Source organism: Entelurus aequoreus, linkage group LG14 (genome assembly GCF_033978785.1).
Source record: "Entelurus aequoreus isolate RoL-2023_Sb linkage group LG14, RoL_Eaeq_v1.1, whole genome shotgun sequence".
Lineage (NCBI taxonomy): Eukaryota > Metazoa > Chordata > Actinopteri > Syngnathiformes > Syngnathidae > Entelurus > Entelurus aequoreus.
Genome location: NC_084744.1, coordinates 13,188,356 through 13,332,534, shown reverse-complemented (window position 1 = coordinate 13,332,534; position 144,179 = coordinate 13,188,356). Strand labels below are relative to the sequence as shown.

Sequence of the window (144,179 nt, the reverse complement as noted above, 5' to 3'; positions counted from 1 at the left end):
CGTTTTAGTGGAATATACTACTTGTTGTTATAACCTATTATAATAGCATTGTAAATAATGTAAATAATTAAATGTATATACTCTGATGATTATCTTGTGTGATGACTGTATTATGATGTTAGTATATATTTGATAGTATATATCTGTATCATGAATCAATTTAAGTGGACAAGTTGAAAAACTTATTCAGGTGTTACCATTTAGTGGTCAATTGTACGGAATATGTACTTCACTGTGCAATCTACTAATAAAAGTTTCAATCAATCAATCAAAGCAATATAAATAAATACTTATATAAGTGTAAAAGTGTCTCCTCTGGGGGGCGCCAGAGAACCTCTGGGTTGTTTTTTTTACTCTAAAATGTATAAAATTGCTAAACTAATTTATGTTCACATAAAAAATAATACATTTTTAGTTACTGCGTTTAAAAAAACTAATTCTAAAAACAATTATACATTTAGATAGTATCGTTTATGTTCTTTAACAATATAATTCAAATAATTGAGTATGAAAAATAAACAAAAAGTAATTGTAAATGTACAAAATGAATGCAAGTACTGTACATAGGAACTTAAGTGAACTGTAGTGCTGACCCTCACCGGTTGCTTCCTCTCTCTGGCGCTCAAACATCACGTGGTGACACATCTCCACCACTGACGTCACCCCGCTCATCTCCCGGCAACCCGTTCACCAGCACTGACGTCACCGGGAGCCCGAGCCTCGCTGTTGCCCCGGCAACCCGCGCCTTGCGCTCGTGCCCGGCCTTGCCTGCACTGAGCTGGGGGCTCTGACGCTAGTGTGACGTTAATATGGTGGCTATCAATTTGTCATGGCGGAGGGCCGGGGAGGAGGGCTAGGAGGCGGAATAGAAGGAGGAGTTCCCCCGAGCCAGAGCTTTCTCACAGCCGCATTCCGGCGGATAGCACCGGCACACAGTGGCAGCACAGCCCCGGGTCGAGTCACAGTATAGCCAGGCGAGGAGGATAAACTTTCTCCCGCTTGTATTTTCATGTTTTTTTAACAACACGACGGTGTAATGGTTCCTTTGTCTGGCTCTTCTTCTCAGAAGCATCACAGAAGGACGTTTATGTCCACTAATTTGTAAGGTAAGACTCCTATTTTTATTTAATTTTCACTTTCTGTCACTATACGGGCGTCAAGTGTATTTAGCCTGAACCATGCTAGCTCAACTTTATTGTACAGTATAAATGTTCAATCATGCTAGCTAACTTTCACCACATTATACTAATACACATTTATCTACAGTACTGTGCTAAAGTCTCACCTTGGTTGTATGAGCAGCTATTCTCATGCCTCTTTATTGGAACAAAACAGCCTCTACTATCTAATAAGTGTATTCAGGTATTTATTGTAGTTACTCAAGCAATAACATGTTTCCAATTCAATTTAAATTGCTTAACAATGTAATGCTGCTATTTACTGTGTCATATATGTAATAATGTGAACACAAGGTCATTTACGGTTGCATTGTATCATACATGTAATGATGACATTACATTAGCTAGTTCCACTCTCTCATTATTTATTCATGTAAATTGCTTCTATAAAGTGTTTCTATGCATATTTTAGTGTCATACTTCCTTGAAAGTGTGCTATTTTCTCAACTTGTGCCTTCTTTTCAATAAATAAATATACAGTATGTAATGTGATGCAATTTTATTATGTCAGATATGTACCGATTATGAGAATTAAAGAACAAATCTCATATATCCACACTTTCATCTTCTACTCATGTCAATTATTGCCTGCATATTTTAGTGTCATACTTGCTTGAAAGTGTGCTATTTTCTCAACTTGTGCCTTCTTTTTAATAGATAAATATACAGAATGTAATGTGATGCAATTTTACTTTGTCAAATATGTACCGATTATGAGAATTTAACAACAAATCTCATATATCCACACTTTCAACTTCTACTTATGTCAATTATTGCCTGTATATTTAAGTTATACATAATACATTTGAATAATTTTATGTCTAATTTTCTTTTAGTGACAGCTTTTGCTTGTGGTTAAAATCAATTAACTAATTAATTTTTCATCCTAAATCATAATAAGTTGCATCTGTGCTGGTATTTACTGTTATTCTATGTCAATGTGAATATAACAAGTCTTTAAAACCACAAAAAATCTAGTGGTGGTTCAAGACTTTTGCAAAGCACTGGACAGTTAATCTTGCTCGTATAATGTTATTGTCCCCAAAAGGGTGCTATTTTCCCAGCTTTTGTCCTCTGTTAAATAGCTTGATATGCTGCAGGGAAACTAAGATGTCACAGCAGCATCCTCACCAAATCTTTTCATACATGTATATACCTTTAAATACAATACAAGCTACGTGAGCAAAAAAAAAATGCAAGAAAGAAAAGATGCTTACATATCCTTATCGGAATTAGGCTGCAAAGCTTTTGGTGGCTTAGCACTGTGTTGTTTATTTGTATATTTAAGTGCCCTATTTGCTAAAATATATGCTATTTTCTTAGTTATATATTGTATGTTTTCTGACTAATGTCTTTTCAACTTACACTTGTATCTGTGCTATTTTCTATGTCACGCATCTAACAATGCGATTTAAACAGCGAAGCAGTGTGCAGTATAAATATCCACAAGTTCATCTTCTGTTGATATGAATTATTACGTTTATTGTTTGTTACTTCAAAAATTGCTTGTCCGTGTGCCCAATGTTGGATCAAAAACTTATTATCTTGTAAAAAGCATGCAAAAATCATTGTACCTTTTATCTCATGTTTACTTTAGTCCAATCGCCCCATCCTCCTGCCTTTGGTGCACCATGGTGATCATGTCAGAGATCAGCCAGGGGCCCCAGCCCAGCTTCGGCCTCCAGGCAAGGCCCCTGCAGGTGGGCTTCTACGAAATCATCCGCACACTAGGCAAAGGAAACTTTGCGGTGGTGAAACTGGCCAAACACAAAGTCACAAAAACACAGGTAAGTGCCTACCTTCTCCTTCTAATACATGCATTTGAATAAGTTTTTAAACTAAATGGTATTGTTTCTCCTCAGGTGGCTATAAAGATTATCGACAAAACGCGACTAAACCCGTCTAATTTAGAGAAAATCTACAGGGAAGTGCAGATTATGAAGCTGCTCAACCATCCTCACATCATCAAACTCTATCAGGTGTGTGTTTATGTGTACATACTTATTATTATTGCAGCTTCACTAGAAAGTCTGTCTGAACAACGTGAGAAAGTGTTGTATTTCTTCACAACCTTGTCATTAATTGTCCAGTGTGTTGTATCTTAAGTCACTCGACCCGTGCGGTCATTTGCTGATTCAGAGACCACATTAGCTTAGTGCAATCCCCTTTGACCTCTAATGTGTGTGTATGTGTTTTTAAAGATTCAGTGTAACACCCAATGTTGTGTCAATAAATGCATTGAACAGTGCATCCATAAGATGCTATTTTTTTTGTCAAACAATGGTTATATAAGTTGTGGAGTTTGCAAGAAAGGGGTTGCGGGGATCACGTTGGTTGACAGTGCTTAGCGTTAAGTCCGATTAGCGTCCGTTGCATGTGCAATGTGTCTGCCCGTCACGTGAAGGCCTCCCCCTCTAAGATAATCATATTGGTGAATTAAGAGAGGATCGGCTCAGCTGGCTCTGCGTGACACGCGTCTGGCAACCAAACCACACAACATACGGCAACAGTAAACAACTGCTCATTTTCTTTCTCTTATTCTTATGGCCTTTGGTTTACGCTCTGATGTGTTTTTCTTTGCCCTGCTTTGTAATATGTGATATTATTAATTACATTTCCAGGTCTAAGATGGCTCAGTTTGTGAATCTTAAAACAGATTGATGATATGTTGTTTGTGTTTTGTTGTAGGCCTTTATATGGCAATTTGAATAAGTCTTGTTAACAGGAAAAAGTGTCATTCACTGATGTGAAAGTGTCTGTGCTCACACCAAACAAGCAGTTATTAACCTAAAAATGAAAATACTGTATATGATAAACCAAGATTCATTGGCATCGGGGCTATTAGAAAGTTTTTTTTTGGTCCAAATGTTTCAATTACTATAATGTAAGTAATAAGATAATCGGAAGGAAAATTACCATAAGGGTAGGAAAAAAAGAAATATGAATACATTTTCAATCTCACATTACTATTGTATTTCCATAACATTAACACTTTTTTTGCAATAAAATTACAGTTTTTTTCCGGGTAGAATTATTCTTGTAATATTTTGACTTAGTTCTTGTTGTAGACTTTTTTTAATATGTATTTTTTTGTACTTTTACACATTTTTTACCGTAGTATTACAACTTTACTCTTCTCATAGTAACTAGATTCGTGTAACATTTTAAGGTTTTCTTTTTCATTGTAAAATTAAAAACATTTTGTCTCGCAAGTTTTCTACTTTAATTTAGTAATATTAAATAAAGTTAATTCTTGTGACATAACTTATTTTTTTTAGCGTCACAAATATATACCCTTAAGTTTTCCTAAGCATTGCAACTTTTGGCATACTGTACGATTACAATGTTATCCTTGTATAATACAGGATTACTTTTTTTCTCTTGACACGATGTCTTTTTTGTGCTTTCTCACTGTTCCATGAAACCTGATTAGCGAGATCGAAATCCTCCGTCTATGGCTCTAACAATTACATAAACTGCATATTTGTATAAGTCATTAGTTTCACACATTGTTTCATGGCCTCGTCTAGAATGTGAATGACAAACAAAATGAGTGAGTCAGCCTTTTTAGCCCTACCTTGTCAAATCTGTCACATACGCATCATGTTATTTTCTCGCCGGGTCGCACGTCAGTGAAGCTACCGTAGCCTCCATTGCTCTCTGACCCTGTGTTAGCCTTTAAATTTGCACCACAAGACGCCTTCTTTGCTTTACCGCCGCAGCACTTGATGTGCTCTGCGAGATCTCCATTGCTGTGACGTCAGCTGCACCTTGAGGTGACATGTCGTCGTCTCCCCCGCCTCGAGTGCTGCTCCTTCTCGCATATAAATGTGTCTACTCTTTCGACTCAAATGATTGGGAATGATCTAATATTCTTCCGGTTGGACACAAGCCAAACATTACAGTTACAAATGATAATGCTGTAGTTGCGCAACTTTCACTCTCAGCTGATTTGATTTGGTAGATGAATAGATTCCCAAAATGAGATGGAAAGGTTGAGAATGTTGTCAGCTGCCCGACAAGCAGATTGTTGGGCCATGTGAGCAGTGCCTGCAAACTTCTGTTTCTTAGAAAATAAATTCAGGAAATCCAACACGGCCCTCCTTTTTGGAACTGGGCCGACAGGCTTCCTTAATGACAGGCAGAGAGGCTCAGTCCCTTGGAAAAGACACTTTTTGCCCGTTCTGTTTTTTCAAGCAATGTCTGAACTTTGGAGTTAGTCACAAGCTGTTCAATATTGTGATTGAATTGCACACAGTTGCTGGTTAAAACAAAACTCACTTGTACTGCTGTGATGTACCAATTTTGCGGGTTTTCTGTGTGAAACTGGCTGACTTTATTTCCCCACATGATCCCAATAATAGTGGGTTTCTTTCTGTTTTCTCTCTACGTTTTAGGTCATGGAGACCAAAGACATGCTGTACATTGTGACAGAATATGCAAAGAATGGGGAGATGTTCGGTGAGTACGACTGCACTGTGACAAATAGCACGTTAACAAACACAATACTTTATTTTCTTCTACGCAAGGTGTTAAACTTCATAGCATCCACAGACTAGTTAAGATTGAATCAACAGTGCCTCTGCTGGTTGCAGCCATGTAGTGCACTCAATTCTGTCTCCATTGCTTCAAGACCGGATTAATCAATTATTATGATCATTTTACTACTCGTATAAATGCTGAGATATTACGGCTGTTGGGCTGTTAATTTTGCATGTTTGTAACCTATACCTGAGACCTCAACATGTTAGTTCATTTTGACAAAAGCTGGAATCATTTTTCATTGAAATATGATTATGCAAGAATGCTCAAGTATTGGTTCCATTCACCCAGATTGCAAAGATACAGTCTCTTATGCCACTTTGTTTTTGCTTTGTTTGTTTTCAAAGGGATTTCTAACAATCTCACCATCATTTCTTAACTTCAGATCACTTGACCTCGAACGGCCGCATGAGTGAAGACGAAGCGCGGAAGAAGTTCTGGCAGATTCTCACGGCGGTCGACTACTGCCACCAGCACCACATTGTCCACCGTGACCTCAAAACCGAGAACCTGCTGCTCGATGCCAACATGAACATCAAGCTAGCCGGTACGTTCGGTTATATGAGTCAATAAGCATTTACTGCAGTTTCATTCCCATAAAAGGAATGTGCAAAGCCTCAAGATTGCCGCCTCTGTCTGATTGCTGCGCTGTCTATGCGCTAATTAAGTGTGATAATTGGCCGTGTAAGCATGTGGCATGCAAGGAAGTTACGCCGGCACGCAAGAGAACAAGCAAGCTAGTCACTGCCGAGCTATGATGTAACGCGGGGCCGTGAATATTGAACTGGGAAAAGTTGTACAGGACGAAAAAGTAGAGCTTTAGTGAGGTCATGACGAAAGGTGTTCTTCCACACCCAACTCACCTTAAAATATACGGTCCTCAAATATTGCGGCTTCACCAATTTGCAGATTTTTTTGGAAATATTTTTTTAAAGCATATCCTACAAATTATTGGTCCTAAAGTAAGCATTTTCAAGCATAAACATGGCTAAATAAACTACAAATATCAATAGTATTGTCGTATTGGCAATTGGCCACTAGAGAAGACCTCACCAATCAGTATTGTGGCCACTGTTTGACTCAGCCTCAAGCAACATCTATATTGGTTTAAAAGAGTGTAAAGGTAAACAGGTTGTTATGCTTTAGCTATGAAAATACACGATTTATAATTAATGAGTCCTACTTTGTGGAAACTAATTTATTCATGTCCACACCAATTAACAACAATAAACGAGGGACGACTGTATATTGCACAGCAGCAGCAAAACCAATGTTGCAATTAAGTTTAAGAGCTTTTTTATTCTTAAAGCTAGGAAATAAATTTTAATATTTGTTGTCGTCTTAATTGCATAATCATTTGTTCTGTGGTTATTTTGTAGATTTTGGATTTGGCAACTTCTACAATGCAGGGGAGCCTCTGTCGACATGGTGCGGCAGCCCCCCTTATGCGGCCCCCGAGGTTTTTGAGGGCAAGGAGTATGAAGGCCCTCAACTTGACATTTGGGTAAGCTCTTATAAAAAAAATGAAGCAAGACATGTGTTATATGTAATATTTACGCCATGTGTATTCCTCCCCCGCCCCCACAGAGCCTCGGAGTGGTGCTTTACGTGCTGGTGTGTGGCTCGCTTCCATTCGACGGGCCCAGCCTTCCTACACTCAAGCAGAGAGTCACTGAGGGACGCTTCAGAATCCCCTTCTTCATGTCCCAAGGTAGCTAGCAATTAACACTACAGATAGCACTGATTATTTCTCGTGAAAGAAAAAGAAAACTAACTGGCTCACAAACAATCCCCTCCAGAGTGTGAAAACCTCATCCGAAAGATGTTGGTTGTGGACCCGGCTAAGAGGATCACCGTGGCCCAGATCAAGCAGCACCGCTGGATGCTGGCAGACCCCTCAGCCGCCCATCAGTTTTTGAGCCACTCCTTGACAGAGTACAACTCCAACTTGGGGGACTACAGTGAACCCGTGCTGGGCATCATGAACACTCTGGGGATTGATCGCCAGAGGACCATCGAGGTGAGCCAGACTTACAAAACTAGAAAAAGAGCTTTAGCAGTGGCGACAAAGCTAACCTTATTGTTTGGCCTCCAGTCTTTGCAGAGCAGCAGCTACAATCACTTCTCAGCCATCTACTACCTGCTGCTGGAGAGGGTCAAAGAGCATCGCAACCAGCAGCTCAGCAGGCAATGTGGAAGCTGGATCCAAAGACCCAGGAGCATCTCCGACACCACCGGAGCGGATGTAAGTTTCATCGATAAACAAACCAGCTGACTTTTTTTAGCCAAATAAAAAAATCGGTTCTAAAAGTCTTTATGATTTGCAGCAAATCGTCATGAAATCTGGTGACGGCTTTAGAACAGCGGCGTTCTCGATTCCACCCAAAAAGTCTCAAGCTGCTCCCGTCTACTTTGAGATGGAATGTGATCAAGGTGGAATGATCCAAGTAAGTACAGAACAACAGATTACAAAGGCTACCGGTATTATTATTATTATTATTATTTTGCATGCCTTGGCCTAATTTGATAAATATTTAAAGCTACAGATAAAAAAATATAAATCTAAGATTTCCCTTCACTAATTTGGCTAACTCTTGTATTTTTATAGTTGAAAATTTGGATCTAAAAAACTATAAATATCCACATTTACCCAGGAAACAGCTGGTACATTGATCAATTCCAAAACATTGAAGACCAATCTCTTTTTTTACAGACTTGAGGAAATTATTTTTATATTATTTTAAAATACCTTTAAAATACTTTGCCCCCCAAATGTATATAATTTAAACTGATTATTACATTGTATATATATATATATATATATATATATATATGTATATATATATATATAACATAATGAAAACATTTATTATATAAAAAAAATATATATAAATTTTTTTTTTTTTAAATATATATGATATTAATATAAAGCGCTATTACGTTCATGAAAGAGTAATTGTTAAGATAAATGTTGAGTAATAATTACACACTGAAAGAGGTAGGTTGTTCAATGCAGGAAGGCGGGACTTAAACAGAATCCTAAGCCACAATGCAGTAGGACAATACATGCCAACTGAGGTAGTAAAACCCCTGTTTAATGCGGTTACTCACCTCCTCTCTTCCTACAGCGCGTGGTCTCTCCGGTGGAGGCCAGCCTCAACCGCCTGCTGTGGAACCGCTCGATTTCGCCCAACAGCCTGCTGGAGACCAGCATAAGCGAGGAGGTGCGACCTCGAGACCTGGAAGAGGAGGAGGCGGTAGAAAGTCTCAGCCCTCTGATGCCCCCCGTCGCCACCACCTCCCGCCGGCACACTCTGGCCGAGGTCCACTCCGCCCGCTTTCACCAGGGCAACCCTCCATGTAAGTAGTCGTCACCTCCATTCTGCCATCTAGGATAAGAACATAATATTGATTGTGGTCATGTTTATTTTCAACATAAAGTTACATTGAAGAAAATCCTATTTACACCCGCACAACTCAATGTGTTTGAAAAGGAGTAGGAAGAAGTATCTTATATAATCTCATCCCTTACCTATCAATATTTCAACGATTAAAAAATATGATAAGTAGTAATTAGTTTTTATAATATTTTATTTAATAGATTATATAGTACTTTGAAAAATGCTGGGCTTGGTGACATTTAATTATTTTTATTTTTCTGCCTGTTCTATGGTTACCGTCATATTTTTCCTAAAGCAAAAGAAAGGCAATGATGTTATGACATAGCTGAAAAATCATTGCACTTAAAGTATTAACACCAATCAAATTTTTCTATCATCCGCTAAATAAATATTTGCGAATTGATATATGCCGCACCAGGCCTCAAATTGTGTGTGCATTTATTTAAAAAATTCCAAGTTAATTTTAATTTCTATGTCTACTTTCAGGTATCATGGTCAGTCCATCTGAGGGCGCCTCGTCCGACGGCTGTCTAAAGTCGTCATCTAGTCCCGCCCGCGCTCTGCAGGCTCATACGCGGGACATGTCAACACCTACGGCCTGCGGGGCCAAAGAGGGGGCCCTCCTGCCTGCAGGCGCCCCCCTGACCCTCTCCTCTCACCTCCTGCCCCAAGTCCAGGGCAGCCTTCCTTCCGCAAGCTTCCAGGAGGGTCGAAGAGCCTCTGACACCTCCCTAACACAAGGTACCACCAGAGCAGCGCGGTGAATTCCGGCCTAATTTTCATCCTCTGTCTCATGTCTGACCTCAGATCACAAGGTGGTATTGTGTAACATTCCCATGTCTCTGTCGGCAGGCCTCAAAGCATTCCGCCAGCAACTGAGGAAAAATACTCGCACCAAAGGGCTCCTGGGATTGAACAAGATCAAGGGTTTGACCAGGCAGCTGGCTCCGCCCCCGTCGTGTAACCGGGGCAGCCGCGGTTCCCTGGGCCCCGCCCTATCCGAACATCGCAGCATGCTGGAGGAAGTGCTGCATCAGCAACGGTGAGTCACATAAAAGCCTGATCCGCCTAACAGTCATACTAGTGTAAAAAGAAGCTGACCACTGTTACGATAAAAATTAAAAACAAGATCGGTCAATAAACATTAAGGAGTCTTTTAAAAAATGTATGAGATTGTTTTTTTAATCAATTTTTGCAAATTATTGTGATTCCGCTGTGAATCTATTTTTGTTCAGCACCCTTATTGGAGATTGTAAATTGTAATACAAGCGTAAAAAGAAGCTAAGTGCTGTTTAGGTGAAGATGAGACTTGCAGTTCACCTTTAAACACTGTTAGACACACGTCAAAAGAAGCTAACCATTAATCAGATCAAAGGTTTCAAGTAGGGCTGCAACTAACAACTAATTTGATGATTGATTAATCTGTCGATTATTAATTCGATTAATCGATTAATGATCGAATAAAAGAGACAAACTACATTTCTATCCTTTCCAGTATTTTATTGAAAAAAACCAGCATACTAGCACCATACTGATTTTGATTATTGTTTTTCAGCTGTTTGTAAATGTTGCAGTTTATAAATAAAATTGTATTTATAAAAAAAAAAAAAGTTTAAAAAAATATATATAAATAAAAAAAGGAGCCTCTCCGCATACCATAGATACAACGAATCGATGACTAAATTAATCGGCAACTAATTTTATAATCGATTTTAATCGATTAGTTGTTGCAGCCCTAGTTTCAAGTTGCTTCGCATAAAGACTTTGCGCGTTGCACTTTTTAGCATTCTCATTTGTTATAAAAGTGTAAAAAGAAGCAACCCACTATTCAACGCTGAAACAATCAAACGCGTGCTACCCAACACGAATGAGTCTTTTCATGTAAACTTGACGCCATATTGTACTGAACAACCACGAACACAGGCGTGTGTAGGGTGTACAATGTTCCATTTCCTGTTCTATGGTTATCATCACGTTTTCTCTTTTCCATCACTCACAAAAAAGCGTAAAGTGGAGCTAATTCTTTAGTTTTCCAACAATGTTGGTTGTATTCCGAATTCTGCTAAAAGTACATAGAGTGATAATTTGTTTCTTTTTTTTTTCCAGAATGCTGCAGATCCAGCACCAGCCGCACCAACCTCAGGTCCAGGCTGCTCAGGCAGGACCTACCCAGAATCCCCTGCTGTTCCTGTCCCAACAGCAGCCGTCCTCTCCTCCGCCTACTTCAGTATTTGCTCCCTCCTCCCTAATGGAGGCCCCCTGCCTCCTCCAGAGCGAGCCTCAGCACACTCTGCCTGCTCCGCCAGTGGTCCTGCAGCACGGCCTTTGGAAACAATGCCTGGAGACCACCACCACCACCTCCTCCATGTCACCCGTGGCCTCCGCCGCTTACCTCCTGGAGGCCCGTCTGCACATCAGCCCTCATGTCCACCATCACCACCATCATCATCATCATCATCACCACCACGTGGGCTTACAACAGCCGGGGGTTGCACACTTGGACAACAACCACCCCGCCGTGTGGGGAATGGGCTCCAGAGTGGAACCTGACATGCAGAAGCCACTGAGCAGCTGCGTGATGGTCAAATAAGAAGAGCACTCATTAAAAAAATAAAGAACAAGAAGACAAGGACAGCGTTAAGCTTTTGATATCATATAAGCTAAAAGAGCAATAACCAAACTCTGCACAGAGAAGCAATAATAAGACTTGAATGAAGAAAGGAGGCACCATCTTTTTTCCTTCTCCTTCTTTGTCCTGGAGTGAGGACCAAAACAAATCTTTATGTGTCTTCTGGCCTCTCCTGACTGGCGCCGTGCAATTTTAACACTATTCATAAAATGAAACTGTGAGCTCTCTTTTTCATTTTTCTTTTCTTTTAATTAATGTGCAAGCTGTGCAAATGCTGCTTTTTTTTGTACCTCATAAGACGACAGTAAAGGAACTAGGCTTTTTTTTTTTGTCAGCAAAGCACAACAACTACCGGTACCTTGCATCCAGCACATTGTCAGCACCCTCTGGTTTTAGTCTACTACCACGTAGTATTAGGACGCACCTACTCAGACCTTGTCTGTCCAACAGTGGACAAAGAAATGGAAACGGATCCACAGGCTCATAGAAAGAACTTTTATTTGGTTGGTGCTCAGACTGCTATGAGTCCCGCTGGTGGTACACAAGGTTTTTTCTCCTCATTAGAACAATGGCTTGGAAACAGGAGTTGGCAGACAAATTCTCCCAGACCTTAAAAAAACACTATCAACGACGAATAATCCCATTTTTGCGACTGCCATTTGCCGTCACGGTTTAGCGTTGAACATGTGGCTACTAATTTTGCAAATTCCGTTTTTCCGCAGTACTGGATCATGGTTGTGTACCACAAGCGGCGCTTGTACCACAGTTACAGAATATCGGATCTATGGAAATGTAGAGCAATAAGCATAATCAGGAGCCAAGAGTGCAATAGGTTGACATAGGAGGCTGACAGGTACGAGATGTTTATTGTAGTTTTTATTTCAACCAAAGAGCCGAAGAAGAGCGCCATGGAAACATGAGCGAGTTTTCACAGTGTAGCACAGCCCAGGCTGTCACATTATAAACCTACAGTAGCAATATATTAGTGCAAAGATCCACGTAGGAAACGTTGCAGTGTCGATACATTTGCACTCATTACCAACCCTTGTGCCTTTTTATATGAACAAAAAATGTGCAAGCTCCCACTCTCACACACACACAATGCTCCTTGCTCTGTGTGAAAAGAAGAAGCAGGATTGCACTTTATTCCTATTGCTAGCGTTTGTTTGTCGTCGCGACTGAAACACTAAAAAAGAAAAAACTACGTGACGCAGAAACTTTTTTTGATAAATGTTTTTTGGATAAGACGGAGTATTTCATGTTTGTTTTTCCTGATTTGTTACTTGACTGACTGTGTGTGTGTTTGTGGAAGAATGTCCTTTGAAGAATTGTTTATTTATGTGGCTATTTATTTGAATAAAATTCACTTCCTAAACGACTCAGTCGTTTGTATCGCTTTGTTATCCAAGGTATATTCACTGATAACATATCAGTGGTTCATTTTAACACACTTTTAGCCTCAAGACTTTGACAGTATTCCAATATTGGGGTTTTATCATTTTTAGTTTTAGAGTAATAAATTACTGTGTGGCAATTAATTGTTACACTGTTCATTATTTTAAATTGCCAAGAAAATGGCAGATAATTCTAGGATTTAAATTTTCTTAACTGTTAATGCTGCATTATCAATCAAGATCATTCATGGTATTACATCATGTATCGTCAAAAATAAAAACACTAGTCAAAGATCCTCTATGACAGGAGCTTGTTGCTGTTTTGAAAAGGACCTACTGCAAAACAGCCCTAGTCAAAGATCCTCTATGCTGTCTTGAAGGACCTGCAAAAAATAATTGTCTTATCTACAGCAAAAACCTTAGTCAAAGATTGTTTGTATATAAAAAAAAAAGGAGCACCCTGCTGTTTTTAGGTACCTAATACAAAAACACGACTCAAAGATCCTTTAAATGACAGAAGCCCTTTGTTGTTTGTAACACCCATCGCAAAAACTCTTGTCAAAGATCCTTAATATAGATGGAGTTGGGGCGGTATAGCTCGGTTGGTAGAGTGGCCGTGCCAGCAACTTGAGGGTTGCAGGTTCAATTCCCGCTTCCGCCATCCTAGTCACTGCCGTTGTGTCCTTGGGCAAGACACTTTACCCACCTGCTCCCAGTGCCACCCACACTGGTTTAAATGTAACTTAGATATTGGGTTTCACAATGTAAAGCGCTTTGAGTCACTTGAGAAAAAGCGCTATATAAATGTAATTCACACTTCACAATATGACAGGAATGTTCTGCTGTCTTTAAGTGCCCACAATTTAAGCATATTTTGTGTTTTTGCCATAAAAAATTGATTTTCTTAAAGGGGAACTGCACTTTTTTAGAATGTTGCCAATCGTTCAAAATCATTACGAAAAACATGACCACGGATGTTTTTTTTTTTATGCATTCTAAATATTAAATAAATGCGATCAAAAGTCAGTTTACAACGGAGCCTATATGGGAGCTGCCTATTAAGCCCTTAAAAAAACATCCAAACACCTCCATTGAGGTTTTATACACATGATGTAAGTATATATGTAATGTAGTAACAAGCACAGTTATAATACTTAATATTTACGCATTTTGATCATTTTAAGCATACGCGCCACAATTTTAAAAACGCATCACGTTTGCTTCTCTTTTTTTTTTTAACATCACAGACTATTACTCACTGCAGACTTCATGAGAGCCAAAAACATAATAAAATATCACTTACAGTGCAATGTCTGCTGTCATTAGCATGCCGACTGCTAGGATGTTCATATAGTCCCATTTAGATGAATGACTCGCAAAGAAAAGGGGAGTGGAACCAAGCGTCTTTTGTCGCTCTCGCCATTCCCAGGTCTAAATTGGCTGTCAAAGTGAACCAACTTGTCAGAATACATCCTCATTTTTCTACTATCCAGGTGAGAGGCTTAATTTATGATCTAAAATAAAATTTGACGAGCAAGGGAGCAGCTGATCAGTCGATGATGTCAACATTGTTGAGTTTGTGTTTATTTGGAACATGCATGCATACAACATGATACATCACAATTTCCATTTTATCTATTCAACATGTTCGAAAATGAGTAGGAAGAAGCAGAGCTTATTTAATCCTACCCCTTTTCCTTTACATAGCAGTTGTTAGAACTTTTGTTCACTTCCTGTTCGCAATTTATTCAAATGTTTTAAACTCAATTTTTCTCTTAAGATTATTTTGGCACGAATGCTTGTGATCACAGCGCCGCTATAAATAGTTTGTCTGCGATTTTATTTTTATTTTTTTCATAAAGAAATACAATTATGTGTGCTTACGGACTGTATACCTGCAGACTGTATTGATCTATATTGATATATAATGTATATATTGTGTTTTTTAAGTTGATTTAATTAAAAAATTTTTAAAAAAAATTAAAAAAAAAAATTTATTTCTTGTGCGGCCCGGTACCAATCGGCCCGGTGGTTGGGGACCACTGATCTAAAGTGTACAAGCTTTAGTATAGCCTGTAGAGGCCCGATGATCTGGAATGAGATTGATAGCTCTATAAAAGAATCACATTCTTTAAACATTTTTAAAAAGCTGTTTAAGCTAAATTTATTGCGACGTTATGCTTAGTACATTTAGCACACCCCTTACGGTTGAAGAATTCACATTAGTCGCATGATTTTGGTCTTGACCTCTGTATGTATGATGAGATTATGGCAGATCTTCAAGATGCAATCTTTTAATCAAATTTGAATAATAGGATAGTGAGATTGATTTGGTGGATTTAAAGATTCTTTTTTTATTTATAAATGAAATTGTAAATGGGTATTTGGTGGGTAGATTTTGAAATGTATCGGATTGTACTGTATTTTGTATATTATATGATGATGTATATTTTAACTGTGGCTCCCTGTCCATAAGATGTGTGCTTCTAGGGATGACCTTTTTGCAGAACGGATCTGATATTAACAAAAGAAACAATATTGAAATACAAAACTATGTCTGTCTGTAAATACTGTAAATACAAAAATAAAACTGGTCCCCAGGACCAAACTTGAGGGGAGCCCTAAACATTAAAAAAAAAAACATTTATATTGTATTAGTTTCAATAATGGAAAATATCAAAATGGCCCCCGCATGCTTCGATTTTTCAGTGTGCGGCCCTCAGTGGAAAATGACCTATTGCAGCAAGTGTAGGTAAAAATCCTATAAGACAGGCCCCCTGTGCGTGTTTAAGAACACAGCAAAACATGCTTGTCAGAGATCCTTTATACCAGGGTTTTTCAACCTTTTTGGAGCCAAGGCACATTTTTTTTTCATTTAAAAAATCCGGAGGCCCTGCACCAGCAGAAATCATTAAAAAATGAAACTCAGACAATAAAAAGTTGTCGCAATTGTTGGATATGAATTTAAACCATAACCAACCATGCATCAATATAGCTCTTGTCTCAAAGTAGGTGTACTGTCACGACCTGTCACATCACACACCCTGACTTATTTTGAGTTAATTGCTGTTTTCCTGTGTGTAGTGTTTTAGTTCTTGTCTTGCGCTCCTATTTTGGTGGCTTTTTCTTTCTTATTTTCCTGTAGCAGTTTCATGTCTTCCTTTGAGCGATATTTCCCTCATCTACTTTGTTTTAGCAATCAAGAATAATTCAGTTGTTTTTAATCCTTCTTTGTGGGGACATTGTTGATTGTCATGTCATGGTCGGATGTTCATTGTGGACGCCGTCTTTGCTCCACAGTAAGTCTTTGCTGTCGTCCAGCATTCTGTTTTTGTTTACTTTGTAGCCAGTTCAGTTTTAGTTTCGTTCTGCATTGCCTTCCCTAAGCTTCAATGCCTTTTCTTAGGGGCACTCACCTTTTGTTTACTTTTGGTTTAAGCATTAGACACCTTTTTACCTGCACGCTGCCTCCCGCTGTTTCCAACATCTACAAAGCAATTAGCTACCGGTTGCCACCTACTGATATGGAAGAGTATTACATGGTTACCCTGCCGAGCTCTAGACAGCACCGACACTCAACAACAACACATCATTTGTAGACTAAAATTACTGGTTTGGAAATAATATTTTTAACCCAAATAGGTGAAATTAGATAATCTCCCATGGCACACCAGACTGTATCTCACGGCACAGTGGTTGAAAAACACTGCTGTAGAGTAGGCGTGTGACCTTTAGGGAGGTATGTAGCGAAAAGCAATTAGCAGCCCACATGTCAGTGCTGTAGCTAACGTGCACATTCCAACACAACAACAAGTGCGAAAGACTTACAAGTGAAAGAAGTATCGCACTCGGGGTGTCGGTCACGTGACAGAATGCAGGGACCCCTCTGGTAAACGGCAACACCATAGGAGACCAAGATAAGTTAAGATAAGGTTGCTGCGACGTGAAGGTACGTGAGGGCAGAGCGGGAGTGTGCGTCACAGCTCCTAATGGGGCAGGGAGAGAGTGAATGTTTTGTGCGCTCAGAAGTCAACAAACACGTTTTCAAAGAACTCACAGGGATTTTCAGCGGAGTAACAGCACGTCCAAGCGAAGTGTGGCAGCGGCGCAGGAATGTACGAGCGTCACATGAACATAGCGCGTCTGTCAACGCAATTAAAAGAACAACATTCCTTCAACAGGACGGGATGATGCATTCCAGGAAACTGGGGCATTTCACACTTCCAGCTAGAGCATGTGCAAGTGAATGTTATCTCTGCATTCGACTCATCACAATTTAAGTCATATTTTCTTAGAAGTATGTCTATTTAATTCATTTACTTGTTTAATATTTTAATGGTTTTCATCCCTATGCAGATATACTTATTGTGTTTTTTTCAAGTAAAATGTGTAGTTTTTAATTTACATTAAAGACAAATATTTACTTTCATATAAATTATCAATTGACCATTATACCCAGAAACCTAGCAGTATTTTAAACGGAAGAAATCCTAAAAATTTCAATTTCAACGTATTTACTTTTTAATCCATCCATCCATTTTTTGTCGCTTGTCCCTTTTGGGGTCGCGGGGGGTGCTGGAGCCTATCTCAGCTGCATTCGGGCGGAAGGCAGGGTACACCCTGGACTAGTCGCCACCTCATCACAGGGCCAACACAGATAGACTGACAACATTCACACACTAGGGCCAATTTAGTGTTGTCAATCAACCTATCCCCAGGTGCATGTCTTTGGAGGTGGGAGGAAGCCGGAGTACTCGGAGGGAACTCACGCAGTCACGGGGAGAACATGCAAACACCACACAGAAAGACCCCGAGCCCGGGATTGAACTCAGGACTGCGCAAGACCTTTGTATTGTGAGGCACATAGACTAACCCCTTTTCCACCGTGCTGCCCTTCACTTTTTAATATACTTTTTCAACCGATCCATCCAGCCATCCATTTTCTACCGCTTGTCCCTTATAGGGTCGCGGGGGTGGCTGGTTTGGCGTGATCACAATATGCAGGCGACAGCGAGACGCATCGTGCAGGTAAAAAGGTATCTAATGCTCAAACCAAAAATAAACAAAAGGCGAGTGCCGCTAAGAAAAGGCACTGAAACTTAGGGATGGCTATGCAAAACAAAGCTAAAACTGAACTGGCTGCAAAGTAAACAAAAACAGAATGTTGGACGACAGTAAAGACTTACAGCGTGTGGAGCAGCAGACGGCGTCCACAAAGTACATCCGTACATGACATGACAATCAACAACAAAATAGGAGCGCAAGACAATAATTAAAATAAAACACAGGAAAACACCAAAAAACTCAAAATAAGTCACGGTGTGATGTGACAGGTTGTGACAGTACACCGCTGCTGCCCTCTGCTCCCACTGTTTAGACTCTTACCCTCAGGATGCAGGTACGCCCCTACTAATAGAAAGGCCAAAAACAACAGATATATAAGATCCTTTGTTCCCTCAGCTGTTTCCTTTATAAATGAGCTTCTTAAACAAGCTTAGCTGCTATGCAGTCACTTTAGTGGGAAGCGACGTGTGATGATTAGTTTTTATTGTGTTACATAAGATTTTTGTTTTTAGCTCAATGCTTTCATGATGTATGTATGTATGTTGTATGTATTTTATGTATTTGTACCTTGTTTTACTGTTGTACCTTGATTTTACTGTTGTACTTCGTTTTTACTGTTGCACCTTGTATTTTACTGTTGAACCTTGTTTTTTAATGACTACTGCTGCAAACCAAATTGCCCCTCGGGGACAATAAAGATTGTCTAAGTCTAAGTCCCCTCACCTCCCATGGGGTGGAATAAGGGTGATGGGTCAAATGCAGAGAATAATTTCGCCACACCTAGTGTGTGTGTGACAATCATTGGCACTTTAACTTAACTTAACTTAACAGGAGCTATAGTGATGCATGGATGATTATGGTTTGAATTCATATCCAAGAATTGCGAGAACGACTTTTTACTGTCAATATCGGCTGCTGAGTTTCATTTTTTAACGTTCTCTGCTGGTGGTGTGCCTCGAGATTTTTTCAATGAAAAAAATGTGCCTTGGCTCAGAAAAGGTTGAAAAACACTGCCTTAGTTTACCCTTTTTATTCCTATTTCAATGACTATATTCCTATTACTGTATCATCAAATGTATTGCCTATATGCATCCATCCATTTCCTACCGCATATCCTTCGGATTATATTTAAATATGCAGTTTTTGAGTTGGTATTGCTTATCTGAATAAAAATTATTGAGATTGCCAGTTGCTGCTCCAATGTTTGGTTTGTGTAAGTGGCAAGTTATGTCTTTCAAACATCCCAGGAGTCTTGAACGCAGCATTAATCACCATATGCAAGACCCCTATTGGTTTAATAGGTAGTTGGCAAACCAACTACACACGATGCTAATGTGTGAAAGCACCGCCTACAGGCCCGGCATGTATATTACAGCCATTTTGGGCGTTGTAACTTGATTTATGTGACGTAAACATGAGTCCATTTGTATACAAATCAAAGCCTTTTAACGCTTCATCTGTCACTAAGTGGTCGGCGTACAGCAGACTACACACAGTTAGCGAGAGAGGCTGTCAGCTGTGAGGGTTATGACGCACGTTGGGCCTCTGTTAATATTCTACAGCAGGCTTTGGCGGCGCTGTGAGTGTTCCATTGCAGAAATGCCTTTCCATTATGGCTGCACTGAGCAGCTGTGTGCCGTTATAGCTCCTTTTGCGGATTGTCTTTCTTTCTGCGCTAGTTTGTCGCCGCTCCTCGCCTTTCAGCCGTGTAACGCAAGCCGCCAGGCAGCCGGGTTTCTAAACACGCCGCTGACTGACCGATGATGATGATGGAGATGGCAACTAGGATGCCGAGGGCATCACCATGGCAACGTGACAGACAGTAGTAACTGTGAGCAACTGTAAGCGTGACTGTCTGCTCAGTCTAGCTTAAAATGGATGTGGTAGCATATGAATGTATGCATATTGATCAACATACTAATATATTATACTATATATGACTTTATATAGTAAGCTCCCTGTTGTATTAGTATTATGTAGTAATAGGACACTTGCAAAGATGGCAACTTCCTACTGTTTTATTGACAAATCTAGCAGTCCATTTAGACTTGATTAACTTTTTATTACATTTGTATAAGTATTTTGACACATATTTAATGTTCTTCAAGTTTAAATATGTATTTTCTTACACTTGTTTCCTATTACATGTTTAATAATAGTTTTAAGACATTGTATTTGCTTAATTCAAATTACTTACAGAAACTGAATGCAAAATGCTAAGTATATTTTTCTGCTTTATTCATTTTATTTCAAGACTTTTTTGTATAATTTTGAAACGTGCTTGTGTATAATATCGTTTAAACTATAAAAGTATATGCAGAACAATATTGCAGTACAGTAACACATGCTGTACCTTGGTCCCCTTAGTTTTTACACATAACTGTGTTTATTTGTTCATTGTCAGTTATTTTTAAATAAAATTCCCAAAAATATTGTTTATACTTTTGTAAATTTTTTAAAATATTTATTTTCCAATACAGAATACTCATTTAGAATCATGTAAAGAATATGAATACAGTATATCAAGGATAACTATTATTTTCAACATAATGTTTAAATGTGTTTTTATACATTATCCTTTTGTTTAGTCATGTATTGTTTAGTTTATTGATATGTGTAACATATACAATATTATTGCAGGACATTGGGATGCTTACTTACTTATGACTTTTATACATATTTTTATTTAAAAAAATGATTATAATTTTGTTTGTCAATTATTATTAGATTTGGGAAAAAATATTGCAGTATTTTAAATTTCAATTCAGCACGGTGCCCGAGAGGGATAAGTGGTAGAAAATGGATGGATGTGTTTATATAATATTATTGCAGTATATTACGGGACTCGCCCACATTAGTTAAATGTACTGTATTTAGTGTATAATTTTAAAAAATTGCATTATTATATTGCTAATTTTACATTATTTGAGAAGCCATACTGTATAGGTGAATCTCTAGGAACTATTCCGTTTGAGAAGAAAGTACCCTAATAACCAACTACGGCTTTTTATTTTAAAAACAAAAAAACACATTGTAATATTTTTTTTATCATATCCAATTCAATTCATCATACATATTTCCCCGCCTTTGTGTCGTTCTACTGCCTTGTAGGGGAGGCTATCGCATCACATTTTGGACAACGTCCACTCTTACAGGAAGTTACCAAATATGGTTCCTTGCTGGATAAAGAGCTAATAGAATCAAGCTTGAAAAAGCGCTGAGATCCTGCAGGCTGCAAACATGAGCTTGTAAAAGCAAGCATGCATGGCTGCCTGACCGGCTGCACCTCTCATGGGGCTCAGAGCAGGAAAACCCGGTGACCCAGCTGTCAGTAGGCATTGACGTAGGAGATGGAGGAGGAAAATGATAGGTGGCCGTCAAAATGGAAAAGCCTGAGTCGCAGTAAAAATGACTCACAAATATAATTTATAATTTATATTCCAAAGTCCCTGGGCTGCCTTAATTAATATGCAACACAAGCACTTATTGTATTTGCATGCTAATAACGTGCAGCATAAAATAAGTGTGTTTAAGTAGCACTGACCTCACTCGCTCACACTAACACTTCTAGGTCATTCGGCTCTGTGAATGTTGCGTAAGCCAGAGCTGTGCAAGGTCACGGGTGGGGGGGGGGGGGACAAAAAGAAGGGAAAATATAAGTGAATTCATATTCAACGTTGTATTTGTTTATTCATCAAGCATTTTCTGCTTTTGTAACAGACACAAGAGGTCCACTGGGAGCACCTGGCAGGACTACTCTGACCACAGAATGCAACATTCAAACCTTACAATGGCTACCAGTGATTGTTTATTCAAGTATTTCTGATTCTGATTCCGTTTCCTTGATAAAACAAAAGTTGAAAAAAAGCACTATAACAACAAGTCAGTCTTTTGAACGGCTCTTTGAAAGGAATGTCTCCCTTTTAAGAGGACCGCTAATCTATCTTGAAACAACCAGAAATAAATGTTGAAGACATTAAAGCAGAAAATAAGCAGATATTAACAAGTACTGTAAATTCTGGACTGTAAGCCGCAACGTTTTCCTATGCTTTGAAACCTGTGGCTTATAAAACAGTGCAGCTACTTTATGGGTTTTTCTTCGCCGACAGCCATTCAACACATGCAAAGACACTTAAATAGTGTGTTATTGTTTGTGCTGTGGCGTCTGCTTTTGGACGAGTTTGCTCACTACAGGTGCAGCTGGCTGAATGCCTGCAAGGTGGAACCAGAAGTAGAAGTGCCGTTCAGTCTTCTAATTATTCATAGCGTTTCTACTCGTATGGATTCTTCATTCGTCGCTCCAAGCACAATTGTAAGTTTTACAATATAACAAACAATTCTTACTTTAAACCGTCCCAGTTGTGATGTTTGTTGGGGTGTTTTTATGCATATTTGTAAGTGCTATCGTAGTGTAACAAAGTTAGCGCCATTAGCTAATATGCTAACAGATGTCCGTGTTAGTATTATTAACTTACAACGGCAGTCTGTTTGTATTGTTTCCGTTTTACAAAATACTCAGTAAATTCATCAAAACGTCACTGTGGACTGTCTAGCTGATTGGAAAGAGAGTTTCCGCAGCGTGGGTCAATGACGATGACTTCTGTTTTGTTTAATGAACCGTTTTACTGCTGTGTTACAGACACGGTTTGGAAACAATAAAGGTATGTAAATAAACATATAAAATCTTCCTGTGGAAATAACTAATTTCACAATGGATATACAGTATCTGCGGCTTGCAGTCTGTAGCGGGTAATATAAATATTTTTGTTTTCTTCTAAAATTTACCGGGAGCGGCTTATTTACCGGTGCACTCTATAGTCCGGAAAATACAGGATTAATGAGACTTTTAAAAAAGACTAATACAACAACAACTGTTGGCGTTTCAATATTGCCACAGTCAGTACACAACATGTAAGGCGATCCATAAATTGGGGGTGTCGATACCAGAGTATGATCGATAGTAAGAGTGATTAGGTCTAGGGATGCAAAATTCCGGGAATATTCAAAAGTTGAAAACTTTCCATGGGAATTAACGGGAATATATGGGAAATTAATGGGGATAAACATTGAATGCTTTGAGACACTTGTGATTTAGGGCTATATAAATAAACATTGATTGATTGATTGATTGAATGCAACATGCTAGATCTTGCAGCATGATTATTAGCTAAAACAACCTGATTTAATGCAAATTCAGTAGAATTTCAACCCTGCACTGCCACGTGGCACCCCACTTCAGAGGCGAACGACTTGAAGCAGTTTTATTCAAATGTGTTACGCGTACCACTTGGACTCAATCTAGCGGTACCCCAAATAATTGCTTAATTCAGTGGTGCCCAAACTACAGTCCACGGATTAGTTATTGAAATTAGATACGCTGCCTAGCGGGTGCGAGCCACAGTGATTACTGTTAACCACGTACCAGGAGTAAATAATGCACAGACTAATTTGAACAACCTTTCCAGCTCATGGTCTAATTAGTCAAAAACCAACACAGAACGTTAAGACGTGATACAAAAACACACAACTTACCCATCGATATATGTGGACATTAAAAAAATCTCTAATAGTTCCATACATAAATTAAAAAATACAGTCATTTAACCCATTTAGTAGACCTGATGGGTTTTATGCAAAACACTCTCCACATTGACATGTTTGATGCATTTTTGTTGCTTGAGGGACATCGATAGTAAATGGATGGATGGCTTGATATTTCTGATGGATTACAAAACCTTTTACGAGGTCGTCAGGAAAATAAACAAGGTAAGAATGGTTCACATACTCTTAGTATATAATGTTTTATCGTTTATACTTCATATTGTAGTGACAGGCAATCTTAATCAACGCCCACATATCGGGGTGGCGGGCATTGTTTTTTGATTGATGATGACAGATGATGAGCAGCCAGGTTCCAGACGTACCTGGTCCTTCACCCAACGCTAGGCATTTTAATTACAATATATTTTTTACACAAACGTGTTTGCCAGCATAAGAACAGGCATTTTCATCTGTTTTGAACGTTATCTCAGTCCCACCATCTTTTGTTATTCCACCGTGATTCTAGTTCTACTCAGTCCAGGTCATTTATTTGCTGTGCAAACACTTTTAAAGGCACACTGTGTAAATTGTAAAATTATTATTTTGCCAGCAATGTAAAGAGTGGATTTGAATGAGGACATAATCGGTTTAAATATAAACAAATGTTTATGGATGTTACAATTTTACTTTATTAAAAGAGGAAATTTGACACACTTTATTTGTATTTTGCGCCAACTGCGGCAAGTTGTTTGACATACTATAATAGTTCAAAGCTTTGCAATATTGTTTAATGTCAGCAATTACCTTACAAAAAAATTCACTCCATACTTGGTGGTGGTAACCATGGTAAACTACTATAGTAGCTACAGCTGCTCCTGGGGTAGACTGACTGTAATATGCGTGCCACCTCTGCAGAACTAGGTGCCACCCTTGTGCCACCCCTGAAAAAAATAGTCTGGCATGCCACTGACTACGAAGACCTGCTTGTGCAAATAAACTAACGTCATATAATGTCTTGGTAATACCTATTGTGAAAGTTGGTCCAATCCACGGTATTTTCGTTGCCGATTTTCAGAACAGAAACTAAAAGCTTTGTTGTTGTGTAGGAAAAGTGCTTTATTCGAGACGGATGACCACATTATCGCGCCTTTGGAGATATTTGTTAGCGTCAAGAAAATATCCTAATAGTATTAATAAACTAGATGAATACATCTCTCGTAGGCTCAACAGCATATACTGAATGTTGATATCGCTAGCAAACATTGCTGAACAATAGAGACATACACAGCTAAATAATGACCCATAAAAACAACTGTAGACATGAATTGGAAATGAGACTAATATTTGGAGCAGGAAATTAACTGCAAAAACTAAACTTAACCTTTTTCTCTTAAGCGTCACAATCACAGCAGCACGGCACTCGTTATATAAACCAAGTATGATATTTAGCGATGCACGAATAAGTCCAACATTGTCTTTCACAGATTAATGTTTCATTTGTGAACCCCTCTGAAGTAAAGACATGATGTGCTTCTAATCTTTTCTTCTCTAAATCCATGTGAATGTCAAGGAAGTGAGGTCAAAGTGAGCAGTAGTGTATACTTTAGTGATGATGAATGGTTTTAATCTTGCAAAAAATATTTTTCTTAAGACTGTATAAATCATCCATTCCACTTTAAATATTTTTTAATGATCACTTATATATTTGCCTCTACACCTTTCAAAATATGCCCAAATCTGCACTGATGCAGGCAAATAAACGGACCCTCGCCTGAAACTCGGAAGTGCCTGTAGGTCATAGTTTCACTAAATCTGGATCTGTTTAGCACCCAGCTTCTAAAATGTGCAGATCATTCTCCTTATTTATATTGACGCTCAAAAATATAAGGTTCTGGATCATCACTTGTCCCAAAGCAATAGTTGTTGGCCCTATGAAGTCTGCGTGATTAGTAGTAATGTTGTTGAAGGAAATAGTGACCGTTGGGATGAGTCTGTGAAATTTATGCTGGCAGTTACGTAAATATTACATGGTATTATGAAAGTGCCTGTTACTACATTACATATATTACCGCATATACATATAAAGTTAATGGAGATGTTTGGAAGTTTTTTTAGACCACTTTATTGACGGAATAGAAAAAATCCATTAGCTCCATTGTAAAATGACTTTTGCTAAAGTTTATTTACTAGTTAGAATGCATTTAAAAATAAAAACATATGTGGTCTTGTCTTAAAAAAAAGATTGTGAATGATAGGAAACATTTCAAGAGTAAAATTCCCCTTTTAAAAAAACATGTAGGTTACAGTTCTTTTTACAATTGTATGAAATTACGTTATGTGACAAACATTGCCTATGGAATTAAAAAAGTTTTACGATGGATGAAAATGTATTTCCATTTCCAGGATTTCTAATGAGCAAATGATCAGCTACTGTCTGAGTGTTTTATGTACGAGGTGACAACACCCAGATTTGCCAGATGAGGTTGAGTCTCAGCCCGGTGATGCTGGGAACCCAAGAGGTCATATGATGTGCTGAAAAGTAAGGAGTCTGTTTCAGAATAACTGTTTTTGTTTTTTTTTACATCAGGTGGTCATGTTGTCATCACATCTATGTGGATGGTGCACGATTATGCAAAAACATAACCTACAAACCTCTAAATTATGTCAACCTGTGGAGGCATGTGTGACACAGGACAAAGAAGAAATCATGATATTTTAGTGTAACATTATAGCTGAAATACTTTTTCATTTATACAAGTTAGCATGTGGGAATCAATTCATTTAATCAGTAAGGGGTTAATACATATTAACACGTATATTACATATACGCATACATTTAATGGCACCTTACAGTTTACGTACCATGGGATATCTTCCATAAAGAAGTATTCAGTGACCCAGTATTGACCACAGTGTTGATCCAGACTTCAGGACTTCTTTTTGAAAGTCTGCTCCATGGCATTCTTTCCCCAACATGGCCTTCATCCCAATTCTGAAAGAGCAATGTGAGAAGAGTAATAAACAATAAACACCCTTAGGCAACCAATAGGAAAAGTGCAAGAGTTGGTTTGAGCTGGCCACCATCCCCTCCAGTTGCCAAGTGGTCCGTCATGTGACGTGGGAAGAGAGAATTTAGAATTTTGAGATTCTGAGAAAACAGTCGCATTGCTTTGCATTTGTCATCGCCTCCCTTTGCTTCAAGTGTAATCTCATCTCATTCTCCTCCAGGGCGTCTATTTGTGGTGGCATCGTAAAATAAAATAATACATGCTTGTCTCCATCTGCTTCTTAGAGGACAAACTCAAGATTTATTCCTTTTTTTTTTTACCGTACCAGTGCAGTGCAATGAGATACAAAAGTAAATCCTCACAATTTTCTCCATTATTCTGCCTTCCTCTCAGCTCAAGAATAATTCCTCATTTGGAAGACTTTGGAAAGAACAAGAAGTCCAAGGTAATATTCTACAAGAGTCTGAGTTTATCAGAAATGTGTACAATGTAGTAATGGGAGTAAGGAGGTATGCTGCTCACATTGTGAATAAAAGTATCACCACGATTGATCACACTTTTTAATTGTGATTAGTTATGATTAATACAATCAACCACCCTGTTTATTGTGATTAAACATGATTAATCACACTTAGTGTGATTAATCTGACAAAAAAAATAAATCACAATTAAGCACACTTTTCACAGTAAATTACTTGCTTGCAAAATTGTTATTTAAAAAAATACCCTCGTATTGTGACACCAGTGCAATTTTATTGTCAAAATTTCATACACAATTTCTCATTTAAAATGTTTTCCTAATACGTAATTTATTTGCTCAAAATTTCCTAACAGGTTATTTTTCAGCGCAATTTGCCACTGAGTCTCCTGACTTGTCTTTGTACTGATATGAACTGCATAACCGTATAACGACCTGCACCCCCTTTCGTGTAACCATTCACGCTATGTGCGCTCAAAATAAATAGGTGATTAATTTGCATTTAAACATGATTGATGCAATTAATGTTTGTGATTAATCAAATGTGTTAACTGATTAAATTTGACAGCCCTTTTTGTTTTATTGTATGGTACACAAAATCATGCAAGTCAGCTGGACAGAGTGCGCTAGAAAAGCAGTAGTACTACATAAATACCTCAATCACGCAGTATAGCTAAAACGTCCACAGAGCAGAGCTATTTCCATCGCTATTGACCCACCCCCACCACTAATGATAATCAAGCGCACTATCAGAGCTGCCTCTGGTGACGCAAACTCCCCAACAAGAGGTCGTGACTGCAGGTGTCATGGACGTATGACGCCACCCCCCTCGCCTCTCTGGTTTAGATAATGCTGGCCTGAGGGTGTGGGCTGGAGTGGCGGGGATGAGGTACGTGATAGGACAGTGGGACAAGAGGTGACATAACCACAGGCGACAGAACAGTGACGAGCTTCCTGCCTGCCTGTCTCAGGCTGGAGCTGTGTGCTATGTGAAGGATAAGGCGACGTTTGTGTAACTGACGGGGACGTGTCGCTCGCACCAAAATGCGTGTGTGTGTGCTATCACCAACCCAAGTTTCCTTGATATGATTTGGATCGCTCCCGCCTTCCCTCAATCGTGACCAACATTCCGAGATACTTGAACTCCTGCGCCTAGGCAAGACGTCACTCCCAACCCAAAGGGTGCATTCCCGTCCTTATCCGGAGAGAACTAAGGCCTCAGAGTTGGAGGTGCTGAGTCTCGGAAGCTTCACACTCAGCTGCCAACGGCCACAGTAAACACTGAAGGTCAAAGTTTAATGAGGCCTTCAGGAGAACCTCATCCAAAAATACAGATTTGAGCCGAAGCCTCCCAAACTGGACACCCTCAAAACGATCCACCCTGTGGACATTTGGCAGAATCTTCCCCCATACGCAATCTGGCTTAATGCAATGCTACACTGTACTTTTACAGCTAATCACATTTTTTAATTTGAATTACCGTATTTTTCGCAGTATAAGTCGCTCCGGAGTATAAGTCGCTCCGGAGTATAAGTCGCACCGGCCGAAAATGCATAATAAAGAAGGAAAAAAACATATAAATTGCACTGGAGTATAAGTCGAATTTTTGGGGGAAATTTATTTGATAAAACCCAACACCAAGAATAAACATTTGAAAGGCAATTTAAAATAAATAAAGAATAGTGAACAACAGGCTGAATAAGTGTACGTTATATGACGCATAAATAACCAACTGAGAACATGCCCGGTATGTTAACGTAACCTATTATGGTAAGAGTCATTCAAATAACTATAACATATAGAACATGCTAAACGTTTACCAAACAATCTGTCACTCCTTATCGCTAAATCCGATGAAATCTTATACGTCTAGTTTCTTAGTGAATGAGCTAAATAATATTATTTGATATTTTACGGCAATGTGTTAATAATTTCACACATAAATTGCTCCCGAGTATAAATCGCACCCCCGGCCAAACTATGAAAAAAACTGCGATTTATAGTCCGAAAAATACGGTATACATAATTCATCACGTTTGAATTAGATTAATCATCAATCAATCCAAACTTTTGAATTTGGATTATACATGATTATTCACACTTCCAATTTGGATTATTCATGGTTAAACACACATTTGAATTGTATTATCACAATTATTCCCACGTTTGAATTGGATTAATCAGGATTAAATCCAACATTGGAATATGATTAATCCCACGTTAGAATTGGATTAATCATGATTATCCACAGAATTAATCATGATTATATACACATCTGAATTTGTATTAATCATTGTTATTCACACATTTGAATTTGGATTATCATGGTTGTCCACACTTTTGAATTAGGACTAATGATTATCCACACATCTGAATTAGGATGAATCATGATTATCCACACATCTGAATTAGGATTAATCATGATTCTCCACACTTTTGAAATTGGCTCAATCATGATTATACACACTTTTAAATATGAATTAATCATAATTATTCATATTTTTGAGTTTGGATTAATCATGATGATCCATACCTTTGAATTTGGATTAATCATGATGATCCACATTTTTTAATTTGGATTGATTATGATTATTCACACTTTTGAATTCAGAGTAATCATGATTATCTAATTACTTGCTAGCATACATTAAATCACCTTAAAGAGCCCAATATTTGGACACAAGCAATTGTATTGTCAGAATGTCATCCAGGATTGTTTTCCAAATGCTTTACTTGAATGCATGTCATTTATTAGCAAAACACTTGATAACTGTTTGATCTAAAATCCAACTCCTCACTTATCCTTGCACTTGGCGTATGCATTGACCTGATAACTGACCGTATATCAACCCTCGACACCTTCCAGGTAACTATCCGCCTGTCAAGGCAAAAGTCAAAATAAATTGCATGATTAATCTTTGTACTGTATATACATGGTGAATGTGATATTTTTGTGATTAATCACGTGTTGCCTCTGTATTTCTGACAGCCCTATCATAATTTTAATGTTAAATAAAGATATCATGAATATGTTGTACTTTCTATTTTAATAGATGTATTTTGGTATTTATAATAAAAATACGAATTGATGATTGTAATGTTGCTAATAAATCAGAGCATACCATTTTAATTATTTTTGTTTCATATTCATTATTTTCTTTTACTCTGTTCTTATTTCATATTGTACTCAATTAGCATGAGACTTAAAATGTATAATGAATCACAGGATGTCAGCAATTATTTTATTATTAGTAGTAGTATATTTCCTCATTATTTGATGTGTATTAGTATTAGTTATGTATTAACATATAACCCCATTATTTATTATTTACTTTTTAAATTATATCTCAATTCTGTACTCTGCTGCTGGAATTTTAATTTTCCTAAGGGAACTCTCCTGAAGGAATCAATAAAGTACTATCTATCTATCTATCTATCTATCTATCGATCTATCATACTGTACTAGTAAAAAAGACAGAATACCTGATAATCAGCATTTTATAGCAGTTGTTTATTTTGATTCTAGAGTCATATTTCAGAACCGGTTTTATTTTAAGGTCTATTAGCTTTTATTGTTGTTACAGTTTAGTCATAATTAATTATATTAGAAAACTCACTTATTTTTGGATTAAAACTTGACATTACAATAAAAAATTAATTAGATTTCAGTGATCATTTACTTGTACTTTATTTTATTTTTTATGATTAGACAAGCAGTAGAAAAATGGATGGATGATTTTAACCCTCTCCAGATACCGTACAAATACGCCCCCTGGTGGCCCTGAACGCCCTAAACTCAATCTCATCCAGTCAAATCTGGTGCTGCCATGACATCATTGCTTTTTCCCTTGAGAGGAAAAAGTCCAATATTCCAGACAAAACAAAATGTCTTGTTCCTCTACAAGTCACACATTGTGTTCTTAGTGTAATTTGACGCACTGCTTCAATTGTGTAAGTATTTCCCATTTCCTTTGCAGAAGGGTTGATTTCTGACAATAAGGAGGAAAGGAAAGAAATGAGTGCGTTGCTCCTATAATGTCATGACCACGAGACAACAGGGTTGTGTTGTTTGACACAGCAGTTATGTAACAATTTCAAGGCCAAGTTTAACTTTACCGTACTTACAGTAAGCCAGTGAGGAACTAAGCTAGAATGCCTGATGATTTCACAATTATTTCTGAAAACACAAAATTATCGGTAAATCATACAGCTTGTCATTGTGGTTGTAGTTTGCAATGTTGTGCATCACACAGAGGTGTTTCTTATATTATATGTACAGTGATTACCTTACTTAGTTACATAAAAAGGGGTTTGTGATATGAGAAAACTACAATTTCTTAATGTTAGTGTAGCTACAGGGGGCGGGGGGTTCACCCACATATGCGGTCCTCTCCAAGGTTTCTCATAGCCATTCACATCGACGTCCCATTGGGGTTGTGAGTTTTTCCTTGCCCTTATGTGGGCTCTGTACCGCGGATGTCGTTGTGGCTTGTGCATCCCTTTGAGACACTTGTGATTTAGGGCTATTAAATTAAACATTGATTGATTGATTGTTGTTAAAACAGGCATTTATTAATAATTGAATACTGAAATAATATACTGTATTTGTAATTAATTAATGCTCTCAAATTTTTGCACACTCTTGGCATTCTCTCGAAGAGCTTCAAGCACACCTGAAACCCATTTCAGGTGACTGCCTCTTGGTTTCAGGTGTGCTTGAAGCTCTTCGAGAGAATGCCAAGACTGCAAAGCAGTAATCAGAGCAAAGGCTGGCTATTTTGAAGAAACTAAAATATAAAACATGTTTTCAGTTATTTCACTTTTTTTGTTAAGTACATAACATCACATGTGTTCATTTATAGTTTTGAAGCCTTCAGTGACAATCTACAATGTAAATAATCATGAAAAATTAGAAAATGCATTGAATGAGGTGTGTCCAAAATTTTGGCCTATACTGTATATATTATTAAATGAATACTTCAGACCACGTCAATATGTAAAATAATGGAATCATTTAATAATGAAAAAAATAAATGTATTTAACCACATACCTCCATGAGTGTCAAAATACTTTAAGAATATTTCAATTTTAGTTGAAAATATGTAAAAGCTAATATTTTTATACAGTTTTTGAATAAATATGATTGTGACTTTTTTTGTTTTGTTTTTTTATACAAGTTTTCCTCCTTTTGAGCCATATCAGGTGAGTCTGCAGAAATTTAAAAAGGAGGATTCCCTAAAAGGAGGGAAAAATTAAGAGGAATTTGATCACATTACATGAGAAGAATGTGGATTTATATAGGGGTTGGCTGATGCCTGGCTGCTGCGTGCATTTTACAAGTTTGTTTTGTTTCAAAGCTTTATGCTCACATCTAAAACGCTCGCAGTCTATCAAAAAGGCCATGGCTGTGTTGTTACTGTATTTTATGCATAAATGCAAAACTTATTCAAGGGGAAAAGTCAATTTGAACAGCAGCAGTTTTGTGTTTTAACACATTTACATCACATATTTTACACATTATGTAAACATGTGATGTATCATATTGAAACTGTATACATGTGAGAAATAAGCTTTAATCAACTTTTAAATCAAATGTTTAGTGAGCCCAACAGCTCCTAACATGACCATAAGTTACTTTTTTCTTCCTCTTTGCTCATAATTGGTCCTCAAAACACTTTTGGGCCCCTGAAGGCAGAAACTTGATTTTGCAATTGTTCCCGGCATGCAAAAAAGTCGCCAAAAGGCCAACAGAAGAACGGATGTGCGTCATACACAAAACACGCACATGCTGTTCCTCAACAGGCACACACACAAGCTGAGTATCAAATGATGGCACGTGCTAAGCCACTTCTCATGTTCTCTTTTTTCCCCCGAAACAAAGTAAACAAGAGCGCGTGAGTGTACCCAAGTCATTAACACATTGAGGAGTGGAACTTCCTCAAGTAGGGTCTATTCTTTCCACGTATCTGTATGCACTCCCTACTGCGTCTGGGCATGCTTCTGATGAGACCACAGTTTGTCCTGGGATGTATAATAAAATATACTCAAAACATATATCGAATGAAATTGAAAATATATTATACATTAAATAAGAGTCATACAATACAAAGACTCTTAATTATTAATTGTATAGGATTAAAGTAAAAATGTAGACATTCAGGCTTTAATTTGACCACTATACTAAAAAACTAGAACATTTTGATGGGCCTGCTATCTGTGCCCTGGACCTCTGGCCGGGGGTTGCCGGAAGCCGACATACTTATTAGATGGTGCCAACAGAGTGTCTGAATCCGTGAGTTTTAGGTGTAACTGTACAAAATGAGCCACAGAGCTAGCCTAAAACAGTAGCATGTTTAAATAAAAATGGTAACACTTAGCATGTGTGCTAACGATAGCATGATAACAGTCAGCATGTTTCATATACCAAGTTATACGACTCAAAGGTCTACGGCTGCAGAAATGCGTGTAAAATTAAATAGAAAAGTGGAGAAATGGCCGAGTTAGAGCGAGTAGGAAAATAAGATTTTTTGTGTTTTTGAGCTTCTGTGTGGAGTTTGCATGTTCTCCCCGTGACTGCGTGGGTTCCCTTCGGGTACTCCGGCTTCATCCCACATCCAAAGACATGCACCTGGGGATAGGTTGATTGGCAACACTAAATTGGCCCTAGTTCGTGAATGGGAGTGTGAATGTTGTCTGTGTATCTGTGTTGGCCCTGCGATGAGGTGGCGACTTGTACAGGGTGTACCCCGCCTTCCGCCCGAATGCAGCTGAGATAGGCTCCAGCACCCCCTGCTACCCCAAAAGGGACAAGCGGTAAAAAATGGATGGGCGCTGACATCTAACTTTGGAGTCCATGAGAGATTTAGCTGATTTTCTTGGCTTTGAGGGACACCAGAAGCCAAATGGGACACATGACCTCCATAAAAGTGACATTTTCTGAGAGAGCACATGTGTGTCAACGTTTTCACTGAAACACATGACAGTGGGATAAAAGATGTGGCTGTGAGGAAAGGTTGTTCACCAAATGAAAAGCAAATTTTCAGGGCTTCTACGGTCTAATAAATTAGAGTGTACGCCAGACCGGAGCATTCTGCGGCCCGCGGGCCACATCCGGCCCTTTGTACATCCCTGTCCGGCCCGCGTGAGGCCAATCATAAATTACAAAATACATTTTAAAAAGTATCTATCTCGGGTGTGCAATACAACGGTGCTGCTTTTGTTTTGAAAAGCGTTATTTGTATTACTTCCGTGTGGATGTATGCTCGTGCGCGCAGCGGCAATCACAAATTACAAAATAAATTTTAAAAAACATCTATGTCGTGCGTGCAATACAACTGTGCTGCTTTTATTTTGAAAAGTGTTATTAATGTGCATATGTCCGTGTGTAACCTGTGAGTGAAGGTGCACAGCGACAAGTGATGCCCGGTTATCCCAGAGATGCTAAAAAGAGAAAAGTTGATGACGAATGGCGTGTTTTCAACAAGACATGGACTGCCAAGTATTTCTTTACAGAAATTAAAGGTAAAGCTGTGTGCTTAATTTGTGGTACACATGTTGCTGTGTTTAAAGAATATAGTGTAACGACCTGCTGAAGTTGATGTGTTCTTGAGTTGCGGAAATGACGAGTGAGGATAGACGTGCGTGTGGAAGGAACGAGATAAGTTGAGCTGTGTTAGTATAGGTTGCTCAATAAAAGTTTAAAAAGAGCGTCAGACTTGGTGTGCACTTCTTTTGGACGCTACAATTGGTGTCAGAAGTAAAACTTTGCGCATACTGCCGCTGCTTGTGTGCGCATACTGCGCTGCTTGTGTGCTCAGCCTCCTCCGTCATCGGGAGGGACGTGCCACGATGTTTCCTGGCGACTTTGTCAAGATGGAACGGGCGACTTTGTCAAGATGGAACGGGAGGGAAAAGACATTGAGTGGGGACTTAAGGTGCCGGCAGCACTGCAGATGTCTGTGTGAATCCCGGACGTGAAGAGCTCGCCGCAAAGAGAGAGAGAGAGGGAGGAAGGAGAGAGGCAGCGTCTACAGGTGCAGCCCACGCTCCTTGGCATGGGGGAATTCCGCCCTCAATGAAGACTCCCAGGTTTGATGGCAAGGCAAACTGGGAGGCATTTCATCCCACTTCTGACACCAATTGTAGCGTCCAGAAGAAGTGCACACCAAGTCTGATGCTCTTTTTAAACATTTATTGAGCAACCTATACTAACACAGCTCAACTTATCTCGTTCTTTCCACACGCACGTCTATCCTCACTCCTCATTTCCGCAACAGCAATGCTTCCTCCTTCTTCGCCAATCACCTTACAGGCGTGCTACGTTCACAACAAAGAGGATGCAGAATAAAGTGACAGAAATTGAAATTTTTGCATTGTATTATACATCAGGAAGTGTTGTGTAAGAAAGTGTTAAAAATAAAACCATCAAAAGCCATCTGCTTTTGTATAAAGATAAGTTAGGTTAAATGAAAATATTATTAAATGAAAATATTATTATTATTATTATTTATCTTACGGTATATCAAAAATCATTTTAGCAAAATTTTATTGAAATATTGTCGGTGTGGCCCTCCAGCAGTGCTCGGGTTGCTCATGCGGCCCCCGCATTCCCCCACGCTCCTTGGCATGGGGGAATTCCGCCCTCAATGAAGTCTCCCAGGTTTGATGGCAAGGCAAACTGGGAGGCATTTCATCCCACTTCTGACACCAATTGTAGCGTCCAGAAGAAGTGCACACCAAGTCTGATGCTCTTTTTAAACATTTATTGAGCAACCTATACTAACACAGCTCAACTTATCTCGTTCTTTCCACACGCACGTCTAGCCTCACTCCTCATTTCCGCAACAGCAATGCTTCCTCCTTCTTCGCCAATCACCTTACAGGCGTGCTACGTTCACAACAAAGAGGATGCAGGATAAAGTGACAGAAATTGAAATTTTTGCATAGTATTATACATCAGGAAGTGTTGTGTAAGAAAGTGTTAAAAATAAAACCATCAAAAGCCATCTGCTTTTGTATAAAGATAAGTAAGGTTAAATGAAAATATTATTAAATGAAAATATTATTATTATTATTTATCTCACGGTATATCAAAAATAATTTTAGCAAAATTTAATTGAAATAGTCGGTGTGGCCCTCCAGCAGTGCTCGGGTTGCTCATGCGGCCCCCGGTAAAAATGAATTGCCCACCCCTGGTGTACGCCATCCGCTTTAATGGCGGAAGTCCGATGGTGCTCGCCTCCTTCCGATGGCTATCGTTTTCGATTGATGGCCATCGGAAGGCCCATAATTATACTTTATACTTGTCAATTTTCCTTTTGGGTGCGGCACTCAGACCCAAAGGAAGAGTGTTATTGTGCATCTACTTGGCAGAAGTGCAATAATTATGAGGTTCCAATGTAAATAAATTTAAGGGCAATAATCTGTCAGTATGACACAGTGGAGTTCTACACCTGATGGGAAGAAATCCAATCTAGGCGTGTACCTCTACATACCTGTATGCACTTCATACTTCTCTGGGTATGCTGCTCCTCCTGATCAGACGTCAGATAGTCACTTGGGGAAAAAGAAAGAAGTCATACAATTATGAGAGTCAATTTGTATTTAAAATACATAGGTCAAAATGTAGAGAATAAATTAATTTTATGTAAGTAAAAGAATTTCCTACTTTGTTCTTGTCAATTACAAGTACAGATTTGTTTTTCTTCCTGTGAGGCATTTATACCACGGAAGAGTCCATAAATGTATTATTGTGCAACAAGTTTGTAGAAGTGCAATCATTTTGTGGTTCTAATGTAAGTAAAAAGGATGGCACTACATGGCTGTTCTACACCTTATCAATGCAAACCTAGTTCATTAAAGTGCATTTTTACAGTAGAGTATGACCTCCGCGTACCTTTATGCACACATGCACATGATGGTCTCCAGTCCTCCAAGACTTGAATTAGTTTCAGGCATGTGTTGGACAATCTGGTGAATGTGTCAGATCTCCACCCCTTCCAGCAAATTTATTAGCCTTTGTCCTAGTGTCTCATCTACGAGTCCTGACCCTGCACTGGGAGACATTATTGAGCAAATAGTGGTCCTGCTGCTGGATATTTGTCCTCCTAAAAGTCCACCTCCACCGGTGCGTGTCCTGGTATTTAATCCACACTTGTGACACAGCTAAACTTAAGTGACATTACAAATTGTACCTGGAATGTGAAGCCATGGCTTTGATTCTCGTCTCCCTTGTGCTCAATCTGGGCTGTCCACTGCACTGCACCAGCATGTCTCTAATGGTTAGTTACTACTGAGATAAGACAAACATCACAAACTGCATGCCAAGTATGAGAACGACGTACACAGAATCGCCATCACATTACGTAAAAATTTTAATGGGGTGAAAGTCATTTCAGTACATAACACAAGTTACTTAAAGCTGTCGCAGCTTCAAAAATCTGACACCATTCTTCCTACAATAAACGCGGGAACAGGAGGGTACAAACTTAAAAAAAAAAAAATGGTGCGGATGGTACAAGGAAGCAAGAAGTAGTTCTGGCTTTGGGGCTCAGAAGCGTCCCGAGCGCTCTCTGTCTCTGGAGCGGCGTCTATCGTGGTCACGGCCGCCCCCCCGGCCTCTATCTCTATCCCTGTCCCTGTCCCTCGAGCGGGATCGTCGCTCCCTGGAGCGTGAGCGGGACCTGTGACGGCTGCAGGTGTAAAAAGGAGAGGGACAGATAAGGAATATTAGCTTTAACAGTTGTTTGAATCAGATGGACGTGTTTCAACATGTACCCCTTCCTACGACGTCCATACAGCTCTCTCCTCAACTCGCGTGAGATAGGCTTCAGATGCATGAAGTTGCAGAAACCACCCCGAGTGCATTCCCTGTGGAAAGATTACATTTTCGTTTTAGAGTGGAGGAAAGACAAGAAAAAGATGCCAAACTGACCCAATGACACGACTATAAGATGGTAATTTTTACCACGGCCTTCCTATTTTTCAAGGTCGATAGTTATACATTCCATACTGGTGGCGCCAAAAAATTTAGTAGCTAGTCAGAGCTTTCCCCCACCCCCGTCACTCACACACCAGTGACCTGCAGAGATGCAACTGTTACCATTTCCATAAAACGGGTCAGATGATCTTACATTCAGGGGAACTGAGTTGATAAAACTTGCATAGTCTGGGGCGACTTAAACAAGATTTGAACTGAAAGCTAACACAAAAGGTGTAGCTGTCTATTGAGTTTTAAAGACATGTCTTATTTATGGTCAGTTTAAATAAAATGGGCACACAACAAAATTACACATGATTTACTGATTTTTGAGGATTAAAAATGCAGATGTTGCCTGTTTTTGTGTCAAGATTAGAAGCTGCTGTTTCTTAATGTATGATGGGCTTGACCGCTTGGGAGCAACTGGCAAATGGCACAATTCAGGCACTACAAATCCAAGTTTTGTATGGGTTGTAACACTTTTTAATGATTAGCAAGTGCTGTCAAAATAATAGTTTTTCTTTCAGATCACATTAATGAATTGTGATTTATCATAAATATTCACAGTAAATTACTTGCAAAATTTGAATTGACTTTAAAAAAATACCTGAATATTTTGGCACAAAATGCAATTTTATTGTCAGAATGTCATTCACAAACATTTTTTGTTTTGTTTTACTAAATATTTTCTCAAAACTTGGTAAAAAGTAATATCTAAAGTCCCATTGGGTTGTATTTTGAAGCAAAAATTGTCACAGAGCCACACCCTCCAGGATAATAGCTGTGAACAAGAAAACTGAAATGAAGGCGATTTGCAGAGAAGGGGGTAAAATGTTAGATGTAAAATGGTGAATGCTAGAGGAAATATCTTAGCTGGAGTAAGCTGGGGATGTGCCCAAGTCACTTACATGTGAAAGTCTAAAAGGTTGCAGTTCATTTTGTTACAAGTAGAATATGTACATGTGACAATATTTAGCTCAAAAGGTCAGTCCTTTCAACCCATGGTTTCATTAAATAATTAAGTATATCACATCAACTATGATCCTTGAAGGGAAATTCAAATACCGTAATTTCCGGACTATAAGCCGCACCTGACTATAAGCCGCACCAGCTAAATTTAGGGGAAAATACAGATTGCTCCATATATAAGCCGCACCCGACTATAAGCCGCAGGGTTTTGATGTGTAATTACCGTAGTATGTAGGGGTTCCTGCTACCACGGAGGGGATTGTCGGGACAGAGATGACTGTTTGGGAACGCAAAGCGTCCCATTTATTAACAATAAATCTTTCAATCATTCAATCAAACTTTCACATCTTTGACATGGCGAAAAGCATTCGTGCAGAGTACAAATAATACAACGGTGCAAAGTAATACAAAGTGCTCGCCTGTACGTTATCAAAATAACCAGCCTACCGGTATATGAAAAGTCAGTCTTTAATCATTGTGTCATCGTCTTCCTCCTGCGTACTAAAACCACCGAAATCCTCTTCGTCGGTGTCGGAGAAGAACAGGCCGTAAATAAGCCGCACCGTTGTATAAGCCGCAGGGACCAGAACGAGGGGGGAAAGTAGCGGCTTATAGTCCGGAAATTACGGTACTAGGTTTTCCTTAGTATTTTTAAACATTTAAAATGTATGTAAAAGGTTTTTGTAAAAGAAAAAAAAACATTACTCATTGATTCAGTATTTGTTGTACCCAGGCCCATCTATCTTCTCAATCTAATTCATCTCTTCTTCCCTAAGGCTGTAAATCACAGTTCTCTGTCCCAACCTCTAGCCTACTCTGGTTGTCCGTCGAGTAGTCAGCTCGCACTCACCCCATTTCATACTGGCGACAGCAGGCTTCTCTGAAGTCCGTTACAGGGGAGAGCTCCGCATGGATGGGCTGCCCGTTAAACCACCGGTTGTTCAAGTCGATCACTGCCTTCTCGGCATCCTCTTCACAGCGGAACTAAGGAGAGGTGATCACAGGGCTCTTGAGGGTTTATTTTCTTTCCTTTTTCTCAGCAATTTAAAGTTCTGACACTCACCTTCACGTACACATTCCCCACCAGGTGGTCCCCGAGGTTGTCGCACACGTTCATCTCCTCCACCTCACCATACTTTTCTTCCATCTCTGTGAAGACCTCCTAAGAAGACCAGAGAGAAAGCTTTGTGAAAACTCAAATCATATCAAGGAAGTAAACAGAACTACTACACGTATTAATGGTGTTTTTATTAGGGTTGTGAGGATACATATAGTGTTAATTAGATTTTTTGATTTGTAATGTTCAGACTGATCGCTGCACTTTCCTAAAAAGAAACACTGCAAAATATGTAATTGCATATTATAATTGGATTTTATTATTATTATAAATTAGATTTATGGAAGAATTACCTGCTGGCAGTTTGAAGTTTTTTCATATCATTTGAGCAGTTTACAACAAGGTAAGGATTTTTTATTTGTATTTTGTTCGCTTACTGTACTCAAATTTACCGGTAACCAAATTTTGATCTTACAACCCGGGTAAAATGTAGGGGTGTGAATCTTTGGTCACCTAACAATTCAATCCCATTCTTGGGTTGACAATTTGATTTAACACGGTTCTCGTTTAAAAACAGATTCACGAAATGTATTATTTGGTATTATAATTAAAATGAAACCTTTTCAAAACATTTTATAGGTTAGAAAAGCTCCTTATTGCTGAATTGAAATAGACTAAAAACAAATTTTAAAAAAATGCATTCTTCCAAAAAAAATTTTTTTTTTTTTTAACAAGCAATCCATTTTGCGTCTGTTTTCATTAAAATGCAAAATATATACTGATCATCAAAACACTCACAATACTGGGAGGAGAAGATGCAAGTAAAATTATACAGCACATGCAATGCGATTTGTCAACACTCATCACCGTTTCGAGAGTACTACTTTGCGCTTTATTTTGCACATTTGAAAAGGAAGCGCAAACTGATAGTTACACACACCTCTGTGAGAGTGTTTGCGATGCCAAGACAAATGATGGACAGAGAATCCTCAGTCCTACGTGTACGTTATAACATATTTGGATGGTCATAAAAAAAAAAAAATGGACACATGATCCATTATTTCATGGCTGCTGCATGATTTAAGGGGCTGATTAAAACTAATTCAATTGATGAGTAGTTTTGGTGTCATTTAATTTTTTTGAAATGACATTTGTTTTTTCACAAACAATATATATTAGTAATATATATTATATATGATATATGAATTTTTTTTGCATCTTGAGCACAGTAGTGCAGCTTCCCTCTCATGCACCTTCAGCGGTAAAGAAAATATAAAAAAGTGTTGTCAATGTAGATGCAATGCAAGACTGCTTCTAAAATGCCCATACAAAGTGGCGGATGTGTCTTGCTTGTTTGAAAACAGCAAAACGCCACAGGTAGGAGCATGATAACATGGATGTGCAGTAAATAGTGTCTCTGTGGTGATCCCCCGTACGGTACATGCAAAATCCTCTTTTAAAGGCCTACTGAAACCCACTACGACCACGCAGTCTGATAGTTTATATATCAATGATGAAATTTTAACATTGCAACACATGGCAATACGGCCGGGTTAACTTATAAAGTGCAATTTTAAATTTCCTGCTAAACTTCTGGTTGAAAACGTCTATGTATGATGACGTATGCGCGTGACGTCAATCGTTGAAACGGAAGTATTCGGACACATTGTATCCAATACAAAAAGCTCTGTTTTCATCGCAAAATTCCACAGTATTCTGGACATCTGTGTTGTTGAATCTTTTGCAATTTGTTTAATGAACACTGAAGACTGCAAAGAAGAAAGTTGTAGGTGGGATCGGTGTATTAGCGGCTGGCTGCAGCAACACAACCAGGAGGACTTTGACTTGGATAGCAGACGCGCTATCCGACGCTAGCCGCCGACCGCACGGATGATCGGGTGAAGTCCTTCGTCGCGCCATCGATCGCTGGAACGCAGATGAGCATGGGTGTTGATGAGCAGATGAGGGCCGGCTGGCGTAGGTGGATAGCTAAATGTTTTTAGCATAGCTCTGTGAGGTTCCGTTGCTAAGTTAGCTTCAATGGCGTCGTTAGCAACAGCATTGTTAAGCTTCGCCAGGCTGGAAAGCATTAACCGTGTATTTACAGGTCCATGGTTTAATAGTATTGTTGATTTTCTGTCTATCCTTCCAGTCAGGGGTTTATTTATTTTGTTTCTATCTGCAGTTAAGCCCGATGCTATCACGTTAGCTCCGTAGCTAAAGTGCTTCGCCGATGTATTGTCGCGGAGATAAAAGTCACTGTGAATGTCCATTTCGCGTTCTTGACTCTCATTTTCAAGAGGATATAGTGTCCGAGGTGGTTTAAAATACAAATCCGTGATCCACAATAGAAAAAGGAGAGAGTGTGGAATCCAATGAGCCAGCTTGTACCTAAGTTACGGTCAGAGCGAAAAAAGATGCGTCCTGCACTGCACTCTAGTCCTTCACTCTCACGTACCTCATCCACGAATCTTTCATCCTGGCTCAAATTAATGGGGTAATCGTCGCTTTCTCGGTCCGAATCGCTCGCGCTGCTGGTGTAAACAATGGGGAAATGTGAGGAGCCTTTCAACCTGTGACGTCACGCTACTTCCGGTACAGGCAAGGCTTTTTTTTATCAGCGACCAAAAGTTGCGAACTTTATTGTCGATGTTCTCTATCCTTTCAGCAAAAATATGGCAATATCGCGAAATGATCAAGTATGACACACAGAATGGATCTGCTATCCCCGTTTAAATTTTAAAAAATAATTTCAGTAGGCCTTTAAATAAGGCGGTCTGCACCATTTTTCAATTGCAAACGCAGTATTAGTACCGTATTTTTTAGACTATAAGTCGCAGTTTTTTTCATAGTTTGGCCGGGGGTGCGACTTATACTCAGGAGCGACTTATGTGTGAAATTATTAACACATTACCGTAAAATATCAAATAATATTGTTTAGCTCATTCACGTAAGAGACTAGACGTATAAGATTTCATCGGATTTAGCGATTAGGAGTGACAGATTGTTTGGTAAACGTATAGCATTTTCTATATGTTATAGTTATTTGAATGACTCTTACCATAATATGTTACGTTAACATACCAGGCACGTTCTCAGTTGGTTATTTATGCGTCATATAACGTACACTTATTCAGCCTGTTGTTCACTATTCTTTATTTATTTTAAATTGCCTTTCAAAAGTCTATTCTAGGTGTTGGGTTTTATCAAATGAATTTCCCCAAAAAATGCGACTTATACTCCAGTGCGACTTATATATGTTTTTTTCCTTCTTTGTTATGCATTTTCGGCCGGTGCGACTTATACTCCGGAAAATATGGTAGATGAAACACGCCCACTAATACCGTATTTTTCGGAGTATAAGTCGCACCGGCCGAAAATGCTTAATAAAGAAGGAAAAAAACATATATAAGTCGCACTGGAGTATAAGTCGCATTTTTGGGGGAAATTTATATGATAAAACCCAACACCAAGAATAGACATTTAGACATTTGAAAGGCAATTTAAAATAAATAAAGAATAGTGAACAACAGGCTGAATAAGTGTACGTTATATGACGCATAAATAACCAACCGAGAATGTGCCTGGTATGTTAACGTAACATATTATGGTAAGAGTCATTCAAATAACTATAACATATAGAACATGCTATACGTTTACCAAACAATCTGTCACTCCTAATCGCTAAATCTTATACGTCTAGTCTCTTACATGAATGAGCTAAATAATATTATTTGATATTTTACGGTAATGTATTAATAATTTCACACATAAGTCGCTCCTGAGTATAAGTCGCACCCCCGGCCAAACTATGAAAAAACTGCGACTTATAGTCTGAAAAATACGGTAGCACACTATTTTATAGATTGCACATGCTGTTTAGCAGAATGTATTAGGATCTTAGTCCACAGCTGTGCAGAAATGGTTGCAAGCAAGAATAAGAAGCATCTATAATCTTCAAGGTACCTCAAAAAACTCATCATAGTGCTCCTGCATCTCCATGTCGCTGATGGCACCTAGCGGTAATAACGGAGAACAACAAACAGTTAAGCAAGACTTTCTTTTGATTTAATATGTGTGGATTGGAGACTTACAGGTGAGGCCATCAGCAGACTGAGCGCTGTTTTGAGGGTTGCGGTAAATGTTCAGGAGAGCAATTGTCTGCATCACAAGGACGATTAAAGGTCAGTCATTTTGCAAAGTTGCATATAACATGTATGAATGAATGTGCATTTCATGTTGTGGCTGTGGTACATTTGTGAGAACAAACAATTTTATAAATTGACAAGAGTAAAACCTAAATCAAAGCTCATAATATTGTAGTTATAGTAAACTAAATGATGATCTTACCTGGCTGAACGTTGGCTTATTGTGTAATCGAGAACAGCGGTCTCCATGTCGACAGGCACCGATTTTGAAGTAAAAAGAGCAGTTTACTCTGGGGAGAGAAAAACACGAGACAATTTAAAATGACTGAAAATGAGAAATGTTATACTGCATATAACTTAATTATAATCCAAATAGAGCCATAAACCGATTTGTCAAACAATGGTAATGACTCCAATTATTACCATATTTATTCATTAATAATTCAATATTTGTATTATAAGATGTAACACTCATTTATGAAAGTCAATTAACTACTAATGAACGAATGAATGAAAAAACATAATACGGTGCTTATGGAAACAGTTAATCTATAAAACGCGTATATTATTAATCTACCATGTGATGTAGAGGAATATTTAGGGAGCATAAACAGCAATCGTATTTTGAGAATCGTGCGGAGATGCTACATGGTTTTTCATTGAAACAAAGACTCCAATAGATAGCAGCCGATTACGCGCCTGTTCTGGCAAAATTGACCACTTCCGGTGTATAGGAATTTAAGCTATATTATTGATTTACCTAACCAATTATCTTAAGATAGAATTCTAGTACTATTATCCACATTGATGCCACAGGCCATAAAACACTAGCGGCGTGGCATTAAGCTAACTAGCCACCAAGTGTTAGCTAGCCTAGCAGCTATAGCTCGCATTAGCCGCTGCAGAAACGTGAGCTATTCCAAAATTAATCAATATATTAACAAGCAGGAGTGTGTTATTTAACTTCGAATATGCAGAGAAGGGTGCACATAACAATATAATCTTTTAAAAAAACTACATACTTGTCTTTTTCTGTCCCAAAAATCGACGCCAGGTACTCCGCCATCTTGGCTCGCCTGTGTCCAACCAGCAACAACACGCTTTCCTGTCCGACTCCTTTCAGAATAAAAGAATCCCAATGTCAACGTTATTGGAATGGTTTACATTTAAGACAAACAGTATGGCACTAAGCGTTAATCAATGAAAGCATTGTTTCACTCCTAACCATTTGTCTCAGTAAGATAATATAATTATCGTGTATTTACATACACATTTAAAAGTGAAGCAACATTTACGCACGTACTTTTGTTTCGAAGAAGTCCGTACCGGAAATGTACATCAACATTCTGTGTGGCGGGTGAATTTCAAAATAAAAGTCGTTGTGAACTGGTGAAAAATCGAGTATAACGACGAAAATAACCCCACATAATGTAACCTAGATCTTGTAACAGTAAGGTCTAAACCCAAGATTTGCAAACTAATCTGTGGAATTGTATTTATGCTGATGAACAGATTAATCGTGTTATTAGCAATGGTTATAATTACAGCAGTACATAATCGGGAGTGTGTGGAAATACATGGACCCTGTGTTTTGGTAATACATTATTGTACATACAGGAGAGCACAAATAATATATGCCACATACTTATGTTTATTGAGTTGGCATCTTTAAAAACTCAAGACAACACAAGAGAAGAAAACAGATTCACAAACCTGCAGATTTTGCTGTCAGGAGGGTACACAAAATTGGTTCTTCATTTAAAACGTACATGCGTGTATTGTGCAACATTTGTTTTTTTAATCATGATCAATAATCATTTAAAAACGTACATGCTTGTTTTGTGCAACATTTTCTTTTTTTATATATATATCATGACTTCTTTTTGTGGGTGGACTGTGCGGACTATCTTGTTTTCGACTTCCTCATTTTGTCAAAACACGTTATTTGTTGATAATAATTGAGGCACAAAATGCTGCTTGGATTTGTTAGTGTGTTTGATTCGGGAACACAAACAAGTTCAGACGGTCGTGTTTGCTTTCCAGGCAACTTTTTGAGGCTAACTTCAGTCATGCCAGTTAGTCTCCGCCCTCCTCGGTGTTGTTGAGTGTGTAGTTGTGACCAAAAAGTTCGCCTTGACTGAGGGAATATACTCTGCCTATCACCCACTATTGGTTCAATTCCATCATTGTTTCCAAAGACCTTGTTTCCAGGTATGGTTTGGTCTACTTTCCTAAACGAAGTGGAATAACAAAGTGCGTCCATTTTGTTAGCCACACTTCTGCTCTATTCCCGCTATTTTGCTGCTAGCATCGCAGAGCTAGCCATCGTTAGCCTCGCGTGGAAGGCCGCCTATATTTAAAGAGGAAAAACGGCACAAAATGTGATGTTTATAACACCGCTATGATCGCCGTTTAACCACCGAGAAGATATACATAGCTGTACATTTGACTTTGAAAGTCGGAAGTTACCCGCGGTGAGAATTAGCTTAGCCGCCCGCTAACCACTCCGTGCATTAACACACGTAGTCAAAAGATAAATGGCGCCGCTCAGCTTTGTCCGCAATAAAAAAAATGCATTAATTTAAGATAAAATATACGTTTAGTCGCTATGTTCACTTCTACTTTACCCTCTTAACAACGCGTGTCTTGCTGAGCCGTGCTGCTCTCGGAAGTATCAACGCAGTTAAACCTTTGCCAGGATTTCCGGCTCCTTTCCATTTGCCCTATGCTGTTTTGTTTCCGTTTATTCTATTTCCGTTTCTAAAACTTTGCCCCATTCACAGTCCCAACATGTTACCGAACGCATGTATTTAGTTTAAAAAACAGTCAAAAACACTGGGTGTTTTTGTTTAAACGATTAAGTGTTTCTTCTGCTTGCCTCGCCCCACGCCTTCGACGGCTTTCGGGAATGTTGCTAACTTTTTTTTTTTTTGGCTATTTCCGCCAGCGTCACCGACTAACTTGCTCGGCATTGACGTTGAATTCGTGGCTAATGTGATTCCCACAACGTGTTTACTAAACGTAAACGGACATTTTAAGTGTGTATTTCTTAAGGCCTAGCGTTTGGCCTCTAAAAGCCAAAGCCTCGCCCTCGAGTGTTGCTAAACGCTAGCAGCTGTAGCAGACAGGAGGTCAACTGCCCCAGTGGAGGCTGACAGGCCCTCAGACAACATGCACACTCTGATAGATATTCTACTGGCAGGCCGGGGGCCACATGAGGTCTCTGAATTACATCAGATCAGGCCTGCGTGTTAAAGAGGAACTTAATTTTGGGGGAACTTTGCCTATCATTCACAATCCTTATGTAAAATAAGCACAAATGTAAAAAAAAATTTGATGAACTGTTAGCAAAAAGTACAACCGTTTTTATTAGAGATGTCCGATAATTGGCTTTTTTGACGATATTCCGATATTCTCCAACTCTTAATTACCGATGCCGATATCAACCGACACCGATATATACAGTTGTGGAATTAACACATTATTATGCCTAATTTTGTTGTGATGCCCGCTGGACGCATTAAACAATGTAACAAAGTTTTCCAAAATAAGAACAACTTCAACTCAAGTCACAAAGTGTATTATTTTTTTTGAACATGCCTCAAAACAGCAGCTTGGAATTTGGGACAAGCTCTCCCTGAGAGAGCATTAGGAGGTTGAGGTGAGGGGGGTTGCGGGGGGGTGTATATTGTAGCGTCCTGGAAGAGTTCGTGCTGCAAGGGGTTCTGGGTATTTGTTCTGTTGTGTTTATGTTGTGTTACGGTGCGGATGTTTTCTCTCCCGAAATGTGTTTGTCATTCTTGTTTGGTGTGGGTTCACAGTGTGGCGCATATTTGTAACAGTGTTAAAGTTGTTTATACGGTCACCCTCAGTGTGACCTGTATGCCTTGCATTTAATTGTGAGTGTGTCAAAAGACGTAGATATTGTGTGACTGGGCCGGCACGCAAAGGCAGTGCCTTTTAAGGTTTATTGGCGCTCTGTATTTCTTCCTACGTCTGTGTACACAGCGGCGTTTTAAAAAGTGTAACAGAATCGTGCATCCATCCATCCATCCATTTTCTACCACTTGAAAATAGTGCAAAGTGTGAAAATGTAAACTTAAAGAAACCTGAGAATAATTTTTTTTGCAGATTTACTGACAGGAAGTTACGTTGTCTGTGTAACATTAAATTTGGTCAGTTATTGTAATTTAAGTATAAAAATTAATTTATGTTATACAGTGATTATTATTGAAATATTATTGGACCAAATTATTATTTTAAAGTTGCACATTTGTTATATTTTGTTATTTGTTTTATTTATACAGTCCTGCACTTTAGTTCCTACCTGTTGTTTCCGCACATCCGAATAGTAGATAGACAAGGGTTGAAAAGAAAAGATGAACACGGCGAATGACTACGGTCCGTTTGAAAGAATCCCAAAAACTTCCAAACATTTGAGGTGGCTTTTCCTGTCTTTTTGACAACTTATTCGCTCTCTGCAGCACTCATTTGTAGTTTCCCTTCTCATTCCATGCAGAGAATCAACAGCGAGACAGCAAGATGGCGCAATCAAACTTGATAGTTTAGCGTGTCATTCCCATTGCTCACTTAACACTTCCTGTTTTCCTAAGTTATATTTTTCTGAAAATGTAGCCCCCAGAATAATTTACAGTTGTACCTCAACTTAAGAGTACGCCAACTCAAGAGTGTTTTGAGATAAGAACTGTCTACCCAGTAAATGTTATGCTTTAAGTTGCAAACAATCATTTGAGTTACAAACATCACCGCCATTGGTTGCCGTAGAAATGTCACAGGGAATCCTGAAAGATCCGCTAGCATTAGTTTAAACTGTAGCTAGAGAGGGACATACATTTGTTTTGGGAAGAAAAAGTGAACCCAGGGAATGTTCACTCACTTGTGTGGGTAATAAAGACATGTCATATAATGCGATTAAACGTGCAACCAGTGACAGAAATGACATGCCTTCATGTTTTTCATACAGTCACTGTCCCGTTAAAACATGGCTCCAATTTTCATGAGATGTTCCCGCTCAACCCGAAAACATCACAACGACTTGTTTTTAAACAAACCTAAAGCATACAGATGTAAAACACAATTCATTATTTGGAACAATGTCCTTTTTGGAATAAAGCACAAGTGTAACAGTGTGTCCATCACATTTCTGCAGCTCGACTCTTGAGACCATGTCAAAGGGCGAAGGAGAAGAGATGATAGAGATCGAGATCGACGAACGTGAAAAACAAGGATGCCTGGAGGAAGGGTGAGAAAGATGCATTTCTTCACCATACTTTTCTTCCATAGTGGCATGACGTTACACAGACTTTTTTTCTCTCTCTTGCTTGTAGCATGGAGGAACAGACCATTATGGCATCGGATCTAATTCAGCAAGACATCGACATCAACGAGCCAGTGGGCAATTTGAAGAAGCTTTTGGAGCCACGCATCCAGATCCCACTAGAAGCATATGACATATGCTTGCAGGACATTCAGGTAACACTGTTTGTGTTTAATATATTAATTCATATATATAATTAGATATATTTTATAGTGACAATTGCACAAAACAACCTTAAAGACGTTTTTTCTGTCTTATGTAATACCAATTTGCTCCTCATGGGGGAACAGCAAGTCAGTTTAAAGAAATTATTTCTGTCTTATGTCATACTAATTTGCACCTCATGGGGGAACAGTGGGTCAGTGTGAAAAGAGTTGTGTATAGAATATATAGTATGGACAACCCGGTTTCAAGTGATCTCCTAAATTGGTCAAAAGACGCTCATGTGACTACAGGGCGCCATGTTACGTACCAGTTTGAAGCCGCAGTTTAGGGACACTGCACTTCCTCATTATACATTTCTTTTAGATGAAGAGTCCTTGCCAAGTGTTTGCCCTGCAAACATGCTCTGTTGTGCTGCATGGGGATGCACCGCTCGCAAAAAATGCAGGAAGCAATGCATACATTTTCCGCAACCAAGACAGAAAAGAGGAAACATAGGAAGTGAAGGTTTCCGTGGTAAGACTGTAGAGCCAATAACAATAGTTTATTGTGTGAGGTAAGCAAGCATGAATACACATGGGAAACATGGTGTATCGCACTCTCAGTAACAGTGAAGTAACAGACTTTGCCTGACAAAACGTTGCTTCAAAATTGCACTTTTTCTGCATGTGTCACCAATAAACCAAACTAAACTAATAAGTATTGCTGTAAAAAGCAGCATTAGTTCAGTATTCAAGGTAATATGGTGATAATGAAATCAGGAAGCTATGATTTGTCACAGTAAAAGCACAGGCATATAAATATAGCGCGGTGACCACAAACAATACATTGGAGGCGGCCACCACAGTTGACATACTACAAACAAGTCATGATTTCTCTGTAATTGTTGGTCCAAAGCTAATGAGGATTTTGGCAAAATGAGGGTAATACGTTGTATGTATCCAGCAAAGTACATCAATTACGGGCGCAAAATTATAATTTGACTAAATAAAAGCATGTGTTATTGTAAGTGTATGAGATGGAATATGTTTAGAACTGTATTGAGACTTATAATTTTTGGTTTATTTAATCATGAAAACTAACATCAGAACGGCTGTAATTGCATGCTTCCAAGCATGGTCCTTGGTGTCCATACTTTCTCCATGCACGGCTCTGAGTGTAAAGCAGTGGTTCTCAACTGGTTTGATTGCTGCACCAATCATCACCCCTTGATGACTCGTGGGGACCTAAATTAGTCACCACAACACGCTGAGTGTCATATTTCATAATCATTTTTTCAATTTCTTGATCATTTTGATGATTCTAATGAATGGATGGATGAAATTTACAGCTATTAAAAATTCAGTGCGGCTGGGTCACGCTCCTAATCAAAAATTTAATGAACCTATTAAGCCTTGGGTCTCTTCATCTTAATTAATCTCCTTAAAGTTAAATAACTTCTGCGTCCTATCTCGTTCTATTGAGGTGCATGATAGGATTATGTGATATATACAACAAAAATTATATACATTTAGCTGACGATGGAGCTTTTAATACTATTGTTATATTGTGATAATGCATGTTAGTGACATATTCTACCTATGTCCTGCAAACTTGACACCGACAAGCAAACAAAGGCATCCTCAACGCACTGTAGCATTCTCGTTAATAGCTAACGTCTCTCCCCAGTGCAAAGCCACTTCTATGTCAGTAATCCTTGCCTCCATGGCAGTAAATAAAATATATTTCTTACACGTATCACTGCAGAATAGGGAGGAGAATCGAAAACTGGTTCTTTTGAGAACCGGCTCCCAGTGTTTCGATTTCTGGGGATCATTTGCCAGTTTTGTTAACGATTCCCTTATCTATTCCTGTAAAAGCGTGTGACGTCACCACGCACGCAGCGGAAACGGCACATAAGCTAGATAATTATTCACGTGAAGGAAGACAACAGGGCAACTTGCAATACTTTCAAAGTGGATATTTAATCAAAGGGAGAGGAAATACTAGCAGAAACATCAGCACACACAGCATGTGAAAGCTTTGAATGAATGATGCGTTTACCATCCCGCCTGAGCCGTAAGTGAATCTCCACCAGCAGCAACGGCGGCGATGTCAGCAATGTACTGCAGGTAACTAACTAACTAACACATCTGTCATGTTTACAACTCACTGTAAAAGTTGCTATTATGACTGTGAACATGAAATCAATATTTATCATGAAAATCGTGACAAAACAGCGCATGACTGGCATGCTGCGCGTGCCTCCTTCCTGTCTCAGTGTCTAAGAATTGTTCAAAGCAAACACATCGTAATGAGTCAGAGGAAATCTCATATCCTTCCTGAAAAAAACGAATATCTTTAGTTTTTTGCAAAATAATGGTTAATGTTAATGGCTGATGGTTGCAGAATTGCACAATGCACAGTTTTATTGGCCTTGAGTTGCTTGTTTTTGTCACGACCTGACGTATACTTTTACTTTTGAGTGGTCAGCTCATAGTCTTCTAAAATAATTTTTTTTTGCAATATTTTGTTTATTTGTACAGCACATTATTAATTTTATTATTATTATTTTCATTTTTTTTCTTTTTCTGACTTAGGAACCCTGATCCTGGCACCCGATGGAGGTTGTCGGTCTCTTAAAACCCTTACTGTTGAGTTTGTACATTCATGTTTCTCGAAACAAAACAAAGTTAATGCTAATCAACTTGTTTATCTTTTCATCCAAATGAGAATCAATAAAGAACCGAATTCTTATGCAAAATCAAAAAGGAAATCAGAACTGAAAAAATCTTATCATTTCCCATCCTTACTGGAGTATGAGGAATAGCTAAACATGCTACACTACATACTGTAGGACAATATGCTAACCGCAAGCTCTGGCTCTCGAATGTAAACAAAGATGAGTAGATTGATACAAATATCGACAGAAACGATAGAGAGTATAATATCAGTATCTAATCGAGACTACAGTGGTTAGATCAATATTTTTAATACGCCAAAAATATTTTGTAATTTTTAAAAATTGTTTATAAAGTCAACAAATAAGTCCCTGGACACAGGAGGGCTTTAAGGGCAAAAAACAAAATATTCAAATCAGAGCCAATAGTAGGATATAATTTTAATATTTAATTGATGTTGTTACACCACCATCCTGTGTTTTTGTCTGATTATAATTTTATAAAAAAATATAATCATTCAATGATCTTGAAAATTTTAATCGATACGCTAATTTGTAGTATCACCCAAAACTGATGTAAAGTATCCAAACAACAGAAACAAAATTGCTTAGTACATTTTAACAGAGGTGTAGATATAACTGTGTTTTAACATAAATCAACCAGATATTAACAGTAAATTAGCGAGTAGTTTAATAATAATTTGGATAAAATAATACATAAACAATTCAATATGTTACTGCATACGTCAGGTGCCAAATTAAGACCCTTTGCAAGTAGTTTTTAAATGGTTCTATTATCATACCAAATAATATATCTTCATTTACGGTATATCATTATTGCAGGAGGCTTCAACATGTATCCCGATATAGATGTTAAGCCATATTGCCCCTCCCTAACGCACAATTAAGAACGTCTCCTCGCAAACAAACGTCTCACAACTGTAAATACGTTATCGTCGTTTACTTAAAAGAGCTGTTCAAAAGACTCCACTCGTTCACAAACATCACATCTTTACCAAGCATCTTGCGACTCACTGGTGGAAAACACCAATCTCTCATGCCAGGCATCCTACTGCTGGTACAGCTGCTGCCCCTTATTGGTTTGAAATTTGAAGCTTTTGATATTTGTGTGTATAACATGAAAAACATATTTGAGGATTACGGTTCTTCCTTCCAGCTGCACCCTGATCACAGCCTCTTCGATCAGGGCGTCAAAACAGACGGCACTGTGCAGCTCAGCTTGCAGATTATTACCAAACCAGGTGCTCACTTGATCACAATCTTCCAAGTCACCCAATGCTATACACTCAAACTCGACATTTCCCTTTTAACCCCCCCACTCTCTTGTCCAGGTGAGGAGAAGTTGAACATTTTGGAGATTGTGAAACCGGTGGAGACAGTGGAGGTGGTGATCGACCCGGACGCCGCCGGGGAGGAAGGCTCCCTAGTGGAGGAGGGACAGCTCATCGCTGTAGAGCGGTCTGGCCTGTCCGACGAGACCTCGGAGCAGGTCACACGCTGGGCCGCCGCACTGGAAGGCTACCGCAAAGAGCAAGTGCGACTCGGCATACCATACGGTGAGGAAAAAGGGCAGGGGAAAAAAAGCTAGCCTATAGGTTGTATTCACCTGACGTCACGTTCGACTCATTGACTATGTTACGCTCGAAGTGGTGGGCCAGCAATCATCTGTGTCATAGCGTTCCGGGCGGCATTTTGCCTTTCTCAAAGATAAATGCCCTATATTTGTGTTGTTTTAAGCTGTTACAACCTTTCAAATCGCGTAAGGTTAAAACCTTCATCAGAGTTCCTTGAAAGGTATTCAAGAAGGCCGAAAGAGTGCAAGATTTTACAAAAGAAGACGACAAAAGTGGCACGCACTGCAGTCCAAGGGAGCAGAGTCGAAGAACGTACAAGTTTGCAGTGATCACTTCGTTAAAGACTAGATCTGACCAATCTAAGTCTATGAGCACGAACTGATACTTGGATAAGAGGCGAAACGTTTTCTAAGACAAACCGAACAGTCCAGTTGTGATCGATTGAATGCCCTGAGATTTCAATGACCTGGATGAAGGAGAACATTCATAGACACACTTGTCAAAGGTTTGTATGACATGCTTTCAACGTTTCGTTTATCCCATTTAAGTATTATTTTGATATAATTTGTATTTTGTCTTGTTAGAGCGTTCTTCAAACAAATGTTTGCTACGAGTCTTTTGCAAAGCACCAACTTGGCGAGTCTAAATAAAAGAAAGCAAATGTGAGCAAAACCTAAAAGAGTTAAGCTTTTATAAATGGCAACAATCATAAATGAAGCTTTCAGCATATACACAATGCTAACATCTATAGCAGAGGTCACCAACCTTTTTGAAACCAAGAGCTACTTCTTGGGTACTGATTAATGCGAAGGGCTACCAGTTTGATACACACTTAAATAAATTGCCAGAAATAGCCAATTTGCTCAATTTACCTTTAACTCTATGTTATTATTTATAATTAATGATATTTACACTTAATTGAACGGTTTAAAAGAGGAGAAAACATGAAAATAATGACAATTAAATTTTGAAACATAGTTTATCTTCAATTTCGACTCTTTAAAATTCAAAATTCAACCGAAAAAAAGAAGAGAAAAACTTTAAAAAAGAATTTATGGAACATCATTAGTAATTTTTCCTGATTAAGATTAATTTTAGAATTTTGATGACATGTTTTAAATAGGTTAAAATCCAATCTGCACTTTGTTAGAATATATAACAAATTGGACCAAGCTATATTTCTAACAAAGACAAATCATTATTTCTTCTAGATTTTCCAAAACAAACATTTTAAAATAAATTCAAAAGACTTTGAAATAAGATTTAAATTTGATTCTACAGATTTTCTAGATTTGCCAGAATAATTGTTTTGAATTTTAATCATAATAAGTTTGAAGAAATATTTCACAAATATTCTTCGTCTAAAAAACAGAAGCTAAAATGAAGAATTAAATTAAAATGTATTTATTGTTCTTTACAATAAAAAAAATAAATGTACTTGAACATTGATTTAAATTGTCAGGAAAGAAGAGGAAGGAATTTAAAAGGTAAAAAAGGTATATGTGTTTAAAAATCATAAAATCATTTTTAAGGTTGTATTTTTTCTCTAAAATTGTCTTTCTGAAAGTTATAAGAAGCAAAGTAAAAAAATTAATGAATGTATTTAAACAAGTGAAGACCAAGTCTTTAAAAATTTTTTTGGATTTTCAAATTCTATTTGAGTTTTGTCTCTCTTAGAATTAAAAATGTCGGGCAAAGCGAGACCAGCTTGCTAGTAAATAAATACAATTTAAAAAATAGAGGCAGCTCACTGGTAAGTGCTGCTATTTGAGCTATTTTTAGAACAGGCCGGCGGGCTACTCATCTGGTCCTTACGGGCTACCTGGTGCCCGCGGGCACCGCGTTGGTGACCCCTGATCTATAGTTATATTTTGATAAAGACGTGGAAAACCACGTGTACTGGTAATGACACGTGCAGCAGCAACAAACATGGAAGTAGAAGCAAAGTTAAATCATGAAAAGCAACATTAGCCACGCAATAACGATGCATGATTCATCCGTGAGAGTTTTTATATCAATTTCTTTGACCCAGCCACACACATATTTTGTAGACCTTCATGCTTTTCTAAGTTTTCATCTGTTTTGTCGTGTAGAATGACGTCTGGAGCACCTGATAGTTTGACATGTCTGGGAATGCGACAGACGAATAATCCTTATGATCACTCGACAAAACCTTTTTTGATAACGTATAGGGATAGATTCCATTGCATACTTAAATTTTTTCACTCGTATCTGCTTTAAATGGTAGGATCTAGGCCCCTTACGGGCTCCAATAGTCGCACTCTGTTTGCTGCACAATAGCCGTGTTGGTTTGGTGGCCCACCACTTTGTTTACTTTTGTTTAAAAGTCACATGACTGAATACAACCTATAGCGGAAAGAGGAGCTCCATTATTGTGACAAATCAATGCAACATGTTGGTATTTGTTCCCGTTAGATCCGCTCCTGTGGACAGCTGACCAAGTGATCCACTGGGCCGTGTGGGTTATGAAGGAATTCAGTATAGACGAGATGGAAATCGGCAGCATTCACATCCCAGGTCGTGACCTCTGCTCTTTCAACCAAGATGAATTCCTTCAGAAAGTGCCAAACGGAGAGATACTGTGGAGTCACCTTGAGCTGCTACGCAAATGTAAGCAACCATGGTTTTGATTTTTTTATAATATATATCAGTGGCGTGCGGTGAGGTTCATGTCAGGTGAGGCACTGACTTCATCACAGTCAGATTTACAAACATATGAACCCTAAAGAGCATCTTATTCACCATTTGATTGGCAGCAGTTAACGGGTTATGTTTAAAAGCTCATACCAGCATTCTACCCTGCTTGGCACTCAGCATCAAGGGTTGGAATTGGGGGTTGAATCACCAAAAATGATTCCCAGGCACGGCGCCGCTGCTGCCCACTGCTCCCCTCACCTCCCAGGGGGTGATCAAGGGGATGGGTCAAATGCAGAGGACAAATTTCACCACACCTAGTGTGTGTGTGACAATCATTGGTACTTTAACTTAACTTTAACTTTACACTTACAAACTGTAGCACACAAAAAAGCACATTTAATAAAAAAAACTTTATTATGGTCTTACCTTTACTTATAAGTGCGGGAGCAGTGGTGTTTGTGTTGGAAGAGTTGTGAATGAATGAAATATGAAATCCGCGCTGCAGTCTGCAGGTGTACCTAATGTTGTGTCCCTGTTCACGGCTCCTCCGGCGCGCCGCGCGAGCATTGTTGTTTTTGCACTTTTTGGCTTCTTGTTAAGTGACTTTTTTTGGGTGGATTCGGTCTTGCACGTGGAGGGTTTGGGTGTGGGCTTGGGTTGGTGTGGCGCTCCCGTCGGGTGGTGCATTCTGCGGCGGAGGTGCTTGGCACCAGGAGGCGGGGTTATGAGACGAGCCTCCAGTTTTATGATCGCTCAGCACAAGAAATACGTTACACACATACAGTTGTTGACAAAATACACTGTACATTATATACCTCAGCTAACTAAACTATGGAAATGTATAATATAGTTCATATAGCAATACGGTCTCACTGCACAGCAGGCCAGCAGTTAGCCAAGTCATTGCGCACAATCCATGGTGAGGCACAACGCAGTGACGTGCCTCAACTGGCTGGTGATCACCGCACCGTCTCTTTTCAGTATTTGAACGGCAAATGTGAAAATAAAAATAAAAATAATCTAAAACTGGTGAAGTTAAATGGAAAATAACTTTAGTATAATCACTGGATACATATAACAATTTAATAAAAAATTTTTCTTTTTACTTTTTTTTTTCTTTCCATGATGGCAGGTGAGGCCGTGCCTCCCCTGCCTCTAGTGACTGCACGCCACTGATATCTATATACAGTATATATATATATATATATATATATATATATATATATATATATATATATATATATATATATATATATATATATATATATATATATATATATATATATATATATATATACATATATATATATATATATGTGTATATATATATATATATATATATATGTGTGTATATATATATATATATATATATATATATATATATATATATATATATATATATATATATATATATATATATATATATATATATACAGATATACAGATATAGGTAAATATATATGATTATAGGTTCTGTGACTTTTTTGCCGAGTGAACGTTTTAATTTTTCAGATGTGTTGGCGAGCCAGGACCAGTCTGGAGGGGATGCCACGGTCACAATTGATCAACGTGAGTTTTGCTGGCCAATAAAAGCTTTTTTCCCCCGAAAGCATCTGACTGCTTTGTTTTGATCGGTGGACAATCTTTCTTGCCCCTCACCCCCGCTCGCTCTCCAGCTGTGCAGATAATCCCGGCTCAAGTCAGCACACCCACTGCCATTAAGGTGATGAAGCAAAACCGTGGGCCTCGAACGCCTCGCATCTCAGGAGAGGAGCGCAGTTCACCTGGCAACCGCACAGGTAGGCCCACGTCGATACCCATCTGCTGCTCTCTGTCACGTATTAATACACAAGATGGGTTGGAACGTACAGTGGAACCCTAAAGGTCAGACACAATTTCAAAGTCATAGGCTGGGCGATATGGCTGAAAACTGTATCACGATATAAGTGTTTTATATTGGTCGATAGCGATCATTTTTAGGGATGTAAAAATATTAAAACTCTCAGGGTACAATATTATTACGGTACTATTAAGGCTATAGTACAATATTATTGCAGTAATGTAAAAAAAAAAAAAAATTAGTGTGGACAATTAAAATGTCTACTTATGTTAAGGATAATCACACTTACTGTAAATAAACACAAACCTAATGCTCAAATGTTTGGTATCCTATTTATTACTACCAAGAGGTATTTTTAAAGTGCAAAGAACAGTGAAGGACCAGTGTTTCAAGTAACAATCAAGCGTTAAAAACTTTCAGTTTCAGTCTTTAATCTGACATTGTAAACCGGTTGTCATGAGGAAAACGGCGTGGCGAAGTGGGTAGAGTGGCCGTGCCAGCAATCGGACGGTTGCTGGTTACTGGGGTTCAATCCCCACCTTCTACCATCCTAGTTACGTCCGTTGTGTCCTTGGGCAAGACACTTCACCCTTGCTCCTGATGGCTGCTGGGTGAATGTGGAAATACTGTCAAAGCGCTTTGAGTACCTTGAAGGTAGAAAAGCGCTATACAAGTATAACCCATTTATCATTTATTTATAATTTGAAACGCCTCGAAAATTCATGTTTAGCCTAGCATACATCTTGGTTTAGCGTCAATAATCTTTTCCGGGTGATGATTTATCAAGTGATTTCTCATGTTGCTCGTATTTCCAGACTTGTAGACAATCACGGTCTGGCAAGATATGCAAACTGTATTTTGCTTGTCTGTCACGTTTTCTTCTCTTTATTTTCCTTGACTGCAAAGCCAAAATGCGTCCAAATGTCCGATTTTATATTTGCGGGACAATCCATTCACTTGAGTTTTCCGTTGTGCTCCTATGTGTTTGGCGTTATCTTTTACTGAGCTGCGCTGCACAGGGGATTATGGGAAATGTGGTTTGCTTCTCAGACTGGCTCACTCAGTGCCAGAAAAAACTACACCCGCGAGTGTACTCCCAGCTATCGTTTATCGTCACTCAACCCGGCATAGTGAGAATTTTGAAACCGCGGTAATGCAGTATTTACAATACCGTTACATCCCTAATAATTACTGATATTTTTTATTACCTATCGAAAATAAGGACCAAAAGAAAAATATATTAAATGTAACCATTTTTATTTAAAATATAAGCTTTCTCTGATTATAATCCCTTCAGCTAAAAAGGCATAAAGTAAAAGAAATGTCAACACAACCATGGAAAACAATCAACGCAAACACAACTCTGAAATCACAATAAACACTTAACAATAACCTCTTAAAATGAAGGTGGAAAAATAAGAAATATGTTGAAAATGCTTAACAAAGTGTAAGAAAATAGAGTGCAAAATGTGAAAATGAAACAAAGAGAAACCTGAGAAGAATATTTTCCTGCAGGTTTAGTGCCAGGAAATTACAGCTGTACTCTAAAGCATGAGCACTGGTGGTGTGTATTACCAGTCTTGGTAGCGACAAACCCTTTGCATAATTTACAGACCACATTAGTCAGACTACAGTCTGTTATAGAAAAAAAAATGTCATACTGTCGAGGTGACTTTTCCTGTTTAATCAATAATTTATTTGCTCTCTGCAGCAATAATTTTTAGTTTTTGTTCTCACTCCTTGCAAATAATCAACGGCAACACAAAAAGATGGCGCAACCAAAAGTGATACTGTTACATGATTGGCTATTAGCGTGTCACACTCTCTGCTCAGTGCTCACTTCCTGTGTTACTGAGTTACCAGAGAGCGAGTGTCTTTCTACGAAGAAAAACAATTAGCGAACATGCTGTCAAACGCATTTTTGATATTGATTACATGTCTATTCCAATATATATTGATATCATTTCATCGCCTAGCCCTAGGTAATATTATAAAGCCCTAGGTAATATTACAAATAACAATAATCAGTCCCAAGGATAAAATGCGGCCATTACAACATCTTTATTAAATGCACAGGCAATGTTTCTTTTGTGTCATACAAGTCTAAAAATAAGTCAACCACTGAATAATGAAAGTAAACTAAAACTATTCACCCTTTGATGACAGGTATAAAGTATAAAAATACAAATATATATAAGTGAGTGAACTGCTGAATAGTAATACCCAAACATTAACAACCAGGACATGTGACACAAATTGTGAGTGTGTGTCTGGAAGGTGAGTCTCTTCACATCCTTACACTATACTTTGAATAGTTTTAGTGTCCTAAGCAGCCAGGACAGAGACACGTGTACCACTTGTTTTGTTCCATTTCCAGTTCTACGGCCATCATGATATTTTTGTCCTCCTTGCCATCACGGGTACCCTTTCATTGTAAAAGCAAAACAGTTTATTATTTTGAAGCTTAGATCTTGCGTGATGTCCCGAAAGTTTTTCCAAGTTGTACTTCCTGGTTTATTCGATACATTTGCTTCCAGAATAATAATAATTAGAGATGTCCGACAATATCGGACTGCCGATATTATCGGCCGATAAATGCTTTAAAATGTAATATCGTAAATTATCGGTATCGTTTTCAAAAAGTAAAATTTATGACTTTTTAAAACGCCGCTGTACGGAGTGGTACACGGACGTAGGGAGAAGAACAGAGCGCCAATAAACCATAAAGGCACTGCCTTTGCGTGCCGGTCCAACCACATAATACCTACGGCTTTTCACACACACCCAAGTGAACATCCATACAGGTCACACTGAGGGTAGCCGTATAAACAACTTTAAGACTGTTACAAATATGCGCCACACAGTGAACCCACACCAAACAAGAATGAAAACACGTTTCGAGAGAACATCCGCACCGTAACACAACATAAACACAACAGAACAAATACCCAGAACCCCTTGCAGCACTAACTCTTCCGGGACGCTACAATATACACCCCAACCCCACCTACCTCAACCTCCTCATGCTCTCTCAGGGAGACATGCTCTCTCAGGGAGAGCATGTCCCAAATTCCAAGCTGCTGTTTTGAGGCATGTTAAAAAAAAGAATGCACTTTGTGACTTCAATAATAAATATGGCAGTGCCATGTTGGCATTTTTTTCCGTAACTTGAGTTTATTTATTTTGGAAAACCTTGTTACATTGTTTAATGCATCCAGCGGGGCATCACAACAAAATTAGGCATAATAATGTGTTAATTCCACGACTATATATATCGGTATCGGTTGATATCGAATCGGTAATTAAGAGTTGGACAATATCGGCAAATCGGATCTCGGCAAAAAAGCCATTATCGGACATCTCTAATAATAATAGTGGTTGTAGTTTCTACCATCCTAGTCACGTCCGTTGTGTCCTTGGGCAAGACACTTCACCCTTGCTCCTGATGGCTGCTGGTTAGCGCCTTGCATGGCAGCTCCCGCCATCAGTGTGTGAATGTGTGTGTGAATGGGTGAATGTGGAAATACTGTCAAAGTGCTTTGAGTACCTTGAAGGTAGAAAAGCGCTATACAAGTATAACCCATTTATCATTTATGTAGTTGTAGTTGTAGTAGTTCCAGAATAATAGTAGTAGTAGTAGTAGTAGTAGTAGTAGTAGTAATAATAATAATGGTAATGCAGCAAATGTCTCTTGTGGTTCCAGGCAACAACGGTCAGATCCAATTGTGGCAGTTCCTGCTGGAGTTGCTGACGGACAAAGACGCAAGAGACTGCATTTCCTGGGTGGGCGAGGAAGGGGAGTTCAAACTCAACCAGCCTGAGCTGGTGGCACAGAAGTGGGGCCAGCGCAAGAACAAACCCACCATGAACTACGAGAAACTTAGCAGAGCCCTCAGGTGTGTTTCAATCTCCTTAGACTAACTGCACCCCTCACATTTCAGCACATTACACTACATTATAGCTACATGAAGTAAATTGGATAGACTTTAAGAGCGGGGTCCCCAAACTTTTTGACTCGGGGGCCGCATTGGGTTAAAACAATTTGGCCGGGGGCCGGGCTGTATATATATACATATTAGATATACTGTATATAGCGCACTTTCCGCGCCGAGATGTCACGTTATCGATGAGAAAATACATTTTTAGACAATATGATTTGCCTGAGCGGCTAGGAGACACCGTGAGTAGCAAGCGGTACAAAGTGGATAAGAAAAGACAGAATTTATTTTATTTTTTTATACTTGGGACTTCCCGCGGGCCTGATTTGGACGCTGGCGGGCCGGATCCGTAGTTTGGGGACCCCTGCTTTAGCGTGTCAGTGTGCAGCTTCTATAAGATCGTAGTTTTCATTTCATGCTGCGATGCGTGTACATTATAACGCGCACATGCAATTACAAATAACTCCAGTCCTGTAAGAAGTGTGTGCTGACTGTAAAGATAGGTATACCGTATTTTTCGGACTACAAGTCGCAGTTTTTTTCATAGTTTGGCCGGAGGGTGCGACTTGTGTGTGAAATTATTAACACATTACCGTAAAATATCAAATAATATTATTTAGCTCATTCACGTAAGAGACTAGACGTATAAGATTTCATGGGATTTAGCGATTAGGAGTGACAGATTGTTTGGTAAACGTATAGCATGTTCTATATGTTATAGTTATTTGAATGACCCTTACCATAATATGTTACGTTAACATACCAGGCACGTTCTCAGTTGGTTATTTATGCCTCATATAACGTCCACTTATTCAGCCTGTTGTTCACTATTCTTTATTTATTTTAAATTGCCTTTCAAATGTCTATTCTTGGTGTTGGGTTTTATCAAATAAATTTCCACAAAAAATGCGACTTATACTTCAGTGCGACATATATGTTTTTTTTCCTTCTTTATTATGCATTTTCGGCCGGTGCGACTTATACTCCGGAGCGACTTATACTCTGAAAAATACGGTACTTAAAGTGTATATCAAATGTTTCACCATATTGTGTTAAACCTACTTGGCCAATCGCTGGGTTGCATATGACATCACGTCTGTTTTTCTTCTTTGCGGCTTAATGCACATGATGGTCAAGCAGCTTGAGTGTAGCATTGAAACAAGCGAGAGTGAGTGGGCAGAAAATGCCGTATTGCTGTTCTGTTCTTCGGTGTTCCAGTCGTTCCAATTGAGAGATAGGAAAGAGCTTTCATGAAGTCCTGAAAGAAGTGGTTCATAAAGGTAATAAAGTCAGGGGAAAACGAAAGTGCGTCAAAGGAATTGGCTTTTTTAAAATATCACTTTCATCATCTTGTGGGCAGCTGAGATAGGCTCCAGCGACCCCAAACATGGGACATGGGGTAGAAAATGAATGGATCATCTTGTGGAATCCAATCGGACCGTGCTTGTGTCTGCAGTGATCACTTTGTAAAATGTTTGCTTGAACATTTGATTTTTGAGAGGCCTTTCTGTGATGTAATCAAGTTCATTCTCTAATATATTATCAGTGTTTGAGAGCAGAACTAAACCTAAATAAAAGACAAGAGCTCTCATTAGTCTTTGTTCTTTTGTGGATGCTATGTCTAAAAATAACTACGAAGACCTAATAAACTAACGTCATCTTAAGTCCTAGTAATAAATATTGTAATTGTTGGTTCAATTCGCTGTGCTTTCGTTGTAGATTTTTATAATAGAAACTAAGAACTTTAATTGTTGTGCAGAAAAGTCAAGTGCTTTATTTGACACGGATGACCACATTACAGTGTCCTTAATACAATAATAAAGTAGATCAATAAATCTCTTGTAGGCTTAACAGCATATACTCAATCTTGATATCGCTAGCAAACATTGCTGAACAACAGGGACATCTATAGCTAAATAATGAGACAAAATATGAACTTCACACCACAAGAACAACTGCAGATGACAAATATTTGTAGCAAGAAGTCAACTGCAAACAAACTTAACCTTTTTCTCATTCGCGTCACAATCACAGCAGCACAGCACTTATGTGAATCAAATACGTTACTTACCAATACACGAATAAGTCCAACATTGTCTTTCAAGAATGAATACTTAATTTGTGGACCCCTCAGATGTAAAGACATAATGTGCCTCCAATCTTTTTCTATTTAAATCCTTGTAAGTGTCCAAGGAACTGAAGTCAAGGCGAGCAGTAACATCTTGGTGATGATGAATGGTTTAAATCTTTAAAAAAATATTTTTCTCAAGAGAAGTGTCCCCACGCCATCCCATTTTGAATATTTTTTTCATGATCACTTGTAAATTTGCTTAGAAATTTTTGAAAGTACGCTGAAATCTGCACTGATGCAGGTAATTAAACAGTAGCCTAATGGGACCCTAGACCACCACCTGAAACCCAGAAATGCCTCTCGGTCACGTGCTTGCAACGCAGCAATAAAGCTGATTCTGATACTGCATCAGAAAAGGGAGCCGCTAAAGTACCCAGCATGCCTTGCGCTCACTTTTATCAGTTAAAGTTACGTGTTTGTTGTTAAGGCTTTGTCGTCGTTACCCAAATAGAATGGCGCTTTATTGTCGTGTATCAATTTACATGTTAACTTGCTTCTTTTTGATTCAAAGACTCAATCGGTCGATACCATATTTTACGCACTTTGTCCCACAAATGATTGCCGATAAACAATATTATTGTCAGCATTATTGAGGGAGCAAACCAAACATTAAAGTAATCATAATATATAATAATAATATGGGCTGCTTGCATTGCAGCAGGACCATAATAAATAATAATGCAAGTATTCGCAAGCAACTTTTATTACCAGTAATCACTACTTTAGTATTTTTTTACCTTTGTAATTGGAAGGTAAACAAACATTTTAAAAAATTACTCTCACTCTTTTTTTGGCAAAAAATTGCCCTTGATTATCCTGAAATGCTGTTTTTTTCCACAGTTGGAAAAAAACGTTTTTTTGTTACTGCCATCACTTTCCAAAATTTGTCGTGTGGGCTCATATGACTGGAGTGTTCACTCCCTTCGTCTCATTTTCCTATTGAAGAAACGTGTTCCTTTGCTGAGAGCATTTGCATAATTTGCTACAATGATATGATTTTCTCTAAAAAGGCTCAAAAATGTATACTTACTAATTAATAAACAGTTTTGTTTTAAACGTCCGTCCATCCATCCATCCATCCATCCATCCATTTTACAATATAATTACAACACTTTATGTACATATTTATATACAGATTTGAACAATAAGTTATTCACTGAAATATATTTATTAATTGTGGTTCTTACAAAAAATATATCTTATAAAACATAAAAGCTAAAATGTCTTTTAAAGCTCTGCCCCTTTAATTAGTGCATACTAAATAATTTAACTTTAGCCTACTACTACAACCATATTATTTACCAGCAACATAAAGTGAAACAGAGGCAGAGGTGTCCTGCCACAGTCAGTAACAAATAAACAGAAAACAGTAGTGGTCAAATACAAATAAGGCAACAAGAAAAGTATCCTATACTTCTCTTTTGTAAAGTAAATCTGAACAGCCTATATGGGCATCTACATCTGCTATATTATTTGCCTGAGAAGCTGGACAGGACAAAAACATTTTTTTATTTTATTTTTTTTAATTTGTGGCGGACGTAATTCTTTCGTGGCGGGCCGCCACAAATAAATGAATGTGTGGGAAACACTGACAGACATGGCAATATATCGATGCATGCAAAGTTCTGGTAGTCTTCATTTATCGTTGGATTTCACATATTTCCCGCAGGTATTACTACGACGGCGACATGATCAGCAAGGTGCAAGGCAAGCGCTTCGTCTACAAATTTGTGTGCGACCTGAGGACTCTGATCGGCTACAGCGCCGCCGAGCTCAACGGCCTGGTGACAGAATGCGAGCAGAAGAAAATGTCGCGGATGCAGATGCACCACCAGCCCATCACCACGGTGACGCTGGCCACCACCACGCTGGACAAGGACAGTTGAAGGCCATGTACAAACTCTCCTCTGAACTCTTTACCTTCTGACACGCCAAGTTTGTTACAGCTTTTTAAACCCGAAGAGGGTAAAATGTCCGCATGTGATTCACGGTGAAACGAATGCTTGAATGTGACTGAACTCATGTTAACCCGTCTTCCTCGTCCGTAGCGTACAACAGCCCACTGTACATAAACCCACGCTTCATGTTTTTGATAGCCGCGACGGCATGTGTATTTTCATATTTTTTCCTTTTATAGAAATACCCTTTTTGTATTTTTATTTTAGTCCATGTTCCCTACATTTTTGGACCCTTTTTTTTTTTTTAGAAATAAAGAAAAATGTCCACAAGGAGGGAATAAAGTGGCAAGCATTTTTTTCTGAACTGTATGTTATTCATTAATTCACAACATCTGCCAGGTATATACATTCAAAATTTTATTCATGATATTGTGGAAGTAGAAACTTTTTTTTAAGCAAATTTCATTTAACTACACAGCGAAATGGGGGGGAAATATATATTTTTTCTTTTGAATGAAACATTTACCTGAATAAGATCTTTAATCCACATGTCAATGTGGTGATATGATATGTGTGTTGAAGACAGAGGGGACAAGATGGCGGATGCTTGCTTACTTACAATGGGATGAAGAAACAAATAGCAGAAAGGGGAAATTAAAAAATACAATCCTAATCCAGTGGAACTTCCAAAGCTAGGCGATAACCATAGAATGAGAAAATCGAACTGAAAACACAGGTTGCCTTATCTTCAATGTCTGAAGAATAAACCATGCAAACCAACAGATGAGTCTTGTCAATATTACAACTGTCGACTATTCATAAAAAAAATGTATATGTATTGCAATCTTTCACTTATTTAACAAAGAAGTCTTGAAAAGACATGTTCAATATTCAGGGTTGTCTTATATTCGGGTCAATAATTACTGTGATCAAATATATCATGCAGCTTGGAAGCACAATGGCCAACTTGCATGATAATTGTCCATAAGAGAGTATTTTCTTGACCGTGCTTAGTTTTACTATACAATGTGGTGGTGATGTTTCCCCATTACCTCACACAAAAAAGACAGGAGTGCATAAAACGCAAACAGTATAACACAATCATCTTCCTTTCGGATACTAATACAACGTCATATATTACATAGAGTATTTGTATTCTTTGCCCATGCAGCTAAAGCAACAGTGAAGCATGGAGATCTTTTTTAGAAACAAAAAATAAAAGAGCGGTTTAAAGCGAGTATTTTTCTTCCTCTTCATATCACACAAGGTCACAAAGAAAGACACTAGAAATGTACAATCCTGACAAAAGGTCCTAGACAGGGGGGGGTCCAAAATGCAGACCATTTTTCGTGCTTTGCTTGTTGGCCCTCTGCACATTTGTAAAATAAAATACAATGATTAAACTATAAAGGAGTTATATTACTAGATATTGCGCAAATTTTCTTTGTCACCCTATTTTGACAACGAGGTGATTTTATGCAGAATGCTGGCGCCAGCAACTCATTCAGTAACTACAATATGGAATGTCGGAAGAAATTGCGTGTAAATGCAAAAAAAGCCCAACATGGATTGGTAGCACGGTGGCCAGATAGCAACATTTGACAAAATATACCACACTAAATCGCCTATCAGCAAAACAAGCGAAAAAATTTGCATTCCAACATTATCGTGCTAACAGTTAGCATCTATCAAGCACTGCCAAATATATGCAAAATTAGCTTTAAAAAAGCTAACATGCTAACAGTTAGCATGTGTCAAATATCAAATTACGACTCTTAGATGTATAACTGAAATTTTCTGGAAAAAAGCTAACATGTTCATTTTAGCATTCTAACAGTGAGCATTTGTCAAGTAATACATTATATGACTGACGTGTGTGCCTGCAAAATTAACTGAAAAAGCTAACAGTTAGCAGGTGTAAAGTATCAAATTATGACTCTCAGATGTATAAAATTGTGAAGCTTTCTGAAAAAAATTCATTTTAAGCATTCTAACAGTTAGCATGTGTCGAGTATGAAATTACATGACTGATGTGTGTGCCTGCAAAATTAACTGAAAATGCTAACAGTTAGCATTTGTGTAAAATATCAAATTATGACTCTGAGATGTATAACTGGGAAATTTGCTGGGGAAAAAAGCTAACCTGCTCATTTTAAGCATTCTAACAGTTAGCATGTGTCGAGTATGAAATTATATGACTGATGTGTGTGCCTGCAAAATTAACTGAAAGTGCTAACAGTTAACATGCATCAAGTACCAAAAAGTCTATGACTCTGAGGTGTCTACCAGCAAAAATTAGCTATACAACAACTTTAACGAGTTTGGAATTAGCTGAAAATGTTGGTCTTTCATCAATATGAATTGGTTCAGAAATGTAGGAGGAAAAAAACCAGTCAAAGAAAGGCTGGAATAAGAAAAATAATACCTACATCAGGGCAGTGGTGCGGAATTTTGATGCTTGTCAACATTGACACAAAATATCAGGTTTTCAATAGATACCGAGGTTTTCGGCGAAAATTTTCACCAAAAATATATCCTGGTTTTAGTAGCTAAACCCGCATTGACGACTCCCTTGTTTTAATTGAGTACAGCTGCAAAATAGCCCCCCCCAAAAAAGTTGCGGTTTAATCAAAGTCAACAAGAGACCGTGTTTTCACATTGTCATTGAACGCACCACACTGTTAAGTAAGTCTAGCCATACAATCCAAGGGCTTCTTCATTCCCGTCAAGAGTCCTCAGTAAAAAGGTCAAAAGTGATGTTAAATGCTCATTTCTTCATTTCCTTCGTTATTCATATGCATTTTGTAGTGTTTTCCGTGTGTAAATTGATCATTATTATTTTGAAAAAGTCTTGTCCGTGTGTAAATTGATAATTATTATTTTGAAAAAGTCTTGTCCGTATGTTAAATTATCAGTATTATTTTGAAAAAGTCTTGTCCGTGTGTTAAATGATCAATATTATTTTGAAAAAGTCTTGTCCGTGTGTAAATTGATCATTATTATTTTGAAAAAGTCTTGTCCGTGTGTAAATTGATCAATATTATTTTGAAAAAGTCTTGTCCGTGTGTAAATTGATAATTATTCTTTTGAAAAAGTCTTGTCCGTGTGTAAATTGATCATTTTTATTTTGAAAATGTATTGTCCGTGTGTAAAATGATCATTATTATTTTGAAAGTCTTGTCCGTGTGTTAAATGATCATTATTCTTTTGAAAAAGTCTTGTCCGTGTGTAAATTGATCATTTTTATTTTGAAAAAGTCTTGTCCGTGTGTAAATTGATAATTATTATTATGAAAAAGTCTTGTCCGTGTGTAAATTGATCATTATTATTTTGAAAAAGTCTTGTCCCTGTGTAAATTGATCATTTGTTCGTGTGTAAATTGATAATTTTTATTTTGAAAAAGTCTTGTCCGTGTGTTAAATGATCATTATTATTTTGAAAAAGTCTTGTTCGTGTGTAAAATGATAATTATTCTTGTGAAAGTCTTGTCTGTGTGTTAAATGATCATTATTATTTTGAAAAAGTCTTGTTCGTGTGTAAATTGATAATTATTATTTTGAAAAAGTCTTGTCCGTGGGTAAATTGATCATTTTTATTTTGAAAAAGTCTTGTCCGTGTGTTAAATGATCATTATTATTTTGAAAAAGTCTTGTCCGTGTGTAAAATGATCATTATTATTTTGAAAAAGTATTCTCCGTGTGTAAATTGATCATTTTTATTTTGAAAAAGTCTTGTTTGTCTGTAAAATGATCATTATTCTTTTGAAAAAGTCTTGTGTTTGGGTGTCAAACAGATTTCCTATGTGAGAAATAGCTTGGCTTTTCATACGATAGTGTGTCCAGGAGCAGCCTGATCATGAAACCCGAGGTAGCAGTACTTCAGTTCATCACAACGTTGGACGCCCCTGATCTGAAAGTTCTTGTATGCTAACTGTATCCGCCATGCACGACATCGACTTAACAGCTAATCGCCTTCTTCATATGTTACACTTGAAAAAACCCCCGCCAGTATTCATTCTTATGTTTGTTTTTCTTTCATTTTTTTTACAATGTTGAAATATTTAGCGGATAGTGCTGTATTGACACGATTTTCTTCATATATTTCTTTCTCTCTATATATACTGTATATCTATAGTCAGTCAAGGAGTTGTGCAAGGGTTCAGGTGTGGCTAAGATGTGCAGGTGACGCGGAGTAACCCTTGTCTGCCGAAATTAGTGTTAGTATACGCTGTGCAACTGGGGGATCCGCACGGCTCTGTCCCGCAGCTCCTTCACTTTAAAACCACGGCGATTCATCCAAGTCAAACGTTTAAAAACAAACAGAAGGGTGGAGAGGAGCAAGACAGGAACAGAGCCTGCGGAGTGGTTGGCTTTTGTTTAGTTGTGGATCTGCTCGAAGAATTTGTAGGTGGGGTTCTCGTAGCCGTTCTGCTGCATCTTGGCCAGGTGACGCTCCTCTGGTGTCACCGCCGCGTCCACCTAAAAGAACACACGCTTAATAGCGGTAAGGCAGCAAAAGTCCCCTGAGAAAAACACACTTGGGATCCTTGAGGAAAAGCTATTAAAATAAAATAAAAACCTATAACTGTTCTATTAATTTATGTAATATTATTTCACATTTGTAAGTCATTCTATGTCATGTTTCATAATCATTATTCGTCATATTCATTCTTATTTTATTCCACACGCTTTGTTATTTTTGGAGCAGATTTTTTTTATAAAAAAAAAAAAAAAAAAATTTGAATAATACGTAATGTAGGATATAGAGAACATACAAACCCTTTATTTATTGAATCAAAAATAGTAAAATTCAACGACTTGGTGCATTTGCAAACAGCTAAAATGATGTACAAAGCAAACTACAGTATAACCTGCTAGCCAAGAATGTACAACAATTCTTCTCAACAAAAGAGGAGACATATAACCTTGGAGGAAAATCTGATATAAAACAATTGTATGCACGTACAACACTTAAGACCTTTAGTGTATCTGTATGTGGAATTAAATTATGGAATGGATTACACAAACAAAGCATTAATATTATTCAGTTAAAGAGACTGTTCAAACTACAAGTGTTCACTAAGTACAAGAACAATTATGATGAACATCTTGAACCTTTAAAAATACATATATATTATTTTTGTATCTAATATTTGTTTATTTACTTACTACTTACTATTATTTATTTATTGACTGTTCAATTACAAACAGAGAACAGGGGAATGGGACCAAACTGTAACGAAACAACTGGAAATATGTGATGCATTGCATTGTAAGTGCACTTTTGAACATTTTTTACTTTGATATAGGAAAAGTTCTATTGAGATCTCTTTTTTCTGTGTTTGTCCTCGCCACAAACATTCACACACCAGTGTGGGAATAAAATGGGTGAAGAGTCTTGCCCGAGGACACAACGGCAGTGACTTGGATGGCAGAAGCCGGATTCGTACGAGGAGCCCTCCAGGTTATGGGCGCCGTCCCTAATGCCATCAGCATTGACTCAGGCAAAAATACTGACTACTAAAATGGCTTAAATGATACATTTTCAATAGTATTCTATAATATTGTGAAAATATGACAATATGTGGTGGTGTAACGGCACATGCTTTTGCCTTTCATAGCAGATGGCATGGGTTCAATTCCCAGGCATCAGAGGTAAAAATGAAACCAAAAGCATTAATGCGAATGACTTGCTGTGGCGACTTCTGACAGGGAAAAGCCAAAATTGGGGGTAAAAAATCATAAAAATATTACATATTTTGTTATATTTGTCTACAAATTAATAAATATTCAATAGTTTTTACTTTGTACATAGAAACACATTTTTTATGTAACACTTTTACTTTTGCAACATATTGACTGCATTTACAGAACATTTTATTTTTCTCTTAAAAATCTGACTTTTTTCCTCCATGCTTTTTTTCATTAAATACTTTTTTCCCTCTTAATATTATGTCTTTATTTCAAGACAGTTCTAATTTGATTTCTAGTCTATAAGCAGCAAATGTTTTACCACACAATACCAGTGTTGCGGATAATTCATGGATTTTCCAGGTTCACAAGCCGACAATAATCTTAGCCTTCTCACATCAGACCAAGGAAATTGTTCACATTTAGCGTCTTATGGACTCACCCTCATCATGAAGGAGACGCAAAAAATGCACACCACGCAGCCCTAAAGCCGAAGACGGAGAAGGGCGAAGACTTTTACGAGGCAACTGTAAGCCAAGTTACAGGCAATGTTTGTGTTAAATTTGTAATTGAACACAAGTGCCTAATACTATATTAATATTTGATATTTCAATGTGTACTCCTGCGATTTATAGGCTTGTGTGGCCAATTTATGTACAACAATGAGGTGGGTGTGGCTTACATTTAGGTGTGCTCTGCAGCCTAAAACTGTGGTAACATTTTCTCATTATAATCTGACCAGTGTTTCCCATACATTCATTTATTTGTGGCGGCCCGCCACGAAAGAATTACGTCCGCCACAAATTAAAAAAAAACATGAACATTTTTTTTTTTTTTTTTTTGTCCTGTCCAGCTTCTTAGGCAAATCATATATTTGATGTAGATGCCCATATAGGCTGTTCAGATTTACTTTACAAAAGAGAAGTGTAGGATACTTCTTTTGTTGCCTTATTTGTATTTGACCACTACTGTTTTCTGTTTATTTGTTACTGACTGTGGCAGGACACCTCTGCCTCTGTTTCACTTTATGTTGCTGGTAAATAATATGGTTGTAGTAGTAGGCTAATGTTAAATTATTTAGTATGCACTAATTAAAGGGGCAGACCTTTAAGAGACATTTTAGCTTTTATATTTTATAAGATATATTTTTTGTAAGAACCACAATTAATAAATATATTTCAGTGAATAACTTATTGTTCAAATCTGTATATAAATATGTACATAAAGTGTTGTAATTATATTGTAAAATGGATGGATGGATGGATGGATGGATGGATGGACGTTTAAAACAAAACTGTTATTAGTTAGTAAGTATACATTTTTTTAGCCTTTTTAGAGGTAATCATATCATTGTAGTAAATTATGCAAATTACTCGATGATGTCATGGTGACCACGCCCATAGCCACGCCCCCACCGCCACAGGTATCTTGGCAGTTTATGGGAAACACTGCTGACTATTTATTTCTAATATCATAACATTACAACATTTTGTTTATGTGATGAACTGAGCTCCATCCGTGTGGCTTTAATCTGCTCAGTGCCGCACTGGCATGGAAACGGGAGTTCAGAACATTTCACTGTTTGATAAAAATGGGTATTTGTGGTGTTCCTTTACCTCGATGACGCCGTGATGAATAGAAGTGTATTGCTTCTTCCTCAGCATCACCAGGGTGATGACAATGACGGTCGCTATGACAACGCCTCCCACCATCAGCCCGATGATGGCACCTTTATTGGAGCCCACATCCTCAGCAAAAAATACCTGATATTTAAAAAAAATAAAATAAAAAAAGTTAATGGGTGTAAACAAATCTAATGATGTTCCTGAGAAGTAGTGTAAGGTTTTCTGACCAGTTTTTGATGGTGGACTTCATAGCCAGCACTTTGCCTCTCCTTTGTCTCCAGTCGCACTTGGGGCATCTCTTCTGGCTTCAGGGCAGACCCTTTAAAAATTTAAAAAATAGTGTGATGATAACCATATAACAGGAAATTTTAACTTATTGCAACATGGAAAAGTTTTAGAATTCCGAATTCAGACACTAAATAAATACACTTGTAAAATACACCAGTGGTTCTTTTATTTATATGCAGACATATATATATGTATGTACGTTTGTATATATACATGTATATGTATGTATATACACACACACACATATACATAAATAAACATACATATCCACACATACATATATAAATATATACATATGAATATCCATCCATCCATTTTCTACCGCTTGTCCCTTTCGGGGTCGCGGGGGGTGCTGGAGCCTATCTCAGCTGCATTTGGGCGGAAGGTTAGGTACACCCTGGACAAGTCGCCACCTCATCACAGGTACATATATAAATATATATACACACATATAAACATATATACCAATATATACATATATACACACATATATATACCGATATTTACATACGGTACATACACATCGATTTATACATATATACACACATACATAAAAACTTATAAACACATACATATATAAACATACATACATACATATATACATATGTAAATCGTCATATATATATATACAGTATATATACATACAAATATATTCATATACATACATACATATATATATGTGTATATATATATACATATGTATATATATATATATATATATATATATATACACACACACATATGTATATATATGTATACATACATAAATATATATTTACACACATATAGATGCACTACGCAGCACTTATTTTAGCAATACCCAAAAAAAGGCCACTAGGTGGCAGTATTACGCTACAAACACGGGTGAGCTGTTTTACATAATTGTAGTTGTCTTATATTCTTTTTACACTTTTATGGGAGTTTTAAATGCTACTTAAAATGTGCAGTTAGTAATAATAGGTGTCATGATGGGGATAGTTTGACACTGGAACAGATTTATCTACTTTACAAAATTTACAATTAGATTTCTTTGTTTCACATGTTGAACTTTAGATGTTGGTGAACTTGTAATACTTACCAGGGTGTGTGGGTAGTCCTCTATCTGGAACTGGGCGAGCATCGACAGGCTCAACTGTGAAGAAATGTAACCAATTTATAATAAATGATCAGCTTTTTAAAGTGTTTTGGGTGTGTGTCTTACCGTGGTTCTCAGTGTTGGGCTGGTTGAAGCTCTCAGGGTGGATGAAGCCCAGCCTGTCGAGGCTTGGGTCCATAGGAGCGAAGCTGTAGGCCTGGTCGGGCATGAGGGCGTCGTTCCCGTAGCTCATCCTGTCCACCTTGTTCACGTTAAGATTATAAAAGGACCTGTTAACTCCACGTGTGCTGAGTCAGATCACAGTGTGTGTGATCCTGTATTTACACGTTCATTTAGTGGGGGCGGGTGAGAGAGAGGGTGGGTGGCTGCGACCCGACTCACCCTGGTGTCACTCTGCAAGGAAGAAACCTGCTGAGACAGCTCGGACTGGACTCTCTGCACGATGACAGCTAGGATAGATATGCAGCTTTAATGCTCATATTTAACATATGAAATAATTAGGACACCCAGTGGGGTAAATGACATTAGTGGCTCCCCCAGTGGGTGCACATGAGTACATATTACTTAAGCAAATTTGCTCTGATGGTCAGTTCGTCAAAAATAATCAATCGTTTTCCTTTATGTGTGGTTTATTTGTAGCCTGTGTTGGTTACTTCACAGGCCACTTTCTGGTTGGCAATGAATGATGTGACGATACATTGCGCTATTATTTTTCATTGTGGTATATTTTTTAGCAGTCCCTTTTATGCAAGATGTTTTTTGTAAAGATGATGTTGAAACTTACAGACTTGGTTGTGTATCTCGTTGGCCACAGTGGGCACTTTGTAGAGCAAACCCAGGGACTGGTTCATCCTCTCGTCAATCACACGCAGGTGGGTCAAAACCTGCAGAAGGCGAACAAAAGTTGACATGCTTTTATTTAAAAAAAACAACAACATTATATTTAAAAAAAAATCATTAGGCGGCATACCTGAGGCCGAATCTGCGCAGCCTTCTTGGGGTCGACCGTTCGGACGTGCTCGTAATGTTTGACTGTGTGCTGACGGTCCTTTTGCTCGGCCCGGACGTACTTCTTCAGCAGGCTCAGCACCTGGCGAGGCTGGTGAGGTAAAAGTTGGACTTTAACATTTGAAAACAATATGCACTGTAAAATGCTGTAATCATTAGGAAGCGGGCAATAATTGGAGGGATGCTGTAATTCATGCAGCATTTGTGATATAGAGTAGAATACGATTTACGAACCCCTCATTGTACAAACTTTTTGATTTACGAACTACAGATCAAATGAATATATGCTTTGGTGTACAAACCTTGTCTTTGTGTACAAACATTTTATCCACCCGTTGTGTGTCTCGCGGCACAGACATTGTGGGCGGGCTGATCGAGCTCCCATCCTCATTCAGTCAGCAGTGCTACTATTAGCTATTGTGTTACTTTTTGAGTGTTTTTAGCCTTTTTACATAATTTTTTGGTTTGCCAGCTCTTTTTGCCCTGCATTAGAAAAGTGCCCTTTTTGCTGGCGCCTCTAAAAAAAAAAAAAAAAAGTATGAATACAAATTACGCACATTGTAAATAATTATCCCCAAATATGTTTTGATATCTGACAGGGCATTTATTTTTGAGTTCTTGTTAGAATTCTTCCCCGGTCTGCTAAACTGCTTTCATCATGAGGCCACGCCCCCCATTTCTCTCCTTCTGATGCAATGCTGATCTACTGTTTTTTTGGAAACTTTTATTAGTAGATTGCACAGTACAGTACATATTCCGTACAATTCACCACTAAATGGTAACACCCGAATACGTTTTTCAACTTGTTTAAGTTGGGGTCCACGTAAATCAATTCATGGTCTACTCTTTTTCTCAGGAAATCCTGTGTTTGTCCATCTTTCCCGACGTCTTCCCGGTGCCGTTTTGTTTGTTTTTGCTACTGCAGCAATCAAGTCGCTCGACAAGGCTCCATCCGCAGCAGTCGGAGCGTGGGCTCATTAATGGAGCGCCGTGAGTTACATTTTCCGTGATCCAAACAAATAATGCGACATAGATGGATGGACATGAAGACGACAGAAAATATATCTCTGCTAAAAATCCAAACTTTGGGTAAATATCTTGACAAATAAGAGACTTATTTTATTGAGGTAAGGAAGAGCAGGCAGCAGCTCACACATTCTTATACTTTCTGTAACATGCGGGAAGAAATGCTGACAGCCTTGTTGAAAAATTTCTCAACTATAATTCTCAGGGCATTCAATCGATTGCAACTAGTCAGACCTAGTCTGACCAATCTAAGAACTAACATAAGAAAGAGCTTAAAAAGTAGATGTGTTTCTGTCAGGGGGGTTCAACTGTGGAACAGCTTGGATGATTCCTTAAAATGTTCCAGTTCCTTTCACACATTTAAAAAACACTTTAAGACCAATGTCTTGAAAAAATATATCACTCTTGAATCAACACTGTAGTTAATACTATGATCAATGTTAATCAAAAACTAAATGTGAGATATAAATAATAATGGAAGTATAATTGTTTGCACATGGTATATAATTGGTGCAAAGGTTTAACATGTGTACAAGGATATTTCACAAGCCTTTACTGTGTAAATAATTTAACTGTGTTTATGTTGTGTATAATGTGTATTTATAATATGTTGTACAAAGGACATTTCATAATTTTCGGAAGTTCATCTTGTACTTGACATTGTTTATAGGGTTAGGCGCAATAAGTGTTCAACTTCAGCCTAAACCCTTTCGGTCTGCAACATTTTCTTTTTCAATCTATGAATGTATGACTGTTTGTTTATTTTGTTGACCATTGACCGAAGAATAATAAACTAAACTAAAGTCAAAGAGCACAAACTGATGAAGCCTACATGGATGAGAGGCGAAACGTCTTCCAAGACAAACCGAACAGTCCAGGTGCGATCAATTGAATGCCCTGAGAATACAATGACCTGGATGAATGAGAACATCCACAGACACGTCACAACTATAAGCTACGTGAAGGAGCCCAGAATTGTTTTTATTTAAATGTTCGCAATATATCAGGGCTCCTCATGAGGTATGTATTAAATCCAAAAATGTCTATAAAATTGTGATTGAGGGGATAGCGAGTTCTTGTGATGTGGAGAACTTTTGTTTGAGTCCAGGCAATGATTTTTTTTTATTGATTTAAAAAAATACCATATATTTTACCAATTTTCCCAGGATATTTCCTAAATTTTGGAACGCAGCATTAGATACATGTAATAAAGGTTTTTGTAAACTCCCCTGACGCTGTTTGGTGCTAAATGAACCAAAACATTCGTGCCGCATAAAACATTGTATCGCTACTGGTTCGACATTGCCTAATTTTTTTTATTTGTGTACAACTTAAAGCCTTGTCCAGTTGTTTACTGACGAATACTAGTATTGTTTAGCTTAACTTTTACTGAAAATGAATATTGCCTCAAAATATTGGTTATCGGTCTCCTTGACTACTAATAACCATTGAAAAAAACCTTTCGGCCGATCTTTGATTCAAAATGTGCAAACTTTTACCAAAATATAGACTGTTGTCGGGGCTGGAACCCATTATTCATTTTTACGTTGTTTCTTATGGAGAAATCTTTTCTTTTTCAGAAATAAGTCTTGTTTTTCCCTAAAAGTTAGGAAACATCTGATCTCATCCACCTTTATTCCTTTACATGATTATGGAGACTTGCTTTTTATGAATGCACCTGGCACTTACTTGAAAAAAATACACTGTATATCAGTGTGCCTTACGTTGTATTACTGGTTGTGGAAATCTTGTCCACCACTGCACTTTGTATGCAAAGGCAAATTGTCCATCTTTAACTGCCCGAAGACTTTCTCGATGGATAGTTTTTATATAAAAATGTCTTCTTGGACTTGTCCCCACCTATGTGTGTTCCTTTGTGTGTAGAGACTCCAGTCATTACAGCCTACTCTCAGGGTGTCCTCCACATGTTGGTTCCTAAAGCCAACACAGAACTTGGTAAGCTATGCTGCTCCCTGGTCATGGAATGACATCCAGAAAGATCTGATCACTTTGGGGGAGTTTAAGTCCATTTTAAAAGATCGAGAAACCAGTTCTCCTGGGCAATGTACTTGCTTTCAAATTGAATTATTACTTAATCCTTTTAAATTATTTTTGACCTGTTGTGGTATGACTGCTGTTGTTCTGTTGTATTGTCTTGTTGTAATTATTATTGTAACTTTGTTTGAGCCGCCCTCTTTGTCAGGTCGCTCTTCAAAAAGAGATTTTAATCTCAATGAGTCTTTACCTGGTTAAATAAAGGAAATTTAATTGAAATGTGCTTCAATATACAAACGTTTCAAAGTTGATGAAATCAAGGTTCCACTGCATTAGTGTGGTTGTGGTTTGCAATAGTGTGGAACTGCAGTGTGACAAGTGTGTGGGTGTGTGTGTGCGTGTGAGTGTGTGTGTGTATACCCGAGGAGGGTTTCCCTGCAGTGCGCTGAGGTAATTTTCCAGAGCCATGCGTCGGCGGCTGTTGACCAGAGCTTCCACGCGGGCCATATGGGTCTCCACCAGCTGCTGCCTCTCTCCGGCAGCCTCATGCTCCAGAGCCTCCACCTTATCCTGGAAGTGCTGCCGTTCCATACATGCAAACATTGTCTGCTGTGGTGACACTTTATCTGAAAACATGACAGTTGTATTGTGCTTGTACCTGAATGACTGCTTTCTTGTCAGCACGTGGCAGGTTTTTAGCCTTCCTCTCAGCCTCCTCCCACTCCCTCATCACCTGAAGAACACAAAGCCCTCACAACAATGCACAAAATCTAGGAAAAGTACGCCATCACTAACCTGCGACATCTTCTCCCTGTGCTTGGCCTCCAGGCTTTCCTTGGCTTTCTGGAAGTCGCCGTGCTCGCTGTCGTCGCCGGGAGACTCCAGGTATTGATCCACAGCATCAGGAGCACTGGGCATCATGGTGGGTACTAAGGAGGAAGGCAGAAGGATGGAGGGTTCAAAGAGAACAAAGGAAAAGGCAGACAAGAAATTTAACTCAAAAGTTGACTTGTTACTTTAAAACATTCAACAAAGGCGACGTTATATAGTGTTAAAGGACGTAACATTGCATAACATTTTAAACATCCACTGTTAAAAAACACATACTGTATTTCCTCAATTGTATTCACCAAACAGCAGAGAGGAGCAGGTGTTCGTCTATTTCCATCCATCCATCCATCTTCTACCGCTTATCCATTTATTTTACCAAAATAATAATTTAAGAAAGACTATTTACTAATGTTGTCTCAGCTTCTACAGAAAAATTAAGTCGGAAACACAAACAAAAGTAATTGTTGTATGTTTACATTTTAAATGTCACATAATTTGAAGAGACACATTTTTTGTTGATATATAATAATACAAGATAAAAAATACTGGCATAATAGACTGTAGTTGACGTAAGGCATTGTTTTGGTAAGACCTTTATTTGTGCAAATGCATTACTTTCCACAAATAGACTACATATTTAAAAACATGTTTCTATTGTAAAATGTTTTCATGTTTAGTATCTACAGTATTTTCACCAGAAACACAAATAAATACATGTTGTTTTTTAAAAGAATAATATTCAATAAATTAGGGGCTAAATGCATGCTTTGTATTGTTGGGTACAATTATTTGATTTCATACATTTATATGAAGTAAAGTATTTATTTGTATTCAGTTTTTGTTCACATTAACCCTTTTAGAGGCTTAAATACATGTTTTTCGATAATATTCTTCTCTCAAATAATGATACTAATTAAATTAATTAAATTCAAAAATTTTTTAAGGCTTTATTTTATGTTTTCCATTCATTTATTTTCCCCAAATAATGACACTTAATTCAAAGTGTCGCCTGAAGTCAGCTGGGATATAGGCTCACGCTTACCAACAACAATAATAAGAATGAGTGGCATAGCAAATGAATGGATGGATAATTTTATATTTTTCTAATAATCATATTTAGTTAAAATTAAATTAAATTAAAAACTTAAATAAGTAAATCATTTTTTTCCAAACATATATTTTCCCTTAATAATGATACTTAATTCAAATTAATTAATTAAATTCTAACATTTACTATAGAGTTACATTTTTTTCCCAGTAATGTATTTTCCCCAAATAATGACACTTAATTCAATGTAGCTCAATTTTATTTCATTTTTTAAAATATGTTAAAATAATGTTACTTAATTAAAATTAAGTAATGTAAATTAAAACTTAAAGGGGCTGTTTGCAACATTTACAAAGATGCCTAGAGACCGCCAACTTTCCAATATATTTTACATAGTATATCCCGCTCTGTTATGCCTTCTCAAACGTAATGACGTAATTACGTAAGTACAGAACACAAAACACGCGCATTGGCTTTAGGCGTTGCTAGCTAATAATAAAAATTTTGGTAGCTAGTGTTAGCTATCTTTGAATGTATATTGTTTAATAACAACAACATGACTGCACGCGCAGTGTGCACACGCTTCCTGCGCCTCCTGAGTTTTTTGAGACCGGGTGAGTGACCACCGTAAACACCAATCAACTTATTTGTGTCAGTAAAATGTTTATTGCATACATTTTGTAATTGTGAAAAATATAGACTATTGTCAAACAAATGTATTCTGTTTAACCATTAGCTAGCCGGTGGTGTTTTTGTTACATTTTTTGCTTTAAAAATGTAACTGTAAGGAAGTTGCAAACAACCTCTTCAAGCATATCCTTTAAATGATTTCATATTTTTAAAAATATATTTTATTTAAATAAAGATACTTGATTCAAATTATACATGGAATGTGAACTAAACCGCAGTGCTAAAGTAACATAAGAACAGTAAAGACACCATTTGTTATTTTTCTCTTCAGCTGCAAGAAAATTAGTGTCTATTTTAGGGGAGGAATTTATTTGTTGAAGCTTGCATCGCACCCTGCTTTTCATCAAGACCCCCAATCACTAAGGGCACAGGCCACTATTTGAGGAAATACAGTGATCAGGTTAGAGACAGAGGAAGTTGTAAAAGACACTGGTTATTATGTGCAATACGTTTCCCAGTGAAGATGTGTGTTTATGTTGGTTGGGTGTGGGAGCTTAAAGATAAGATGAGAAGTGCCGAGTCAGGATCAAGGCAAGAGTTGCACTTTCTCCACCTCTCTTCACAAACACATCCAGAACAACGGTGCACCAGTCAGCTGGTTTAGACATCCTGAGTCAAGACATTGCTGCAGCAAGGCATGCAAACACGTGCACCATCATCAGCATCAGCAGCTGTTTCCAGATTTAAAGCTTGTCCTGCTCCACATGCTTGGAGTTAAGTATCAGTTAGTGTGACTGATCGCTTTACAAGACAATGAGATCAGCGAGCAGATGATCTGGAGGTGATTAGCGGATTAGCGGGAACGTCTTCACAACGAGGGACCTTGGCTCCAACATTCTTCAGTAGTTGCTTTTGTTGCATCAACGTACAATGTATTTGCTAGTTATATCTTTGTCAAACTGCATACAATGTCGACAAAATTGCTGTGTGTATGCAGTTTTGGAAGTAGTCATGTAAAATTAAGTTTTATTTCAATCTGATCCACTTTTGCAATTTAAATTCAATGTGGAAAATCCCATTTAGCATCAAAAGCAGATCCACACATTGTCATGTTAAAGTAGTATTTTAAATATATTGTTATCTGAATATGAAAGGAACTTCACCCAGCCATTAACCTAATACTATTCTTGCTTTTTAAATGTTTTATTATATCTTGAGGGAAAATACTATGGAAAGTAAACCTTGCTATACTTTGCAGTAGTCAGTGTACAGTTTGTACAGCAATATATGTCCATCCATCCATCTTCTTCCGCTTATCCGAGGTCGGGTAGCGGGGGCAGCAGCCTAAGCAGGGAAGCCCAGACTTCCCTCTCCCCAACCACTTTGTCCAGCTCCTCCTAGGGGATCCCGAGGCGTTCCCAGGCCAGCCAGGAGAGATAGTCTTCCCAACGTGTACTGGGTCTTCCCCGTGGCCTCCTACCAGTCGGACGTGCCCGAAACACCTCCCTAGGGAGGCGTTCGGGTGGCATCCTGACCAGATGCCCGAACCACCTCATCTGGGTCCTCTCGATGTGGAGGAGCAGCAATATACGTCGACATTGAAAATGACACAACCAATATTGTCTAAATTATCTGGCAAAACAAGTGAGGAGCAAGAAGATTGTGCCTCTTTTACAGTCAAGCTTGGGGATGCACAAGTGCTGTGGAGCCATGGTCCATTGAGGGTAAACAGGAATTCAAAATGGAGTCAACACGGAGGAGCGGACTTACTTGTGTTGCCAGCTATTTAGACAAAACTGTCTGCTTGTTGACACTAAATCTGCACTACCGGTACTATAAAAGTTGTATCAGTACATTGACTACTCTAATGCATATGTTTCAAACTCAAGGCCCGGGGCCAGATCTGGCCCAGTATGTCATTTCATGTGGCCCATCACATTATTCAATATGGTTTGTAACGTCTTCAGTGTGTTCTGCCACATTATTCAATGGGCCTGGCCATATTATTTAATATGGCCTGCTATGTCATTCAATGTGGCCCACCACATCATTCAATGTAGTCTTTCACATAATTTAATCTGGTCTGCTAAATCTTTCAATGTGGTCTGCCACATCCTTTGATGTGTTCTTCTATATCATTTAATTTGGGCCACCACGTCATTCAACGTCGTCCACTCGTCATTCAATGTGGGCTTCCACATCATTCAATGTGGTCTGTCACATCAATCAATGTGGTCTTCTATGTCATTTAATGTGGCATCATTCAATGTGGCCAACCACGTTATTCAATGTGGTCTTCCATATCATTTAATCTGGTCTGCCAAATCATTCAATGACGTCTTCTACGTCATTCAATGTGGTCATCCAATGTGGCCCACCACGTCATTCAATGTGGTCATCCACTTCATTTAATGTGGCCCACCACGACATTCAACGTGGTACACCACGTCATGAATGTGGTTCACCACTTCTCAATGCGGTGTTCCACATCATTCAATGTGACCCCGTCACGTCATTCAATGTGGTCATCCACTTCATTCAATGTGGTCATCCACTTCATTCAACGTGGTCATCCACATCATTTAAAGTGGCCAACCACGTCATTCAATGTGGTCATCCACGTCATTTAATGTGGTCCACCACCTCATTCAATGTGGTCCACCACATAATGAATGTGGTTCACCACTTCTCAATGCGGTGTTCCACATCATTTAATGTGACCAGTCATGTCATTTAGCGTGGCCCACCACGTCATCATATAACCTGGCCTTCCACGTTATTCAATATTGTCAACTAAGCCGTTTAACGTGGCCCATCACACCATTCAATGTGGTGCACCACATCATTTAATGTAGTCTTCCACATCATAAATGGTCCACCAGGGCATTTAATGTGGCCTGCTAAGTCATTCAATGTGGTCCGCCACACCATTTAGGTGGCCCGCAACATCATCTAAAATGGTCCGCCAAGTCATTTAAAATGGTCCACCAGGGCATTCAATGTGGTCCACCACGTCATTCAATGTGGTCCACCACACCATTTAAGTAGCCCGCCACGTCATTCAATGTCGTCTTCCACATAATTTGATGTGGTCTGACACATTATTCAATGTGGTCTTCTATATAATTTATTGCGGTCTGCCACTTAATTTAATGTGGCCCTTAAAGGGCAGCCATGATTGCGATGATGCCCTCAATAATAAGAACAAGTATGACACTACTGCTCCAAAGTATATCCAAGTTTACTTTCTACAGTATTGTATAATACAAGGATCTCTGAAATGTGAGATACTATATTGGAAAAAAAATGGAATACTAGTACATGTTGGCTGAACATATGAAAAGACTAAAATGTAATCTCATAATTAGATCAAATTGACTTGCCAGTCCTCAGAAAGGTCTAAGTTGAAAGAATACTGAGGAAAAAATTGAGAGTGTGAGTAGTAAAGAGAGACAGTCTGCAGTCAGGCTTTATAGAGTTGACACGGTTTTGTCCGCGTTCCCAATCCTAGGAGGTAACTTACAGGAGCTGCTGCAGACGGCTAAGCAGTATTCCTCGGAATCAAAGTTATTCCTGTTGCCCCCGCAGCCCCCAAACAAGAAGGGGGCACAGCGTCCCGTTTTGGGCACGAAGTGCCAACGCTCCAGCTTGGCACCACACGTGCCTTTTGCGGCACGTGACCAACAAACGGCTGGGGTGTATACACACACACACAGGTCATGTCACAAAAACATATAGATATAATCCACACAGAAATTATCGAGACAATAAAAATGCTATTTTATTACCTCTGACGACCTCCTCAATGGATTCAGTGGTGGTAGTTGTTGTCATGGCAACGTTCGCATTGCGCTCATCACTATCCCGCTCATTGGTCATGCCGTCGTCTTCTTCTTCCTCCTCCTCCTCATCCTCCTCTTCGCCATCCCTTTCAAAAGTATCTTCATCATCCTCCTCCTCCTCCTCATCATCCTCTGCAGCGGTGGGCTCCGTGTCGACATGCTGAGTCATGCTGAGGAGAAAGACCGTTCAGAATCACACATATAGGTGAATTAGTATTATCAAAAAGATGGCTACCTGTTATCGTTGTTCTCGTTAGGCTCAGATCCGCCCCACCACACGTCCGACTCTTCCCCGTCCAGCGCCGCGCTATCCGACTCCTGCTCGGCCTCAGCCGGGCAGCACACAAATTCCACACCTCGGAAACGGTCGATGTCACACGGCCATAGCATCCCGTAGTCATGGAGATTCGTGGAGCGGTCCGCGCAAGACTGGTTTTGAACAAAAGATGCAAAAATCTTGACTCCTATCGTCATCTTTCAACTGAAACCATCATCACAAGTTTAAAGGGGAACTGCATCGTTCACAATCATAATGAAAGACGTGACGAAGGATGGAGTTTTTTTAATGCATTCTAACTTGTAATTAAAAGTCTGCTTACTCTATTCCGCCCATAAAATCCAGTTAAAAAAACATCTAAAAAGTGCCAAAAATATTCAATTTACATTTCGGGACTTGAATATTAACAAAGTATTGGTGATATTGCTGTTATAAGCTAACGGACACAAACTATTTATAACGGCCCCATGGTCAGGAGCTTGTGTGTAATGTTGACATCATCGAGTGGTCAGCTGTTTCCTCGCTTCCCTGCTCCCTAGAACAGTGGTCCCCAACCTTTTTGTAGCTGGGGACCGGTCAACACTTGAAAATTTGTCCCACGGACTGTATTGATCTATATTGATATATAATGTATATATTGTGTTTTTTATGTTGATTTAAATAAAAATAATTTTTTTTTTTTTTTTTTTTAATTTAATTTCTTGCACGGCCCGGTACCAATCGGTCCGCGGACCGGTACCGGGCCATGGCCCGGTGGTTGGGGACCACTGCCCTAGAAGATTATTCTAGATTCCAAATCATGCCTCTGACCTGGATATAAGAAGGCTGAGGACGTATTTCAACAAGTAGGTACAAGTTGACAGCCAAATTAGACGAGAACAACACGAAAAGATGTTTAGCTTTATTTCTTTGCGAGGATTATGAGTCATTCTTTATCTAAATGGGAATATATAAACATCCTAGCAGTCGGCATCCTAATGACAGCAGACTTTGCACGGTAAGTGATGTTTTATTATGTTTATTGGCTCTCCTGGACTCTGCAGTGAGCGGTGATCAGTGATGTTATTGAAAAAAAAGTGAACAATGTGATGTGTTTTTTAAATTAATGACCACATATGCTTAAAATTATAAAAATAGGTAAATGTTATTATAAATGTGCCATATTACATAATGTATATAAAACCTTAACGTGGATGTTTGGATGTTATTTAAGGGCTTTATAAGCAGAATAGAGCGGCTCCCATATAGGGTCCATTGTAAGAATTTTAATTGAATGTATTTAATATTTAGAATGCACTTTTGTAAAAATCCACCCGTCGTCACATCTTTCATAATGATTATGAACGACAAGCAAAATTCCAAAAAAAGTGCAGTTCCCTTTTAAAAGGAGGCCTAGGTATTTGTTTGTGATAAAGTTGTGATCAAGAAATCCAACCCCGATTACTGTACTTTGCTTCTAAATGGGCCGTGGAACCAATTAAACAAGAAGTCCAGCGAGTAGGTTTGAGAGAAGACATGTTAAAAAAACGATTGTCTGAAGTGGACCATTTACTTCGAAAAAAAAGATACTAATGTTTGATATAGCAGCACCTTTCAATCCTTTTAAATAGTTACTTGCATTATTATTGTATATTGTAATATAATTACATCATAATCACTGTATATTTGTATTGGTTATTTCTTCAGTTTCAGAATAGAAAAAAAGCTGTGAGTTCGCATAAAGCCAAATAGTAAATTACTTCATATTGTTCTAATGTGTGGCACCTTGAGACAAGAATATGTTGATTCACAGTCTAAAAGTAACTAGTTTTCCTTCACTTGCTGTTTTCACAGTTTTATGTATACATTATAAAAATTGCAAATCGAATCGCAATCACAATTTTGGTGAGAAAAATCTAAATTAGTTTTTTTCTCATAATAGTGCAGCCCTAATTTGAAACATCAAATGTCGCTAGAAAATCAGGCCCAATCATTGTAATTTACTGCCTTAATGGGCTGCGGTAGGAATAAAACAGGAAGTATGTTTGATTGCATTTCTATTGTCAGACTGTCTCTGTCCCGAGAAAAGTATGTATCTCTTAATCTTGTGTGTTAAGCTAGATAGATGACTTTAATTGTATAACTGAAAAGTATCCATATTGGGATATGTTTGCTACATGAGTGCATGGTTTTTCATTGCTAAACAATGAGACACTTCATGAAATTGAATGCTTGCAAGAACCAGCACGGGGCTAAAGAAAATTCAGGCCCAACTAATGTATTGTCCTCACAAAAATTGGTTGCAGAGGAATATTGTCGTAGAAGTCAACATGTTATTATTCCTCACAAAAAAAGTATCCATCTTTGAATTTTGTGAGTTTCTAAGTGGCAATATGTCATCTGTAAATTAGATATGGTGGGACATTAGTGCTACTGTAGTGTATCAGTTTTCCTCGCTGAGAGGCGTAAATGAAATTCAGTGCTTGAAAAGAACAGCAGAGGGTGCAGCAAATTCAGGCCCGACTAGTCTACATTGTTGCCTCAATGGGCTGTAGAATTACTATTGACATGCCCTGTTCATCCTAAATGAGATAAACAAATGACATTGATCATCATGATGAACATTTAACTGTTCGTGTTTTTTAGGTAATTCGGTCTCACAAAAAGGAGACCAGATGGAGAAAGATTAAATGGCGTATAAGATCCACCGCATGGGGAGGAGGGGCTGAAACAGTGACGCACCTCTTTGGCAAAAGTGTGCCAATGCAGATGGCTCTCACACTGGTCCATACGCTCCTTGTGCAGGAACTTACACTTATCCGGAACCAAAAGGGCGTCGCTCACAAACTCCCCGACTGAAACCACAAGGTTATCTTTACTGTTAGAAATAGAACTATGGTGTTTGTGGTGCATACACATGCAGAATTAACATACCCAAGCAGCGGTAAGGCACCACAATGAGTGGGTGACTGCGGCACTGTTTGCGGCCTTTCTTGCACCAGTTCTGGATGCTGACGGGCTGGTTGGCCTCCACCACGTTGGTGACCTGAAGCTCTGGGTACACCTGCAGAAAAAACATGTTTTAAATGTTTCACCCCTGCTTATTGTCTTTCTAATCCACCCAGGCCCCCTTTGAAGTACCTCTTGGCAGTACTGCAGGATGCCCTCCTTGGTGCCGACGCAGCTCTTAGAACCAGAGGGATCCGATTCCCACTTGCCAGTCTGCACATTGATGTGCATGTTGAGCTTGCCGCAAAACATGGCCACCTGCGGCTCGGTTAGCAAACCCACCGAGTCATCAGCAGGCACCTGAACAGACAAGAATGAGTAATGGTCGGATGAAGCAATGGAGTTGAGCATTTCTTGGCAGCAATCAGCAGAGGCGATGTAGACTCAGTCATAGTCACCGTGATAGTGGGTCATATGGCCTGAAATCCATATATATATATATATATATATATATATATATATATATATATATATATATATATATATATATATATATATATATATATATATATATATATATATATATATATATATATATATATATATATATATATATATATATATATATATATATATATATATATATATATATATATATATATATATATATATATATATATATATATATATATATATATATATATATATATATATATATATATATATATATATATATATATATATATATATCGACGTCCCATTGGAGTTGTGAGTTTTTCCTTGCCCTCATGTGGGCTCTGTACCGCGGATGTCGTTGTGGCTTGTGCAGCCCTTTGAGACACTTGTGATTTAGGGCTATATAAATAAACATTGATTGATTGATTGATTGATATATAATGCAGCCTCTTTATCTGACAAAGAAATTATGATAGAACCATTTTAAAACAATACCAAGGCTCTTCCTTTTGCTAACATATTGTGCCATTTTCCGTTTTCTCTGCTCTGAGTAACTACTTTTATTGTTCTTTTTCTAGACTCGTACTTAATATACTTCCTACTTTACTGTACATAGCTGGTTACTCTCCGCTGTAATGCGGTTCCATCTACACGTCTGATAAAGTGGACTAAGAACTTATTCTTCTGTTGTTTCGTCGCTGTAAAATCAAGCTCGCTTTGCCGTTACTCGTTAGCATTGCTTTTTGTACCGTCTTGCTTGGTGTATAGAATGTTTAGCTAATACTATTATTAAACAATTTTTTAATGCATTTTATTAGTAGATTTTTTAAAAACTAAAACGTAAAAAAAATATGGTAAGTTGCAATAATTTCACCTCAAAATTTAGTGTTATAACTGTACATGGAAAAACCGTAGTGCTGTTTTTATGGTTAAAAAAAAAAAGGCAGCTCAGTTGCCCGAATTTTACTGTAAAATATACATTTGTTTTTTTACTGTAAATAAAAAAACTGCAATTTTATAGTAAAATGTTGGCACCTGAGCTGCCAGTTTGTTTGTTTTTACCGCAAATCAACAACTGTAGATTTTGTGCCAAAAAAGGCACCGCATTTTATTACAGTAATAACAGTACTGTTTTTTTCATTTAGAGAAAAATGCTGTAAAAACCACAACAAATTTCGCAATTTTACCATGAAATCTATTGCTACTTTTACATTGCACAATTTGATGGATAACTTGCTTTGAAATCATTATCATTAGTATTTATTTATATTAAAAAATGGTTTGAATGTTTGATAATATAGTTTTGCATAATTAGACAATATTTAAGTTAACAATTTGCGATTACATATATTTTTTTCCCCCACAATAGAAAGAAAGAATACATTAAGTAAGAAAAGTTATAGTACTTTATTGATACATATTATTTCCAGGCTTTCGAGGGCCAAATAAAATGAAGTGGCGGGCCACATCTGAGTCTGAGTTTGGCAACTGTGCCCTAAGCAAAATAATTTGGGCAAGACTGTCAGATAAAATAAGGCTAAATTACAAAACACATTCAACACAATTTGCTCAGATTTAGTTTGTCTTATTTCTTCTTAATTTACATTACATGTCTTTTATCGTTATTTACACTGAGATATGATTGTTATATTTTTCAAAGATCCAAGATACAAAGATCCTCTATGTGACAGGAGCACCCTTCTGTTTTTAGGGACCTGCTCTAGAAATACCCTCCACATTATCAAAAAAAATAACTGCAAAAAGGCTTAGCAAACAAGTAACTTCAAGCATTTTTAAGAATAGTTGCAAAATATTCTTTATATGACATGAATTAACTGGTGTTTTAAAGAGTGAGCTGCAAAATAACTCTCTGTCCACGTATTGTCATCCATGTGGCAGATATGGCCCGCGGCCCCCCATTTAAATCATGTCAATATTGAGAAGGTTGCAATAGTTTTGCTTTGTAAGTAATCCGATCCGCATTAGGTTGAAAATTGCTATTTTAGCATTGTATATCATCCAGTATATTCATGTAGTAATCGTGTCAAATGCCGTTGAAGTTGCAGTAGTGTGTTTGATTTCGTGTGATGACAGCCGCAAAAGAGCAGGCGCCATCTTGCTTATGTCAAACCACATAGCAATCTCTTTAGCAATTGACAAGTGTTGAAATATTGCCAAAAACACGCAATTGTTGAATAATTCAAACTATTTACACACAGGGGGAGTAATTATATACATACATTGTCGCTTATTATGTGTTATTGTCAGACGCGACAAATTAGCTGAGCGTAGCAGTTTAGCTGAAATGCTAACAAGCGTAAACGTTGTTATCTACGCAAGCTAGCTGACTATAATAATCCAGAATACTTTTTTGTTAAAGACGGCGAGAGATAGTACTAAACATGTGGACCGTGGAATTTGTGTTTTTATAAATAACATAGCGGAATTAGTTGTCGAAAATGGCGCTGGGCCTTGTTGGCACTAATGTTTTGGCAGATGCTAGTTGTTAGCACTGCTTATGTTAGACATATGCGGTAAACCTGTGTTGCACAGTACAATACATACGACGCATATACTATGTTAGGAATCATCTTTAAAAAATCGTAATATTGAGCGTTTTCAATGTTATTTTAACACGTGAACATATTGTAATAGTGAGAATATGATTTCATATTCACTGGCACCGTTATGTCTTTCACGTCATAATATTTCCGACTTGACAGCGGCCTGCCTCATCCCGCCAGGAAAGGCTCACTGACTCCCGGTTACATGCTGGGCAATGTACCGTGCTGGGGGGCTTTCCCCGGTACTACTTACCTCGGATGAGAGTGTCAAGGTCGCCGCAAGTAAGAGAAAAAACGCCGCCGTGTGTCCCCCCATACCGTCTTCCTCCAGGTATCCGAGCGTCCTCTTGGCGTTGTCTCTGTCAAACAGCGGCTTGTTGTTATTATTGGTAATGTGAATAAATCACGCGTGCTGACACGGACGTGGCAGATAAAGCAATCCCGGTGATCCCTCCTTGTTTTCCTCCCCAGTGGTGACGGATGGATGGGAGCTGGATGTGTTTGGATGGGGGAGGTGGAGGAGAGAGTGGGAGTGGTGGTGAGTCGAGGCAGTATATTGTATTGTACATGCATGCATATTACATACATGTACATACGATGTATACTACAGTACTATACTGCAGATGTATACTATCTAGTCCGGGGGTCGGCAACCCGCGGCTCTAGAGCCGCCTGCGGCTCTTTAGCGCCGCCCTAATGGCTCTCTGGAGCTTTTTCAAAAATGTATGAAAAATGGAAAAAGATGGGTGGAAAAAAATTTGTTTGTGTTAATATGGTTTCTGTAGGAGGACAAACATTAGGCAAACCTCCCTAATTGTTATAAAGCACACTGTTTACATTAAACATGCTTCACTGATTCGAGTATTTGGCGAGCGCCGTTTTATCCTACTAATTTTGGCGGTCCTTGAACTCACCGTAGTTTGTTTACATGTATAACTTTCTCCGACTTTCTAGGACATGTTTTATGGCACTTCTTTTTCTGTCTCGTTTTGTCCACCAAACTTTTAATGTTGTGCGTGAATGCACAAACGTGAGTTTTGTTGATGTTATTGACTTGTGTGGAGTGCTAATCGGGCATATTTGGTCACTGCATGACTGCAAGCTAATCGATGCCAACATGCTATTTAGGCTAGCTATATGTACATATTGCATCATTATGCCTCATTTGTAGGTATATTTGAGGTCATTTATTTTCCTTTAAGTCCTCTTAATTAAATGTATATTTCATGACACACTATATGTATGTAATATGGCTTTTAATTTTTTGCGGCTCCAGACAGATTTGTTTTTGTATTTTTGGTCCAATATGGCTCCTTCAACATTTTGGGTTGCCAACCCCTGTATGTATGTAAAATGTAAATGACATACAGCACTGACTAGATTCTAGTCAGTGCTGCATGTCATTTACATTTTAATGTCTGTATGTATGGTTGGCGTTGCAGTGCAATACTCAGATGCAGCAGTAGAGGGCACACGAGGTGCCACCATAATACTCATCATATGACGTCACAAACCAGGAAGTAGCGCACAGGCGGCAAACCGAGTGGCGCGGTGGGCTTCCCACGATGAAAGGAAAATGTACACCACGGACACATTTGTCTGTATTTTGTCGGGCGAAACGGTAGGGCAAGTTTGAAGTAAAGAGATGAAAGTATTAGTTAGCTCTATACTAATGTTAAAGGGTGAATCCAAACAAGCTACGGAGCATTCTTGGGGTACTATTTCAGCATAACACCAGTTGTTCTACATAGTGTTACATTCTACTTATGTCAACACAGAATTGTTCTAAACCCATTTGTTGTGTTGTTAGCGCCGGTGATGCATGATGAGCCAAAAAAGAAGAAGAAGAGCAGCAGCATCTTCCAGCCATGCCGTCAATGAAGTCAAGCCCCCTGTCAAGAAGCACAACATCTGCATGGTGTCTGACTTCTTCTATCCCAACATGGGAGGAGTGGAGAGTCACATTTACCTCCTTGCCCAGTGTCTTATTGAGAGGGGACACAAGGTGGTCGTTGTCACGCACGCCTACGGCTGCAGGAAGGGCATCAGGTACCTGACCAATGGCCTGAAGGTCTATTACCTACCCCTGCAGGTGATGTACAACCAGTCCACCACCACGACTTTCTTCCACAGTCTCCCCCTTCTGCGCTGTGTGTTTGTCAGGGAGCGCATCACTGTGGTGCACGCTCACAGCTCGTTTTCCGCTATGGGCCACGATGCTTTGTTCCATGCAAAGACCATGGGTCTTAACACGGTATGTGGCTCATATTCTGCATTTAAACTGCAGGTATTCAATGGCCAATTTGGATTACTGCATTTCAGTGTATATCCAGCCGTAGTGAAGTGATATTAAATTCTGACTTGTTTTATAGGTTTTCACTGACCATTCGCTTTTCGGCTTTGCTGACATCAGCTCCGTGCTAACCAACAAGCTTCTGACGGTGTCGCTGTGCGATACCAACCACATCGTATGTGTGTCCTACACCAGCAAGGAGAACACTGTGCTGCGTGCGGCGCTCGACCCGAAGATCGTGTCCGTCATTCCCAACGCAGTCAACCACACCGACTTCATCCCCGACTCTTCTCGCCGCCATGACAACAGGATCACCATCGTCGTGATCAGCCGTCTAGTCTATCGCAAAGGTATGACGAAATGCTGTGATATTGGGTAAACTTTATTGCTTTTGGTAATTTTAAGGGGGTCATATGATTTTTTTTCTACATTTAAAACACATCTTTGGGGTCTACATAACATGTAATGGTGGTTCTTTGGTCAAAATGTTGCATAAATTATGTTTTACAAACCATTTTATAACCATCTCTTCAGGATGCGCCGTTTTGTGGGCGGTCACTTCAACTGCGTCTTCTCCCTGTCAGCCATTTTGTAGTTTTTAGCGCTTCAATATCGAGTCTACTGACAGATATAATATAAAACTATACGCTACTTTGTATGGCGGCAGCGGAGCATGCATGAGCATGTATGAGCCAGTCTGCCCACAACATGAAGATAGAGAAAAATAACAATTCCACTGACTACAGACTACAATGGCGGACTCACGCAAAGCGCTTTGGGTAAAACTTTACCATATATGGAGATATCCGCTGACATCGCCTAGGTTTTCCCCTTAATGTAATTGAATGTGGTGCGTCGCCACAGCATTTTCAATACCACTACACCTTGAAAATAAAGGTTGTTTTACTTGAAAACAAATTAAAGTAATGTAATGTATTGTAGTCCCCAGAAGAAATCACACAGTGTCCGATGCTGTTTTTAACTTTTATTACCAATCTTACGATAAACAAGACAATTCCAACAGGTTTTACCTCCAATGCAAACACTTTGGTCTCTGCGCTTCCCCAGACACACAAGAACACTTCCTCATTCTCCGCCAATCACCTTTCGGGCACGGACGGTGTGTTTGCTAACATGGGAAAACACAAACATAAAACTTTAACACCAGCTGGTCGTTACAGTATGAATTGATATATATAGCCTATTATTTGCGCACTATTGACAAGTCATGTACTGAAAACTTAATTGGCATTTTGCTCCGAAAATAAACTTAAACCATAACTATAACCAAATGGACAAGTGATTGATGCGGAAGTGTCACTGATCACTGCAGCGCTGTGTGTCCTTCTTCCTCTATGCACAGAGGGGGGCGCCGCTCATAGCTCACACTTTTAAAGTCGTCAAACACGCAGGACATAACGTCTCAGTTGGAGGAACTGGTCAGTAAAATCGGTGTTACTTTTGTTGATGAAAAATGTTTGTCTTTGTTATCGTCCACAACCCATTTTCCCTTGACAAAATTTAGACCATAACAAAAAAGTACGTTGACTAAAATAATGATTAAATTAATTGACAATTTAGTCAACAAATTAAAACGATATGAAAATGTTGGGAGTGACGAAATCCAATCATATTTATTTTCGTCTTTTAGTGGGTGGGACAAAATATCCTATCACAGTTACATGTGGGGAGAGGTGCTGGTGGAAAAGCAGAAAGGGTATTTATAATAACATTTAATATTTACGTATTTTGCTCATTTTAGCATACGCAACGCATTAATTCAAAAAAGGCATCACGTTTTTTTGTTTTTTTTACTACATCGCTTATTACTGCTCACTGCAGACTTTATGAGAGCCAACAAACATAAAAAAAACATCACTTACTGCTGTCATTAGAATGCTGAGATCTAGGATGTTTATACATTCTAATTTAGATAAAAAATATGTCCTAATACTCGCAAAGAAAATGGGGTGTAACCAAGCTTTTTTCAGTCTCTTTCTCGCCATTTCTGGGTCTAAATTAGCTGTCAAAGTTTACCAACTTGTCGGAATACGTCCTCCTCCAACTATCTGGGGGAGAGGCATGATTTATGATCAACAATAAAGTTTGACCAGCATGGAAACGAGAAAGCAGCTGATCAGTCGATCATTGGCACACAAGCTTGTGATAATGGCGCTGCTATAAATAGTTTGTCTGCGTTAGCGCTTGTAATAACAATATCACTAATACTTGGTCAATATTCAAGTCACAAAATGTAAATGGAGTATTGTTGCCGCTTTTTGGATGTTTTTTTATTGGGTTTTATGGGCTGAATAGGGGACCTCTGTCGTCATGTTTTTCGTAATGATTCTGAACAAGAGGCAACATTTTTACAAACTGCTGTCCCTCTTTAAAAACAAATTTGCTTTTGTAGTAGACCACAATTCCGCGATCAGCTGAGCCGAGCTTACTTGCCAATAATCGATGTTCAGCTGTGTTCTTTTCAGCTTTTAATTGCACATTTTGACAACCCAAAAGGGCCGATTTGTCATTTTTTAAGCTAACGCACAAAGAAAGACAGCTATGTAAGACATATACACCGTTAGTTTTATAACACTGGTTGCTGTATTTAAACGAGACAGTGGCCAAGATGCCAATTATTGTGCACACAGTGTAGTTATACAAAATATAGAATAAATCCAGTTTGTTTTTTCATATGCCCATAACCATGCACACATATTTTCATGCACTGTACACTAACGTTGAAAGAGTTTTTTTGTCATAATGGGTTATACTTGTAGAGCGCTTTTCTACCTTCAAGGTACTCAAAGCGCTTTGACACTTTCCACATTCGCACACTGATGGCGGGAACTAACCCGACCCATCAGGCCGCTCTACCAACTAAGCCACGCTGTCCCCATAATAGGTGGGTTGCATATGACGTCATGTATGTTTTTCTTCTTCGCGGCTTAATTCACACGATGGTCAAGCAGCTTGAGCGTAGCATTAAAAACAAGTGAGAGTGAGTGCAGAGTTTGAGCAGAAAATGCCGTATTGCTGTTCTGTTCTTAGGTATTCCAGTCGTTGAAATAGAGAGATAGGAAAGAGTTTTCATAAAGTCCCTAAATAAGTGGTTCACGAAGTTGTAGATGAGACTAATAATAACTGCAAACAAAAGTATCCTTTTTCTCATTCGTGTCACAATCACAGCAGCACAGCGTTCGTTATGACAAATTAACTACGTTACTTAACAATGCACGAATAAGTCCAACTTTGTATTTCACAGATCAATGTTTAATTGTTTTCCGTCCTTCTAAAAATTTTCTGTGCTACAAATTTTATTTTTTCCAATTAGCAGCACCGGTGCTACTAGTTAAAAAGCTAAGCGTACAGCCCTGTTGTTTTATAAATATCTGCGCCATGCCTCCATGGTTTGATTTAAATTGTTCTGGATTTATGTAGATCCCAAATACACAAAAATAGGTACCAATATAAAAGAAAAGTTGGTTTTGCATAGTAGGTCCCCTTTAAGTCAACGTACATTATTACAGTTCACAATTCATACACCTCAAGGCACTTTGTACATTGATCAGGCTTCACAAACCCAACACGAAAAATCACTTCGCTGACAGAGGCATGGAGAAACTCTTTTTTTGTTTTTGTTTGTTTTTTTGGAAGAAACCTCAAACAGAACATAGACTCTGTGTTCGCCGTCTGAACCATAGAACCATGATTTATACTCAAAGAGAAAATGTAAGACCAACAGACACCTGCAGCAGTTAATATATTTAATTTCATCTTTACAGGCATTGATCTTCTTGGTGGTATCATCCCTGAGCTCTGTCTCAAACATCCAGATCTCAATTTCCTCATTGGTGGGGAAGGACCAAAGAGAATCGTGCTGGAGGAAGTGAGAGAGAAATACCAGCTTCATGACCGGTAAAATTGACAGAGCAATTTTTCCCATAGGCAATGCTTTAACTAGAAATAATAAGCTCTTGTATCAAACTGTTACCATCATTAAACCTCTTTATAACTACAGGCAATGTTTTAAGTCAGATATGTAACATATTAACTGCCATAAAAGTGTAAACAAAGAGGGTAATTGCTGTATAGTAAAATGTACACACATTTAAAAAATATTTACCCTGTTAACGTTGGACTACACTATTTATTTCTGGGTTTGTGCAAACTAGAAACTATAGTGACAGGGTAATCGCTGTATAGTAAAATGTACACACATTTAAAAAATATTTACCTTGTTAAGGTTGGACTAGACTATTTATTTCCGGGTTTGTGCAAACTAGAAACTGGAGTGACCCTTGACCTGAAATGTTATTTTGGAGGAATGGACAAAAAAGTTCTAAAGATACATCAAAATCTTCCCATAAAGTACAATAAATTGGGTTTGACCCTATGCTCAATTCCACCGTTGGCGTAATGGCCATTTGTGGCAATAAAACAGCAAATGAACTTTTCATGGTTGTTGAAGACATTTCTACTTTCACCCAATGTTGTATTCGTTTTTAAACACATGGTACAACATAGGAGGGCAGTTTCTTCTGACCCTTACATTTCTTTGAGGACAAAGATGTACAAAACCAGAGACCATCTATAATAAACTAAAGAGGCCCTTACTATACAGGAAAAGGCTCGCGGCATCACCTGTTAGCTTATAACAATGTCTTGCCATCTCTATCCCAAAGATTGTCTCGCCCCATGGGAGGAATAGCCGCTTACAACTAGGGTTGCACGATACAAATTATATAAATTTAGCCCACGTTAGACCTCTTAATAATATAGTTATGTCGTGATAATGCACGTTGATGACACATTCTAGCTGTGTCCCACAAATTAGACAGCGACAAGTTAACGAACGCGTCCTCACTGCAATGTAGCGTTTTGGCTAGTGGATAATGTCCCTCCACAATACAAACCCACTTCTATGTCAGCAATTTTTACCTCCAGGGCGGCAAATAAACTATTTTTCTTACAAATATAATTCCTGTAGAACAAGGATGAGCTAAACATGCTACACTACACATCCTAGGACAGGGCTATTCAACTACATACTACGCAGTTTCAAGAGCCGAAGGGCTCAGGGTCCGGTTCTCAAAATGTGGACGTTTCGCCAAAAAGTGCCTCCACAGATTATATTTCTCTGAGACTGTGTTTACTTAATTGCAAAGTAAACACATCAGCTTTCACACTGCACATTCACTAAATTCATTATTCTGCCCTCGCTACTCGTTTCCAGCGTGTGCCGCTAGTTAAAAGCATGAAGAAAAGGAAGCTCTAGTTTTTGTTGAGGATTGATTTTCCTTATTTCTTTATACTTCTTCCTTCATTTAGGTTTGTAAGACTGAAAATATAAACTTAAAATAAACATAACCAAAGTATAAAATCCATTGTGTATTTTACATAAATAAAATGAGTTTAATGTTACTGAATTCACACAATATGAAACATTTCAAAATTCACACATGCACCCCCGCAACCCTGGAAGGGACAAGCGGTAGGAAATGGATGGATGGATGTTTACACATCTTATCACTGTTAGCGTTGTCGCCCTCTACTGGTCAATTTTAGCGCTACAGTATTAAACGAGGTTTGATCATTACTCTCCGACAAATACCAACACTACCACGAAAACAAAAGACATTGCAAAGTCAGAAATTTCAATACAAAACAAACTGAATATTTATGCACAATATCTACTCACAAATGTTTGACCGAGTTTCGGGATGATGCTTACACGCTGGGATTTCTGTCATTGTTGCTGCTTGTCTGGATCAATGTGTCTGTCGCTTAAAAGGGCCGTCAGGAAACAATGATTCGAGCACTTGCTCGGGGTAGAACATTCATTCACAATCATCATCATTCGTTATCCAGCCTTTTTTAAAAGTCAGGATTTTTGTAATTTATTTAGATTTTTTTTCTATGGTTGAATGAGTGCTCTTCTTCTACTCACCCCACTGCTGCTTCGGGATGGCGGGAATACTGCATCCATGATCAACCTTAGTTTAAATAGTTTCATCAAGCCTATTTGGATGATGTTCAAAGGGCTAAATGAAAAGCTTTGACGGGCAGGATGTGGACCACGGGCCGCAAGTTGAAATGGCCTGGTGTAGGAGAATATGCTAACTACTAACCACAATCTAGAGCTCTTGAATGTAAACAAAGGTTGGCAGATTTATACAAATATTGACAGTTCCGATACCAAGTATAGTATGGTTATGTTTATATTTTTTATGATCCAAAAATCATTTGTCGTTTTTGTTATCGTTTACGATCTCAGGAAATAAATCGCTAGACACAAGAGGGCTTTAGGCAAAAACTAAAGCAGTTAAATCAGAGCCAATAATAGGAAATAACTATAATATTTAATTTGTGTTGCTACATTACCATCCTGTTTTTGTCTGCTTATAATTGTTATCGAAATTGTTATCAGTCAGTGATCTTGAACATTTTAAGTATTAGCACTGTTATGAACAATACTGCCCTTGTAACTACTTGGTATTGGATCGATAACCAATTTTGTAGTATCGCCCAAAACTAATGTTAAGTATCAAACAACACAAGAATAAGTCTTGATTACATTTGAACACAAGTGTAGATACAAACAGGTTACAACAGAAAATGTAGGAACATGTTACAATAGAAAATAACCATAGATTAACAGTAAATAAGCAAGTAGATCAAAATAATACAACGAAAAATGACTTGTTACCTCATACATCAGCAGCCAAATTAGGAGCCTATGAAACTCGATTTGAAATGGTTCTGTTATCATTTACATCCCATATAGTATATTGTGATATACAGTATATCTTTATTGCAGGATGTAGCACTATTTATTGCAATATAGATTTTATTCTATATCGCCCCTCCCTAACGTATAAGTTGTTTTGCCACCAGACAGGCTAACGATCTTTTGGTATGCAGGACGATTGTTCACAATCCACCCTGGGTCACAACGACAACAATTAATTGCTTGTATTCCAACACGTGACTTCTTCCCAGAAGGGAAAACCAGTGGTGGTCAACCCAGCCAAGATGGCTGTTGTACAGCAAGCGGCACGTGAACTAGTCTATTATAGTACAAAAGAGGCTTAAATCTTCCTGCAAAAAGCAGATACGCGCAAAAATACAAACTATGCAAAATGATCTATCCGTGTCTTTCATCAAAAAAAAAAAAGATTTGTCAAGTGATATCAAGGATCATACGTCGGTCGCTTTCCCAGACATATCAAACTATTGTGCTCCAGACGCCATTCTACACAACAAAACAGATGAAAACTTAAAAAAGCTTGAAGGTCTACAACTTATTTGTGTGGCAGGGTCAAGAAAACTGGTGTCCAGGCTTTCATGGGTAAATATGCATCAGTTTTGCTCGGGTAAAGTTGCATTTCAGGATTTAACTTCGTGTCTACTGAAGTTTGTTGCTGTTGCACGCGCCGTTTACGAGCACGTTTTCCCCATCTTTATCAAAATATAACTGTAGATGTCAACATTGTGTATGTGCTGAAAGCTTCATGTATGATTGCTGCCTGTGGTAAAAACTTAACTCTTTTAGGTTTTGCTCACATTTGCTTTCTTTTAGACTCGCCGAGTTGTTGGTGCTTTTCAAAACACTCGTAGCAAACATGTGTTTAAGAAATACAAATGTCAAGATAATACTTAAATGAGAAATAATAAATGTAACAAGTATATCAAACAAACTTTTAACGAAGTGATCACTGCAAACTCATACATTTGACTCTGTTCCCTTGGACTGGAGTACGAGTTGCATGCGTTTCTCGTCGTTTCGTAAAATCTTGCACTTTTCGGCCCTTTTTGATTACCTCTCGAGGAACTGTGAAGAAATGTTTCGCAATTTAAACGATTCGTACAGCCGAAAACAACACAAGCATAGGGCATTTTTTTCTTTGAGAAAGGCTGATTGGCGCCTAGCACCCATTGAGAACAGAGCTAGCTTGACCACCACACATATTTAATGGGCGAAACATGAGCCGGACATGACGTCAGTCAATTCCTAGCAATTGATACCACCCCCAGGAAACACACCCACCAGAGACATGTATTATGTCAACTCCACACTAATGTTGAGTTTGACAGCCATTTTTAATTTAGTTTTAGTCATTGTCTTTTGACCAAAATGTGTTTTAGTTTGTCATATTTCAGTCATCTAAATGTATTTATTTTTTGTCGACTAAAATCCTCAACAATTTAATCAACTAAAATTTCAGTAAATTTTGATGAGTAAAATTTAAACAATGCTTATTAGAAGTTGTCTTGAAACCACTTTTATTAAGGTTAAGTAAGGTTGTACGGGTAAATTGCTTATTAAATTGGCGGGCAAGCTCGTCCGTGGCTTTCTATTTAAGTAGTGGTAGAGTAAGTAAGCGGTTTTGCTCCTGCTCTACCGTCTTTAATAGTAACAGTAATTCAATACAGCATGAGTCATTTCGAATATTAGCTTCGTTGCGTTGATGTCTGGATGATTAACCTGCAGATGGCGCTTCAAGTTGGTTGTATTTTTTCTGGAGAAAACATAAGGGTTTACAAAATTTCTTGTCTACTATGGCAAAGGTAAAGTGCCTCCATATCTCCTCTTACCTGTTTCTTCCAGCCAGTGTAGAAGACATATTGTATTGCCTTATGTAACTATACAGTCTAGTTTTCCCAGTTAAACACCAAAACGCCGTGCCTTACAAAGACTGTATTTTTGATTGGATCCCCTCTGTGATTTACCCCTACCCCTCTCCCAAATACAACTGTGATTGGATATATTACTAACTTATCCCACCTGCCTAAAGAGGAAATTAAATAATATTGGATTTCATCTATGTTAACATTTTTTATTTGTTGACAACATGTTCAGTTAATTTCCTCATTGTTTTAGTCAAAGTGCATTTGTTTTGATAAGTTATCGTCCTATTTTAGTTAGAGGAAAATAGGTTGTTGACGATAACAAAGACGAACATTTTTAGGCAACAATATTTACCCTGCTCCACAGCTAAAAAAAAACAAACAAAGAAGCCTTTTTGATTAAAAGTAAAACGTCTTGAACAAACAGGAAGAGTCCAGCTGCCTCGGTTCAATCTTTGCAGATTACCATGACTAGGATGACTGAGAATCTATTCTACATAGACATGTGTTTCAATACTTTTGTTCATATAATAGTGTAATAATCTCAGGCCAGTGCTCCTGTATGAGAGGCTTATCACGTTTAAATAACTTTGACTGAACTGTTTTAATGGCAGGGTGCGCCTGTTGGGGGCTCTGGAGCACAAAGACGTCAGAGAAGTTATGGTCCAGGGCCACATCTTTCTCAACACATCGCTAACTGAAGCTTTCTGCATGGCCATTGTGGAGGGAGCAAGTTGTGGACTGCAGGTTTGCTGCATTAAGCCATTTTACCAACAACATTACTTCCACATGAAAATAGCAAAACTATCCAAATCTTTCTATTTTATTTACTGCATGTTTGTTTTTTGCCCATAAGGTGGTCAGCACTCGTGTAGGAGGCATCCCAGAGGTGCTACCCGAGGACTTGATCACACTATGTGAGCCAACTGTGCGCTCGCTGTGTGCCGGTTTGGAGAAGGTCATTGCACGGCAGCGTTCCGGGTCAGTTGCCTGTGCCGCCTCCATCCACGCACGGGTGCAGAACCTCTACACCTGGAAAAACGTGGCAGAGAGGACTGAAAAGGTGGGTTCGGCAGCACCACAACTTGTTGAGACGCATCACCCTCTAGTGTTGATTGTCCCAAATTAAGTCAAATCTTGCACGACAGGGATTTTGAAACCATTTTCTCTGTTCAAAGTAATATAACTACAAATAATGTTTTCCAGGGTAAGACATAAGTAGGACATTAAAGCAACTGTCTGAAATGTATTCTAAATATATATACTATGAAGGTGAGTCACATTGTAGATGCGCCTTATGCAACTCATTGCTTACCATTCTTGATTGTCACACGTGTAAAAGGAAGTTAAGCCTCTTAGTAAGGCCTAAAAACAGTCTCATCAAAGAACAAATGTATAATATGCAGTAGAGTTGTGCGATATACACGATACATCATATACATTTGGCAGACAATAGAGCTTTTAATACTATCGTTATATCTTGATAATGATGACACGTTCGAGCTGTGTACCGGAAATTTGACAGCAACAAGCAAATAAACGTGTGCCCAACGCACTGTAGAATTATCGCGAGTGGCTAATGTCCCTCCACAATACAAAGCAACTTTTGAGTCAGCAATCCTCGCCTCCATGTCAGCAAATAAACGTTTCTTACAAGTAACATTATCACTGGCAAAAAATGCTACACTACACACAATAGAAGGATATTATAACCGCAAGCTAAAGCTCTTGAATGTAAACAAAGATGGGCAAATCGAGGCAAATATTAGACATAGACAAACGTCGTAAGATCGATTTTTTATTTTATTATGAAAAAATATTTTGACTTTTTTATTTTTTACAAACTCAGGAAGTAAGTCCCTGGACACAGGAGAGCTTTAAGGGTAACAGCCACATTAATTAAATCAGAGCCAACAGTAGTACATCATTTCAATATATAATTGATATTGTTACATCGCCGTCCTGTGTTTTTGTCTATTCCCCCATAACTACTAGGTTTTGGTTCGATACCCAAATTTGTAGAATATCCCAAAATGTGAAGTATCAAAAAACACAAGAATAAGTGCTTTTATTACATTTTACAGAAGTGTAGATAGAACCATGTTATAAAACAAAGTAGGCAGATATTAACAGTAAATTAGCAAATAGATTAATTATAGTTGAGACAAAATATTACAATTGTAAATTAACCAATATATTTTATCGCATATATCAGCAGCCAAATTAGGAGCCTTTGTAACCTATTATTATTGTTATTACATACCAAACGATATACTGTGATGTATATAATAGTCTATATCGCAATATAGAATTTTGGCCATATCTCCATCCCTAATGAATCCCTATGAATGTAAGTCAAATTGTAGAGGCGCCTTATGCATTTAATTTTTTTTACCATTCTTAATTGTTATGCAAGTGTAAAAAGAAACAAACATATATATAAATACAGCGCAACTTTACCTTTGATAACAAGTGAGTCCACTTTATTAAACTTCCTGTGGCTATGTTTCAGTTCTTAACTGTTTGTTGAAACAAGAATATGTCTGGCCTAAAAGCTGATGAAAAAGCAATGTTTTCATTCGGAACTTCTCACAGGATTTGCTGACATAACATCAGAAATGTCTATTGTTCTTTAGAGACGTGTTTTCCCCACCAAAAAGTTTGGTTAAAGGTAAACAACTTTAGGAAAATTAAGTAAAAATAAGTAATCTTCTCCGTCAGGTTTATGATAGAGTGTGCGAAGAGGAGGTGCTTCCCCTGGACAGACGCCTTCATAGGCTGAGATCCCACTGCGGACCTGTGGCTGGCTCCCTCTTTGCCTTTGTGGCGGTTCTAGACTTCTTGTTCCTGTTGCTCCTCCAATGGCTGGTGCCCGATCGGGTCATGGATTTATCTGTGGACGCCACCGGTCCTCTGGGACTGTGGAAGCAAGAACCAAGCAAGAAGAGTAAAAGCGAATCTCGATGTAAAAGCGACCTCAAGTAAGCGGAAGCAGCATCTTGCATGATGCACACTGACAAACACTAGTGACTTTTTATTGCAAAAACCTTTGAAAGGAACCGGCCAGAAAGGGCCGTGTGTTCAATATTTTTTGTGTATTGTGGTTATGGGCAGTGTGGCGTGGCTCAGATGGTAGAGCAGTCACCCAGCAACTTGAGGGTTCCTGGTTCGATTCCATCTGCTGCCATCCTAGTCACGGCCGCTGTGTCCTTGGGCGAGACACTTAACCTGCCTTTCTCCCAGTGCTGCTCACTCCAGTGTATGAATGTGAATGAATGTTGTAGAGGCCGTAGGGGCAAATTGTCAGCCACGCGTCTGTCAGTCGACCCCAGGGCAGTTGTGGCTACTTAGACTTAGACAAACTTTATTAATCCACAAGGGAAGTTGGTACACACAGTAGCTCAGTTACAAAGGATAAGAATGGAATGGATAATGCAGGTATAAAGTAGACTAAAAATGTACCATAGTAGCAATATAAAATATAACATATACCGGTATACAATATATATATATATATATATATATACTGTATATATATACACACACACACACATATATATATATACATACACACACGTGTTTATATATACATATATGTATGTTTATATACTTAACACACACAGCTGGATGGAGGAGTTCTTGAATGGAACACTGGGAATGAAGCTGAAGGAGCCTGTTGGAGTATGAGCTCCGCTGTCCCTCAGTTGTCTGGTAGAGTGGGTGGGCAGGATTGTCGATGATGGCGAGCAGTTTGTCCAGTGTCCTCCTGTCCCTCACTGACACAAACGCCTCCAGCTGCATGCCAATAGTTTGGCCGGCTTTTCGGAACAGTTTGTCAATCCGGCTTAAATCCCTTTTGCTGGTGCTGCTCCCCCAACAAACCACTGCAAAGTACAGGGCATTGGCCACAACGGACTGATAAAAGATCTCCAACAGCTTGCTGCACACATTAAAGGACCTAAGCTTCCTCAGGAAAAATAATCTGCTTATGCCCTTCTTGTATGCAACTTTGCTGTTGTCCTTCCAGTCCAGTCTGTTGTTCAAGTGGACTCCCAGGTACTTGTACTGCCTCATTACTGCCACCTCCCGGCCCTGGATGTTGATAGGCTCCATGGGGGTCATTTTTCTTCTTGAAACCGATGACCAGCTAGAGGGTCCAGGGAAGGAGCTGCCAGGAGTCTCAGCTGAGCCAGCACAAGTCTCTCGAGGACCTTCATGACATGAGACGTCAGGGCAACCGGTCTGAAGTCATTCAAGCCCGATGGGATGGGCTTCTTGGTAACCGGCACAATGCAGGATGTTTTCCATAGCGCTGATATCCTTTCTAACTTCAGACTCAGGTTGAAGATGAAGTGCAGGATCTCAGTCAGCTGAGCAGCACAAGTCTTCAGGACCCAGGGGTTGACTCGGTCAGAGCCTGCTGACTTGGCTGGGTTGACTCTCTCCAGCTGTCGTCTCACATGGCCAGGTGTCAGACACACCGGGCTGGCTTTCTCAGTGGGGGGATGAGAAACGGCAGTGGCAGGCAACAGTGAAGGAGTTTGTGGATTTATGGTCAGGGGAGGTGTGAGGACAGGAGTAGTGGGGAGGAGGGCCAGTAAGGGGTGTTTTGCTAAATTTATTGAAAAACCGATTCAGCTCGTTGGCTCTATCTACACCCCCATCCAGCAGTTTGGTGTTGTTATTGAAGCCTGTGATGGTTTTCATGCTCACACATCCCGAATGTTATTCTGCTGGAGTTTGGCCTCTAGCTTCCTTCTGTAGGCATATTTTCCTTCTCGCAACTAAATTTTAAGCTGCTGCTATATCCTCCTCAACTCATCCAGATCACCAGATCACCACTACAAATGTAACTTACCACCATCAATTTGTGAATGTGGAGTGAATGAATGATAGGTTCTCAGTTCTATGTGAAGCGCTTTGAGTGTCTAGAAAAGTGCTATATAAATCTAATGCATTATGTTTTATTTATTTGTAAGCTAGACTGCCCACAATGGACCTGTATAACTTAGCTTAAACTAAAGGGTAGATTTGTCAGACAGTGGATAAAGAACATGGACACACCCTTTTACAAATGCCATATTTATTCCCTCACTGAAAACACCAAGAGCATCTGTAGGAGTTACCCCCATTATACCCCCCCCCACCCCCCCTTTAAAAAAAAAAGGGCCAGTATATTTTACCCTAAGCCATTGGTGTTCAAATGTTTTCCTCCAACCAATGCACTGTACGAGCTGACCAGTTAAGTATTATTAAGAAAAAAAAAACAGCCTACATCTCAGGTTTGTGTTATAGGTAGGGGTGTCACAATCTGATTTTGATATAGAATATTGCTCCGATATCTGCCAATAAAATAAGTATTGTAATATACAGGTTGGCATCTAAATTTTCCTATTTACAGTATGCGCTCTGATACAAGTAGTCCTGCAGCGTGTTTACTTGTTCAAAGCACGACAGTCATTCATCCATCCATCCATTTTCGTCAGTCAACATCTAAATGTCTTCCAATAAGCACAGGAGTTTGAACTTTTCTTGTATTTTAGTGAAGTAATTTACAAAAGGTAAACATGGTGGGCTGTAAGCTACTAGGAGCTAGCAGCTACACAGCAGCTAAGCACACAGTAGCACAGACGCTAGACATACTGTATGTACAGTGGGTCTGGGGTAGTCTTTTCCTCATCCCTCACTTGAAGCTTGTGTGGAAAATGCGTGAAGAATGCACTACCGACCTGATAAGTCCAAAAGAGAAAGAGATAATACAGTATCATCTGCTCACAGATGGTACCTGGTGGTTGTTTCAGCACACTGCAGCTAGTCCTTGGTAGTCCCACTCCTTAATGCCTCAGTCAAATGCAGGATTCTCACAGGAATGAGACAAAAATACAACTTTGCCAACTGTAAGTGTCGTTATGTGAACAATATTGCACCACAATTATCAAATAATTATAATTGCATATCACGTATGTATACAAACAAAGTCTGATAGTAGAAACTTGAAAGTGACTAGTCACAAATGTGTCCGCATCATTGAATTTACTGCATCATGAGCTTAACTTAATAATGCAACTAGGTGTCCCAAAAACAATTCACTCTCCACTTCAACTTAAAGACAGCTTAAGTTAATTTCAGTCCGATAGTAATACAGTAGTTGTTCTCTGTGTGACTATTTTCACTTGATCAAACTTTTTTTAACATTCCACACTACAAAATAATAAAAGTATGTATGATTCGTGCTAATATCGTATCAGGTCAATGTCTGTATTGTATCGAAAAATTGAAAAAGTTGTACAGTTTGTAATTGTTATGATAGTAATTGTAAGCTTCGACTATGCATAACAAAAACACAAGTTGCAGACCACAAAATGGCCCCCAGGCGGTACTGTGCACACTGCTGCCCGATCGGATTTGTCGAATTGCATAGGTGATTATAGGTTGTTGGGTTTTACTGCAAATACTTATACAGTTATTTATAATATTCTCTTTTTTACGGCAAAAAAATATTGTTGGATTCACTTTATATAACCACTGTAACCATTGAAAAATATATTTGTATTTATTCTCCATCTTCAGCAGGCTTTGACTCAGACGGATTTGAATGAAAACTTATAAATCATGGACATTTGTAAGAATTGTGCACAAGCTGTGACATACAGAGACCTTGGAAGAGGTCTGTGTTTTTCAGGGTGCTGTTCTGGGAAAACTGTAAACTATTGAGATTTCGTCACTATTTTTTTCTGTCTTTTGTCATGCATTGCGCAGCTTTTCAAAATCTACTTTGTGCACTGACTTAAATCAATTAACTGCATTCATAGATTTATTGGGTATTCGTTTGGGAATGATGGCTCATTTTTTTACTTTACTAGTTGTTTCAGTATTATACAATTGTTTTGTGTTTCTCCAGTAACTCCAGTTACTGTGCCTCGTAATATAATTTTTATGATAAGTCCTTTTTTTTTCTCAGGACTGGTAGTTCAGTTCAGTTCAGTTGATCCGGTTATTTGTCAAACCTCTGTCTCTTTGTCTGCTTTAACAAACTTCTAAGAGGAAGATAACAGTGCCAGACAAAACAAGCTATGAAAATTTGCCGCCTATTCAAGGCTAGCGATGCCGGCATATCATGATTAGCTTGTCTGCAACTAAAACACACAAAAAATATGTTGTGAAATAAACTAGTCTTGTGGTATTCAAGACAGTTTGTTCAGACTTGTTTTTGTCCTTGTTAGCAGCTCTTTTCAAGGCTGCATGGCCCACTTTTACACACCATTGTTATACATACCCTGCATTGAGCGTAACTCTGGACGAGGGCGTGAGGCATATGTGGGATGTGCTAAGTGCCCACATAAGAGGGGAGAAGACGGTCTGACTTCCAGGTTAGTGTGTTCCACCCATACTGTTGTGTGAAGGTTTACTGTTGGGTTACAAGTCAACATGGTGGCTATTCGGACGGAAGTTTCTCCATGCTTGCAGCATTGGCAGAGACCTTTGCACGTCTACGGCGGGCTGGTGTGCAACTCTCTGATGGCTGGTAAGTTTGTACACACACATTGACCTATTCTTACTAAATCTACTTTAATTCAGTTGCCGCTTTCTTTTTTTCTTTGCTGCTTATGGCACAGGGGTGGGACCAGACAAGCTCTGGTTCATCCCACTTCTTCAAGACGGTTGATCACTCTAGCAAAATGTTTGCTTGTGAAGTTTTAACATGTTCCAAAGAAATTCAATTGAATTGAATAGTTTAACAGTGCAGTGGGGGTATTCAAAAAATCGATTCCCATCCGAATTGTGACATTTATTTATTTATTCCAATCCTAAACTGATTCTTAATTTTCAAAAATCTATTTAATTTTAAAGAATTTTTTTTTTTTAAAAGGCCATCTCTATGCTTACTTGCTGCACCTATACATCCATCATACCCAACCAAAAGGAGGTTTTGTAACCTGTTTTGAAAAGGTTTTTATTATAATTATTATACCAAATAATACTTTGCGAAAAGCACTTTGAATCGAGAATCGATTCTGAATCAAATCTTCACCCCAAGAATCGGATCAAATAGTGAGGTGCCCCAAAGATTCCCACCTCTGCTATGCAGATTTATTTGGTTCATGTTTAAAGTTTGTGTGTTTATAATATCCATGCATAAAATGTGTCTCTTTATTTTTACAAAGTTCCAAATGGGACAAGTGGTAGAAAATGGATGGATGGATAGATGTCATTTTTTTATAATAATAAGCTGTTGAAAGTTTTACAGTAAATACACAAGTTGAAGCATTACCGGTATGATACATTGTGGCCTTATTGAATCTATCTCCAGTTTATTAAGTTAACCGAAATATATATTTTCGAAAAAGGACACATCCAGGGTCCGTGTAGCACGGCAACAAAAAAATTATAATTATTTATAAATACAGTAAAATAAAACTTTAAAAATATATGTTTTTAATTCCCCAATAGGCTATAATAACAATGGTTCTACATACCCGTAAGAAGCCAAATTGAATGGAGTGTATGGGTTCATGAGTGTTGAAATTATTATTATTTTTATTAAATAGAATTATGGAATTTGCTTTTTTTAAATGACTGATATTGCATCATTGCCTCTCATTTTTGTGTGCCTTGATTTCTATTCTAATGTGGCTTTTCAAGTGCAGCTGTGAGCCTCAAATCTAGAAAAACATGTATTTAAATGAGCTCATCTTAACACAACAATGGAGGGCTATAGCACTTTCTAATTCTGTTCGTTGTTTTTAAGACTCCTGGTCGGACCGAAGTCCCCTGCATGAAGCGGCCTATCATGGCAGACTTCTCCAATTGAGGACCCTTGTAGCCCAGGTTAACTGTCTTTGCATAGCATTGTCTAAATGTAATGGGCAAATTAAACAGTACCAGACCAGCATAAACACTACACTTTCTGCCATTTACACATTAGAATTGGGGATGGGTACTGTTCACATTTGAACAGATACGGTAGCAATTACCGGGGAATCGATACAGGTACTCAACGGTACCAATTTTCAGTACTTTTGTGTGTTAATAATTTAAATATTGTTTTTGATAATAAGATCTATTTTTTATTACAACATTTGAAAAATGAGCAGATTATAATTGTTGACCATTTATTATATCTTGTTTTATTATAATTTGCAAGTATGACATTAAGTTACCATTACTGTTGCAAGTTTAAGACGTTAGATGACAGCAGTGTATAGTTAATGGTGTTTTGTTTTAATGTTCGCCCTAGAAAGTGTTGCATTGTAAGTATTGTACTTTATACGCACAAGCTGTTTGATTGTAACGTGCATCTTAGTTGTAGTTTTCATTAACAAATTTGAATGTGTTGAAATCGCCATGTAGAACCGCTAATGCTAATCAGTAGCATGTCAATAACAGAGCCAATGTATTTTAGCATCAAGCTATCACATTTTTTGGAAAAGTGGAGCCATACCTTACTTACTTTAGAGCGTGTTCTTTGTTGGCATTGAAAATTGCAGCATTACCTAGGGTTGAAATGGCTGAGTCCGCTCTCAGTGCTGCTGGAGTGATCGGCAAGTGCCAAAGTGTGAATCCAGGCTGAGTCGACAATTGGGCATAAGGTCACGCGCGACTCAGGTACCGTAATATGGCACCGTTGGATTTACGTGAATCGGTCCTTGGTAGGACCAGCGGGATTTGGTCAGTGCCAAAGAAGTACCAGATTTGGTACCCATTCCAAAATTTTAATACATGAGGAAAAACACAGACGATGCCCAGTATGATACATCTATAACCCTGCATTTATTGTTGAAACACTGTACACATATTATTGTCTGCAGTGGCAATACACATATGTTGTTTACATTATTAGGAACAGTGTGCTACAGTACAGTAAATTAAAGTGCTACTTTTTCCTCTCTCTGCAGGGCCTCCGTGTCAACACACTTACTATGGATGCGGTCTCCCCTCTCCATGAGGCCTGCCTGGGTGGTCATTACGCTTGTGCAAAGTACTTGCTGGATCACGGTGCAAATGTAAGAACACCTCAGGACTCATAAAGTCATCCATTGGTACAATCATGCCCGTGTTGCTACCATAGGTGCACCAGGTGTCATCTGGCGGCGCCACCCCTCTCTTCAACTCATGCAGCAGCGGTAGTGCCGCCTGTGTCCGGCTCATTCTGCAGCGTGGCGCCTCAGTCCACCCCGCGCACCAACTTGCGTCCCCCGTCCACGAGGCGGCAAAGAAAGGTAAGGAGTAGGGACTGATGTTAACGGTATCAAAATCTCACAGTACGATATTATCGAGGGGTTTCTTTGTGTTTTTGTTAGCAACATAACTGAAACAGTTCTGGATAGATATCGGTGAATGTCCAAAAAACAATTCTCATCCTCTACGAATCACTCTTCTCTTCCTGCTTACGTTCCAGACCCCAACCTTGTCAGCTTCGCGCTGCGCACAGAATTATGGGTGATGTACTTTATTATCAGACTTGGCCAACAGTAAAGTGCCAGACAAAAACTACACACCAAGTTTTTGTTTGATACCGTTACGCGTCACGGTATTATTGTGAAGACTTTGAAATTGAAATACTGCAGTAATCTACGATACCATTACACCCCTAGTAAGGAGATTGTAAGAAGCCAAATCTTAAAAGTCTTTCACTTTTTTTAAACTGGAGTCCAAATACTTTTGTCTTATCAGATCATTCAGAGTGTTTGGACCTGCTGCTGGTGTACGGAGCGCACATTGACATGGAGCTTCCCACGATGGGGACGCCTCTGTATTCCGCCTGTATGTTCTCCGCCGCAACCTGTGTGCATGTGCTACTACACTCCGGTATCTATTTATCTTATTTTTTCATTATATTGTATCTATCACATTACTCGAGTCTAACATTTTGTCTGCTACCCATCTAGGAAGCAATGTAGTTAGGCCTGGATTTCTTGGCATCCTGTTTACTTTAGTTAGTTATTGACCTTGCTTTCAGTTTCTTTGTAAGACACTCAATATGATGTTTAGAAACCAAGTTTTCCATCATTTATTGGACAGACATTCCTTGTCTTCCTTGACTTTGAAAAGCACATCCATTTATTTTTGTCAGAATTGAGTACAAGTCTTCATCAATAAAGATTTTTCTGACCAACACTAAAAGCAGATTGCAGGCTTTCTATGGGACTTGCCTATGATAAAGCAGATGATGCAATAATTTACTTGATGTGTGGCACCTTGAGACAGGAATATGTTGATTGACAGTCTAAAAGTAGCATGTTTTCCGTCACTCGTTATTTTCGCAGTTTTATTTACCGGTATATATATGAATAGAATATAAAATTGCAAATCGAATCTTAATTGCAATTTTGGAGAGAAAAATCGCAATTAGGTTTTTTCTCAAAATCGTGCAGCCCTATTAAACACAAACGATCAACTACCAAACCATTAGACTGCTTTTGAAGACATTTCAATATCCTTTAATCTCTGGGACAAGACCGAGTGTTTGACCGTGTCAAAAGCCTTTCAAGGACAACGCAGCACAACATTTTCATAAAATCATTTATCACCTAAATAGTGGCAGTGCTGCAGTTTTCGTAAACCAGACTGAGTGTAAATGCACCAATGAACACCTTTATTCAATTAACCGCAATCGAGTCCTGTAGTTGTGAGCTCCAGAAGCAAATAACTAATGTGCTTTCGATTTTAAAACAAAACAAAAAAGCATTAGTTTTTACAACTGTTTTTTAATTTCTTTTAAAAAATGTGCTTTTTTGAGCTTCAACAGTGCAGTGCGACACAGTGCATAGAAGAACATAAGACTATTATTACATGTTATGTAGACCACAAAGAAGTGTTTTCAATTTAGAAAAAAATAATAATATGACTCCTTTAATGCGCCCTATAATCCGATGCGCCTAATATATAAAAAAGATCAAAAATAGACCATTCATCGGGAGTGTGCCTTATAATCCGGTGCGCCCTATGGTCCGGAAAATACGGTACTACATTTTATAAGAAGAATATATGCGTGTGTGTGTGTATATATATGTATGTTTGTGTGTGTGTGTATATATGTATACATATATATATACACATATACTGTCGCGATCAAAAGCCATTCTAAAACCTTAATTCTAGCCTGACTTAGCCATTCCTTTACCACTTTTGACGTGTGTTTGGGTTTATTGTCCTGTTGGAACACCCAACTGCGCCCAAGACCCAACCTTTGGGCTGATGACTTTAGGTTGTCCTGAAAAATTTGGAGGTAATCCTCCTTTTTCATTGTCCCATTTAAAGCACCAGTTCCATTGGCAGCTAAACAGGCCCAGAGTATAATACTACCACCACCATGCTTGACGGTGGGAATGGTGTTCCTGGGATTAAGGGCCTCACCTTTTCTCCTCCAAACATATTGCTGGGTATTGTGGCCAAACAGCTCAATTTTGTTTCATCTGGCATCACATGGACAAATAAATTCTTGTGGTCAGATGAAACAAAAATTGAGCTGTTTGGCCACAATACCCAGCAATATGTTTGGAGGAGAAAAGGTGAGCCCTTTAATCCCAGGAACACCATTCCCACCGTCAAGCATGGTGGTGGTAGTATTATGCTCTGGGCCTGTTTTGCTGCCAATGGAACTGGTGCTTTAAATCGGACAATGAAAAAGGAGGATTACTTCCAAATTCTTTTAAATATAATGGTTGTCAGATACGGTAATTCCATTGTGATTGTGCGGTCACGTTAGGAGCAGACGTTCGACTTGGGTGTGGACAAGACAGTCCGTTGCACGCCGCAGTCAGAGGGGGCGGAGCCACAGTCGTGGACGATCTCTTGGACTTTGGTGCTGATCGCTGCTGCATGAACACTGAAGGCAAGACCCCGCTAGATGTGGCTGCACCAGACAGCAGAGTGAGAGCTACACTTCAAAGCAGAGGTGAGATCTGAACACATGCATTACTTAATGAAAAACTAAATTTTCATGAAGCTGTAGCAATTGTATTTTCTCTCTACAACGTCTGTGCAGGTCCTTGCTCGCTCTCTCAGATGTGTCGCTGCTCTATTCGGAGAAGTTTGGGGAGGAGTCGCCTCCACAGAGCTTCCAGCCTCATCCTCCCACATACTATCCAGGGCTACCTCCTCTACCAATGACATACCTTGGCCATGTATAATGGTTAAGCTTGTATACTGGATGCTTTTAAAACCTCTTTTTAATTTATTTTATGTACCTTGGTGTATGTTCTACTGCTCAAATCAACTGTATACAGTAAATGCTAATTCTCATGTATCTTCACAATGTGCTAACTGTGGCAGCCCTTTAAGGCACCATGGACAGCTCCAGTTGGCATTTGTCGCCTCCTAGTGGTGAAAACAATATATTTTCGAGAAAATAAAAAACAAAACACTGAAGAACCTTTAAAGTGGACCACGTGATGCAGGTCAACCTCCAATTTGTTCAGATTTCAAAGCAATTTTCCCATAGGAAATAATATAAAGGGAACTGGATTGAAGGGGGAAATTATGTGTTTGCAGTGCAGATTTTACATACAATAATAAAGTAACACGTAACATCCATCCATTCATTTTCTACCGCTTGTCCCTTACAGGGTCGTGGGGGATGCTGGAGCCTATCCCAGCTACACACGGGCGGAAGGCGGGGTACACCCTGGACGAGTCGCCACCTCATCGCAGGGCCAACAAAGATAGACAGTAAACATTCACACTCCCATTCACACACTAGGGCCAAGTTAGTGTTGCCAATCAACCTATCCCTAGGTGCATGTCTTTAGAGGTGGGAGGAAGCCGGAGTACCCGAAGGGAACCCACGCAGTCATAGGGAGAACATGCAAACTCCACACAAAAAGATCCCGAAACCAGGACCTTTGTATTATTATAAATTGTTATAAACGTAACAAAAAATTTAAAATTCAAAATGTGTTCCTGGGTCCAACTGTTGCCATTACAAAACAGGCAACATTCTTAAAGTGTAAAATGTAAATTTCAATCTGGATTTTTTATTTTGTTACCTCAAAAATAAATAGAAATTTAGACTGCGAGCAATGTTGAACGGGCCCTCACACCGGTTGCACCAGGGAGTTCACGCAAGTCGGCCCTTGCGGTTCTCTGTATTTCCCCTGCGGGGCTTGCTCCGCTGCTCGGGCCCTAAATATAGCTGCAATCAGCGTTGAACGGGCCCTCGCCACCCGAGTCCTGCTGGGGTTCATATCGCTTGCGGTCACATCCTTCACGATGCCCTGACCCACCAGAAAATATTTCAGGAAGTTCAGGGCATGTGTAAAGAAGTCAATACGTTTATATGTTTCCACCACAAGGGAGAGATAATAGTGCTGCAGTATTAAAGCCGTTATGTAGCACCAAACACCCCAACCCACCATCTGAGATGTCAGGAAGATTGGAGCATGTGTAAGGGAGTGGGGGCCACGGTGGCAGGCTGCAGCTCTTCAGGCGCTGCCCAGCCATCTATCATCCCTAAGAGATTTGCGTCAAGGGTGTTGGATGGGGGGTGGGGTATGTGTGTGTGGCGTATATTTTTTAAGGATGCATGTGTGTGTAAGCCTGCCGCGTGTCTCTGATCCGCGACCTTGGTGTCGTGCAGTCGCTAGTCCGTCCAAAGTCATTAACAGAGGTGTGTCCATGTGAGACAGGAAGGGAGTCTGTTGTGTGTTCACCGCACTGTCCTTCGGGAGAGTCTCGAAGCCAGGGAAACAATCCAAGTTAGAATTTTTTGTATGCGAGTGAAAATTAAATTAGCTTTTCACTCAAAATTGTCTATGACTGCTCTTCAAAATTCATCTTGCGGGGCAGACAGTCCGATGTTATCCAAATCACAAGAGTGTACAGTTCTTCCCGCAACTTCCAATTTGTTGACAAACCAGAGCAACGCTTACTCCAATCAGCAGATGTCCTGTTGTCATAATTCCGAAGCGGTGGATATCTTCACATCCTCGACTGCAAGGGTCGCCAGGCACGCAGCATTCCTTCTTCTCCCAAGAGTCCGTCGTGTGTCCAGCAACAACCGCTCTGTCACGACAAACAGGTTCCCCTAAACCCAAGATCTTGTCAATTCCGTTGAGGCCAGTTAAATAGTTTCAATGTTTAGATTTGGAGAGCAGTGCAAAAAGAGGCAACAAGAAAGTTAAGACAAGACAAAGAAGCAAGCAGGAGAGGAAAGGGGAGCGTCCGCCCTCGATGAGTGCCAGAGAGAAAAAGGCCCACTATCAAAAATTTCAGGAAGATTGGAGCATGTGGACAGAAGTTTTGACTGTCATAATTTTCCACTACAAGAGGGCAATAATGGTGCCTCAGTAGTATGTCCCACCCACACCCCGACCCACCATCAAAAATTTCAGGAAGATCGGAGCATGTGTAACGACTGGTATAGTATTCTCCCACCAGGGAGTAATAATGGCGCCCCTGTAGTTATGCAGTTGTAGCGAGTATTGATCCAATTCTATATTGATACTACCCTAAGTGTCGATATTTGGTATTTGTATCGATCCACCCTCCACACTTTGACGTCGATTGAAATTCTTGGAATTATTTTGTGATTTTGCCTTTAATTAGTTGATCGGGATTCAAACAAAGATATTATTGAACAACAAAAAATGCAAATATTTATAAAAATATTAAAAGAAGCGGGGTAAACAATATTGATCATGATGCTATAGAATCGATCCAATTATATCAGGGGTGTCAAACTCATTTTAGATCGGGCGCCACATGGAGAAAAATCTACTCCCAAATCACGGCACGATAACTTCAAAATAAAGACAACTTTAGATTGTTTTCTTTGTTTAAAAATAGAACAAGCACATTCTGAAAATGTACAGATCATGTTATTTTTTTCTTACACTTACATGTTGCGGTTAATAATTTGTCGTTTTGAATAAATTATGTGATGTTTATCAGTCAACTCATTGGTGTTCATTTTCAATCCATTAAGATAAAAAAATTATATCTAAATCAAATTACAGGATGTTGTTATGTAGTTTGCTCATTTTCTTCGTCTGATGTACTAACATCACGCGGTTTATTTTGTACATATGTAGCATTATGTGCAAAGATACAAAGAATTGTGTAACATCATGCGGTTTATTTTGTACATATGTAGCATTATGTACAAAGATACAAAGAATTGCTATTGCGACATCCAGTGGACAGATTTAGAACAGCTGTTTCGTTCATTCAAAAATTTCAGGTTAATTTTTATACTTGGCAAAATCATCCCGCGGGCCGGATAAAACGTGGTTGCGGGCCTAATCCGGCCGTACGTTTGACACCCCTGAATAATATGTTGTTAACACCCTTAGTGTTGATGGTATGGACTTTTGGATTGATTCACCCTGATCCACTTTTTTGTCATTTTTTTACAATTCTTGTAATGATTTTGTGATTGTGCCCTTCATTTGTTAATTCGGATTCAAACAAAAATAATATCAACAATGTAACACTATGAACAACACAACAAAATCCAATGCAATTGTTAAAATATTCAAAGAGGATGGGTAAAAATATCGATCATCAAGCTATAGTATCGACCCAATTATCTATTAGTAATATCCTCATTGACGATTGGATCGATCCACCATCCACCTGTCCTCGTATAGCATATCGTCATTATCGCCACTCTTCCACCGGGCATGGAGAACAGCCGTTGTTTCGCTAACCGCTTCACGGACTACAAGGGCGCCCTCTACGGTGGACACGATCCTCAAAAAGGTGCCCGATGACGTGGCGACTACGACGGCGGGCTGTACGTCGGTCCCGCCGGGGTGGCGTACATGCTGTATCACGTCAGCGAATCTCCCCTCTTCTCCGAGCGGAGGGACACGTACCTCAAGACGGCCAAGCACATCATCGACGTGTCTGTGCGCTGCGTGGACAAGAACATGCGTGCCGCCTTCCTGCTCGGCGGTGCGGGCATCTACGCCGTGGCCGCGATGATATACAAGTCCCTCGGCTTGGCTGACTTCGTCAAGCCGCTGACGAAATTCCGCAGTCTGTGGGAGGTGTGCGCGCCCATTTGTTTCCTGGAGTGTGGCTCTGATGAGCTGTTTGTGGGCCGGGCAGGCTACTTGTGTGCCGCCTTGGTCCTCAGGCAAAAGCTGGCCATTGAGGTATAAACTCATTTTGACTAGTCCAAATGTAGGTTACTTATTTCATTAGGTTATTTAACCTCATATTTATCAGTTATGATTTTTTTTAGAGGCAGTATCTGCTAATGCACATATGTCAGAGTCAAGGCCCGCGGGCCATATCCGGCCCGCGAGAAGGTTTTTTACGGCCCTTGGGATGATCTTGATTTATTATTAGAACCGGCCCGCAGACCGCAGATCTTTTTTTTTTTTTTTTTTTTTTTTTTTTTTTAGACCGCAGATCTTTTACACGCACCAAGCGGATGCCGGTCCAAGGTTCCGAAAGGGGGCGAGCGGCCCGCCGGGACGCGCCTGCCGGCCGAAGGGCTGCAGCCCGGCCGTCAGTCGCGGAGCCCGCCGTGCCACGCGCGCCAAGGGGGCGGGCCGAAACCCGGCCCCGAGGCCCTGAGACTTCTGCTTTGTTTCCCCAAACCGCGCGTCACCGCCGGGCCCGCACCACCGTCGGGCTGCAGCCCGAGCGTCGGTGGCGGAACCCGTCATGTGCCGCGCGCGCCAAGCGGAGCGGGGGGGTCAAGCGGGCCGAAACCCGCAGGCCACCCCCTCACCACGAGGCCCTGAGACTTCTGCGTTTGACCCCTACGCGCGGCCCGTCGGGACGCGCCCGCCGTCAAGCCACGAGGGCCAGCCGTCGGGTCGCGGAGCCCGCCGTGCCACGCGCGCCAAGGGGCGGGCCGAAACCAGCGGGGGGTTTCGGGCACCCAACTCGCCTCCCTCCCACGGAGGGAGGAGGGGGGTTTAATGTGAACATTACTGTGCAATCACATATTTAGAGTTTTTACTCAATTCAAGTTTAAAAGTTAAAGTTTAATATTTGTTTTCACTGCATGTTACTTCTCCTTAAACAAAGTGTTGTTTTTGATTTATAGATTTTTGCACTTTATTTTATTGTATTTCAATTTAATTATATTTTAAAAATATTTCAGTTGAGTGGATGATAGAAAATTGCTATTATTGTTTTTTTCTTTGAAGTAAATTTAGCCCACTTTTGCTAAAATAGAAAATATAGGCTACTGATGGTGCCTTGAATACCGGTTTCTTTCATTTAATGTTCATGTTATGGGGATTTTTATATAAAGGAAATTTGTCTTTTGTGTCTGTTGAAAATTAAAGATTACTGACAGAGCCATAAGAAAATATTGCTTTATTTATCTGATCATATTGGAATATATTTGTTAGGTTTTCAGTAGGTTCAATTAGGTTCACTAGACTATATGCGTCATTTAAAAATTTTTCAATGAACATTCGAACAGTCCGGCCCTCGGCTTGTAGCTAAATTTTTTATTTGGCCCTCCGTCCATTTGACTTTGACACCCCTGTGCTAATGTGTCCTATTGATTTTTTTTTTTTGGACTATATAAACATACACTATATTGCCAAAAGTATTTGGCCACCTGTCTTGACTCACATATGAACTTGAAGTGCCATCTCATTCCTAACACATAGGGTTTAATACAGACCTGGGCATTCTGCGGCCCGCGGGCCACATCCGGCCCTTTGTGCGTCCCTATCCGGCCCGCGTGAGGCCAATTATAAATTACAAAATAAATTTTAAAAAGTATCTATGTCGAGTGTGCAATACAACGGTGCTGCTTTTGTTTTGAAAATCGTTATTTGTATTACTTCCGTGTGGACGTGTGCGTGATTGTGAGCGAATGTGAACAGCTGCGATCGCAAATTACAAAATAAAGTTGAAAAAACATCTATGTCGTGCGCGCAATACAACTGTGCTGCTTTTATTTTGAAAAGTATTATTTATGGGCGTGTGTCCGCGTGTAACCTGCGAGTGAAGGTGCACATGCAGCGACAAGTGATGCACGCTTTACACCCGAGACGCTAAAAAGAGAAAAGTTGATGAGGAATGGCGTGTTTCCAACAAGACATGGACTGCCAAGCAACGTTCCCTCTAAGGTGCGCGCCTGCGCAATTGCGCACTGCTCAAGCGTCCGCTGCGCGCAGCAAATATATGCCGCGCACCAAATCAAATCCCATCTGAATTCTAAACAAAATAAACATATTTATTCTATGTAATTTTGCAATGCAACTTTGAGTGACAGTGACAACAAGCGGCCCTAACGGTGTTCGTCAACACCGTTCAATTGAACACCGTTCAATTATTGTAACGTCTATCGAGATGCTTCGAGGACAGGAATTATATCCATCACTTTATTGAGCAAAACTGTTTATATTCGGACATAACCACACCAAAAACATAAGTAAAACACTTCTATCTCGAAAAACTAGTCATTTTCTGCCGTACAAACCAGGCCAAAAGCAACTTGTCATCTGTCACCAACACGCATAGCACTAAACCACTGGTGCGTTTATGGCCACACAAAAAGTCGGACAACTCAAACACCACACAAAGTTACACTATGACTCCTCAGTCATATGTGTGCTTATTTTACTGTCATTTATTATTAATGTTAATTTATTTATATTAGTCATGGAATGCTGTTACACACACTATGTTGAAGTATTACTATTATTATTAATTATTATTATTATTATTTATCTTACGGTATATATCAAAAATAATATTGAGCAAAATTTAATTGAAATATTGTGGATGTGGCCCTCAAGCAGTGCTCGGGTTGCTCATGCGGCCCCCGGTAAAAATTAATTGCCCACCCCTGGTTTAATATGATGTCGGTCCACCTTTTGCAGCTACAGCTTCAACTCTTCTGGGAAGGCTGTCCACAAGGTTGCGGAGTGTGTTTATAGGAATTTTCCACCATTCTTCCAAAAGTGCACTGGTGTTGGTCGAGAAGGCCTGGCTCTCAGTCTCCGTTCTAATTCCTCCCAAAGGTGTTCTATCGGGTTCAGGTCAGGACTCTGTGCAGGCCAGTCAAGTTCATCCACACCAGACTCTGTCATCCATGTCTTTATGGACCTTGCTTTGTGCACTGGTGCACAGTCATGTTGGAAGAGGAAGGGGCCCGCTCCAAACTGTTCCCACAAGGTTGGGAACATGGAATTGTCCAAAATGTTTTGGTATCCTGGAGCATTCAAAGTTCCTTTCACTGGAACTAAGGGGCCAAACCCAACTCCTGAAAAACAACCCCACACCATAATTCCTCCTCCACCAAATTTCACACTCGGCACAATGCAGTCTGAAATGTACCGTTCTCCTGGCAAACCTCCAAACCCAGACTCGTCCATCAGATTGCCAGATGGAAAAGCGTGATTCATCACTCAAGAGAATGCGTCTCCACTGCTGTAGAGTCCAGTGGCGACGTGCTTTACACCACTGCATCCCACGCTTTGCATTGGACTTGGTGATGTGTGCCTTAGATGCAGCTGCTCGGCCATGGAAACCTATTCATTGAAGCTCTCTAAGTACTGTACGTGGGCTAATTGGAAGGTCACACGCAGTTTGGAGCTCAGTTTACATAGGCCTACCACTTGGTGGCTGAGTTGCTGTTGTTCCCAAACTCTTCCATTTTCTTATTATAAAGCCGACAGTTGACTTTGGAATATTTAGGAGCGAGGAAATTCCACGACTGGATTTGTTGCACAGGTGGCATCCAATGACAGTTCCACGCTGAAAATCACTGAGCACGGCCCATTCTTTCACAAATGTTTGTAGAAACAGTCTCCATGCCTAAGTGCTTGATTTTATACACATGTGGCCGGGCCAAGTGATTAGGACACCTGATTCTGATCATTTGGATGGGTGGCCAAATACTTTTGAATATACAGTTTATCAACAGGTGCATTCATATCCTGCATTTTTGTCTGTTTATTCTGCAGATTCTCAGCAGGGATCGAATCAAATCCATTTGCACGGCCATCATCGAGTCCGGAAAGCAATAAGCGAAGAGGAAGAGAAAGCCGTTCCCCCTCATGTACGCCTTCTATGGGACGGAGTACCTCGGTAAGAGCAGTACTATTGTGTATGCATCTGTCATGATGTCAGCTGTTTTAAAATGTATCCACTTTAACTGTAAAGAACGAAGGGCAAGAGGTAGATAGTAATGTGCTACACCTACCCATCCATCCATTTACTACCGCTTGTCCCTTACAAGGAGTAGTTACAATGCAACATACGTTATACTTTTACTTGAGTAACTCGTGATTAATCACAAAACAAATATTGCATTAATCATGTACACACTTTGATTAATTACAGAATTTATTCGGACCGTAAAGGCTTTTTATCCCAACCCACAGGTGTCAAACTAAAGGCTCAATATTTATAATGTGGCCCAAGAAAACCTTAAAATTATATGTGTCAATAAAGTACTTTTGTCTTTTCTTACAAAATGCATTCTGTCTCTCCATTGTGACAGAATAAAAAAATACACATTTTTCATGCAATTGCATATATTTTTAACTTTGATATTATCTAATAATGTAATAAATATAATACTATCATACATTTAAAATTTTCTGTTAGTGAACATAAAAATGATCATAATAAAAAAAAAAAACATCTTGACTGTTGATTTCAATGCAAGTTTCAATCAAATTGTACACTGCAAAAATGACAATAGATTGTACAGTAAAAAACCGGCAGCTCATTTGCCAGAATTTTATCGTAAAAATCTATAGCACCGTTTTTCCATTTACAGTAATATTGTGTATAATCACCATATATTTTATTGTAAAATTGACAGTTTTTTACTGCAAAATCTAAAGATTGTTTTTATGGTTGCACGTGTCCTGAGGGCGGGTATACATTTTTTAAAAATCCATAAAGATGTACATTGTTTTGTCCCATTGTCAAGTTTGTTCAATAAACTAACACATTTGATTGAAAAGCATCTTTGCATTGTTTACAAACATATGTGCATTTTATTCTTAATGTGTATTGGTAAAATGCTCTTGTACGACTAATAAATTAAAAAAAAAAAGTTATGTCATTGTCAAATCATGGGGATATGACACCATTTTATGGACAATGAAAACACAAAAAACACAAAATAAATAAAATGGTCAATATTTCAGAATAATTCCAATCAATACAGGTCCCTTTCAAATATTAACACTGAGTTAGTAACTTACTCTTGATTTTGAATCATATTCAATAAATATATCTAACCTACTTATAGTTTAACAGTAAATTATAACTAAATTAATAGTAAATCATGATAATATCGATATTTCTTACATAAACTGTAAAATTAAGGTGCAAATGAAAATACAGCTTCACCACTTTAATCATATTTTCTGCGCTTAAGAACCTTCTTTATGACTCTAGCTCCAGACTTCTTCTGTTTGACTAATGTTATTATCAATCAATCAATCAATGTTTACTTATACAGCCCTAAATCACAAGTGTCTCAAAGGGCTGCACATAGGGCTAATGTTAGCATATGTGCAGCTACAAAAAAAACTTCTACAACTTACCGCAACATGTTTTCTTTAGTTGTAAGTGGAATTCTTTTGGGCTGAAATGTAAAAAATTTTTACTGACACAAATGACAGCACGTCATATAAACATAATTTTTCCTAGTTTTAAACGTTACTACTACCCACCTCTGATCCCTTATTATTAAAAAGTAACCTTTTTAATGATGTTGTACTAGTAATATGTGTCCGTATATCCTGTTTATAAGCACCAATATGAGAAAAATGTATCATCTACCTCACTTGCTTGCTCCACTCAAGAGTGAAGGCCTCCTAAAGCGTGCTTTTGAATTTCCGGGGGTTTTCATGAAGGAAAACCTCTTTGATCATGGACATGCCTCTGACCCACACTTAGCCCACCCTATGTGTATGACCACCACTTCACATATGCATGACGTTGCTGTTCAAAGGTGACTGTAATGTTAACACATACTGTAGCTATGCTAGTGTTGCTAAAGTTTGTGTCCTCCTGTCCCACTCCTTCATGTTACGTTGTTGTACGTGATATACGGCCTCTATTGAATTAGACAAGGGCAGAGTTGAAAAAAATGTACGGTAGACAGGTGTGGACAAACACAGCTCATTGGCATTAAAGGGACAGACAGACACACCAAACGGCGTGTTCCCAGTAAAGCTTTTGGACTGTCTAAATCAGACCTGGGCAAATTAAGGCCCGGGGGCCACATGCGGCCCGTTGAGCTTTTCAATCTGGCCCGCCAGACATTCCCAAATAATTTTTTCAGATCTTTAAGATGGAAAGTGTAGCTGCCATTATGATGTGCAGTCATGTTTTCTAATGACCGTACTATGGTAATCTAATTAGTTACTATGGACATCTAATTAGTTACTATGGTAATCTATATTACGGCAGCTCAGACGAGGCACCAAGCAGTGTGGGCGGGAAGCGTTTCCACAGACGCGGAAGGAGATTTTCACAACAAAGTTCTAAAGCTTAGCGATATATAGAATAGAATAGAAAGTACTTTATTGATCCCTGGGGGAAATTCAGCAAATATCAGATATATCAGATTGTAGGTGGGTTTATTTTGTACCCTTCGCGTTCATATTTCACTGTTTGTTGCATTTTTGTTGCGTTTCACTTGATTGTAAAATATGTCGATCGAAAGGGGGTTTGACATTCATATTTTGTCAATATTCAGTGTTTTATCGTTCATATAAAAATGTAAAATTCCATTACGTTTTTTTAAGGCGGTCTGTCATAACGGTTTTAGCATTCAATCAGACATTATTGTGAGGTTTTGTATTAGTGTTCCTAAAAATAGATATACCGGCCCCCAGACAATTTTTTCTCTCTAAATGTGGCCCCCGAGTCAAAATAATAGCCCAGATGCTAACATTTAGACTCTAAATGTTAGCACCGGTGGCATGTGTATAAAAAAAAGGAGCCGTCAGTAACTCTTAACACTGAGTTTATTCGTCCTGACCATTTTTGCATGAGCTTAACAGTAAAGTGAGACACGTTTCAACCCAGGAAACATGGACGAAAAAAAACATTGCTGATTTTATAATTGTGCTGCATGTCTTGTCTCCTTTTAGTTCAATTCTCAGCTCTGTTTTCCCTGCATGTGTCCCCAGCATTAATCAAGGAACTCCCACAATTATCTACACTTGATGATTCTGCACATCACAATACACACAAACAAAACTAAGCCAATGAAAACATGACCATTGATGAACAAATTGCACTTTTTTTGTAGTTGAACACCGTCAAGTCCTAATTGTTTTGCCTACTACACAAACGTTATGATGGTAGTGCAGAACTCTTTCCTTGTACTTCTGTATTTCCACAGTTTTTTTCTTACTGGGCTGGTCAAGTGACTGCAAGCATTTTGTCACCATGATTGTATGCTTCAGGTTGTGTGTGTATCTGTGTGTGTTCAGCATGGGGCTTTCTTGCATGCATTGCTTTGGTTTGGCTGCATGTCCTCTCTGGCCCCGCCCCCCACTTTCCGCTATAGGGGCAGCCCACGGCCTATCGTCGGTGCTACAGATGCTGCCGAGCTACCAGGACATGCTGAGCGGGGCCGACAAGGACCTGGTGTGGCAGAGTGTCGACTTCCTCATGAACCAGGAGCAGAACTGGAACTGGCCCGCCGAGCTTGGCGCAGTCATCGAGAGGGAGAATGAACTGGTCCACTGGTGTCACGGCGCTCCAGGTACTCCTTTTGTTTGTTTGTTATTACTGTACTTTTTATCTTGTTTACTGTACAGTAAAAAAGGGACCAATCAACTCATAGCATTGTGTCTTGTATAGGATTTTAGGAGCCATCACAACTTAACTTTTGTGGTCATTTAAATAAGACAAGACAGTATTAAACAAGCAAGACAGTATTACAGTGCAACATATTTTAGTTGTTGTATATAATGTGCTGTAAATATACAATATTGCCCTAAATATTGGCCTGTGCTCTAGTTCACGCTGTGCCTTAAACTATAATTAAAAAAACAAACTATGTAGTACTTTATAATCAGTTAAGAAATATAATTAGATACTTTGAAAAAAGAGAAAACATTTGCCATTTGTTTGAAAAGTATTTAAACAAACCCCAAATACATGCATACTGATTTTTTTCTTGGAAAAAAACTCACGTTTTAACAAATGTTTTATACATGCTGTATATTGAAAATTATATATTGTAAAAAAAAAAAAAAGTCACAAGTATAGTTAATATATTAATTCACATCTAATAACACTATTGAAAAATGTACGCACAATAAAGAACATTTGACCAAAATAGGGCTAAGACCGAAAAAATTGTTGGTAATACTCTATTGCAATGGTTTCACAAAATTATACAAAATTGTGTCTTTTAAAAAAAAAAACTATAGTTACAGTGAATGTTGTATATATTAAAAAAAGTACAGAAAACATAAATAATGGAAGAACTACAAAAAAAAAACACTCCCATCTCTAATGCATACACATATAGAAAATCATAGTCATCCTAATTGTACAGCATATCATACTCATTATTTCATAATTTAAGTGGTGTATATATGGGGAAAAATATTGGTACAAAACACATATTAAAGTTTAACCCCTTATTACTACTATTACTCCTGTCAATTAGAGGATCTTTGACTGGTGTTTTTTTGCAGTAGGTCCATCAAAACAACGGAACACTCCTGTTATTTATAGATGATTTTTGATTAGCATTTTTGAAGTCAATGCACAAAAACACTTGTCAAATAGAGGATCTTTGACCAGTGTTTTTGCTGTAAGTCATTCAAAAAGGGACGGACACACCTCTCAAATATAGCGGATCTTTGATTAATGCAGTAGATTCCTACTTACAGTATCGCACTCATGTCAATTAGAGGATCTTGGACTAGTGTTTTTTTGCAGTAGGTCCATCAAAACAGAATCATAAACACAACCGAACACTCCCGTCGTTTATAGAGGATCTTTGACTAGTGTATTTTGCCGCCTGTTGCTAAAAATAGCAGCGTTCCTGTCATGAAGAGAATCTTTGACTAAGTGTCTTTTTTGCAGTAGGTCCATCAAAACAGAATCATAAACACAACAGAACACTCCCGTCGTTTATAGAGGATCTTTGACTAGTGTATTTTGCCGCTTGTTCCTAAAATTAGTAGAATTCCTGTCCTATAGAGCAGTGGTCCCCAACCACGGGGCCGCGGCCCGGTACCAGTCCGTGGACCGATTGGTACCGGGCCGCGGCTGCACAAGAAATTAAAAAAAAATAAATCAATAAAAATACAATTTTTTTTTTTTTTTTTTTTTAAAAATAAATCAACATAAAAATCACAATATACACATTATATATCAATATAAATCAATACAGTCTGCAGGGTTACAGTCCGTAAGCACACATGATTGTATTTCTTTATGACAACAACAACAAAAAATGAAAAATGAAAAAAAAAGTCATTCAAAAAAGGCACGGGCACTGGGGGACGGCGGGGCTCGGGTGGTAGAGCGGCCATGCCAGCAACTTGAGGGTTCCGGTTTCGATCCCCAGTTTCTGCCATCTTAGTCAAGTCCGTTGTGTCTTTGAGCAAGACTTTTCACCCTTGCTCCTGATGGGTCGTAGATAGGGCGTTGCATGGCAGCTCCGCAATCAGTGTGTGAATGTGTGTGTGAATGTGTGTGTGAATGTGTGTGTGAATGTGGATATAGTGTCAAAGCGCTTTGAGTACCGGTATCTTGAAGGTAGAAAAGCGCTATACAAGTATAATTCATTAACTAATCCAGTAACTAACTACCCTCTTTGGGCCTCTATACCAGTGATTTTCAAACTGTGGTATATGAACCACTAGTGGTACACCAAAGAATCACTTAAATATTTAGAAAACAGTGTTATGGTTCAAACTGGGTGTTATGTTACAGTGGCCAAAAATAGTAAATATACTTGTTGAATAAAACCTCTGTCTTGTTTTTAATGAGTACCTAGGCCTACTACGCTACTGCATTTAAATGTGGGTTACTATGGTGGTACCGGGTGAAAACAAGTTTGAGAACCATTGCTCTATATTATAAAATAAATATAGTTAATACCATAAAATACAATGTTACACTCCAATGCTGCAGTAGGAGCTCCATCTGTTGGACGTGGTTGGTAACTACCACACTCGGCCCCAATGCAAGTGTACGGTAATCAAAAAAATAAGCTGTTTTATGTGTATCTTTTTATCTCATCCTCACCAAAATTGAACCGATTCTTACTCCACACATGCACCACTTTTCATGGAATTGAACAAAGCGCTTTGCTTGGTCGAACAAGATGTACTCGCAGCTTGTCTATGATTTTAGCCTCCTTAGCTGATGTTAAAAACTACTTTGCAATCAATGCTGCTGCACACTCTAATGAGATCAGCACACTGCAAAAACTGAAATCTAAGTAAGATTAAATATCTCAAATAAGGGTGATATTTGCTTATTTTCTGTCTGATAAGATCATTCTTCTCACTAAGCAGATTTTATGTTAGAGTGTTTTACTTGTTTTAAGGGTTTTGGTCCTAAATGATCTCAGTAAGATATTACAGCTTGTTGCTGAGATTTGATGACCTATATTGAGTAAAACATGCTTGAAACTAGAATATCAACTGTTGCAAAGCTGTGTCCACAACACTCACAAGTATAAAACTACTTTTTTAAAGTAATAATTTCGTACTTCAAGCATGAAAAAAAAATCATGATGCCGAGCGCATATCATTGTGTCAAGATAATGGCACTAGCATTTACCGGTACTTAATTTAAGAATATTTTTCAACATATTGAGCAAAAAGGGTCTCTTTTTTTTTCTACCAAGTAAAGTGCACTTGTTATTAGTGAGAATATACTTATTTTAAGGTATTTTGGGGTTCATTGAGGTTAGCTAATTTTACTTGTGTTGGAAAGTCTTGACAAGCCAAATTTTCTTGTTCTATTGGCAGATAATTTTGCTTGGTTCAAATAAAATACCCCTAATTTTTTTCTATTTTTTTCCTTTTTTTGAACACTGACTTTTTGCAGTGAAGTCAAGTACAGTATCGCATGATATCGGCTTGCATCTAAAATCTCCGATATAAGTTCCAATACAAGCAGTCCTGCAGCACCTTTACTTGTTTAGAGCTGGACAGCCAGTTAACATCTAAATGTCCCCCAAAAATCACACCACTTTGATCTTTCATTGTATCGTGTAAAGTCATTTACAAAAGGTAAACAAGATAGGCTATAGGCTACTAGGAGCTAGCAGCTACAGAACAGCTAAGCACACAATAGCACACAAGCTAGTGTCCTAATTGACTATATATTGCAGTCTAAACAATATAAACAATTATCCAATAATTATACTTGTATATTACTTACACATAGAAAGTCTCCGAGGCAGATTCATATTTCAAAATATTCAGTAACAAATGTGTCCACATCATTCCACTTTTTGCGTCACAGTCTTAATTTAGTGAATTATTGTGACTGCTAGTTGTCACCAAAACACAAATTAACTCTCCACTTCAAAAGCATATTTTTGTCATAAGGTTAGTGTTTCTTATGCATAACATTGTCCTCATGATTAAACTTTTTCTAATATTCCACAACTAGAAAATAATACAAGTAAGTATTTAAAGGGGTCATAATATGATTGTTTTTCTACATTTTCTTGTTGTCTAGAGTCATGTAAAATTACCGCGGCAATGCGTAAACCTTCGTTTTTAAAAGATTCATTTTTGCGTGAAAAAATAACTTCTGCATTTCTTAAATGAAATCTCAATAAAAATATGATTCAAACAATTTGAAGACGAGGAGATGATCAGGAGCACCGAAACAAGCTTGCTAGGTAGCTAACCATCTAGCTGGCTTACTTCTTGTCGCCTCTGTTCGCTATCTGAGCCACTTTGATGCTAGTCATATTTGGATGATTACAATCCAAACACTGTTAGTTCCAAAATAGTTGTATTTCCAGTATGTATTCGTAGCCAGCGAGAAGGTATATTTTCCTTGTGACAACACTGGAAGTAGATTACCCGAGGGGGCGTGGCTTCAGGATACAGTTTCCAGATGGGAAATGTTTTCTGAGTTATTTGCATTTTCAATGATAATAATGTTAGTTAATTGCCTACTAAAAAACCTTCAAAATTCCGTGGTACAATACGTGGTACGGACGTGTCAAAAAGACAGCCAAAATAGGTTGGTAGATGAGATAAGATAATCACTGATGTAATCGTGGTTCTTTGATCAAAATTTGGTGTAGATTTTTTAGGATGGGATAGACCAGAGTTTTTCAACCTTTTTTGAAAAAAAGGCACATTTTTTGCGTTGAAAAAATCCGGAGGCACACCCCCAGCTGAAATCATTAAAAAACGAAACTCAGTTGACAGTAAAAAGTCGTTGTCGCAATTGTTGGATATGAATTTAAACCATAACCAACCATGCATCACTATAGCTCTTGTCTCAAAGTAGGTGTACTGTCATCACCTTTCACATCATGCCGTGACTTATTTTGAGTTTTTTGCTGTTTTCCTGTGTGTAGTGTTTTAGTTCTTATCTTGCGCTCCTATTTTGGTGGCTTTTTCTCTTTTTTTGGTATTTACCTGTAGCAGTTTCATGTCTTCCTTTGAACGATATTTCCCGCATCTACTTTGTTTTAGCAATCAAGAATATTTCAGTTGTTTTTATCCTTCTTTGTGGGGACATTGTTGATTGTCATGTCATGTTTGGATGTACATTGTGGACGCCGTCTTTGCTCCACAGTAAGTCTTTGCTGTCGTCCAGCATACTGTTTTTGTTTACTTTGTAGCCAGTTCAGTTTTAGTTTCGTTCTGCATAGCCTTCCCTAAGCTTCAATGCTTTTTCTTAGGGGCACTCACCTTTTGTTTATTTTTGGTTTAAGCATTAGACACCTTTTTACCTGCACCCTGCCTCCCGCTGTTTCCGACATCTACAAAGCAATTAGCTACCGGCTGCCACCTGCTGATATGGGAGAGTATTACACGGTTACTCTGCCGAGCTCTAGACGGCACCGACCTTCAACAACAACAACACATCATTTGCAGACTATAATTACTGGTTTGCAGAAAATATTTTTAACCCAAATACGTGAAATTAGATAATCTCCCACGGCACACCAGCAACCCTCCAATTGCTGACACAGCCACTCTACCAACTTCGCCACGCTGTCCCCATTGAGAAATAACAAAACAAAAACATAAATTTCAACACCCACATACACTGCGGGGGCCTCTGCAGTGCGCCACGTCATCGTCTCCTGGGGTGGGTGGCAGCATGGCCAGACATCGGCAACAAAGAGAAACCAGGAGAGCCTCGGACTCTGTCGGAGGCTGCTCTGTCGGAGGCTGCTCTGTAGTCCGCGCGGATGAGCGAGAATCCGTCTACAGAGACCGAAGTGTCCGATACAACCCTTGATGCTGAGTGCCAAGCAGGGAGGCAATGGATCCCATTTTTATAGCCTTTGGTATGACTCGGCCGGGGTTTGAACACTCAACGTTCCAGTCTCAGGGCGGACACTCTAACCACAAGGCCACTAATTTAGAACTATACGCTACTTTTTATTTGACATAGCAACAGTGGATGATTTAAGATGCATGTGCATGTACGAGCCAGTCTGCCCTAAAACAAGCGGATAGAAAAAAATAAGGGACATATTGACTACAACTGAATAAAAATGGCGGCCTCGCGCAAAGCCCTTTAGGTAGATTTCAACCATATGTTGAGTTATCCGCTGACGTAACCAAGGCAAAATGTCACACTAAAGTCTTACATTTTGAACAGGTAGTTTGGAACAACTTTGGAAGAAGGTGGGATTGTTTTATAAATATCTCCGCCATGCCTTCATAGTTTGATTTCAAATTTTCAGGGCTTATGGCGATCCCAAGTACATGAAAACAGGCACCAACTGGTCAGAAAAGCTGGATTCATACCTACCATTGTTCTCTGACTAATTTCACTTGATCAAACTTTTTTAACGTTCAACACTACAAAAGAATAGAAGTATGTACTATGATTCCTGCTGATATCGTATCCGTTTAATACCGGTATCGGCCAACAATCAAGGCTCCAATATCAGTAACAGAAGGGAAAAAGTCATATCGGTAGATCCCTAACCACAACCATTTACCATGAAATTTTAAAACCTGATAAACTGGAACCTAGAAAGTCAAGCACCTCAAAAGTGGTATAATTCAGAATTCAACCAAAATGTTGACTCAAAAGTGAAACAAATTCAAAACAATCATCCTGCATAAGACTTCAGCTCAGTGAGCATGTAAAGTAGGGCTGTGAATCTTTGGGTGTCCCACGATTCGATTCAATATCAATTCTTGGGGTCACGATTCGATTCAAAATCGATTTTTTTTCAATTCAACACGATTCTCGATTCAAAAACGATTTTTTTCCCGATTCAAAACGATTCTCTATTCATTCAATACATAGGATTTCATCAGGATCTACCCCAGTCTGCTGACATGCAAGCAGAGTAGTAGATTTTTGTAAAAAGCTTTTATAATTGTAAAGGACAATGTTTTATCAACTGATTGCAATAATGGAAATTTGTTTTAACTATTAAATGAACCAAAAATATGACTTATTTTATCTTTGTGAAAATATTGGACACAGTGTGTTGTCAAGCTTATGAGATGCGATGCAAGTGTAAGCCACTGTGACACTATTGTTCTTTTTTTAAATTTTTTATAAATGTCTAATGATAATGTCAACTATGTTGAAATTGTAACTAATATTGATACTGTTGTTGATAATATTCATTTTTGTTTCACTACTTTTGGTTTGTTCTGTGTCGTGTTTGTGTCTCCTCTCAATTGCTCTGTTTATTGCAGTTCTGAGTGTTGCTGGGTCGGGTTTGGTTTTGGAATTGGATTGCATTGTTATGGTATTGCTGTGTATTGATTAATAAAAAATAAAAAATAAAAATTTAAATAAATAAATTTAAAAAATTTAATTTTTAAAAAATGAGAATCGATTCTGAATCGCACAACGTGAGAATCGCGATTCGAATTCGAATTGATTTTTTCCCACACCCTTAATGTAAAGGATTAACTCAACAAGTGTGATTTGCTTTTTTTGTGATGACACAACAGAAGAGTGCTCATGGTGATAACCATAGAACATCTGCAGCATTAAAAAGTATCTGACTCTTCAGCACAGGAGGAAATACTTTATTTGGATATCAATTACATGCGTAAATTAGACTAAGAAAATGCACCGTAAACATTTATCACACATTGCAGTAAATCTTCACAGGAGTTATGATCTAAGACTACCCAACAATGGTAAATAAACGCAAGTAATTGAAACACCAAAATGTCTATTTTTGACACTAATGAAGAATATGATGCTACGTCAATGCGCCTCTACGCTGTTGTGTGCATCCTCTGTATGCACATGTTCATTCCAGAAATACCTATTACACACCGCTAGGGGACAGTATTGCTATGATAATACCTTCCTGTTTCCTCATCATTGTGTATGTCAGGCATCTTCAAAGGGCGAGTAGTTTTACTTTATTTTAGTCCTGATTAATCCTGTTGTACATTGTTTTTAACTTCTTTTTACACGTGCATGTCAGTTAAGAATGTTGCTTAAAACATCGGCTGGCATGCAAACAACAGGAGAAGATGGCTGCCTTTGAACTAGTGCAGGGGTTCTTAACCTTTTTGACCTCTGGGCCCAACATTTCCACAACAGAAACTAAAATATTAACAATAATCGTACTCTTAATTTTAACTGCACTCAATGACTACTTAGAGTTTGCAACCTTGTCAAATGATATGAAGCCATGTGTTAATCACAAATATTATTTAACACATAAACCTTAGGCTTACGTCAGGCTGGTTGGAAAAATAAGTACTAACTAAATATACTGCATAAGAAGGGACTCGTGAATAAGTGACGAAAAATAAATGTACATGCAATTTTGTTGTGCTAAAATAAATAAAAAATCCTAATGAATATGTTTTTAAACTGTCAATAAAATTTAAGTGCATATGAAAATGCAGCTTCATCACTTTAGTCATAACTTTTGCGCTTAAGGATCTTCTCTATGATTTTTTTGCTCCAGACTTCTTCTGTTTGTTTGATATTGTCATTAATACCACAAGTGGTGGAAAAGTGTATTACAACAGAGTGCCGCTGCGGCCTATACGTACCACAGCTGAGAAACATATATATTTTTTGTTTGCGGCCCAACGGTATTAAGAAACACTGGACTGGTGTATTATGACATCACCTTGACTAATGACAAAGCATATGCATCGCAGTTGTACCTAATAAAGTGACGCTGTTTTATTTTCCTCAATATTTATGTATTTTTTCTCTCCCCCTGACTGAAGGTTTGCGGAGTTTCTCTTCACCGAGGAGTTCAAAGTGGGCTCGTGCTCCTTGACCAGCGTCCGCAGTCTGTTTGAAGGCCTGTCGGGTACCGTCTGCTTCCTGGTAGACCTCTTGCAACCCGACAAGGCAGAATTCCCGCTGTTAACCGTCTTTGAGTGAAGGCGGAAAAAGAGGAGCAACAAAAACTAGACGTGTAAGTGCAGTTGCCGTAGAAACAGATCTTGTTCTGTGTGTGTTTGTTTCAAAGTGGATGTTCAGCTATTTCCAGCTTTACCAGATTCATCCCACTCGGTGTCACATTCTCGACATACACAGCTGAAATGCAAGGGACAATAGTGAGTTAAGTACAAAAAAGAAACGTAGCACATTTTGTAACATGTGCTGCTCTCAGGTTTAAAATGAAATAAATACACACATTAGGTTTTTTTAGAGGCAATCCCACACAAAAAAGAAAGAGAAATACATAATCCCTTTGAAAATGTTCCACTTCACCAACTCAGCACTTACTGTTCCTTTGTCTTGTTTTTTATTACCGTATTTTCCGGATCATAGGGTGCACCGGATTATAAGGCGCACTGCCGATGAATGGTCTTTAAAAAAAATAAAATAATTTTCCACATATAAGGCGCATTAAAGGAGTCATATTATTATTTTTTTCTAAATTGAAAACACTTCGTTGTGGTCTACATAACATGTAATGGTGGTTCTTTGGTCAAAATGTTGCTTAGATTATGTTTTACAGATCATCTTCAAGCCGCTTTCTGACATTGCTTCCGGATGCGCGTTTTGTGGGCGGTCTTATTTATGTGGCTCACCTTCGGCACCGTCTTTTCTCCGTCATCTTTGTTGTAGCGGTGTAGCGTTTAAGGATGGGAGTGGAAGAAGTGTCAAAAGATGGAGCTAACTGTTTTAATGACATTCAGACTTTACTTAAATCAATAACGGAGCATCATCTCCTCATCCGGAAACAACAATACCGGAAATGTGTCTCGTGAAAAACCGCCCAACCGGAACTCTAATAACTAAAGTTCCTTTGGTGAATAATGTAAACTCACTATACCGGTATGTTTTAGCGCTTTCATGGCCAGTTTACTGACAGATATAAGTAAGAACTTTACACTACTTTATATTAGAAATGGCAACAGCGGAGAATGAATGTCACATTACAAGAAGATAGAGAAAAAGAAGACGCTTATCGACTACGGTGTCGCCACAGAGTACAAAGGCGGAAGCGTGCCGTTTTTCATGATTTATGCAGATCCCAAATACAGATCAGCAGGTACTAGAAGGTAAGAAAAGTTGCTTTTGCATAATATTGCGAAACAAAACGCCAGACAATGTCTTACCTTATACACACACCATAATAATACTCGTATGATGAAGCACATCAAGCGGTGTGGCTTCATTCTTACCGAAGTCGTACTAAAACAGTTTGATAGACTTTTGAGCGCCGTGTGTTATGTTCTATATTTTCAATGGAACAAAAAAAATGTTGGTGTTGTTTACTTCAGTCATATTGCCATCATAGTGCAGCCTACACTTATCTCTTATGTTTGACAGCCATCTACTGGTCACACTTATCAGTACATCATGTACCAAATAAAATAGCTTCGAGGTGAGTAAGCTCAACCAAACTTATTCCTTACATTAGGCGCACCGGGTTATAAGGCGCACGGTCGAGTTTTGAGGAAAAAAAAGGATTTTAAGTGTGCCTTATAGTCCGGAAAATAAGGTGAATATCTGGTGTGTTCACTGTGTCGTCTTTTGACTTCTTGTATTTGTTAGTCTCTAGATTAGTTCAGCAACTGAAGTCCAGTTTCTGATTTTATTAATTCAGTGTGATAACGAGGCTTTAAAACCGACTACAGTTGGTTTGAAAATTTAAAAAAAATAAAAGAACAAGGCCTATGAATTCAGCAAATGTCAAACCAAAGTTTTGGATGCTAATCGTGCCTGTTTGTAGTGTTTCTAAGATGTGTATGCTTTTTTTGCATTCTAGTCTTTTGGATTATTGTTATCATTAGTAATAAAGTGTGCAGATGAAAATAACAAATGGCTGAACATGTTCTTTAGTGTATGTACATTATATATTTCAATATGATGAAAGCGTAGACAAGCTTAACAATAACTACCGGTAAGACGTGTATGCTTTTTTTGCATTCTAGTCTATTGGATTATTGTTGTCATTAGTAATAAAGTGTGCAGATGAAAATAACAAATGGCTGAACATGTTCTTTAGTGTATGTACATTATATATTTCAATATGATGAAAGCGTAGACAAGCTTAACAATAACTATATATTTTAATAGGCTCCTTTAACCCAAAGTAACCTGCAGGTAACTAAAATGCCTCACTATTAAGCATTATGACCATAATGAAATTATATGGAATGTTTCCTGTTTTTCCCCTTTTTTATTTTATTAGTGGTAGATGGATTTTACTTGTACCTTCAAGGTACTCAAAGTGCATTTACATTGACCTACTGATGATGACACAGCATCAAGAGAAACTGGGAGTTCAGTATATTGCTCAAGGATACTTCAACATGGTCAATATAGGAGACTGAGGATTGAACCGCAACCTTAAGGTTGGAAGACGACTACCACCTGAGCCATGCTGCCCTATATGATAAAATAAGTTTACCAATATCACAAAAAATTTACAAGATAGTAGAATAAAGTCTCATACTTTGTTGTCCAGGTTTTGATTATTAGTTTAGTTCATTTTTAATTCAGATCAGTGATTACCCCATAAAGCAGGGGTGTCAAACGTACGGCCCGTGGGATGTGCTTGTTCTATTTTTAAACAAAGAAAACAATCTTTATTTTTAAGTTATCGTGCCGTGATTTTACCATTCCGGCCCACTCGGGATTAGATTTTTCTCCATGTGGCCCCCGATCTAAAATTAGTTTGACACCCCTGCCATAAAGGGTTAACAATTTCCTGTTTTATTTCCTTTGTTATGGTGTTAAATTATATGGAATAAAACAAGTTTACTAATTTATTCAATGTGTAATTTATACTAAATCCACTACATTATCAGAATTGTGTGACTTTTATGAATAACTATAGACTGTTGAGCAAAAAAATCAGTAGGTTTTGCTCTTTTAATTCACCTGCCCCCAAAATTGTAATGATATTTAAAAAATATTATAGTAGGAAAAAAGTGAACATTTTGCGTACCTCGGATATCAGAATCAGAATCAGAATCAGAATAGTTTTTATTGCCATTGTTTGAGAACGGGTTCACAAACTAGGAATTTTTGTTGGTGCAATCATGCAACATAAAACACATATAACACATATTTGGTAATAAAAAGAGATGTACAGCATACTTAAAATAAACCAGCAGCATTTATAGAATTGTTCAAGGGGAAAAAGATGCAACTTTAAAATACAGAAACTAAGGCCAAGGGGCGTGTGCATGAGTGGATGTGTGATTGTATGAAGGCTTTGCCTGAGCAAAGTATGACTGTTAAATGTGATTTTAACTGTAAAATTCAATAAAAATATTTGCAAAAAAAAAAAAAAGGGGAAAAAGATGCAGCTTTAAAATACAGAAACTAAGGCCAAGGGGCGGGGCCAAGCTTCTAATGCCGGAGGTGCGACCGTAATGTGTAATTCAAATCGAGTTTTGAGTCAAACTATTTTCAACAAATTGGAATAAACTAATTATTTACCAGTAAAAAAGACAAAAAAAAGATTTAAAGGCCTACTGAAAGCCACTACTACCGACCACGCAGTCTGATAGTTTATATATCAATGATGAAATCTTAACATTATAACACATACCAATACGGCCGGGTTAACTTATAAAGTGACATTTTAAATTTGCCGCTAAACTTCCGGTTCGAAACGCCTCTGAGGATGACGTATGCGCGTGACGTAGCCCGGGGAACACGGGTATGCCTTCCACATTGAAGCCAATACGAAAAAGCTCTGTTTTAATTTCATAATTCCACAGTATTCTGGACATCTGTGTTCGTGAATCTGTTTCAATCATGTTCATTGCATTATGGAGAAGGAAGCTGAGCAAGCAAAGAAGAAAGTTGTCGGTGCGAAATGGACGTATTTTTCGAACGTAGTCAGCCACAACAGTACACAGCCGGCGCTTCTTTGTTTACATTCCCGAAAGATGCAGTCAAGATGGAAGAACTCGGATAACAGAGACTCTAACCAGGAGGACTTTTGACTTCGATACACAGACGCCTGTAGAGAACTGGGACAACACAGACTCTTACCAGGATTACTTTGATTTGGATGACAAAGACGCAGACGTGCTACTGTGAGTATGCAGCTTTGGCTTCTAAACATTTGATCGCTTGACCGTATGTGCGCAACTTTTTTTTGCGTATGTACGTAACTTTTTAAAAATATATAAGCTTTATGAACCTTGGGGTAGGTGAACGGTCTTTTGGGCTGAGTGATTGTGTGTGTTGATCAGGTGTTTGAATTGTATTGGCGTGTTCTATGGAGCTAGGAGCTAGCAGAGGAGCTAGGAGCTAGCATAACACGTACCATACCGTACGTGCGCGTCACGTACGTAACTTTTTAAAAATATATAAGCTTTATGAACCTTGGGTTAGGTGAACGGTCTTTTGGGCTGAGTGATTGTGTGTGTTGACCAGGTGTTTGAATTGTATTGGCGGGTTCTATGGAGCTAGGAGCTAGCAGAGGAGCTAGGAGCTAGCATAACAAACACACAGGTGTTTTTATGCAGGATTAATTTGTGGCATATTAAATATAAGCCTGGTTGTGTTGTGGCTAATAGAGTATATATATGTCTTGTGTTTATTTACTGTTGTAGTCATTCCCAGCTGAATATCAGGTCACCCCCGGCTCTCACAGCATCTTCCCTATCTGAATAGCTTCAACTCCCCACTAGTCCTTCACTTGCACTTTACTCATCCACAAATCTTTCATCCTCGCTCAAATTAATCAATCAATCAATCAATCAATGTTTATTTATATAGCCCTAAATCACAAGTGGGGAAATTGTCGCTTTCTCGGTCCGAATCTCTCTCACTTCATGCGGCCATCATTGTAAACAATAGGGAACTTTGCGTATATGTTCAACTGACTACGTCACGCTACTTCCGGTAGGGGCAAGCCTTTTTTTTTTATCAGATACCAAAAGTTGCAATCTTTATCGTCGTTGTTCTATACTAAATCCTTTCAGCAAAAATATGGCAATATCGCGAAATGATCAAGTATGACACATAGAATAGATCTGCTATCCCCGTTTAAATAAAAAAAAATAATTTCAGTAGACCTTTAAAAAGAAAAACACGGGTCACTTAATGAGGGCGGGGCTAAACTTGGGGTCGGAAGTAAACGCAAACTGCCGTCCTCGCGACAATGTACTACTACAAAGAAGCAGTAGTATTAATTAAAAGTATACTACTAAAATATCTTTCAGGGAAATGTGTGTGCTTTGATGTAAATCCACTGGCTCGCGTCACAAAGAGGTGGAAAGTGAACGTAATGGGACTCCCGTCGTCGTGGTTGTGCCTTCAGCTCTTCTCGCGTGTCGTCGACGCGTCACGTCGCACAACAGCGCCGCCCTCTCCTGCGACGGCCGCTGTCGTCCACTACACCTGCCCGGTGGAAACAGCTCCGGCGGTGACAAGCGCGGAGGAGCGTCTGCCGTCAGTCCTCCAGGGCGCCATCCCCAGCGACCGATGCCGAATGGCCCTCCCCTCCGCACACGGCCATGTAAGCGAGGATGCGACTGCCTAGCTCCATCTTTGTGTCGGTGTCTCTGTTCACGGCCGAGGCCACTGCGGCGATCTACCTGAGCTCGACGTACAGTTCGGCCGGGGACAGGTTCTGGCTCAATCTCACCCTGCTCTTTACGCTGCTGCCGTCCCTGCTGGTGCAGCTCACCCTCATCTTCATCCACCGGGACCTGAGCCAGGACAAGCCGCTCCTACTGCTGCTGCACATCCTGCAGCTCGGACCCATCATCAGGTCTGTTTGGTTGTCCCTCTAAACCAGGGGTCGGCAACCCGCGGCTCTAGAGCCGCATGCGGCTCTTTAGCGCCGCCCTAGTGGCTCTCTGGAGCTTTTTCAAAAATGTATGAAAAATGGAAAAAGATGAGGGGAAAAAATATATTTTTTGTTTTAATATGGTTTCTGTAGGAGGACAAACATGACACTAATTGTTATAACACAGTGTTTATATTAAACATGCTTCACTGATTCGAGTATTTGGCGAGCGCCGTTTTGTCCTACTAATTTTGGCGGTCCTTGAACTCACCTTAGTTTGTTTCCATGTATAACTTTCTCCGACTTTCTAGGACGTGTTTTATGCCACTTCTTTTTCTGTCTCATTTTGTCCACCCAACTGTTAACGTGGTGCGTGAAGGCACAAAGGTGAGTTTTGTTGATGTTATTGACTTGTGTGGAGTGCTAATCAGACATATTTGGTTACTGCATTAATGCTAGCTAATCGATGCTAACATGCTATTTAGGCTAGCTATATGTACATATTGCATCATTATGCCTCATTTGTAGGTATATTTGAGGTCATTTAGTTTCCTTTAAGTCCTTTAAATGTATATCTCTTGACACACTATCTGTATGTAATATGGCTTTTAATTTTTTGCGGCTCCAGACAGATTTGTTTTTGTATTTTTGGTCCAATATGGCTCTTTCAACATTTTGGGTTGCCGACCCCTGCTCTAAACAAAGCCTTGTTGTTTTTGTTAACGGCTTTTAATTCTGCTTGGGAACACACGGGTCACAGGGGGGTGGGGGGTGCGCATGCGTTGGGGGATGCACTGATTTAATGCACTTCAGCTGATCAATACTGTTGCTGATCATGCACTCACAGGACACACCATTAGACTCAATGCAGTTATCTATACAACAGATAACAATGTTGGCATGTGTCTGCACTCTATTATGCTGACATTTGTTGTTTCCATCAAGTTGCTAAGTAAGGGAACTATAGAATTATAGAAACATCCTGTCCTGTAATGCAATTCATTCGAAATGAGTGCCAAGCTGCAGCAATATTGGGTAACCATGATGCATCCCTCTAGACCGGGGGTCAGCAAATCGCGGCTCTCGAGCCGCATGCGGCTGTTTAGTGCCACCCTAGTGGCCATAGGTGTGGACTCGAGTCACATGACTTGGACTCGAGTCAGACTCGAGTCATGAATTTGATGACTTTAGACTCGACTTGACAAAATGTAAAGAGACTTGCAACTCGACTTAGACTTTAACATCAATGACTTGTGACTTCACTTGGACTTGAGCCTTTTGACTTGACATGACTTGGTACTTTCCCCAAAACCCAAAGCTTAAAAAGTTATTTGGGAGCGCTCCGTATCTTTCATTTTATACGTGTCTGTCAGGCAGCACACACGCTGATAGACAGTCAGCTGGTGTGCTGTCAGTACAACAGCCAATCAAATTAGTTATACGTTGTTTTCATCACACAGCATTCATCCAATCAAATTGCAGGACAACCACCTTACAAGAGTTGTCAAACAACGCGGCAGAGAGAAACAATTATGCCAAAGTTGGTTTCGTTCGGGTATAAAAACTACGACTTGGTCAACAAAAAACGAATTGCCGTATGCAAATCACGCAGTTCGAATATTACAGACGGAGACGCAACAACTTCCAACTTCGTTCGACATTTGAAGTTGCACAAAGAAGGGTAAGTTTTGAATGTAAGATAACGTTTATTGGCTAAGTAACATGACTTTTATTTGCTGTGTAGTTAAATCAGTGAGGCTGTAAACTCACTGCTAACGTTATAACCATAGACATGTTTTAAGGGTACACAGCATCGAGCGCTACTGCCTACTGGCGCAGACGAGACGCGGGGCCGCCATCTTGGAGTGGTGATCCGCTCCACTCAGTGCAATTCATTTGTCAGGAGCAATGAACTGTCAGCGCATTTAATTCATTTTACCTCACTGAATACCACTGATTTCCGCGCGGTTTTTTGTCATACGTGTAGCTATGATAACGGACACATGTTTTGGCAAGTTTTATTATTCATAGTTTGCTTAACAG

The 144,179-nt window shown here is 38.7% G+C and overlaps 7 protein-coding genes across 15 annotated transcripts in view; 5 read left to right on the top strand and 2 right to left on the bottom strand.

Moving 5' to 3' along the window:
* Nucleotides 1-810: 810 nt before the first annotated feature.
* Nucleotides 811-13,144, top strand: LOC133664399 (serine/threonine-protein kinase SIK2-like). Its single transcript, XM_062068983.1, has 14 exons — nt 811-1,106; nt 2,776-2,965; nt 3,041-3,157; nt 5,576-5,639; nt 6,106-6,267; nt 7,100-7,224; nt 7,308-7,431; nt 7,520-7,740; nt 7,816-7,965; nt 8,048-8,167; nt 8,849-9,080; nt 9,608-9,862; nt 9,974-10,163; nt 11,228-13,144. The coding sequence occupies exons 2-14, from the start codon at nt 2,810-2,812 to the stop codon at nt 11,709-11,711; spliced, it is 2,400 nt and encodes a 799-aa protein (XP_061924967.1). The 5' UTR covers nt 811-1,106; nt 2,776-2,809; the 3' UTR covers nt 11,712-13,144.
* A 24,441-nt stretch (nt 13,145-37,585) lies between these two features.
* Nucleotides 37,586-47,142, bottom strand: LOC133664413 (splicing factor U2AF 35 kDa subunit). The gene is made up of 9 exons (XM_062069020.1): nt 47,016-47,142; nt 45,411-45,504; nt 44,591-44,678; nt 44,335-44,401; nt 44,207-44,256; nt 40,247-40,345; nt 40,034-40,167; nt 38,013-38,105; nt 37,586-37,927 (listed from the first exon to the last, which is right to left on the bottom strand). Exons 2-9 carry the CDS (start codon nt 45,452-45,454, stop codon nt 37,786-37,788), a joined length of 717 nt encoding a protein of 238 aa, XP_061925004.1. The 5' UTR covers nt 45,455-45,504; nt 47,016-47,142; the 3' UTR covers nt 37,586-37,785.
* Nucleotides 46,551-67,110, top strand: LOC133664405 (GA-binding protein alpha chain-like). 2 transcript variants are annotated; one of them, XM_062069011.1, is made up of 10 exons: nt 46,551-46,599; nt 49,559-49,651; nt 49,737-49,881; nt 53,725-53,809; nt 53,900-54,124; nt 56,579-56,773; nt 58,313-58,369; nt 58,477-58,599; nt 62,344-62,536; nt 66,379-67,109. In XM_062069011.1, exons 2-10 carry the CDS (start codon nt 49,575-49,577, stop codon nt 66,593-66,595), a joined length of 1,317 nt encoding a protein of 438 aa, XP_061924995.1. In that variant the 5' UTR covers nt 46,551-46,599; nt 49,559-49,574; the 3' UTR covers nt 66,596-67,109. The 2 variants fall into 2 exon arrangements, with proteins under 2 accessions (XP_061924995.1, XP_061924994.1); XM_062069010.1 differs by lacking the exon at nt 46,551-46,599 and adding an exon at nt 49,391-49,475 and having other exon boundaries at nt 66,379-67,110.
* LOC133664400 (amyloid-beta A4 protein-like) lies at nt 66,212-92,414 on the bottom strand. 2 transcript variants are annotated; one of them, XM_062068984.1, is made up of 18 exons: nt 92,165-92,414; nt 89,084-89,251; nt 88,877-89,006; nt 88,685-88,797; nt 85,922-86,115; nt 85,633-85,856; nt 85,368-85,535; nt 80,131-80,264; nt 79,994-80,068; nt 79,756-79,914; nt 76,277-76,405; nt 76,091-76,190; nt 75,688-75,755; nt 75,412-75,547; nt 75,289-75,342; nt 74,150-74,241; nt 73,914-74,060; nt 66,212-71,085 (listed from the first exon to the last, which is right to left on the bottom strand). In XM_062068984.1, the coding sequence occupies exons 1-18, from the start codon at nt 92,225-92,227 to the stop codon at nt 70,984-70,986; spliced, it is 2,256 nt and encodes a 751-aa protein (XP_061924968.1). In that variant the 5' UTR covers nt 92,228-92,414; the 3' UTR covers nt 66,212-70,983. The 2 variants fall into 2 exon arrangements, with proteins under 2 accessions (XP_061924968.1, XP_061924969.1); XM_062068985.1 differs by lacking the exon at nt 85,368-85,535 and having other exon boundaries at nt 66,215-71,085; nt 92,165-92,411.
* Nucleotides 91,195-115,959, top strand: LOC133664401 (phosphatidylinositol N-acetylglucosaminyltransferase subunit A-like). Of its 6 annotated transcripts, none has more exons than XM_062068991.1 (13): nt 93,387-93,626; nt 93,722-93,960; nt 94,075-94,165; nt 94,284-94,554; nt 97,990-98,122; nt 103,450-103,582; nt 103,692-103,898; nt 105,557-105,816; nt 112,732-112,839; nt 112,905-113,055; nt 113,510-113,599; nt 115,545-115,733; nt 115,824-115,959. In XM_062068991.1, exons 2-12 carry the CDS (start codon nt 93,734-93,736, stop codon nt 115,659-115,661), a joined length of 1,788 nt encoding a protein of 595 aa, XP_061924975.1. In that variant the 5' UTR covers nt 93,387-93,626; nt 93,722-93,733; the 3' UTR covers nt 115,662-115,733; nt 115,824-115,959. The 6 variants fall into 6 exon arrangements, with proteins under 6 accessions (XP_061924973.1, XP_061924972.1, XP_061924975.1 ...); XM_062068990.1 differs by having other exon boundaries at nt 94,045-94,165; XM_062068989.1 differs by lacking the exon at nt 93,387-93,626 and adding an exon at nt 91,195-91,310 and having other exon boundaries at nt 93,722-94,165.
* Nucleotides 115,960-119,457: 3,498 nt separating this feature from the next.
* On the top strand, nt 119,458-138,016 carry LOC133664410 (lanC-like protein 3). The gene is given in 4 exon segments (XM_062069016.1): nt 119,458-119,934; nt 123,724-123,847; nt 127,302-127,499; nt 136,147-138,016. Coding segments are annotated over 4 exon segments (852 nt in total). The 3' UTR covers nt 136,200-138,016.
* A 3,452-nt stretch (nt 138,017-141,468) lies between these two features.
* Nucleotides 141,469-144,179, top strand: part of LOC133664406 (endoplasmic reticulum membrane adapter protein XK-like) — a 26,123-nt gene continuing 23,412 nt past the window's right edge. Inside the window, exon 1 of one of the 2 annotated variants that reach the window (XM_062069012.1) lies at nt 141,469-142,118. In XM_062069012.1, coding sequence (XP_061924996.1) covers nt 141,874-142,118 — 245 coding nt within the window. In that variant the 5' untranslated portion in view covers nt 141,469-141,873. The remainder of the gene's footprint in view (nt 142,119-144,179) is intronic. The other variant, XM_062069013.1, reaches the window with a different exon arrangement.

Excerpts from the sequence above, each read along its gene's own strand:
- LOC133664399 (XM_062068983.1), top strand. The coding sequence starts at position 2,810 with ATGGTGATCATGTCAGAGATCAGCCAGGGGCCCCAGCCCAGCTTCGGC. Across the intron at positions 7,741-7,815 it reads ATCGCCAGAGGACCATCGAG|TCTTTGCAGAGCAGCAGCTA; the intron begins GTGAGCCAGACT and ends TTTGGCCTCCAG. Across the intron at positions 10,164-11,227 it reads GAAGTGCTGCATCAGCAACG|AATGCTGCAGATCCAGCACC; the intron begins GTGAGTCACATA and ends TTTTTTTTCCAG.
- LOC133664413 (XM_062069020.1), bottom strand. The coding sequence starts at position 45,454 with ATGGCGGAGTACCTGGCGTCGATTTTTGGGACAGAAAAAGACAA. Across the intron at positions 44,402-44,590 it reads ATAAGCCAACGTTCAGCCAG|ACAATTGCTCTCCTGAACAT; the intron begins GTAAGATCATCA and ends CTTGTGATGCAG. Across the intron at positions 40,346-44,206 it reads ACTATGATGAGTTTTTTGAG|GAGGTCTTCACAGAGATGGA; the intron begins GTACCTTGAAGA and ends TGGTCTTCTTAG.
- LOC133664405 (XM_062069010.1), top strand. The coding sequence starts at position 49,575 with ATGTCAAAGGGCGAAGGAGAAGAGATGATAGAGATCGAGATCGACGAA. Across the intron at positions 53,810-53,899 it reads GCAGATTATTACCAAACCAG|GTGAGGAGAAGTTGAACATT; the intron begins GTGCTCACTTGA and ends TCTCTTGTCCAG. Across the intron at positions 56,774-58,312 it reads CCTTGAGCTGCTACGCAAAT|ATGTGTTGGCGAGCCAGGAC; the intron begins GTAAGCAACCAT and ends TTAATTTTTCAG.
- LOC133664400 (XM_062068984.1), bottom strand. The coding sequence starts at position 92,227 with ATGGGGGGACACACGGCGGCGTTTTTTCTCTTACTTGCGGCGACCTTG. Across the intron at positions 75,756-76,090 it reads CGAGATACACAACCAAGTCT|CTGTCATCGTGCAGAGAGTC; the intron begins GTAAGTTTCAAC and ends TATCTATCCTAG. Across the intron at positions 74,061-74,149 it reads AAGTCCACCATCAAAAACTG|GTATTTTTTGCTGAGGATGT; the intron begins GTCAGAAAACCT and ends TTTAAATATCAG.
- LOC133664401 (XM_062068989.1), top strand. The coding sequence starts at position 93,734 with ATGATGAGCCAAAAAAGAAGAAGAAGAGCAGCAGCATCTTCCAGCCAT. Across the intron at positions 94,555-97,989 it reads CCGTCTAGTCTATCGCAAAG|GCATTGATCTTCTTGGTGGT; the intron begins GTATGACGAAAT and ends TCATCTTTACAG. Across the intron at positions 113,600-115,544 it reads GACGCCTCTGTATTCCGCCT|GAGCAGACGTTCGACTTGGG; the intron begins GTATGTTCTCCG and ends CGGTCACGTTAG.